The sequence below is a fragment of the Equus quagga genome, chromosome 5, assembly GCF_021613505.1.
Source record: "Equus quagga isolate Etosha38 chromosome 5, UCLA_HA_Equagga_1.0, whole genome shotgun sequence".
NCBI classification, from domain to species: Eukaryota; Metazoa; Chordata; class Mammalia; order Perissodactyla; family Equidae; genus Equus; species Equus quagga.
The window spans coordinates 14,827,854-14,957,581 of record NC_060271.1 but is presented as its reverse complement, the minus strand read 5'-3'; the positions used below and the strand labels follow the sequence as shown (position 1 = coordinate 14,957,581).

The window sequence follows — 129,728 nt, the reverse complement described above, 5'->3', positions numbered from 1 at the left end:
CCCCCCCCCCCCCCCCCCCCCCCCCCAGGTACATAGTTGTATATCTTAGTTGCAGGTCCTTCTAGTTGTGGGACGCCGCCTTAACACGGCCTGACGAGCGGTGCCATGTCTGCGCCCAGGATCCAAATCCTGGGCCACCGCAGCGGAGCGCTCGAACTTAACCACTCGGCCACGGAGCCAGCCCCCACCCCAATGTTCATTGCAGCATTATTTACAATAGCCAAGATGTGGAAGCAACCTAAGTGCCCATCAACAGATGATTGGATAAAGAAGATGTGGTATATATACACAATGGAATACTACTCAGCCGTAAAAAAGAACAAAATCGTCCCATTTGCAACAACATGGATGGACCTTGAGAGAATTATGTTAAGTGAAATAAGCCAGACAGAAAAGGACAATCTCTGTATGACTCCACTCATATGAGGAATTTAAAAATGTAGACAAAGAGAACAGATTAGTGGCTACCAGGGGAAAGGTGGGGTGGGGGTTGGGCACAAAGGGTGAAGGGTTGCACCTACAACATGAGTGACAAACATTAATGTACAACTGAAATTTCACAAGATTGTAACCTATCATTAACTCAATAAAAATTAAATTAAAAAAAAAAAGACCCAGCAATTCTACTCCTAGGTACATACCCAAGAGAAATGAAAACATATGTCCACAAAAAACTTGTACAAGAAGGTTTATAGGAGCATTCTTTGTTGTAGCCAAAAAGTGCAAACAACCCAAGTGTCCATCAACTGATGAATGAATAAACAAATGTGGTACATCCATACAATGGGCTATTATTCAGCCATTAAAAGAGAACGAAGGGGCCGGCCCGGTGGCGCAGCGGTTAAGTTCGCACGTTCCACTTCTCGGCGGCCCGGGGTTCGCTGGTTCGGATCCCGGGTGCGGACATGGCACTGCTTGGCAGCCATGCTGTGGTAGGCGTCCCACGTATAAACTAGAGGAAGACGGGCACGGATGTTAGCTCAGAGCCAGGCTTCCTCAGCAAAAAGAGGAGGACTGGCAGTAGTTAGCTGAGGGCTAATCTTCCTCCAAAAAAAAAAAAAAAAGAGAGAGAATGAAGTACTGATACCTGCTATAACATGGACAAATCTTGAAAACACCATGCTAAGTAAGTAAAAGAAGCTAGTCACAAAAGACGACATATTTTATTTGTTTGTATTTCATTTATATGAAATGTCCAGAATAGGCAAATCTGTAGAGATAGAAGCAGATTAGTGGTTGCTCAGGGCTGGGAGGAAGATGGGAGGACGGGAGGGAAAGAGCGAAAAGGTACTGGCTTTCTTTTTGAGGTGATAAAAATGATCTAAAATTGACTGTCATTGCGCATATCTGTGAATATACTAAAAACCATTGAACTGTACAATTTAAATGGGTGAATCGTATGGTATGTGAATTATATCTCAATAAAGCTATTAAAAAAAGAGAGACTGAAGGCAAGAGATCAATGAGAAACTATTCCAGTTGTACAGGCGAGAAACAATGGTGTGGCGGTGATGAGCCAGAAGGAATATTGAGGTGAGAGAATGGACAGGGGTTGAATACGGGAGTGGAAGGAAACAGAAGAGTCGAGGATTACTGCCAAGCTTCTCTTTAGATGACTGGGGTGATGGAGCCAGCCACCAAAAGAACAAAGACAGCTACTGCTCACATGGCATTTGATTGCCAGGCACTATTCTGAGCACTTTGTCCATATTTATTCCTTCAATCTTCAACAACTGTATTAGGGAGGTACTGTTATTAGCATCATCATTTTACAGAAGAGAAAACACGTTCAGAGAGGTTAAGTAACTTAGCCAAAGTCTGACAACTGGTAAACGGCAAGCTGGGATTCAAACGTAGCTATTCTGGCTCAGAGTCTCTCTCTTAGCCGCAATGCTATGCTGCTTCTCTGTCACGGGGAAAAAGGACCAGTTTGCGGGGTAATACAACTTTCAAATTCAATACTAATATGCTGATGGCAGACACATGCTAGGTCCTGAGCTAAGGGCAGCCTCAAGAGCACCAGCCCCCAGCAGAAGAGCCCCACACTTCCACTGTGGCCCCGCAGGACCCAGAGCCCCACTACAGACAAGGCGGTCTAGGCACAGAGCACCTAGCCTGAGCCTCGCCTGCCCGGCCCCCGCTGGCTTCAGTCCTCACTGTTTCACCCTATGTCTACGTTCTCACAGGGGATGGCTGGGTTGGGGAGGTTGGAACAAGAGACCAGCTCAGCAACACAAACTTGTTTCCAGAGAAACAATGGAAAAGGGAGTAGGGAAGGCCAAGACATACATCTCAAGCCTCATGAAGCTAGAGGCTGGGGAAGGTGAACCCGAGCACATTCTCCAAGGGGCCTCACTGCAGCCCAGCCTGGCCACAAAAACGGAACTCCCACGAGTCAGCCCTGAGTCATTCCCTCTCGCCCCCAAGGAAGGGGTGATTTCCTGCATGGCCCTCTGGGCAGCTCAGGCTCCTCCCATGGGCTGTGCATCCTCTTATCTCACTCCCGGCCCTCTCCCGGGGTGGGGCAGGCCCACCAGAGTCTGGCTGTAGTGGGCTGTTCCCCATGTTTCCTCAGCAGGCCTTGGATTCGGGGCTCAGAGAGGCTCAGTAAGGGCCTCTCAGGAGGACGGAGGCCTGACCAACCTGGGTCCCCTGCAGCCCTCTCGCTTGGGGTCATTGCTAGGCACCTACTAGGCCTTTTCCCATTTACTTGAATTAAGCCCCTCCTAATGCCTGTTTTGAACCCAGCCTCACACTGTGGGAGAGGCTCACACCAGGCCCTGTGCAGGCACATAGTGTTAAATAAATGAATAAAATGGAGGAAACAGTGGACCTAGTCAGAAGTGACTATGTAGTAGTTAAAAGAACAGGCTTTGGAGTCAAACAGACTTGAATTTAAATCTCAGCTCCAGCCCTTACTAGTGACTTCAGACAACTCATTTAATCCATCTCAGTTTCTCCTTTCTCTTCTTTCAAGTAAGGACAAGGGCACCTAATAGAGTCATCGAGTGATGACACGAGACAATTCAGTAGCCTAGTGCTGGCAAAGAGCAAGTGTTCCTTAATGGTAGCTGGTGGGACAAGGGCAGGATAGGGAATCAGGCAGGAAGAGGCAGGCCCACTCCCACTCAACATTTACCCTCGAAGGAGTGAGTTAAGATGACAGTCCCCACTTGGCAGGGTTCATATCCTGCCTAGGTAAGGTGGAGCCATAGCACAGCTGTTTACTTATAAAAGGACCCCAACAGAGGCGCAAAAGTTTGGAGGGACTGAAGGACGGATTGTGTATGCAACCCAAATGGCCTCGAGGCTTGCATGCTTTAGGGTCATCTTTTCCATTTATGTCCCATTGGAATAGCTCAGTCCCTATTCCACATCCTCTGGGAAGTCCACACCCTCCTCTGTTTTTACTAGGACTCTCTAAGGGTTTATGTCCTCATGATCACCTCTCAATCTGAATCCCCACTCTTGCTCAATTCTTTTTTTTTTAATCTTTTATTTACTTATTTATTTATTTTTGAGGAAGATTAGCCCTGAGCTAACTACTGCCAATCCTCCTCCTTTTGTGCTGAGGAAGACTGGCCCTAAGCTAACATCCATGCCCATCTTCCTCTGCTTCATATGTGGGACGCCTACCACAGCATGGCTTTGCATGGCTTTTGCCGAGCGGTGTGCCATGTCTGCTCCCAGGATCCAAACCGGCGAACCCCAGGTCCAGAGAAGCGGAACGTGCAAACTTAACTGCTGCACCACTGGGCTGGCCCCTCTTGCTCAATTCTTGATCACTGGGTTGCTCCTTTGCTGTGGCTGCCAGCCTCTCTCGACTCCACAGCTATGGCTATCTTTCTGCCTTTGTTCCTAAAACACCGTGAACATACGGTTTTGTGTGTAGGACACTTTTACGGAATGTTTGGGGATGCTCCAGGGAAGCTAAGCATTCACAGAACAGAAAGTAAACTTAAAACTGAGTATTAGGCACCACTGTTCTGAAACTTCCTTCCAGCAGTCTTTCTACTGGAATTTCTCACTGGTGGAGTTTCTTCTCCTCAGCTGGCTCTCTTTCTCCTACTACCCTCCTCCTTTATCGGTGGAGTTAGCACAGTACGCTCCAAAATTCTCAGTGATTTCATATTCAGCAAATTTAGCTCTCTAACTCCTCCAATCAAGGCCCAAAGGCTCACCAAGTTGTTTCTGATCACAAAAGAGCTACGAGGGCTCTGAAAGGAATGTGAAGTTGCGTTTCTCTATTTGGAATTAGGGGGCTTTTTCCCATTATGTATTGTTAGGGGATAAGAAAAGATCCCCAAAAGTAGTGATTTGGGCACAGGCCTTGAATCACAAAGAAAGTTCCAACAGGCTGAGAGGTCGGAGGGTCCTGCGTGGGGGAAGCAAGGAAACAAGGCCCTGCGGCAGGGAGGGGACCGAGTTTGAGAAGTGGCGGAGGCAGCGTTGTGAGGGAGAGGCTCCAGGAACGGAGGATGAAAGGTAAAGGGCTTGTGTTCCAGTATCGAGAGATGAGTCTTGGTCCAAAGGATCCTGTGGAGCCATGAAAGGATTTTAATGAGGGAAAAAATAAAAGTGAATTTGAGCTTCAGAAAAAGCACTGAGTCAGGAGATATCTTTTGTCGACTATCGGAGTGGCAAACTGAAAACAACACTGACAAAGGTGTGGGGAAAATACAGTGCTCTACCCACTGCTAGAGGCATAAATTGAATAATCATTTTGGAGAGAAGTTTGGCAATGTCGGGAAAGAGATGGGGAGACGGAGACTCCAAGAGCCTGGAGCTACCTATCCCGGACTTTCTGACTAGAGAAAAACGGCAGGTGTTGGGAAACCCGGGAAAATTTGGAGATAGAGGGCAAGAGCACAGGGACGGGCTCATGAGAGCTCAATTCTCTTCCCAATCACTGTTCAGTGACATCATGTTAGTAGCTCAAAATTGGCCATAGTGGAGTATTTCCACCACAAGAAGCAGCAAATGCTACAAAACAGGGCTCCCTTCTCTCCGCCCCCAGAGAGCAGTTTACCAGCACACCCCTGCCTGAGCCAGTCGTCATCCAGCAACCCCTCGAGTTCTCTCAGCAACAGCTGAGAGAATCAAATCAAATACAGGCTTGTATGAGCCCGGGCTTTGGCTTTATATCCCAACAGAAAAGCCTAAGCCTGCTGACCGGGGCTGGACCTTAAGGAACCTGCTGGACTCTTTGTTGAAAGAGTCAGCAGACCTAAGACCTTTCCCCTAGGTCCATTCCAGCTCCTGTTTGAAATGCTAAAGAAGGAAAAGACTGGGGATGACCTCTTCCCCGCTGTGTGGAAGTGGAGAAAAATGAGAAAGTGACAGGTAGCTGGACCTCCTTCCACGCAGGAGCAGAAAGCCCCCAGCTCAACTCTCCGACAGCTAGAGACAAGCCCCTTGTCTTGTGGGCTCTGCATCCTTAACCACTATTATGCTGCATCCCTGTAGAAGTCACAGGACTTGGTAAGACTTGGATGCAGGAGTGGAAGGAGAATGAAGATTTGGGGATAACTTTCGGGTTTCAGGCTTAGATGCCCAGGTAACCTAGGGTAAGATAAAGAACATAGGAAGAGAAGATCCAAAAGGATGTATGGGAGTTAGTGATGGTTCTATTTGAGACTTGGGGAGTTTGAAGGGCCTTTGGAACAACAAATCAAGACATCCAATAAGTAACCAAGAATTTGAAATTTAAGAGAGTGGTAAAGTCTTAGGAGTTACTGGTATATAGATGGAATTGAAGCCATGAGAGAACTCAGGGAATATAAAGGGTGAAGAAAGGACACCTGAGGAACAGCACTATATAAGAGAAAAAGCAAAGAGAGAAAGAAACTGGGAGGGACTGTTCCAGGAGGTAGGGGGAAACCAGGAGAATGTGACACATTGTAGAACCCAAGGAAGTAGGAGAAGATCATGTTGCAGGAAGGTTGAGTTTGATGAGGATTAAGATGAGATACACAATGAGGTTATTGTGGCTGACTGAGAGTGAAGAAGATGGTGGTACCAGATGGGATCTGCGCAGGCAGGGGCCAAGTCAGGCAGGACCTTGCGTGCCCTTAGGATGTGTTTGGATTTTATTCAAAGTGCAGCAGGAAATCATTAGAGGGTTCTAAGAAGGGGAGTGCAGTCTGATTCGCATTTTAAACATCTTATTCCGTTCCCTGGAAGATGGACTGAGGGGGTACGAGAGGAGGCTGTTAGGAAGCTGCTGCAGTAACCCAGATTGGACCACGATGGTAGCAGTGGAGGTGGCAAAAAGTGCTCTGATTCAGTACATTTTGAAAGAATATCTCACAGGACTTGCTAATGAATTGAATGTCAGGTAAGACAAAGATAGGAATCAAGGAGTCCTGAGGTTTTGAGTTTGATCAACTGAATAGATGGTGGAGCCATTTACAGAGGTGAGTAAGACTAGAGGGGAAGAAAAACAGGTTTAGGGGTGGGGACCAGAATCAAGAGTTTGATTTTGGCCATCTTAAATATCACATGACCATTAGACATGCAAGTGGAGATGCCAAGTAGGCAGTTGGGGATCCAAATCTGGAGCCCAGGGGAAAGTCACGGCTAGAGATATGGACTTCGAAGTCATCAGCATATGACAGCATCAAAGCCATGGGACTGTATGGACATCAAAGCTGTGTTTCCCCTCTCACTTGACCTGAGAGAGGTTGGATGGCCCTTGATTGGGGGTTGGGGGAAGCATCCAAAGTCATCCCTATTGGGCAGAGGAAGCTGGTCCTTGTAAGAGAGCTGGACAGGAATCAGGACAAACCTGGCTCAGGGACTTCTTGCAGAGAAAATAAGACTTCACAGGAGGATCTACCCCCCCTCCCCACACCCATAATTCTCTCTATTATAACATTAATTCAAGAGGAAGACAGAAAGGTGATACTGAGGACACGTAGTGTATAGAGCCAGCAATGGGAGCCCCAGCAAAGCCAGAGGGGCTAAATGTGGGAGTTCATGTGGCATGCACTCCCCCAACACCATGCAAGAGTTGCAGCTTCTGAGAGTTGGCATAAAGGCCACCCAGAGTTACAGCACTCCCAGGAGCAGGCCTGGGCTTCACAGAAGGGATCATACTCACTCCTCTACTACTGAAGTGGAGAAGATGAGTATGACCTGAAGACATGAAGCCAACCATCCCATGATTCTGAGCCAACCAGATAAAAGTACTGAAGACCAGCGCTTCTCAAACTTTTACGTGTATTCAAATCATTTGGGGATTTAGGTAAAGTGCAGATTCCGTTTCAGTAGGTCTGGGACGGGGCCCAAGAGTCTGCATTTCTAACAGGCTCCCAGGTAATGCTTTTACTGGTCTACAGAACACGCTTTGAGTAGCAAAGGACTAAAGGTAGCTGTGGAGGCCGCCCGCAATGGAGGGAACACGTCCAGTCCCAGGGAGAATGTGTTCATCGTGCATGTTACAGAACCTATTAAAGTGGAAATAGCCACCATTTTGTCATGGTTGTGAGGCAGACAGTCGTTTAGCGGCTGATTACACCTCCAGTAAGTAGCATGGCACGGCTGTTAAGCGCTTGGGTTCTGAAGCTTGACCTCCTGAGCTTTACCTCTTAGTAGGTATGTGATCTTGGGCAAATGGTTAACTTCTCTGCATCTCAGTTTCCTCATCTCTATAAGGGAAATAATAAGACTATTGTGAGGATTAGCTGAGTCAATAAAGTGCTTAACACACGGCAGCAGGGTGAGTGCTCAGAAATGTTGGTGTTCTCGTTCATCAGACGCCCTTCTACAAGAGTTAACGGAGACACACACAGAGGCTTAGTCTCCTTTTGGTACGTGGTCAAAAATGTCACCCCCATCTCCCTCCACCAAAAGGCCTGTATCCTCTCTTTCAAATTCCTCCTACCCTGCCCACTCCCACTCCCCCTCCCCTGGCCCCTGGCCCCTGGCCCCAGTGTGGTCTGGATGGGCCCCACAGGGGCAGGGACAGGGACAGGACGTGGGGCTGTATCTGACAGGAACCTGAGGGGCTGGCCCGGGAGGGGATTGGGGCCCGGCTTCCTGAAGGGAGGATGGGCTAAGGCAGGCACACAGTGCCGGAGAAGATGCCCTTCTGGGCCCTCTTGACGGTTACCTCCTGCCTCCTCCTGGCCCCCCAAAATCTGGCACAAGTCACCAGCCCAGGTGAGGTGTGTGGAGGGTGGAGATCACCTATGCTCAGGGAGAGGGAGCCCTGGGAGGGGTGCAAGGTAGAAGGTTCCCACTGGTCCCCTCCTCTTTCCCCTAAACATGCCTGGGAAGACCCAGAGCCCACTCCCCAGCTGTTCCTCAGATGCCTCCTCGCTGGCCTCGCACTCAAAGCCCCTGAAATGTTTCTCTCGAACATTTGAGGACCTCACTTGCTCCTGGGTTGAGGAAGAGGCAACGCCCACTGGAACATACCAGCTGCTGTATGCCTACTCAGGGTATGTGCTGGGCTGTGCCCCACTCCCCTGTACCTGCCCTGTCCTGACCTCAGCTGACCCCTGCTCCAGTAGCTTCCCTGCCATTGGCCCCTATCAGAGGACAACTGCAAGCACATGCCCTAAGTAGCCACCTAATGAACAGATGTGCTTTGGATGGATGTAGCCATCCTAAGCCCCTACACAACCCCTATTCCCACCCATCCCAGGCACTGAGAAGAAAAATGGTACTAATGGAAACAGAAGTTGGTCTTGGGCCCAGGCCTGGGTCCTCATGGCTGGGCATTTGGTAACGCAGGAAGAATGGACTTCCCCTATGCCCACAGGGAGAAGCCCCGTGCCTGCCCCCTGACTTCCCAGAGTGTGCTCCCCTTTGGAACCCGATACGAGTGCAAGTTTCCAGCCCAGGATGAAGTTCGCCTCTTCTTTCCACTGCACCTCTGGGTGAAGAATGTGTTTCTGAACAAGACTCTGACCCAGCAGGTGCTCTTTGTGGACAGTGTAGGTAAGGACCATCCTCCTGTCACCCTACCGCTCTATCTGCTGCTCCCAGGCCAGCTCGTAGAATGGTCTGTGCAATTTCAGGACAACTTGGATGCCCTTCATTACCAGACCTCCAGAGGCACCTCAAGACCCCCTTGTCATTTCTGCCCACCTTAGCATCCAGAGCTAGACTTCATTTCACCCCAGAGACACCCTGGTCCTCCCATCAATAACCTATTCACTTACTCACTCATTCAACAGCTACAGAATACATGCTATGTGCCAGGCACTGTGCTAGGTGACAAGAGTACAGAGATAAAAAGAGATCCCTGCTCTTGAGGAGCACTAAGTCTAACAAACCTGCAATGAGGTCACTGTTCTGAGAAAAGGAGAACAGGATAAGGAGCCTTCCAGCCCTGCCCTGTCCTGCCCTCCAAGTGAGCCATGGCCTATGATGGTTTAGAACTCAGGGGCTACCCTCAACCCAGCTTCCAACACCCTTCTCTAGCGGACCATGGGCTGACCTGTAGACTGTGGCACTCAAGAGAGTTCTGATGTGCCCTGTCTTGCTCTCAGGAGAGCCAGCTCCCCCCAGTATCATCAAGGCCATGGGCGGGAGCCAGCCAGGGGAACTTCAGATCAGCTGGAAGGCCCCCGCTCCTGAAATCAGTGACTTTCTGAGGTACGAACTCCGCTATGGCCCCAAGGATCCCAGGAACTCCACTGGTCCCACAGTCATGCAGCTGCTGCCCACAGATACCTGCTGCCCAGCTCTGCGGAGGCCAAATCCAGCCCCAGCTCTGGACCCGCCACCATGTGCTCAGCCCATGATGCCCCCACAGGATGGACCAGAGCAGACCTCCCCAACTAGAGAAGTATCCTGGCCTTCTTCTGCTCCACCTCCTATCTCCTAACCCCAATTTTGCCCCAAGAAAGGACAGGCCATACTTTGGGGATTCCAGACTGGGTTAGCCCTTGGGGAGTTAGTACAAGCTCTGATTAGCCCTCAGGAGCCATGTCTATTTAGAGATCTCCAATTTTGGGTCATTCACACCGAAAAAGTTGAGAGCTTCAGGCCTCCAGGTTAATGGGAATTTCCCTAAAAGCCCTGAACACCACCTGAAACCCACCAACCTGGCCCCCGTCTGTGTGCATATCCATCCAGAGGAACTGAGCGTTTCTCCATAGGCATGCTGTGGGGCTTCAAATAGAAGAGATGGAGGCTGTCTTGGCTGAGAGGCTGACCCAGATTTTGAGGTTGGGATTCTTCTTCCAAGGCTCCATCTCTGATAGTGACGGGTGGAAGCTGCCTCATCTCCGGGCTCCAGCCTGGTAACTCCTACTGGCTCCAGCTGCGTAGCCAACCTGATGGGGTTTCCCTCCTTGGCTCCTGGGGATCCTGGTCCCTCCCTGTGACTGTGGACTTGCCTGGAGATGCAGGTGAGTCAACAAATGAATGGGAAGATGGGGAAGAGACATAAAAGATCTCTGGGGAGGCCTGGGCTGGATATGGAAGCTCTGGGAACCATGGTCCTTCCTGATGACCTCAAACTTACCACTGGACAGAATGAACTATGTTCAGGGAGAGAACAAAGAATAGCAGTAAATATTCTAAGTTATGTGTGTAAAGATGATCTGGATGTCCCATAAAGTAGGAGCACATGGGCCCTGATGGGACTTCCTTCTCTGACCTCAGTGGAAATCGGACTACAATGCTTTACCTTGGACTTGAAGAATGTTACCTGTCAGTGGCAACAACAAGACAATGCTAGCTCCCAAGGCTTCTTCTACCACAGCAGAGCACGGTGCTGCCCCAGAGACAGGTGAGAGCTGAACCGATGATTGCGCTTGATGTCATAGGAGAAGGGCACGACACTGCAAAAAGAAGGGAGAGATTGTTCTTGGTCCTTTTCATTCCCATCCCTTGCCCCCAAACCAAATGGTGTCCATGCTGTCATCCTCCAGCGGGTATTTCATCTTCTCACCCTCTCTCCATTCCCACTGGAAATGCCTTGGTTTAGTTCAGCTTTAATCATCTCACATGGACCACTGCAACGGCCTACATTCTCATTCACCTCCAATTTATCCCCCATGCTGCTGACAGAGTGACCTTTGTTAAATTCAAACTTTGCATGGCTTTTCCCCACTCAAATATGTACTGCAACTTTCCACCTTCTATCAAATCCAATTAAAACTTCACCTGGCCTTCAAGAATTTCCACCAAACACCTCACTGATCTGTCACTCCCTCCAAGTCCAATCTATAACCAAGGCTTGTTGATTTTACCTATTAAATATCTCTGGAATCTGTCTACTTTTGCTCATCACTGCCATTATTGTACTATAAGCAATCATCATCTCTCACTTGGGCTACTGAGAAGACATTAACTGATCGCCTCTTGAATCCTCCAAATTGTTCTCCACACTGGAACTGAAGTGATCTTTTAACAGTGCAAAAATAAACATAACACTCCCTTGGGGCCAGCCCGGTGGCACAGCAGTTAACTTTGGGAGCTTCACTTTGGCGGCCTGCGGTTCACGGGTTCAGATCCCAGGCGCAGACCTACACACCACTCATGGTATGGCGGTGTCCCACATACAAAATAGAGGAAGACTGGCACAGACGTTAGATCAGGGACAATCTTCCTCACCAAAAAAATAAAAATAACTCTTCCTGCTTAAAAATCTTCAATAGCTTCCCACTGATCTTACGATAGAGAAAAGAACTCTATCATGGCCTTATAAAGTTCTAAAAGACTCAGCCCCTACTATGCCTTCAGCTCATCTTACACTATGGTGACTTTTGCTTTCTATGCCCCAGTATTGGCCTTCTTTGGTTCCCTCCTGTCTACCATATTCCCTCCTGCATCTGGGTCTTTGCACGTGCTGTTTACCCAGCCCTCCTGTCTATACTTAACTTCTGCTTATCCTTCAGATCTCAACTCAAATGTCACCTCCTCAGGGAACCCTCCCCTGACCTTCCTCATTAGGTCCAGTAGCACTGTTACATATCCTTGTTGTACCATGTACCTCTCCTTAAGTACTTCTCATAGTTACAATTTTACATTTATACTTTATGTGGTTATTTGACTGATAATAGAATTCTCTCTCAGAACTCCAGTTGAGAAAGGCTGATCTTGACCACACATGATCCATGAGGGCAAAGTCAGTGTCTATTTTTACTCACCGAAGTCTTCTCACCTCTACCACAGTGCCTGGAACATAGTAAACATCAGTAAAAAAATTGTTGAATGAGTGACTAATGAAAAAAACCACTATTAACAGTTTTAATGTATTCTTCCAATTATTCTATGCATTTACATATGTCTATAGACAATATTTAATTTTCAGTATAAATTGGATCACATTATAGATATGTTTTGTTAACCTACTTTTTTACTTAAAAATATGTCTTGGAGATCATTACAAAAAGATGTAATTCATTCCTTTTAATAACTGCACAGATTTCCATAATATGGAGGTGCTGTGAATGGATTAAAGGGTGGCAAAACTGAAGTCATCATTTCCTCTACCAAAACCTGCTCCTCCTCTTATTGTTGTCCATCCTACCATCAACTCAGTTTTCCAGGCCGGAAACACGGAGATCACCCTGGACTTCCACCATTTCTACACCCTCCAGGTCCAATCAGAAACAGTCTTATTATTTCTAGCTCTTCAGTATCCCTTGAATCCATCTATTTCCCTCTACCTCATTGCTGCCACAAGCCTATTTTCAGATCCTCATCACTTTGCACGTGGAAACCACAACAGTATCCTAATGGATTTCTCTGCTTCTAGTCCACCCTCACAAATTCTTTCCTACAAACTGCAGTTAAAGTGATCTTCCTAAAGAATAAAGCTAATTAGGACAATTCCCTGATTAAAATCCTTAAATGTCTCCATAATTACTATAAGATTAAGTTCAAGTTCCTTAGAAAGGCCACAAGGCCATCCATGACCTTGGTCTGCCATCTCACATTTACCACTCATCACCAGGCCCTCTATGCTAAAAGCATTCTGCACCATTTAGAATTTCCCCCGAAGCACCATAGCTCTTATCTGTGCACAAGCATGTGCCTGGGATCCCTGTTTATCCCCTTTGTCTGTCCTATTTATAGTCCAAGACTCAGTGCAAGCACTGCCTTGTCCAGGAAGTATTCTCTGACCCTCCCAGCCTGGGTCAGATGATCTTCCCTGAGGATCTGTAGACATCATAGAAAAATACCATTTGTTTGTTTTTCTGCCTCTTCCACTGAAATGAGAGCTCCTTGGGGATTATTCCTCTACATATTCACTGGGACAAGCACGGTGTCTGGCACACAGTATCAATTATTTGTTGAATAAATGACTAAACATATGAATACATAAAGTGATAAATGATTTTAGTAATAGCTAGCCATTTAGGGGTTACAATCAGGAAGGAGACATGATTCATTTGTTCATAAGCAATCATTGGGGCCAGCTGAGTGGTGCAGAGGTTAAGTGCGCACGTTCTGCTTCGGTGGCCCGGGGTTTGCAGCTTCAGATCCCAGGTGCAGACATGGCACCGCTTGGCAAGCCATGCTGTGGTAGGCGTCCCACATATAAAGTAGAGGAAGATGGGCACAGATGTTAGCTCAGGGCCAGTCTTCCTCAACAAAAAGAGGAGGACTGGCAGCAGTTAGCTCAGGGCTAATCTTCCTCAGGAAAAAAAAAAAAACAATTATTGAGGGTAACTACGTGTCAGGCACTGGGGATAGAGTGACAAAACAGAAAAGTTTCCAGCATTGTTGGGGCTTACTTTTTAGTCTGGGGAAAGAAAGGGGTGACAAACAAATACAGAAATTACGGAACAAGGTTACATGATAAAGATTAAGTAAGAGGACGAGGGGGTGCTAATTTAGACTAGTGGTCAGAGAAAGCCTCACTAAGGAGGTGACAGGTGAGCTGAGACCTAAGTAACAAGAAGCAATGAGTCACGTGAAGATCCAGAGTCAGAGCAATCTAGGGCAAGGTGAAGCGCAAAAAGAGCGCATTTGGCATCTTTGTAGCACAGAAAAAAGGCTCGTGTGGATGAAGGGTGGTCAACTGGTGTGAGAATTGTAGGAGATGAGAATGGGAAGGTAGAGAGGAACTGAATCATATAGAGTCCTGTAGGCCCTGGTATGGAGTTTGGATTTTATTCCAAGTGGGATGGGGAGCCGTTGAAGGGTTTTAAGCAGAAGAGTGACATGGTATGATTTATATTTTTAAAAGCTATATTTCTCTGTGAAATTATGAAGAAGTAAAAGTAGAAGCAGGATCACCAGTGAGAAGTTTGCCTTAATCCAGGCAAGAGATAATGGGGGTTTGATCTAATGTGGCAGTGATAAAGACCAAAATAAATGCACGGATCTGTGACAGATGCCGGACATTATCAGATCCACGTTTTGGAAGCAAATTCTGGTAGCCATGTGGAGAAGAAACGGAAGGGAGTGGCAAAAATGGAGGCAGAAAAGCCAGTGAGGGGGCTGTTGTAATAATCTGACAGTAAAATAACACGTAGAGGTGATGAAAGGGGCTGGTGTTTGAGAAGAGATGAAAAACATAAGGACGTTTTCCTCCAGAAAGATGAAGGCTCTTTAATCTTTGAAACAATCCTGTGAAGTAGGTATTATTAACCCATTTTACAAATGAGGAAACTGGGGCAGAGATGTATCAAGCATTTTGCCCAAAGTTATACACCAACGAGCCCAGACCTGACCTCTATAGCCCATGTGGTATTCACGTATTATCTACCTCCTTCCTTAAGAGAAAGAGGCTGGGCACCAAAGCAAACTTCAGAAGACAAAACACGATGGCCTGACAACAGAGAAAGCCCTGGAGGCCCATCCAAGGGAGGAGTTAGATTATAATCTGTGGAGGCCATGGCCCCGGTGAGATGGGGAGTACCAGGAGTGGTCTCTGAGGCAGGCCTGATTCAATGACTCTGTGGGGCTGATTTTTAGGGAGCCCATCTGGGAGAAGTGTGAAGAGGAGGAGAAAGATCGAGGATTAAAGCCCTCCCAGTTCGCCAGCTGCCACTTCAAGTCACGAAATGACAGTGTTATCCACACCCTTGTGAAGGTGACCACAGCCCAGGGTGCTGTTCACAGCTACCTGGGCTCCCCTTTCTGGATCCACCAGGCTGGTAAGAACTTTCTTCCCTTTTCTTCCTACATAGTTCCCACCCCTCCTGCACCTGACCCCATGTCCCACTTCTGACCCATGGCCCTGGGGGCATGATGTCTCATGCACAGAAGGGCTTAGGCCAGTCCTTGCTGACGTCCCTGTAGTGCTCATCCCCACTCCAAACTTTCACTGGAGGGAGGTCTCCAGCGGGCAGCTGGAACTGGAGTGGCAGCACCCGTCATCCTGGGGAGCCCAAGAGACTTGCTATCAGCTCCGATACACAGGAGAAAGCCATCAGGACTGGAAGGTACGGTCAAGGAACAAATGCTCACAAAAGTCACCGCACAGCGTATTCCTGAGTTTCACCATGTCTGTGATCAGGAGCGAAGGTGTCTGTGTATCCGTGCCTGGGGCTATACATCTATAATTATCTGATTCAACTGCTCTCTTCATCTCTCTGGCCTCTCACACTGCTGACTACTCCCATTTAAAATTTTTTCTTCCCTTTGCCTTTGGGATCTCCATCTCTCCTGATACTCATACCACCTCTCTGACTGAACCTTCTCATTCTCCTTTCCTGGTTCCTCCTTTTCCACCCTTCTTTAATGTGTTGTGCTCCCTACAGTCCCTTCCTAGGCTCTTTTCTCCTCTAGATAAATATATATGCTCTCCCTAGGTAAATGCTCCAATTCCGTGGTTTTAACAACTATACATTAACAATCCCAAACTTACCATTCCAATCTGGATATGGAAAGGAACTTCTACACCATAGGCAAATTACTTAAACTTTTGAAGTCTCAGTTTCCTTATTGGTAAGATGGGAATAAAGCTATCTATCCTCTAGACTTGTAGTAAAAATTAAATATATAAATATCTAGCACATTGCCTGACAGTATGAGCATACAGAAGGGGCTCAATATACATTAATTAGTTTCTTTCTCTACTTTTATTCTCATTTGCCACATGTATATACAACTTCTTACTAACAGCTCTCCCTAAAAGCCCCCAGGGGCATTTCAGACTCAATATATCCAAAACTGAATTTATCTTCCTCCCCAAACTTATTTTACTTTTTTATCGAAGTACAAGTTACATAAAGTACACAAATCTTAAATATACAACTGACTAATTTGTACATGTGCATACACCCATGGAGCCATTACCTAGATCAACATATAGGTTATTTCTAGTGCCCCAGAAGCTCCTCATGCCCCCTACAGTTACACTCCTCCCTCCAAGGTAACCACTATTCTAACATTACCATTGATAAGTTTTGACTGTTGTTGAACTTAATAAAATGGAACCATACAGCCTTTCTTTCTCAAACTTACTTCTCTGTTTCCTGTCTCTGGCAATGGCACCACCACTTACCCAATTACCCAAGCCTGGAACCATCTTTTACTCTTCTTCCTTTTCCCTTGTCCCTTCCCCCATTAATCCAACAAGTAAGTTGAGTTTATTGTACTAACGTCCTCATATCCTAACTACGACCGCCTTAGCCTCATCTTTGACCATCCAGCCTGCCCATCCACGCTCTCAGCACACTGAACTACTCTGTAACTCCCAACCAAGCAACTCATGCCACATTACATGCCTCTTCGTGCTCCCATGATGCTTTACTTACATTATTTACAACACTAATTACCTGTTGTAATTATTTACTTGTTGGGATGTCTTCCTCATTAGACATGTGAGAGACCACGTTGCATTTCTCTTTTTCCCCAGGGCCTAGCCTAATGCTTGGCATATCCCAAGCAGTCCATAAATGTTTGCTAAATGATTAATAAAGTCTCCCTGTTTGTACACATGATGCTCGTCCCCCCTGCTTGGATTCTGTCCTTGCACTCCCCGCAACTAGCACAATTCTGGCATCTTCTGCTAAATGCGTGTTCTTTGTGAACGGTCCACGCGGGCCTGAGTATCTAAGTGTGTCTGCGTTCCCACTGCCGAACCTGGAGTTCAGGTGAGCACTTCTGCCAGGATGTCCGTGTGTCCTGATCAGTGTGTGCGCACCAGGATCTCTGTCGGAGTGTATCCTATGTATCTGTTGTACACATGGGTCAGGATTAGTAGCTCTCCGTGCAGATGAGGTCTGTGTGTCAGAGCGTGGGGGCGGGGGGACGCCGTTCTCTCAGACAGGGTGTGTCTTGGGCAGGGAGAGGCCACCAAGGGGAGAGGCTCTCCGTCGGGATGTTCTATCTTGCAAATTTCCGCCGGGATGTGTGTTTTCTGAAAGTAAGGCTCTTTAAGGGATATCCGTGGGGATTCGAAGCGGTAGGATTTTGGTCAAACAGACGCCGGGCTCTCGAGGCCTCGACGCCGGTCCGCCGGCCCCGGAAGCCTGACCACACGCTCGCTTCTCCTCTGCGCAGGTGCTGGAGCCGCCTCTCGGGGCCCAGGGAGGGACCTTGGAGCTGCGCCCGCGCTCTCGCTACCGTTTACAGCTGCGCGCCAGGCTCCACGGCCCCACCTTCCAAGGTCCATGGAGCGCCTGGTCCGACCCAGTGAGAGTGGAAACCGCCTCCGAGACCGGTGAGAGCCCGGCGGGGCGAAGGCGGCACGCGGCTGCGCGAGTGGACAGGCGCCGGATCAGAGAGGGGCGGGGCTCCGGCCGCACCGGTCTGCGGCTGCGCAAACGGCAGTGGCGCCCCAGGGCGCGAGGGGCGGAGCCAGGGCGGGGTCTGGTGGACCTGGGGCGGGGCTCCGGCCAGGGGATGCCAAGGTCTGAATGTTTTTGTCCCACAGCCTGGATCTCCTTGGTGACGGCTCTGCTTCTGGTGCTGGCCCTCAGCGCCCTCCTGGGCCTGCTGCTGCTGAGGTGGCAGTTTCCTGCTCACTACAGGTACCGCCCAAGCCAGGCGGGAGACGGGGCCGCGATCGGGCGGGGCCGGAGGCCTCTAAACAAGCATCCCGGGGTCACTCAATGACACCCGCCCTCCGGACAACCGCATGTCCACACCTGTGGCTTCAGCCGCTTCCCGCACGTCTCCCCTGGGAGTCGCACCGCCTCCTTAACTCTAACATGCCCACCATACTGGACACCTCAAACAGCCCCTCCTCCTGGCTCTTCATCTCAGTAAAGGCTACTGTCCACCCATCACCCAAACCAAACACTTAGGCGCCTCCCTCCTGCTTCTCCTGTCTGGTCTGGTCTGGTCATCCCACCTCCTAAACCTCGTTCAAACAAGGGCCCCTTTTCTCTAGCCCTACAGACACTACCTGACGCGCTGAAACAGAGCCTCTTCTCCCTCCAATCCAGCCTCCCACAGCCACCAGAATTATCCTTCTAAGATGCGCACATGGACTTGTCACTCCCCTCCTTAAATCTCGTTATTAGCTCCCCAGGGTAGAATCCAGACTCTCCAATGACAAGCAGGACTCCGCAAAATCTGGCCCCTGCCAGTATTTCCACCCTCGCCCGCCCATCCTGTGCATCAGTCTTGCCAGACCGTTGGTGATTTCCTCCACCAATCAGGCTGCTTTATTTCTCAGTGCCTTTGCACATAATGTCCCCTCTGCCAGGAATATCCTCCCTGGATGACTAATACCCATTTATCTTTAAATAACTTTCTTCATCAACTCCTAGGAAACCCTTCCTAACTCTCCCCTATTGGCTACTCTCTTTGTGCCCCAGAGTACAGACTTCTATCATAGCACCAGTAGCCTTTTACTGCATTTCTTTCTTTATATTCTTCCCTTTACCTTACTCGATCATCTTTAGATCTTCAGTACAGTGCCTGCCAAATAGCATGCCCTTAAATAAATGTTATTAATGAATGACTTGTTTATGTGGGAAGACTAAGGCTGAGGAGAAATGTCATTGGAAGTCATAAACATAAAGGATAGAATCCTTACCATCTCAGTCCATCAACTGGTAACATCTCTTGATTCTGGAAGACTCAGCTCAGAAGGCACCTCCTCCAGGCAGCCTCTTTTGATGGCCCTAGGCCAGGTTAGATGCCCCTCTTCTGGGCTCCTATCTCTCCTTGAACATGTCTTTCTTCGAACTTTTAATCTACTCATATGTATGAGCAGATGAATGTAGCTTCTACGCAGGTACCCAGATCCAACAACAAAATTGGGGGAGAGGAGGGAGGTGGTGCTGCTGAAGCAGACATACACAGTTCCTTTTCCCCAATTTGCCAGATAAATCACTCCTTCTCCCACGGAAAGATATGAGTGAGGTCACGGAAGAGGCCTGAAATGTTGAGCTAAAGTCCCTCCATGTGGAAATATGAGCCTAAAGAATTGGAGGTTCCGCCAACGTACCTTAACCCATACTCTTCCCAGAGAGACTACCTTCCCTAGTAACTTAATATTAAGCCCCACTGATTTTCTTCATTCATGCATTCCACTAATTTCTTGAGCACCTACTATGGGCCAGACACTGTTTGACACCCTAGAGATACAGGAGCGAGCAACTAGACAAACTCTTTGCTCTCATGGAGCTTATATTCTAGTGGGGTGAGACAGACAAAAGCAAATATATATATATAATAATATAATAAATATACAATAAGTCAACTGCTATAAAGAAAAATAAAGCAGAGCAGGAGATAGAGGGTGCTGGGGAAGGGAGGTGGTATATTTTAGACAAGGTGGTCAGGGAAGGCCTCTGTCGGGATGGCATTTGAGCAGAGACCTCAATGAAGGGAGGGAACAAATTGAGCATTCCAGGCAGAGAGAACTGAGAGTCCAAAGGCCCTGAAGCAGGAATGTTTGAGGACATTTTTGGAACTTCCCCACAGCTGACTTCCCTCCCCTGCCTGAGGTTTCCTTTGCACCTATGCTCCTTTACCCTACTTTGTTGCCTTAACTACACTCATACCAAACCTTACTCCCACACCTTCCTGCCTCCCACCACTGCCCAACCTGAGTCCCCTCCTCCTCCCTCCCAACTCACTCTCATGACTCAGTCTCTTTCTCTTCCTTCTCCCCAAGGAGCATGAGGCATGCCGTGTGGCCCTCACTTCCAGACCTGCACCGGGTCCTAGGCCAGTACCTTAGGGATATTGCAGCCCTGAGTCCGGTGAGTGCACCCCCTCCCCACCACCCACCATCAGCCCTGCCTGAAGCTGGACCCTTGTCCCACAACACAACTTTTCCAAGGCCCTTGCCCTCCAGTATACCATCCCTGGGCACTACCCCCAGCCAAACCCTCCTTCCTACACAATCCAGGCCCTCCTCCCACAGGATCTGCTCTAATCTAGACTCCTGTCCCCTCATCTTTCCCAGCCCAAGGCTCCAGTCTCAGATGCCTATGAGGAAGTGGAACCCAGCCTCCTTGAAGTTATACCTAAGTCCTCAGAGAAGGCTCCCTTGCCACTATGTTCCTCCCAGACCCAGATAGACTACCGAGGATTGCAGCCTTCTTGCCTGGGGACCATGTCCCTGTCTGTGTGCCCACCCATGACTGAGTCCGGGTCCTACTGCACCACTCACATCGCCAACCATTCCTACTTGCCACTAAGCTGTTGGCAGGTCCCTCGCTCCCAGTACCCTGGACAGATCCAAACCCTCTAGCCCTCTCTTCCCAACCTCCCTCCCACCCCACCCCACAACACAAACATCTCAGAGCTCACTTGCATCCCCCTCTGTCTGCCCTCGTGGTTGTGATTCACCACACTGATCTTTCAATACTGCTGCTGACATAAATCCAGGATCCTCCAGGCAAGGCTCATTTGACTAAGCTCCTCTAACTTCCACCTTCTTCCTCTCTCCTTTTTAATGCCAAGCTCCTCAAGAGGTCTGCACTTCCCCACTTCCCATTTGCATTTCAGACTACTTCAATCTGTGCCCCTGCTACCACTTTGCTAATGAAACTACTCAGGCAAGTTTGCCTCAAACTTTCTAATTGCAAGATCCAATAGGATCTTGTTAATCCTCAATTTTTTTTATCTCTCTGTGGCATTTGTCATGTTGACTACTTATTTCTCCTTTAAATTCTCTCCTCTCTTAACTTTCATAACATCACCATCTCTCCTGGCTCTGCTCCTGCATCTCTGAGCCTATTTACTAGAAGTTAAGAGCATAAATTCTGGAATCAGAGCTGGGTTCGAATCCTGTCTTTCCCACTTGCTAGCTGTGCAACCTTGGGCAAAGAACTTAAAGTCTTTGAGTCTTAATTTTCTCATCTATAAATCAGGGATAATAACAGAACCCCATAGAGTTGTGAAGAGGAGTAAGTGAGATAATCTAAAGCACAGTGCCTAGGACATAGTAAGTGTTTGATATATCTAAACTATCATAATTACTCTTTCCTAATCTCTTATCCTGGCATCTCTTCCACTCCTTAATTTTTGCAGTCCCCCATGACTCCATTCTTAACCCAGTCTCCAATCTGTCCATTGTCATTGCTTTTCCTATATGTGACCGCTCTAAAGTTCTCATCTCCAGCCCAGACTTCTACTAAATCACTTGTGATGCTTTATGCAAGTAACTGTGTATACATCTGTCTCCCGCTACTAGGTTGTGAGCTCCTTGAGGGCAAGGGCTATGACTTAATGGTCTTTTCCCCCCAGCACCTAGAGTAGTGCTTAATGCATGGTAGTAGGCCTCCAATAAATGTTTTCTAAATGAAGGAAATCTTTCTGTACAATGCCACCTTAACCCCATGCCAACCTCCCTCATCCTTTAAGCCGTTCATATGCAGTGGTAAATGTGCTTAGGTCATTTTGGTTACGGATTCCGCTGACCCATTCAAATTCTCAAACAAATGGTATTTTTTGCTGGCTCCAAACATACCCACTGTGTCCATCAGGGTCTTGGCAGAAATAGATGGCACACTCAAACTGGGTATCTTGGGAGAGTTTAATAAAGGGCATATTCATAAAGATAGGCAGGATTTAAGAAAACCATCAACAGTGCAGTACCCCAGGGCTAACAACAGTTGAGAGCTGGTACCATCCCAGAGCATCTAGAGGATAAGGAGAGAGAGTGATTACTAGATATGGAGAGAATAGCTGTAAGAGAGGGCTGCCTGGCAGGAGCTGTAGCCTCCAGTAGAGAGATACAGCCAACTTGTGGGGATATGGCAGGGAGGGAGCCGGGGGAATAAATAGCTCATGCTCACCAACCCCCCCCCCCCCCCGCCCCCAATCTCCTCTGTATTAGTTTGCTAGTGCTGCCTTAACGTACTACCACAAACTTGGTGGCCTAAACAACAGAAATTTATTGCCTCCAGTTCTGGAGGCCACAAGTTCAAGGTGTCGGCAAGGTTGGTTCCTTCTGAGAACTGTGAAGAAGAATCTGTACCATGCCTCTCCCCTGGGTTCTGGTGGTTTCCTGGCAATCTTTGGTTTTCCTTGGCTTGTAGAAGCATCACCTCCATCTTTGCCTTCATCTTCACATGGTGTTCTCCCTGTGTGTCTCTGTGTCCAAATTTCCCCATTTTATGAGGGCACTAGTCATATTGGATTAGGGCCCACCCAAATGACCTCATCTTAACTAATTACATCTGCAATGACCCTATTTCCCAAAAAGGTCACAAACTGAAGTACTGGGGCTTAGGGCTTCAATATATGAATTTGGGGGGGAAACAATTTAACCCATAATATCCTCCCATTGGTGGAACCCAAACAGAAACTAGAGCCAAAGGGGATCCATTGATGCAGGCCACATGAATCAGCCTCACAGGGCACAGGGCAGGGTGGAAAAGGATGAAGAGTGGATCTGGATGGGACAAATGGATGACATCAAGTATACTCATTCTTCATAATTCCTTCCCTCCAGCCATGTTCAAGGCTCCGACTTTATTCCTGGGGACTCAAGACTAGAACTGAGACCCAAAGCACTGAACTTTTCACCTTTACACTCACTCAGCCGTCATGTCCTAAATTCCACAACTACTTCCTAAATTCTGCCCTCTCTTCTCCATTTCCACTGAGCTATCACTACAGCCTTCTAACTAATATCTCTGCCTCCAGTCCTCCTGAAATCCAATCTGACGGTTGCCTCCAGATTGATCTTCCTATTCATCTCGCTCCTTACCTCTAAATCTTTAGCTTGACTCTTCAGAACCTGATCTCTTTTTCTTCCACTACTTCCTTATGTGAGGATTAAAAAATGTTAACACGATGCCAGGCACATAGTAAATAATCAGTGTTTATTGAGCTATTTTTATTATTATCCTAATTAAGCTATTCCCTGACTATCACCTATATTTTATTCCTACCATGCCCTTTGCTTCACTAGATTCAAGTCCTTCAGGTGGGAGTTCCCCCTATCTAACCAGCTCCTCAGCCTCTAATTATCCATCTCTAAAGCCTTGTTCTCCTTCCCTCCAGCCTAAGAGGAAGTGATCTTTCTTTCCTAGATTGGAAAAGCTCCCTATGTTTTCTATCCCATTTCTTCCTGGCACCTTCTTCTATCAGCTGGCCCTTGCCTGGTCTCTTCCATCTCCCCTGGCTCTTTTGCCTTCACCTTCAAGCATGCATAGGCTGCTTGGTGCTGGTTCCCTCAAACTCCCATGCACTGCCCCTGTCTCATTCCAAAATTTCTCAGAAAAGTAGCCCCTGCTTGCTGCCTCCACATTCTCCCCACCCTTCTTTCTGCAACCCCTTCCAAATGGAATCTGAGCACCCACTCTCCTGATCCCACTGTCTCCAAGGTCACTGATGATTTGTTTCTTGAAGGCTAAATCTGACCTTTTCTGTCATCATTCTGCTTGACCACTTTGCGTCATATTAGAATTCCTCCCACTTCAAGGTCCATGTCAGTATAATCTCCATTGGCTTCTTTCATTCTTTTATTTTTAAATGTACGAATTCCCTGAGGTTGTACCCTTGCTTACCTGATCCTTCTTTTTCTCCGCAGTCATCCTTACCCCAGAAGCTGCAAATTGCTGGCCATGCTCTGCCCTCATATATGTTTTGTTTGGCCCTTCCCTACACAGACGCTTTCCCTTATTTTGCAATGCCCAGCAAATAAAATCCAAACACCTTACCTTATTAAGGCCCTGCCAGCCAGACTCAGACTACCTTTTCTCTGTTCTCTGGGGCTCAGGATTCCCTATTTCCAACCCCAGCACATCCAACTCCTTGTTTTTCAAGGTAATTGAAAATAGAGAACATGAATGCTTCAAAGTCAAAGATAATAACAATATTAAGTTTGGGCTAAGTGAAACCGAGATTTTTCTCTGTCATCATCAGGGTCGATCATAGGCTAGTGACTGAAAATGTGATTTTTCCAGGCTCTCCCTGGGACAGGATAGCATATGGTTAGGATGGCAGGCGTTAGTCAGATAGTTTGACTCTACTACTTATTATTATTGGCTGTGTGGCTTTGGGCAAATTTCTAACTTCGTTCTCACCTAGTTTCTTTTTCTGTAAAAACGGGACAGAGTGTCTGCCCTATGGGATTAAGGATAAACTTAATAACGTATGTAAACTGTTTAAACACAGTAGTTAGCAGATGGCCAATAAATGATATCCAGTATTACTTTTATTATTGTTGCCTCTAAGCATATTCACACAATTCATTCAAGTCATTATTAGAGCACTGTTTTGAACAGGAGTCAGACCTGGATTCCTAACTAGTGTGACCTCGGGCAAATCCCTTCCCTGGGCCTGTTTCTTCATCTGTAAAATATGGGTATGTTGCTAACATGAGGAGGGTGCACCATGCAGATTAGACTAGCGGGTCTTTAAAATTCCTGACACCTCTAAAGCCCCACGGGGGTAAGCCACAGTGTCACTCATAGGGCAGGCCCATCTTAGCTTCCAGATAGGCAGGTCTGAATCCTGATCCTTTTTCTTTTCCATAAGGAATTCCTCCTGTCTTTCAGCCTCATTTCCCCTATTTGTAAAACAACAAACAAAACAACTTAAAAAAATAAACACAGGTGCTACTTCCTTCCTAGCAGTGTTCCTACAGGTACCAAGCAAACAGCAGATGCACTCCGGCCTCCTTTCTGCTCCCAAGCTTCTCAAATGCTGCCCCCCACCCCCGCGCCCTCCGCCCCACCCCTGTCCGCCTGCCGCCTGCCCGTTGCCTCTCCCTTCTCTGAGCAGTTCAAGTGCTTTATAGGTCACCCCACCAAGATCTGTCCTTCTGTATCTGAAAACGACTCACAAGGAGGCTTTAAGTGTGGAGGGTGGGTGAGGGGAAGCTGAAGAATGAATGGAGGCGACCCGGGAATGCCGAGGGAGCGCAGGCCCCGCCCCCAGGTCCGCCCCGCCCCGCCCCTCTCGCTTTCAGGTCCCGATTCTCTGGGACTAGCTTTACAACTTTCTCACCCTTCAAATCACGCTCCACGACTGGACTCTCGTGAGATCTGTGACTTGCCCCGGAAGACCCGCCCCCTGTGCCTTAGAGGCCAATGGGCGAGGGCGACGGTTGCGACGGTTGCGTTTTGAAGGAGCCAATGAGCGCTCGGAGCGGAAAGTTTAAGACGCAGAGGCCGGCGCTGCCAGGGCCGGTCCGGGATTGGAACCTGCTCCGAGCTGACGGTGAGGGCGAGTGGGCCGAGGCGAGGTGGGGCGGCGGCCGGGCGTGCCGGACCCGGAGGGGCTGCGGCCGGGGTGGCCCTGACTGCGTGGCCGCCCGTCCCAGAGCACGGTCGCCTGACCTTCTCCAGGGCTTGGCGGGCACCCGCTCCAAGGACCCCTCCCCTCCAGACGCCCCCATGGCTCAGTTCGTGTTCGAGAGTGACCTGCACTCGCTGCTGCAGCTGGACGCACCCATCCCCAATGCACCCCCTGCGCGCTGGCAGCGCAAAGCTAAGGAGGCCGCGGGGCCGGCCCCTTCACCCATGCGGGCCGCCAACAGATCCCACAGTGCCGGCAGGACCCCGGGCCGAACTCCTGGTCAGTGGGGTGCGGGGAACGCGGGGAGGGAACGGATGAGAGCAGCCTTCATGCCTCCTTCCCCCGGGAGCCTGGTCAGACTGTCTGGCTTCCCTCTCTTGCCCCAGGCAAATCCAGCTCCAAGGTTCAGACCACCCCCAGCAAACCTGGCGGGGACCGCTATATCCCCCATCGCAGTGCTTCCCAGATGGAGGTGGCCAGCTTCCTCCTGAGCAAGGAGAACCAGCCTGAAAACAACCAGACGCCCACCAAGAAGGTATGTATCCCAGAGGGGTCTACCCCGACCCATTTGGGTAATGCCATCCTGCCTCACCACTACCATTATGTGCCAGGAACATCAGAAAGCCTGGGCTTTGAATCTGAACGGTTTTGATGTGGAGGAAGCCAAGATCCTTCGGCTCAGTGGAAAACCACAGAATGCCCCGGAGGGTAAGGCCTGAAGTTCTTGGTTCTTGGAGGTATTAGCCCATCCCCAGGCCTGAGGGGAGATGCCTGTCTGCTTCTCCCACCAATGACTGGGGGGAAGGGAGGTGCTTATCTGGCTTTCCAGGCTAGAGACCGGGGGAGGTGTCAATTCTCTCAGTGTGTAGACCCACTCGGTTGCCACAGGTTACCAGAACAGACTAAAAGTACTCTATAGCCAGAAGGCCACGCCTGGCTCCAGCCGCAAGACCTGCCGTTACATTCCTTCCCTGCCAGACCGGATCTTGGATGCCCCTGAAATCCGGAATGACTATTGTAAGTGCAGCCTTCTCCTTGCCCGATGGATGGAGAAAGAGGGCCCGGGACCAGGCAAGCAAGGAAGCTCATGTTCTTCCCATTGCCTCTCTGGCAGACCTGAACCTTGTGGATTGGAGCTCCGGGAATGTGCTGGCTGTGGCACTGGATAACAGTGTGTACCTGTGGAATGCTACCTCTGGTGACATCCTGCAGCTGTTGCAAATGGAGCAGCCTGGGGACTATGTATCTTCTGTGGCCTGGATCAAAGAAGGCAACTACCTGGCTGTGGGCACCAGCAATGCTGAGGTTCAGGTGAGACTAGTCCCTGTGCTGTAGCTCTGTCTCCCAAACCCGGGGGGCTTGCCCAGCAGGAGGATATTAATGACAAGTCGTGATCTCTGATCCTGGTGGTCTCTCTCTCTAGCTTTGGGATGTGCAACAGCAGAAACGGCTTCGAAACATGACCAGCCACTCTGCCCGAGTGGGCTCCCTATGTTGGAATAGCTATATCCTGTCCAGGTCAGTGGTTTTTGCTAGTCTGTGACAAAATCAGTCTATGATTTTTGCCCACTCTCTCCTGACTATATGTCTGAACTGAAGCAGCTCTGTTCTGCTGATGTTGTTTGGTACTGCCACAGAACCTGACTCCGTTTTTCTCTCCCCCAGTGGCTCTCGCTCTGGCCACATCCACCACCATGATGTTCGGGTAGCAGAACACCATGTGGCCACACTGAGTGGCCACAGCCAGGAGGTGTGTGGGCTGTGCTGGGCCCCAGATGGACGACATTTGGCCAGTGGTGGCAATGATAACTTGGTGAATGTGTGGCCTAGTGCTCCTGGAGAGAGTGGCTGGGTTCCCCTGCAGACATTCACCCAGCATCAAGGGGCTGTCAAGGTGAGAGTGGGGCTGGGTTGGGGCCTCTGCAGACCCTCACCCAAAATCTGGGGACTACGAAGGGGAGATGGGATGGTGGGATTGGACTGGGTTAATCTGTGACCCCTATAGCTCCTTGTCTAGCTCTAGTAGTGCCTGCTGACCCTACCTTTATCCCACCTAGGCTGTAGCTTGGTGTCCCTGGCAGTCCAATGTCCTGGCAACTGGAGGGGGTACCAGTGATCGACACATTCGCATCTGGAACGTCTGCTCTGGGGCCTGTCTGAGTGCTGTGGATGCCCATTCTCAGGTACTCTTTTACCCAGTCCAGCCTCTCACTCCCAGATGTGTTCTTACTCTATAGAGTCTTCCTGGGCAACCAGGTCTCCTCCCATAGCTTCACCAACTGAATACACTGATGATTTCCAAACTTCTAACTTGGCTCTCACTCATGAGCTCCAGACCCATATTTCCAACAGTGTGGCTTATCTCCAACTCCATGTCCTGTAAGTGGCACCACCCTAATATGTCCCAAATTAAACTTGTCACTTCCCCTTGCATCCCTGAAATGTGTCCCTTTACCCCTTCTCTGACATTGTTGGAGAGGGACAGAACCTACTCAGAAATCTGAAAAACCTCCTAGAATCTTTCATCCTCCTCACCTAGTTACCAAGATATACCAGTTTTACCTCAGAGTATCGTTCACATATGTCCCCTCCCTCAGCCTCATTCATCTTCCCAGTGGAGGCCCGCTGCACTGGTCTCTCAGCATTTTTTTCTTATCTCCTCCAATCTGTCCTCTATGCTGTGGTCTGTTACTGTCCTCCTAAACCCTGCAGTGGCTCGCCATCACCCACAGCATATAACTCTTCCATTAGAGCAATATTGAAGGTCCTTGCTGGTGGATCTCCCTGCAATCACTCCAGCTTCCACCTCTCAACATGCAGCCTTCATTCTACAGTTGGGCTCTGGAGCCAGAATTCAAATTCTGGCTCTCTCACCTACTAACTTAACTTGCATGTCATCTTAGGCAACCTGCTGAACTTCTTTCTGCTTGATTCATCTGTAAAGTGGATATGATTCTAACTCTCAAAAGGCTATGATCATTCAAATCTAAGTGCACAGCATCTGGCAGGGTGCCTAACAGTATAATGGCCTCAGTTCTGATTTGAGTAGCATTGGTTCTGTTGTGCCCACACCATCCCCTCTCTGCAGGTGTGCTCCATCCTCTGGTCTCCCCACTACAAGGAGCTCATCTCAGGCCATGGCTTTGCACAGAACCAGCTGGTTATTTGGAAGTACCCAACCATGGCCAAGGTGGCTGAACTCAAAGGTAGGTGCTAAGTGACAGAAGCCAGACACAAAAGGCCATATATTATATGACTGTTTATCTGAAATGTCCAGAAGAGGTAAATACAGAGAGAGAAAGCAGATTAATGGGTACCAAGGGCTGCGGGGAGAGGGTAATGAGGAGTGACTTTCTTTATGGAGTGATGAAAATGTTATGGAATTATTGTACAACTTTGACAGTGTACTAAAAACCAATGAATTATATACTTGAAAGGGATGAATTTTATGGTATGTGAATTATTAATTATTTCAATAAAGCTGTTATAAAAATTTAAGAAAGGTAGGTGGCCCTCATAAATGGAGGTCTGTAGATGTGTCTACATTCATATGTACTGCTCTTACTTTTTCCCTCCTCATGACCCAGGTCACACAGCTCGGGTCCTGAGTCTGACCATGAGCCCAGATGGGGCCACGGTGGCATCGGCAGCAGCGGATGAGACCCTGCGGCTATGGCGCTGCTTTGAGTTGGACCCGGCACGGCGGCGGGAGCGGGAGAAGGCCAGTGCAGCCAAGAGCAGCCTCATCCACCAAGGCATCCGCTGAGGACCAACTCAGCACCTCAGTTTTTTGTTTTTGTTTTTTATTTTTCTAATAAAGTCATGTCTCCCTCTCTGCTCCTTGCATGACCTTGATCCCAGCAGCCTTCCCAGGGCCTCCTCTCTACTGTGATCAGAGAGCTAGAAATGTCTGTCCTGTGGGAGTCTCAATCACCCTGTTTGTAGACAGGGCGAGCAGGCCTTGTCCACCTCCTTGCCCACCTCCTCCATTCACACATGAACACACACATAGCCTTGGTGGTTTCCTCTGTCACTTTTAATGAAGACATAAGTGAGTGAGTGAGCAGCCTCCACAGGCTGTATTTCCAGGCCCCTCACCCACCCTGACCTTTGGCCAAGAAGCTCCTGCTTCAGTGTGGGTGGAGAAGGAGAGAGCCTGAGTCCACAGTGACAGATTATTGCTGACCTCTTTAGTGTGAGGAAAAAGGCCACAAGACCCTGGTTGGGGCCAGCCCTGAGTGCTCCTCTCCCAAGTTTAAGGCAGAGAGGGGGAAGTAAGTGTCCAGCCCTTTCAGTCCCCAGCTCTGGAGTGGCAGAGGGCAATGAGGCCATGTCCCTGGGGCTGGCCAGAAGTAGGTGAGGAACGGAAGCAGTGGTCCCTGTGTACCAGCTGTGGGGAGGGGAGGGCCTGTCCCCTGCTCAGTCCTGACCACATAAGCCCTGGTCACAGGTGTAGGTGGGGAGGACACTGATGGATGCTGCCCAAGGTGCAGTCCTGAGGCACTTAGGTGGGCGCCTAGCTAGGCCATGTTTCTCAGTTGGCCTTGACCTTGGCGGTACCTGGAACTCCATTTTGCTGAAGTACACGTGGCAGCCGCTTGCCTTTGGTGTAAGAGTGATACCAGAAATTGGAGAAGAGCATGAAGAAGATGGTACCATACATCCAGATGAGGTGGATGATGACCGGATATTGGTAGTTACAGCTGGGCATGAAGTAGTATTGGGAGATGTGCAGTGAGACCAGGACAAACTGGATCTAGGATAGAGAAAGGCAAGGGTCAGAGGGAACGGAGAGGACTTGATGGGGAGAGGGTGTAGAGAAAGAGACTGACGATGAGTAGGGAAGGATGGGGTCAAAGGTGAGGTAGGCTGACTAAAGGTAGGATCCAAACTAAGAATGTTGGGATGGCTATAGGCCAGGCCCCGGCCCCTCACCAGCTGGATGGCTGTCATGTGCTTTTTCCACCAAAGGTAGGGCTGAGCCGCAGGGCCGATGGCAGACAATCCATAGTACAGGTACATGACGACATGCACAGAGGAATTTATCATGGCGTGGAAAGAGCCCATTCCTCCTGCGAGTGGTCAATGAATAGGGTCAGAAGAGTTGAGCCTCTGGTCCCCAGTGCCCACCCCTCATCCCCCAGTGGCCTTCAACACTCACCTGGCGCAATTTTGACCCCCCACCACCAGCTCCAGGGAAGAACTGAGTGGTGGAAGACATGTAGGAAGGTCACCTGTCCATCTTTTTTCCGAAGAATAAAGATCACCTGAGAGAAGAGTGAGGGGAAGAGGGTTCAGACCCAGGGCCTCTCCTTTCTCCCCACAAGTCCTCACATATAACTACTCACCGTGTCCATCAGCTCAATGAACTTGGAAAAGAGGAAAAGCCAGGCCACTCGAACCATCTGCAAGAAGTCAGGGCAGGCTTAGGACCCTCAGACTACTCCAAGAGCCTCCCTAAACTGGCCCATGAGCACAGGCCACACCCAAACTGCTCCTATCCCCAGGTTGCTTATGACCCAGTCCCTGCCCCTACTTACCCTCAGTGCCTCGGGGTTGTTGGAATAGTCTACAGGGTCACAGCGCCAGGTGTAGGTACTCAGCCAGCCAGACATCAGGAACTAGGAAGGGATGTGGATTAGACCACCAGAGTACCCTCCTTCCCCTGAATCCCTCCCATTCTCTACTGAAGAAATGGATCTGAGCCACTCTGCAAAGGAGATGCCATGCTCTGGCCCTAAGGCTTGCCCCTTATCCTGCTGGCAATGATTAAAGCCTAGGCATCCAGGGGCCCACCTCATAGACAATGTAGAGGGAGAGGGCCACTAGTGAGAAGTTGTAGACGATCATGAAGCTGCGGAGCTGGAAGGGCTTCCGATTGGCCATGATTCGAGGTCCAAGTGAGAGAACGAAGTACACATAAGTCAGGAGGATGGAGGTCATTAGCAGGGGAGACCCCATCAGAGGGTAGCCCTGGATCCGGGGATCTGTGAATAAGGGTCAGAAGAGTCAGGAAAGGTCGCAGGGTCCAAAAGGTTGCCACCAGGTGTACAGATATGAGGTGTACAGATATGTACACAAAGGGTCATGGGGTTCATAGGGGCTCTCTATTAGGAGACAGCCCCAGATCCAGGGATCTTAGGGCAGGAGGGAGAAAGGGCTGGTGGACAGCATCTTACCCGCACACTTCATCATCTCCTGGTACAAGTTCACAACAGCCTCCATCCTGGCTGAAGACTCTGGGGAGGTATGGAGACGGGTGTCAGACAAGGCCAACTGTACCCGCCCATCCCACCCCTGAAACACAGCCAGGACACAGACCAGATGAGACAACTCCTGATGCCTCACTGCAGAAAGGACAGAACAGTGAGAGGAAGGAATTGCTGGGGACTAGGGGTGGGAAGAGGCAGTTTGGCAGGGGCACCTGCTTTCCACACATCCTGCCTGCCTGGGAAGGGCTCTTCCGCCCTTCCTCTCCACACCTTACTTTCCTCTCCTCACTCTCTGCTCCTCTCCAGAGATTTTTACTTCCTGACCTCCCCTCCCCTCTTCCTCCGCAAGAGAACACTCCAATTTCTGGTCTCTTTCTGGAAAGTCTTACCTCTCACCAATAGGGAACTCATCTCCAGAATGAACTGCCTCTCCCTTCCTCTCCGAAGTCTCTCCCTCTCCAGCTCTGGGTCTTTCCTCTCTCCAGGGATCCTCCCCTTCAACCTCTCCTCTCCCCTTTCGAGATGCTCATCTCACCTTCCAGTCCCTCCTATCCTTCCAGGATTCTCATCTCCCCAGGGTCCCTCCTCTCCCCTGCTGGGACGCTCCCTAGTGCTCTCCTCTGCTCTCTCCGGCTCTCACCTCCAGCTCTCCTCGCCTTTCCTGCTCTTGTCTCCGGAGCTCTGCCTCACCCTTCCTCTTGGGGAGCCGGGCTCTTTGAGACTCCTGCCCTGGTGGCTCCACCTGTCTGACTAGATCTGGCAGCAGCCCCGCCCTCTGCCCGCCCCTGCTGCACTGCGCATGGAGTGGAGGGTGGGTCCAGGCCACAGGTCAGTGCCCGGAGGAGCAGGACCCACCAGGATTGAGAAAGCCAAGGAAAGCACAGGACTCACCACCCACCCACCCTGGACCAGCCAGGTGTGCTAGGTAAGGTTATTCTATGGTTTGAGCCAGAAACCTCCCAGGGGCTCCAGCCCCAGGCCTAGCCTTGGCCCAAAGAAAACCGCTGAAAACCCACACCCAGCATCCTCTCCTAAGCTAACCATAAATTCTCAGTTTGTCCTACTTCAGAATGGGCACAATCACCCTTCTCTCCCAGGGAGGGCGGGGAAGTCAGTGGCATGTGAGGAGCAGGGGAGTGGGGGAGGTCTCAGGAATCTTCCCCTCCCTCAGAGAGGGGTCCTAACGAGCTCAGCCCTCTCCTCCTTAGAGCCTGAAGGAATGTCGGGGGAGGGCTCACAGGGACGCAAAGCCTTGGCCCAGACCCAGAGAGCCTGGGACTCTGAGACGGCCCCAGAGGGACGAGGCATTCTCCGGAACAGCCAGGGCAGTACATGCTCTACAAGTTGCCTGCACTCTAGTCTGCCAGGTTCCCTCTATCCAGAGAACAACCTGTGCAGGTACTAAGTGAAGAACATACCTTCTGACACATCCCTCGAGGCTGCACCTGCACCCCTCACACACACTCACTGGGCACACATCTCATAGATGCTCCCCTGACCCCCACGTCAACCCACAACTGCCCCACCACGGTCAGGCCCCAAGTCCTCCCAGACACACACACACCTGCCTCTGACACAGGTCCCCGCCCCCCAACAAAAAACTCACCAATGGCTAGCACACAGATGTACACACAGAGCCCACAGACACCCTGCTGGCAACAACTGCCCTCCTCTGACACACCACCCAAACCAGCCTCCATGGACTTTGACATGCATAGTTTCTAATACTCAGATCCGCTCCTAACTACATTCACACTGACAAACACACCCAAAACCCTCACACATCCTCCTTTACAGGTCCTGCAGCACCATGCGTAAATGCTTATGGCACACACTCAGCTCCACACATACGCTTACTCATACGTATGTGAGTCACAGATAAATGTGGTCACATACATAAACTCACACAGCCCACTTAGAGGTGAATGAACATAAAATCACCCACACCTGCTCCCCGTCATGCGTCCAGGTCTCTTTCCGAGGATAACAATCATCATTCATTCATTCACAACCAGACCTGCTTGCCTCTTCTGCAGTAGGGCCTACCCAGCGTAGGCATGTGCTCTAACACACAGTTCCTCCCTGACCCACGTGAGTTTGCCAGCTTGTTATCTCTCCAGCTCTCTCTCAACCACCATCCCCAAGTTCACCCTCCCCCCACCCCCCAACCCCACACACGCATGCACCCTGGAGGTCAGGAGTGGCTCATGGCTTCTGGAAGGGACCTCTCCCCAAGCTAGAGAATCTGGGTGTGTCCCCAGTGGAGGAACTCAGTCCGGTCCTTCCTTCCTTTAAGATGGATGGAAGGGAAAAGGAGACAGGCAAAGGAAGGTGGAGGGGAGGGAGACGAGGGGAGGAGGGACGAGAAGGGCGCCAAGGAGGAGTGAGTAAGAGGCGGAGAGGGGTTACGACCAGGAGGTGGTGGAGGAGGGCCTGGGGTTAAGCAAATGGGGGCTAGGGCCAGGAGGGAGGTTGCTGGAGAGGCCCAGCCCCAGAGAGCTGGGACCTCCCACCCTCTCCCCAGGAACAGCCTCGCCCACAGCCTGGGCAGGGCAGGGCAGGGCCAGGCCAGCCAGGCAGGGGGCCCGGGCACGTGGAGAGCCCGCCATGGAAGGTCCAGACTCACCAGTATGGGGCCAGGCAGGCAGCAGTGGAAGGCTCGGAGGGAGCAGGGCCAGAGACAAGTCCCCGGGGCCAGCCTGCCTGCCACTTCCTCATCTGCTGGGCCGACTTTCTGTCACCAGAGGGGGAGGGGGCGGGCCAGCTGGGGGGCGCCTGCTGATTGGACCACTGCTGAGGCAGGAGGGGCTGTCCAGCCCCGACTCGGCAAGGCTGGAGGGGCGGGAGCAGGGGCGGGCCGCCAGATCCCAGGGCAGGAAGCACACCCAGCCCTGACTCTCCACCCCTTCCCTCGGCATCTCTCAGCCCGCCTCTGTCAGGTCGCCGCAGCCTGCCCCGGCCATGGGTCTTCCTGACATTCAGCGGCTGAATGGCCTCATTCTGGGCCCTCTGGTGCTTAATCCACCAACACATCTTGTGTTTGTGGCAGGCCCACCCAGTTTAGGACCCTGGGAAAAGTTCCAGGGCTCAGCCCTTCCTTCAAAGAGCTCCCTCTCTAGAGGGTGAGACCAGAGGGGTGGGCGGGAGGCAGTATGTGTGTGCTAAGGGCTGACAGGGTAGCAGGGAGGTCTCAGCCACAGGGAGCAGCTGGGCTTGGAAGCCCTCTCTATGAGCCTATAAACTGGGATGAGCCCTAGCATTAGGAGCCGCTGAGAGGATTTCACAGGACGGAGGTGGGAGAATACAAGTGGCCTGGGGCAGGAACAGTGCGTGAAGCACCTGGCTAAACTGGACTCCAAGGCAGGGAAAGGAAAAAAGAGGAAGTGAAGCTGGCTGTGGCTGAATGTAGTAGGTCTTGAAGACCAAATGGGGCAGTCTGATTTTATCCTGGAAGCAGAGGAGAAACAGTGAAGATTTTTGAGGAGGCTACAACCAGGCTTGTATTATCAAATATTTATTTACTGACCACCTACCATGTGCAAGACTGTGGTAAGTGCTGGTGACACATCAATGAACAAGGCAGATGCCGTCCCTGTGTGGGGTTTACTGCCCACCTGATCACTGTGCTCTGGCAGCCAGTGTAATGAGGGTGTTGGAGGGAGATCCAGGTGAGAGAGGACAGCCTGAGCTAAGAAGGTTTGGAAACTGATGAGACTGGAGAGGCTTGACACTGTGGAAATTTCCCTGAGGCAGTCAGACTCTCTATATGTACTTAGCTGTCTACCTGGCTTCCCACACTCTCCCCTTCCAGCTCCACACACTCACCAACTAGATTGAACTATTGGGGGTGAGGACGAGATTTTAGGGAGATGAAACCTCTATCTCCAGCAGCTCCTGGAACAGTGCTTTGTATATAGTGATCCAATAACTGCTTATAGGATTGGATAGTATAAATGTGGACAGACTTAAGGAATTTGGAAGAGTGGTGGTTTGGGAGAAGTAATATATTCAAAATGGTAAGCTGTAGCTATACGGAAGTTTAGTCTTAGAGGTAAGGCTAAGGTACCTGCCCTTGAAAGGAAATAGCAGGAGAATTCAGTTATTCAAAAGGCTCCAACTTCTTAGCACTGTACACTAAGGCCTACCTGATCTGGTCCTCAGCCTCCCATTCTACCTATTCTCCTGGGCCACATCCTATCCCCTAACTGTTCCCCAAGGATGTCAGCATCTTTCAGACCACCCACCCCTCCTAGCCTTGTCCTCTGGCTCAACACAAGGTATTAGCAGCTCTCCCAGGCAGTAAATCACTCCCTCCCCTTGCTCCCACAGTCTTACTGCCATGCATTTATCTGCATCTCCCCTCATTATAAGTTCCTCTCAGCAGGAGCCACATTTTAGTTGTCTCTGTATCTCTAGCATGGGGCCCACTGTCTGGCTCATTTGACCTTCCATAATGTTTGTTGAGTGAATATTAGAGTGAATGAGACAATGTGAGAAAGGGAAGAGAGGTTGAGGGACGCAGAGTCAAGCGGGGAGGAAAGTAATTATTCAAAAGCCTTTCTGCTTCCTTTGAGGTGGCAGTATCCAATGAGGCAGTAAACATTTATTGGAAGCCTAATGTGTTCTAGGTATGCCTTAGTGACTTTGGGTCACACCTGACTCCAAAGGCCTGAGTTTAAATCTTCCAGTTAGTACCTGTGTGACCTTATGTAACCTCTACAAAACAGGAACAACAACAGTCCCTATCTCCTGACTTGCTGTGAAGACTAAAGGAGATAACCCACATGAGGTGCACAGCACTGTTCCTATCTCAACATTTCCTAGAGCAGGTGGGAAGCAATCCACACATCAAGAAGGTGTATCCTTGTAAGTAGATTCATGAGCATTCATTTAACAAATATTTCCTAAATGCCTACTGTGCACAAAGCACTGTTCTGAGAGCACTCGCGAGAGGTTTTGGATTAAGTGTCCATCCAGAGATGAACTAGAGCTGAACAGCAGACTATTATAGATGATCAAACAGTCCCCGAGGTCAAACACCGTAGAGAGAACAAACTTCAACTACCTATTTATTCACCTGGACCACATTGGCAGATGACCACAGCAAGTCCTCAATAAATGTTGACTGACTACAGGAATGAACACGCCCAAAGACTCACTTTGTTCCGTTCTTGTCCTAATCCTGGGAGAAAGCGTCTTCAAATGTCTGATATAGACCACCTAGCCCCCAGTCCTACCAAGTGGCATCTCCATGGTCCTTGGGTTCCTGAAAAATACTCACAGTCTAGAGGAGAAGACAGACACATAAATTAACAATTGTAGTAGCACGTGGTGAGTATTACCGTAGAGACAGACTCAGAGGATTAGGAAAGCACTGATGGGGGTCACTTTCCTCAGGATGGGGGTTAGTTCTTGAAGCCTTCACAGAAAAAACACCCAAGCTGAGCCTTAAAGGACACTTTCCAGAAGGCAGGGAAATGCATTCTAGGCAGAAGGAAGCATGTGTGTGAAGGCATACAAGCAAGAAATGTGGGAGCTCTACGTAGTTTGGTGTGGCTCCAGCTCAGAGAGCATATGGGTAAGGGAGAAATGTAGGTGGGAGTCAGTTTACAAAGAGCCCTCTCTGCCACAGTAAGAAGCTAGGATTTTATTCCCTTTATCATTTCAGCCCTGGCCGCACACTGGAATCACCTGTGGAGCTTTTAAACTATCAGTGCCTGGCTCTCACCTCCACATTGATTCTAATGGTTGTTTTTAATGGGAAGAGGCCTGAGCATGTTTACGTGCTGTGTGGAAGGAGACAACGGGATCCAGCATACATATGGAGGGATCAGCTTTTGGCTAAGGAGGACACCTCACAGACTGAAATGTACAGAAAATAAGGGTAAATGTGTCAGTGGACTGGGAAGAAATGGGACTTTGGGACCTGCAGGGAAGCTAGGTCTTGGAGGGAAGAGGGTTTGGTTAAGCGTACCTACCCCTGGGGCAGGCTGATAAAGTGGAGACACTGAAGGGGTGCAGGAACTCACAGTCTTGATAAGGATGAAGGCCAGATGTGAAGGGGGAAGACTACCCAGTCCAACAGTTAAAATTCCCCCTCCTTCTTGGAGCCTTCCTGACAAATGGGAAGTGAGGTGACAACTTCCCGAGTCCCACCCTGCCTGACTCACTCCTCACTCAGTGCTAAGGGGCCCTTCTCCATCCTCTTTCCCCAGAAGATAAACCACTGATTTACTTTCTCCAAGGGTTTAGTCTGAAAACCACCATTCGTAGAAACTCCAGCAACTCTATTGCCATGATTATTTGAGGCTTTTAAGTTTCAGCACAAAAATCAATGGGAAATGGGATCAAAGCAGGAATGGCAATGAGGGAAAAATGGGAAAAGGTATGCCTGCCTGTATGTGTGTGAGTGGGTGAGTGAGCAAGCAGGCAGAGCAGAGGAGGGAACAGAGTACGGGAGACATGGGGGAATGGGCTAAGGATGATAGAAGTGACGGTCTAGGCTGAGGAACGACAGAGTGGCAGGCAGGGATGGAAGCAACCTCCTGGGGGCTGTGTCAAGCTTCTCTCTTCCCCATCCCAAAAAGGATAAAGGGCACTTTCTACACAGCACTCACACAGAAGAGTTGAGGGGAGGGCTGAGTCTGTCAGGAAAGGGGAGCAAAGATGAGGGTGAAGGGTTTGTCAGTTAATTATTTGGCATGTCCCTCGGCCTTAGCCAGGTGTCTAGTGTCCTCTGCCTAAGGCTGAGACCTTGGATGAAGAAACTTGGGCAGCAAAGATGTCCAGCTGGCAGAAGGGAAAGACTGCATGCAAACACATACCATATCACCCGGAACTGGGGGGTTTGCCTGGACCCCTGAGACGTCAGGGACAAAGTCTGATCTGGCAGTGGGTAGCCAATGCCAACACTAAGGATATCATTTAGTGTTTGCTGAACTGAACTAAAGAAACTCAGGCAGGGGGAGAGAGGGAGTGAGAGAACCTGCAGGGAGAGCTCTGGAGAGAGAAAACGGAGGCTTTTGGTAGGGGACAAACCAGGGGAGGTTGTCAAGATAGAGGAAAGAGAGTTCTTAGCAAGATCTGGAAGACGCGTGAGAAGGGCCAAAAGGGGAAAAGAGGAAACGTAGCTTACTCTTCAATACTCCCTGTGGCAAGCCTGGGACCAGCTGCTTTCCATCGCTGTTATGGTTCAGTCCTGTAAGGTAAGCACTATGATCACCACTTAACAGAGGAAAAGAACGAAATCAGAAAGGGTGAATGATTTTCTCAAAGTCACAGAGCAAGTAAGGTGGAAGCAACCTAGGTGTTCCAGGCTGAGGAAAAAGTGTGGACAAAGGGATGGACGTAGGAAAGCAGAGGACAGGTGTAGGGAATTGCAAGTGATTCTGTTTGATGAAAGGATACGGTGAATGAAAGGCCTTTGCATGCCAGAAGGTTAAAGAGTAGGTTGGCCCCAAGTCATAAAGTGTTTTGAATGAAAGAATGAGGAGTTTTGCTTGTATTGAAGTGTCCCTGAAGATTTTTAAGAAAGGGGTTGGTATGATCACCATTGTCCTTTACAAAGAAAAACCTCGTGACAGTAAGGCATATTATTAAGAGGAAAGCAGAGGAAGGGAGGCGAGCTCAGAGGCACAGGTGTGACACAGTGAAGGCCTGACCTAGAGCAATGGGAGAGAGAAGGAAGAAGAGGAGAGCCAGTATAGAAGATCCAGAATCGACAGCAAGGTTGTCAAGCTGGGTAACTCAGGTGAAGCAGGATGGAGGAAATGAAAGCAGTCTGAGACATCCTGAGTTTGAGGTAAGATGGCACATTCCACAGGCAATCTGGAACACAGTACTGTAAGTTTAGGAGAAAGGACAGGGCTCGAGAAAAAAAATCGGAGGATCCTCTGCAGAGAGATGACACCACGCAAAGTGGACTGTGGTAGCTCTAGTTTTAATGTAGTCAGACACTTTCCCATCCCCCCGCTTTCATTTCCTTTAAGGAATTCCTGCCCCACTCCATTGGCCGGTTAATCATGGGTGTTCTCCCGACTTCTCCCAATCCAAGCTCCTAACGGCACAGAATCCAAGCAAGAACAGAGTTCTTCCACAAGACGAGTTATACTGCTGTAGAGAAATGCAGAGACAGAGAGCCTAGACAACACTGGAACCCCTAAGCCCACCTAGAGCCAGTCACCCTTCAAGCCCCATCCGCATTTGGGTCCCCCTTTTTGATTTTGGTTAAGCTAGTTGTGTCGTCGTCGTTTTTTGGTGAGGAAGATTGGCCCTGAGCTAACATCTGTTACTAATCTTCCTCTTTTTGCTTGAGGAAGATTGTTGCTGAGCTAACATCTGTGCCAGTCTTCCTCTATTTTGTATGTGGGTCACTGCCACAGCATGGCTTGATGAGCAGTGTGTAGGTCCTCACCTGGAATCCAAACCAGCAAACCCCAGGCAGCTGAAGCGGAGCATGAAACTTATTGGTTAAGCTAGTTTAATTGTAATGTGTTCCAATCAAAACAGTCTAATATACCATGTGATATAAATGAGATTGCTCAGGAGAGAGAAGAGGAAGGAGAATGTAGTTAGCATTTGAGCGCCAACTATACGGCTGAAGGGCCTCATATGCCCGTCTAAGAAACTTGGACTTTATCCTGTAGAATATTAAGAGCTACTTAAAGGTTAAGTTTAATTTTAAATATGCTCAGTTGAAGACCCCCTTTTGAAGTTGGTGCTATAATCTCATTTTACAGAGGTGGAAACTGAGGTTCTTGGAAGTGAAGTAACTTGCCTAAGATCACACAATGGCTAAGTGTCCAGGTCAGGTACAATGTAAGAATGCACAAGTATACAGGAGAGGAGGTGGTAAACACTTTAGAGGACTGGGTGACACCGGAAGGACGATTTGTTCACTAGGTGAACAAGGGGGTTGGAGCAGGAAAAAGAGAGGGCAGAGTACGTGTAAGCCATGGAGGTGTGAGACAGTGCCTGACCCCAGGTACTGGCTACAGCTGAGAGTCCTGATGTTAGTGGCAAGAACGCTGGAGTTGCCATGACAAGACAAGGCCCAAGGACTGGGGGTGAGTGTGAAGGGAAGAGAGGCAAGCATGGAGCTCTGGTTTGTGACACCCAGTGAAGCACACACAGCCCCCATGAAGACCTGAGCCCAGACCTACTAAGCACAGACAAAGGAGGAGAGAATGCAGCACAGCTGCACAGAGAGATCTATGAGTGGTGAAGGCCCCCTGTAGGGACAGAATGGAGGTAGCCTGTAGAAATGAGTCTTTAGCTAGTTTGGACATGGAAGAGGTACAGTTTAGAACAGACGAAAAGAACATTTCAGGTGAGGGAGCTTGTCATTTGGTCTCAAAACCAAATAACACAATTTAAGAGACCAAACTGGGCTTTAATGGAAGAGTATAGGTGACAGCTAAGTGGAAGAAAGAAAATTCACAAAAGTAGATTAAAAAATGACTTATCACATCAGGCAAGCCAATGTAAAAATGTTCCAGTGCCCGCTCTGCACAAGGTGCTAAGGAGACACCAGGGGGGATGAAATGTGCATGCAGGGTCCCTCCTGAGGCCGAGCTCCCAAGAGACGAGCACAGACACAAGCAGAGACAAGCTGCAGAGGAAGGAAGAGGTTAAGTCCTCACAGAGGTTGGTCAATCATTGATTTAAGCAACAATTACTGACGGCAGAGTTCTTGACACTGCCCTAAGGATAGCTAATCTTTAGTGAGCTGCTTCTATTGTGAAGCACTACTTTAAGCCTGTTGTATGTAGTAATCTATGTAAATTTGGCAGCAACCCTATGAAGTAGCCACGATTACTTTCTCATATCCATGATTAAGGAAACTGATGCACAGAGAGGCAAATTAACTTGCCCAAGGCCACACAACTAGTAAGTGGCATGGCTAGGATTTGGACCCAGGCAGTCTGGCACCAGAACCTGCTCTTTTAACCAAAATGCTACATTATACTATCTCTCTAAAGTCAGTTAAATCATAACAGTAATAATAATAGTAATTATTTGTGATGGGCCAGATGCTATAGTATGCCAGACACACATCTTTCTTCCAAAGATCACACGGCTCTGAGGCGGAAGGACTGGGATTCAAACCCTGACAGTTCAGGGTGCTTGAACTTGACTGACAATAAAGGGCAGAAGGAGCTAGAGTAAGTTCGTACAAGGTACAAATGCGGAGCATGAAGAGGAGGTAAGTGACCTGACCTGGTGGGAGTGGCACTGAGTTGTGGACAGACTGGGGTTTCAGAAAGCTTCACAGTGGAGTGACTACTGAGCAGAGTTTTGACAGATGATTTGATGATTCATCTGACAGAATGACGGGGCAAAGTGTTCCACGCAGAGGAGGAGTAAAGGAATGGAGGCCAGAGTCTGTCACATTCAGGAAACTTCAAGCAGTTTGTACTGCTTGGGAAGAGACAGGTGGCAGGACAATACAGAAAATAAGTCAGGAGAAGTCAGAGACTAGATCACACAGAACCTTATTTGCCTTTTCAGGAAATTTGAGCTGTTTTTCAAACTTTTCCAATGAAGTAAATAATGGCAAAAAAAAAAAAAAAGACAGACATAATTATCCCCAGGGAATCTGGTGGCTTAGTCTGAAGCCCTTCAGACTAGTAGGAATTCTTTGAGGTCTATTTTCTCTTAATAATGCATGCATGATAATTTTGAATTCCCCCTTTACATTAAATTTACACACAAGTAAAAGGGGCATTCCAGGATGATTTTATCCCATGACTTTCAGTATGCCTGGAGCTGCCCCTATCAACCTGGCAGGTCTGTGGACCCCAGTTTTAGAAACATGGGGAGGAAACTATCAAAAGGATTTTTACACCTGCAGCTTAGGAAGATCTATCTGGCAGCCATAGGGAAGACCAGTCAGAAGGGGGAAAGACTGGAGACTGGAGTCTGAACAATACTTTTAGGATGAGAAGCCCAGGGCCTCAACTGCAGGGCAGGATAGACGGATACTGGGGAGACAGAAGTGACAGGATTGGGTTTCTGATTGGGTACGGGAGGCTGGGACATGGAGGCAGAAGCGTTCAGAACGGCTTCCATAGACCCGGCTTAGATCACGCTCAGGAAACTCAAACAGAAACAGGTTTGGAGGGAAGGATGATTGGATATGGACGTTCAGAACCTGAGGTACCTGTGGACCATATGGGCAGAGGTGCCCCATAGGCATCTGCAGCTCGGCAAAGAGGTCTGGGCTGAAAACAAAACTTGTTTGACTTATGTACCCATAAGTTGTGGTCACAGAGACGGCAAGAAGACAAGATGGTTAAGGACAGAGTCCTGCAGAATAACAACATTCAAGAAGCAGGTGGAGGGATAGAAGGCCAACAGCTGCAGAGAGGGAATGGTCAGAGAGGTAGGAGCCAAGGGGGAGAAAAGAAAATTTGTCAGCATCATTAAACTATGGAGATCAAGGAAGATGAAGATTGCAAAAACTCTGGATTTACTCATTAGGTCAACAGTGATCTTTGATAGAGTAGTTCCAGAGAAATGGTGGAAGTGAAGCCCAACTGTGGAGCTGAAGAATGAATGGGAAGTGTGGAAAAAGGGAGGTGATTGTAGGCTCTTTATTTAAAGAGCGTGGCTGTGAGTCAGTGAGTGGGGATTTAGGGTCAAGAAAGATTAACATGGAAGAGACACTGAAAGGACACTACCCAGGGCCATGAAAATGGGTGCAGCCCAGAGAAATCAGTAAAAAAACAAGGATGGTCTACATGTGGGGATGCAGACGAGATGAAAAATCAAAATGACCACAAACTAGAGAAATTTGGGTGAGACCAAGGGAAAGCAGGGGAATGGCAGAGGGAAAGTAGGAAGGGGACAGCCCAGGGCTCTTGGATTTGATTCAGAAGGGAGGGTTATCATCACGTGGAGAAAGTACAATTTACTGCTCTTGCTGGAGGAGCCTCTCTGGTACAAGCGTCTTGCCCAGGGGAGGACACGGATGCCTGAGAGTGGGAAGGAGTCTTCTGACATACAAAACACGGATCTCTCTGGTAACTTACCACCTCTTTGATGAGTTTTCACAAGAGAACTAGTGAAAGCTGGAAAACAATTTCAGGGAAGTGGTCTAAGGGATGTTGGTATGTTATATTGCAGGTGACAAGACAGGGCACTATAGGAACAGTCTGTAGGGTTTTGAGGGGTTTTGGGAATGATCTAGGAAAAATTTGGCCTCTTTTAGATAACACAGTCATGCAATGAGGAAAATGAAAAAATGCCTGGGGACAAATAGGCTTGAGAATCATTGCTGGAGACTTTAAAGCTGAGAAGGATCACTGGATCACCCAGGTGAGACAACTGAGGCCCAGGGAAGTCAGGTGCCTTGTCCATAATGCACTTGAGAAAGCTGCCATGTCCAAATGGTAGGTGACATCTTGAGAGCATGTGAACTCAGCAAGAGACCACATTAGAGATCCCAGATCTGCCTCAGTGACACACAGGAGCTCAAGAACAAAGAAAGAGAGAAATTAAACGGAAGAGAGGAAGTTTGTCCAGTGGGACAAAACACACGTTGAAGAGAAGGGGTGCTATGACAGCCCTGTCAGACAGGTTGGAGAGTTTGCATTCTCTCCCAATTAGAGAGCCCCGTCTGCAGGGCTGCAATTCCTTCCCAAGTGTCAGCCCCGGTGTGTTCGAGGCTGTCAGGCCTGAGCCACATCAAGCCTCTGTAGGTTGGCACAGTGAACCCTCAGGACTGAACCAAAAAGGGACCACAGCCTCTGGCCCTACTCCTGGCTCACTACTAAACTTCAATATACTATCCCCCCAAATCTGGAACTGATGGAAGAAAATGTACATCCCTTAGTAGTTTCTCTGGACAGTGATCAGGAGTTGACCCAGGGTGGGCGTTTGGAAAGATTCAGCCTCCGTCCTGCCTGGTGCTGGGATCAGCTCACACGGCTCCTGTGTCCACAGAGCACAGAGAATACATTGTCCATAAGGAGGATTATTCTCCACAAGAAGCTCAGACAAAGGGAGAGGTTGTTCCCAGCTGCCTGGGGGAGGTTAGAAGGGGGTGGAAAAAGGGACCAGCCTTGCACTAGGGCATTCCTGCAGAGTTCAGCTTCTTCTCTTCGACAGGAGGACAAAAGATGGGCAATACACCCCCTCCAGCTCAGTCCTAATGCCAGGACCCATTATGGAGGTGGAAGGAGCACTTAGCTATAACCTATCTACCTTGGCTATTTCCCACATACAAGGTTAAGTGAGGTGAGCTAGCTAGGTAGGGCAGCAATAGACACCAGAATAGGAGAATAGGGTGATTGGGGCAATGAGCAAAAGGGAAGTTCAAAAAGATGGAATCCCAGCCTCAGGGCAGAGCTGGAGAGGGAGAGGTCCTAGGCGATGGGCATCATGCTGACATTGATTCAGTAAGCTTCCGCCTTCAGCAGGATGAACTCTGTGCTGCAGTAAGATCTCGAGGTGTCACAGCTGCCGCTTCTTTCTCCATCCGAGACATAAACCTGGGAGACAGTGGCCTAATCTCATTCTCCAGGGGTCCCAAGAGTAGAAGAAAGCACAGTTCCCAGGCAAAATAGAGCAATCAGAAACTGAGAAATATTACCAGAGTGGAGCAAGAAAGCAATCTTCCACAAATCCTAAACCTGCACAAGTGAGCAGGTCCTGTCCTCTTCAAAGGAAACTCCGCACATACTCCCTCCTGAGGCGATGAGGGCGTTAGGGGTGGAAGATACTCTCCACTGAGGCATTTACTGGGTTGTATGGGCCCAAAGGTGGCAATGCTACATAGGTTTGTGTATTCCCAAGGATATGGCTGGGTGGGGGGGTGGTGGATGAGAGCATGTGCTTCCAGAGTGAAGAATATAGAAAAGTGAGTGCCTCCAGAATAAAGAGTATTTGCCTAAGGCCTCAAGATGTAGGTGAGGTCCTGTACATGTTTCTCTTGGGGCAGGAGAGCATTTCCACTCTAGGAGGACAAGGAATCCATTTCATACAGCATGGTGGGAATGAAGTCAGTATTAGCCTGGGACAACTTGAGGTTAGTGCCTTTCAATAGCAGCGAATGTTCTGGGGAAAGAAAGGACAGCAGCCACGAAAAGATGCTCCAGGGGTTTTAGAGAAGCATAGTTTGAACTCTATCCAATACGAAAGTTAGCTTTGACATTTCCAGTGGGAAGGGAAGAGATAAGAAGGAACAGTTGAGTGGGCTGAGAGCAGAGGGCAGGACTGCTGAAGTGAGGGAAAGGTCTGGCATTGCGTCTGAGCTGACGACAGGACTCCCCATGCTGTTGTGTGCTATGGTCAGTGAGCTTTGTGGATACCATTTGTCTTGACAGAACAGGAATGGATACGACATCTGGGACCACTTTTCCAGTCCTTTGCTGCCACAGCCTGGCAGAATTCTGCCTGGCACCAAACAAATGCTAAAGTACTAGTATGTGACAGAAGAGAACAGGAAAAAAACAGCTGGAAGGGATGAGCAGACCTTTCTCATACCCCTCAGGACTTTTAGATCAAAGATAATCAAAGATAAGAAAACTTGTTATGGAAAACAAATTACAACTGCCTTGCAGCACCCTTGAATGTCTCTGATCCCTATACAGCTCTCTCATAAACTGCTGCCAGACAACTCTGACACAGTGGCCATCAATTCAAATAACTTTATTCAGAGAAACTCTTTGACCCACTTCTGCTGACTCATCCTCTGCTCTTGCCTGCAAAAGAGCACTAAGAAAGGCAGCTTAGGCTGGAGACTCAAACTCGCTCTGCTCCTCAGCTTTATAAAAAGCAGGCAGTTACTGGGGACTGCCCCCTCCCATCATCGATCTGGCTCTTATTTGAGCCACAGGCTCAGTGGACTAGAGGAAAGCCATCCTGTCTGGAGTCCAGGACATAGGCACTATTATGAGGACAACCAAACCCTGATGAAAGACAGTGTGAAGTGCAATTCCTCCCTCCCTCCAAAATAAGAAAAATGAGTCCAGGGAAGAAGGGGCTTTTTCATGTCTAAGAACCTTTTCTCACACAGTCCTGTCTGGCAGAGCTACTTCCTGACGAAGCCACCACCTACTGGGCCTTTGACATCTTCCTTCATGTGTACAGCGTGGAGTAAAGGATAAGGGACTTTGTGACTATTTTCCAGGTAAGAACTAAATTGGCTTCTCAGAAAATGGAGAGTACAGCAGGCCCCAGCTTCACCTGAGCTGCAGGTGGACAGTTTGTCCCAGCCCAGAAGCCTTGTCACCTGCAGCTTGGAGAGACAGCCACAATGGAACCTGGGCAGGAGGGTATGCAGAGACAGTGTGCCCTAACGACAGAGAGGCTGCCACCATTTCCGGCAGGACAAAATAAGCACAGGCTTTCAAACAGAGCGGAGCAGTCCATGATCTTGTGTCCATCAACTCACCACTGACATGAAGCAGTATCAGATCAGGGTAAGTTCTGGATAGAGGATTGAAGAGGGCAGTAGGGAGAACTGGCTGTAGAAACTATCATTTATTGAATACCCATTATTTCATATACTGTGCTAAGTGTTTTACATTCATTTGCTCATTTTAATCCTCACAACAACCCTATGAGGTAGGTATTATCACCATTTATAAACACAAAAACAGGCTCAGAAAAATTAGGTCACTTGCCCAAGGTCACACAGCCAGTCAGCGGTGGAGCTGCAATACATCTGTTGCTGAAAGCCCATGTTCTTTTTATTGTACCCATTTAGGTCAGCTTTGGGCAAAAGGCAATTTCACTGCCCAACTGTGCAAAGTGCATCTGGGAGTGGAGGTTGCCGTCCACACTCACCGCTGGTAGGGATGCATTGAAGCCGACTTGATGTTGGTTTTTATTCCACTCGGCATTTTCCCTAAAAGGAACACGAAGAAGGATACCTGAAGCATGCTAAGACTTTCATGATAAAGCAGAAATGTGGTCTCTCAGGTTCCCTTCTGCCACCTCCTCTGTCATTTCAGAACCTCTGTGGAATGTGACCTTGGGTGGCAAGGATCAGAGGTGTGGTTTCTCACCCCGCTCTCTCCCTGAAGGTGTCTAGGAGGAAAGGGGTGGTCAGGGAGAATCGTGGAAGGGGTCAGAACACACCCCAGCCGTCTCCTGCTTATCTACCCCTGGAAAACATAGCTAAACCTGTGTGACCTCCATGTAATGTCACAGGTACTATGTTCTCTCTTATTTTTTTAATTTTTTTTTTAAGATTTTATTTTTCCTTTTTCTCCCCAAAGCCCCCTGGTACATAGTTGTATATTTTTTAGTTGTGGGTCTTTCTAGTTGTGCTATGTGGGACGCTGCCTTGGCGTGGCCTGATGAGCAGCACCATGTCTGTGCCCAGGATCCAAACCAGCGAAGCCCTGGGCCGCCACGGCAGAGCGCGCGAACTTAACCACTTGGCCACGGGACCAGCCCCCTGTTCTCTCTTATTTTAATTGTCCTTTTACCTAGACAGCTTGGAAGAAAATACCTCTTCTAGATGCTTGCATCTGAACTCCTCCAAACTGTTCTCGTTATTACTAAAACTGAGCAGGAGAGATAGGATCAGAGAAAAGAATACATGTAGCACTGGGAAACCTGCCTGCTTGTCAATTCCCAATGCACCTACCAAATGGTCTTAATTAAGGTCTAACCATTGGTTTCTCTAAGAAAAGACATTTACAACACACCTAATATCCAGAGTAAATGGAACAGAAGGGTACTTGAGACAAAGGTCTGGGATGGGGGTGAAAAGAGAGAGTAGTTTCTGCTATTCAAAGTTCTTCTTCATTCTCTGGTACCTGTCACAGAGTCTCAAATGAGATTTTTACTCCTAAAAATTGTTTTCTGGGTCACAGTCCAAAGGAGAAAGGGAGAAAATCTCCAGCTTTAGGGATATTGGGGGCCCCAATAATCCAGTTTATTCCCCCTGCTCAAGGTGTGCCACCATGTCAATCCTGCCACCTTACCTGGTTGACCTGCTTGGGCCATTTGCACCCCACTGAGCATTGGCTGCTGCTGGCTTGGAGCTCCTGCCATCTGCACCTGCTGTAATCCTGAGGCTCCTGCAAGGATTGTCCCAGCTCCTGGCTGACCTGGCTGGCCAGGACCACTGCTGCCTGAAGGTCTCCAATTAGACAGACCCTTCCCAAAAGCAACAGCTGCCACCAAGGCATTGGTGTCTGCAGGGTTAAACGTCTGCTTGTTCGGCCGGAGACCTGAAGAAAAAGGTAAGTGAGGACCCTGAGGTACGCCTCTGGCCCTGGACTGAACCTAGCAGCAGGAAGACCAGAATGCATACCAGGGCTTGGAGCTCTGATTTCAGCAGCATGTAGACCCTCTGGCAGCCCAGAGGAAGAACCAGAGGACTCCTACATCTATCTTAGAATCCTCCCTTCTCATTTTGCCCATTTCCTCCACTTGCTCCAGGGCCGGCCTTAAACACAAAAGGCTAACAGAATGGAGGCATACGCTTATGTCCTCACTTCACTACTACCAAAACCACGACTCCTGTTCCAGGGAGCTTATCCCTTTTCCTTCTCCATTTCGCTACCAATCCCTCCATACCTCCACTCTCTGACTCTCGTTCCTCTTTGCTGATTTTCTCCAGAAGGTTTGAGCACATTTTATTCAAGCTCTGGATCTGCTTCTGTAACACACATAAATTTGTGCAGAGATTAGGGCAAGCAAGAAACGATCACGTGGAAGTTTCTTCCTTGTGCTCTTTCAGGGGCAACTTAGATACAACTCGTCTGGTAGGTGCACTCCTACCAGACAGGAACAGTAATGCCTAGCTTCTCATGATGGGACTCAGGGGTGGGGAGCCACAGGGCAATGACTCAGTCCAACCTGAGCTGCATCAGCACCAATGCGGGCAGCATCTGTTGTCAGCTGCTTCTCCTGCTCTTCGACCTCAGGGTCAGGTTTAGTTCTCAGATGGTCAGGGACCACCTCATGGCTGAACACAGGTACTCGTCCTTCAGTCTGCCGCTGTAATACAAAGATTTTATTGATCCTACCATGCACTCCAAGAAGATTCAGTCTGGTCTGATATATAGTTCCTACCACAGGCAATCAGTGCATTTTCAGGGAAAACACAACCTGAGACTTATAATATCTGGCTTCCTAGGACACTATTCCCCTTACGTAACATCCTTTATTTCTGTCTCCTCACACCCCTATCTCTACTAGACCTAGAGGAAAACCTCGCTCTAGCACATTTGAATCTAAGACTGAAATAGACAAAAGTCACAAAAGAACATACTTTTCGCTCAAGATAGGTGTTGGAGGAGAAGGGTCTTTGCCTTGGTGACACAGGCCTCGGATTAATTCAGCACTATTTGGGAGTGGCTCCCCCAACTCCAGAAGGACAAAAAGCAAGGCCCCCAAAATGCAGCCCTTGCTTCTTACTGCCACATACTACTCCACATTCAGAACTTCTAGAATAACCAACCAACAACTGTGCTCTACATCCCCATCTAAGAACTTCATTTCCCAAGTTGTACCCTTCTCCTCCTCTTACCATGAGATCTTCATCTCGGTCTGGGGACAAGACCAGAGGGATGATGACCTGGTTACGGAACAGTGGCGTCTTTTCATGCTTCAAGACCTTGTTCAGAGTGTTCAACTGTCCAGAGAGCAATGCAAAGCTATCCAGGACAGAGGGCCTGGTGGTGGTAAGAAGGTGTCAGAATGTTCCCAGTAAAGTAGCCTCAAAGGAGTCCTTCAGACTAAGAATACCCAGACTCACCCTCAAAAGACTCATAACCCTATGGCTGGGCTGGGTGGGAACCAGACTGGCTCACAGGGATTACGTGGTTAGGAAGTTTCTCACATAGAAGGAGAAAAAAGGCAGTTCATTATTTGAATGGGGTGAGGAACACTGGCAAAATAGGAACCATGACTACACTGTTATCACTAAAAATTCAGAAACTGAATAAAAGCCTCCTTTCCAGCCTGGAAATAGGATCCATACTTCCAGAGTGGGTTGGACCTAAAAGACTCAGCACCATCCATGCCAAGAAATCCAGTATGAATACTGTGTTTCTACTATAGGGGGAGGATGCACTTTTCTCCTCCCAGAAAAGTCAAGGAGTGAGAATCAAAAGCTAGAAAGAACCTAGGTTGGCAAACTGGGCACTTCTCTACTTCCTTGCCATGGAGGCCCTAAAGCCAAACTCCAATGTTGGGAAACCCAGCTCCTTCCAAATACAAAAAAGTTTGCAAACTGATAAATGGTTACATCACTGGAGATGTCCTATCCACCAAGAGGACTGGCTCCCCACTCATGAAGCCCTCCCCAGCTTGCTCTGGCAACCCTTACCAGGTCAGCCGGTCATACTCATTCTCCAACTTGTAAATGAAACTTCCCAGTGAGTTCTTCAGATCAGCCACTTGACTCAGCAGTGCATCTAATGATGCTTCAAGCTGCTTCTCCTCCCTCTGCACCAACAGGAATAGGTTGGTTACCCAGATGACAATGAGTATGACACATACAGAGGAAGGCTGAAATGCCAGAATAACAGTGTGTAACTGTTACCAGTCAAGTAACTCAGGATTCTCACTGGCCTAGAAGAACCAGGTTTTTTTTTTTTTTTTTTTTCTACCTTTGGTATTTGGGTTATAGACAGCATCAACCCTTAGACCTGTCAATCCATTTACCTGACATCAATTCCTCCTACCAACTGATTCCTTTCTCTCATCACATCCTAATCTGTGCCTGGCTTTTCCCCTCATTAGGCACACTCTAGTCTCGCTCATTGAGAAATCTGCACCAGAACTAATGCCTGGGATTTATTATCTTTTGTGTACCTCCACAGCACAGGTATTCCAGCTTCCTCTGTTCTAGAACTCGCCTTGTGAGCCTGCCTGTTCTTGCCAATGACACACTCTGGGAAATCTACCTACACATGAAGGTTTCTCTGAATACCAGCCTTGCACCACCACTGCCTCCCCCTCTTCATTTGCCCTCAGCATTTGATATTTCAACTTCCTCCCTGCTGAATTAGTCTGCACTCATTTTATCTCTGTCCCAATATTCCCGTGCCCCTTTCACAAGCTTTGTCAACCTATAACCGTTTACTGACTACCAGATGCAAAAAACTAAGTGACAAATGAAAGACAAAAAAATGCATGTGGTCCTAAGCACTAGACGATTTTAAAAGTTTGGGGATCTGCAAAGCATTTCCTTCCTGTCTATGGTCTCCACCTTCACTTCATTTCTTCATCCTTAACAATTATCAGACACAGGCTGAGAAGAATGATGCAAAACTGTCTTGCAAACTCGCGTACGTGTAGGACAGGAACCTTGATCCTTGTTCCACCCACGGCCTCAGATTATAATTACCTTAGCTTTCAGCCATGCGGCCCCACAATTCCTTCACCCTTGGCTTCTCTCCAATTACAGATGCCTTGCTATGTATGCATCCAACAGCGTCCATCCAACAGCCTAGGTCGGGGCCTGTGCCAGCCCGTCACTTCCGTGAGCCGTCTGTTTTGGACTGCATCTCGACCTTCCCAAATTACAACCGGATCCTTTCCCACACCCCAGCAAGTCAGTGCTGCCTCCCCGCCCCCGACCTGGCCGCATCTCTGTCTCCTGTTGGCCGGGCTCCACCCCATCTCCCATCCGCGCCACTCCCTCTCCAGTCGGCCTCGGCGCCCATCCTGCGTTCCCTCATCAGTCAGCCGCAGGCGCTGTCCCCTCTTCTTAGCCCCAACTCCTCACTCTCTCCTCGGCCAGCCCCCTCTCGGTCCCGTTACCCAAAGCCAGACAGCGGTCTACAGGCCCAAGCAGCTTCTCACCTGCATTGCGGCGGCGGCTTCCACTTCCGGTTTCCAAGTCAGCCAGCCACTCGGGAAGGGCTTCGTCCACCAATCCGAGAACTCAGAACTCGGCCCTCCCAGTCACTTCCGGTTCCGGCCGGGAGCGAGGTAGCCGGGTCAGGGTTTACGAGTGGAACGTCTTCTCTGGCCCGGGCCGGCGCTGGAGGGCTGTATGATGGCCTCGGAGCGCCCGGAACCGGAGGTGAGGGGCGGGCGGGCGGGCGCAGCGCTCGTCCCCGAGATCCGAGGGGGGGGGGCCCGGCGGCCAGCGCGGCCGTGGCCTCCTCCGGGTCTGGGGGCGGCCGGGCCGCGTAGCCCCGAAGGCCCGACCACTGAAGCTCCTCCCCGCGGTCCGCAGTCTCCTCGGGGGCTAGAGAAACTTCGTCGCTTTGTTTTGTTTACTGAAATTTCATCCACGTCGCCGACTTTAGGGCTCTCAGGTTCTTTGACATAATAATGGTATTAACAAAACCTGTGTTTTGACTTTCTGTTGCAGTTTCATATGTTGCATACGGCAATAGACTGATTTTGTCGGTTTCTGCATTTCTTCAAGCATTGCAGTGCCATAAATAGCGTGAATTAATTTAGTTCTAGCGCTCAGGCTTTTGGAAAGCAGCTTTGGTTTCGTGAAAAAACATTTAACTGGGAGTGAAACCTCGGTCTAATATTGGTGCTGCTGTTTAGCTATCTGTGCAACTTAGGGCAAGTCTTGACTTCCTCGATCCTGTTTCCTTCTTCATAGAGTGCCTACGTTGTGGTGTGTTGTGAGGATCACATGTATTAAAGCAGAAAATGCTGATGAGGTATCCGTTAGGCGCTAAGGACCATGCAGGGAACTTTATATACTGCATTGTGTTACTCAAACTTGTGTTAAGGAAGGTGGCAATATCCACTCTCATTTACAGATCAAACTGAAAAGTGAGAGAGGTTCCCCAAGAGCTGCTCAGCTGAAGAGTAGCAGAATTTTGGAGTTAGAAGGTCTGAGCATAAAATCTCTCAGATTTGGAAAGAACGATGTCACAAGGAGAGGTACCCAGTATTACAAGAGAATATTTGAGTAGATGGGAAGGATGAGGCATATGGATAATGACACAAATTATAGTCATTACTTATTGAATGCTATCACATGCCAGGCACCATTCTAAGCACCAGTATCAATTAATGCTCTCAACTCTATGAAGTAGACATTGTTATCATCTCTACTTTTCAGTTGAGGAAACTGAGGCACAGAGATATTCAGAGTAACAAAGTTACACAGCTAATAAGTAGTAGAGCTAGGACTCCAAAACAGGTGGTCTGCTCCAGATCTTGTATTTTTTTTTTTTTTTTTTTGAGGAAGATTAACTCTGAGCTAAGTACTGCCAGTCCTCCTCTTTTTGCTGAGGAAGCCTGGCCCTGAGCTAACATCCGTGCCCATCTTCCTCTACTTTATGTGTGGAACACCTACCACAGCATGGTGTGCCAAGCGGTGCCATGTTTGCACCCAGGATCCGAACCAGCGAACCCTGGGCCGCTGAGAAGCGGAACGTGCGAACTTAACCACTGCGCCACCAGGCCGGCCCCCAGATCTTGTATTCTTAACCATAAAGTTTGTAGTATAAATAGTAAACTAGCCACAGGATGGCAAATCTCCAGTTCATTAGAATTTGGTGTGATGAGACCCAAGATTGAATATGGTTGTAGGAAACCGTCATATTTAAAAGAAACAATCTTTTTCACAGGGGTAGTGGAATAGCCCATGCATCAGAAATATCAATATTGAGAACTCCATGAAAGAATTTGAATTATGTTTCATTATGGATTAAAATGAGAGGAAATGGAGGGATGTGGTGGTGAAGTACAACATACCTTTTAGGTAGATAGCCTAAAACAGCATTGTCTAACAGAAACCAAATGCAAGCCATATATGTAGCTTTTCTAGTAGCCAAGTTTAAAAAAGGTAAGAAACAGGTGAAATTAATTTTAATATATTGTATTTATTTCCAAAATATTAGCATTTCAACATGTAATACATATAAAAAATTATGAAATATTTCACATTGTTTTTTGGTGCCAAGTTTTTAAAATCCAGTGTATATTTTACACTTAGAGCACATCTCATTTGGACTAGCAACATTTCAAGTGGTCAGCAGCCCCATGTGGTAGCAGCTGCCATATTGAACAGTGCAGATCTGAAGTGACTTGGAGGCAAGACGCACACTCCTGGGAGTCTTATTCAGCCACAAGTTAAGCATTTGTTAAGTTCTTGATTTGCATTTCTGAAAATTTTCTCTCAGAAAGTAAAGAGTGAAGAGTTCTGCCCCTGGGCAGAAGAGTAAGTGAGTTTTAGGGGTTGCTACAATCCCGAGAGAGAGATTGAGCATAATCAGATTTAAAAAATCATTCATTCATCAAATACTTAAAATATTTTATGAGTGCTGCTACGGACTCAGATTGTGCCAAGTATCAGGGTGGATACAGAGCAGTGCAGGTCAGACATGTTCCCTATTTTAATGGAGTAAACAAACGTTGAATTATGATAAGTGCTGCAAAGGAAAAATACAGAGTGAGTGAGTGTTTGACAGGGGTTCTTAACCTACTTTGTTGAGAAGTGGTGGGGTGAGGGGGATCAGGAGGCCTTCTCAAAGGAAGGACGTTTAAGCCTGAACAATGAGCAGCTGGCCATGAGAAGAGGCAGAGAGCGTTACAGGCAAAGGGAGTAGTGAAGACCCTGAGGTGAGTAGGAGCTTAGAGCCCTCAGAGACCCGAGAGGGAGCAGCTGTTCGCGTGGGCGCCTTGTGACAATGAGAATGGCTAGCACGGAGTGCTTACTAAGTATCATGTAAGACTTGTAAAATCCCCATGAAATAGGCACTGTTCTTATCCCTGTTTCACAGATGAGGAAACTATGGCACAGAGAGTTTAAGTAACTTCACCAAGGCCTTATACTCATAAGCAGCAGAACCAGCATTTGCTCCTAGGTGCTCTAACTCAGGGAGTTGGTGAGAGATGAGGCTGGAGAAGATTCTAGTTAAGACCGTGCTAGAGATTGAGGACTTTGGCGTAAGTGCAGTGGTAAGGAGGGTTCAGACAGTTCAAGGGGGAAGAAAAATCTGCATTATTTCATGGGACTCTTAACAAGACAGCACAAGGGTTGGAAAAGGCTCAAAAAGTAATTTGTACCTTAACCACAAAGGGACAGGTACAAAAAACAAGTTAATGAGATGGGCAGTGTTTCCTTCATCTTGATATATGTGGTATGCAGCACAGTGCCTGATAATGTTTTATTCATCTTGTTATAAATGGTATGTAGGCCTCAATAAATGTTCCAAAGAATGATAGGCTGCCTTCATCATTGTTCTAACTTTCCTCTTTAATTGCAACAACCTCCTTATGAAGTAGATACTCTTTTTTTTTTTTTTTACAGAGAAGAATTCGCCCTGTGCTAACATCTGTTGCCAGTCTTCCTCCTTTTTTTTCCTTTTTTACCACCAAAGCCCCAGTCCGTAATTGTGTATAGTTGCAGTTTCTTCTGGTTCTTCTATGTGAGCCACCATCACAGCATGGCTATGACAAGTGATGTGGTTCCACGCTTGGGAACCTAACCTGGGCTGCTGAAGCAGAGCATGCCGATCTTTAATCACTAGGCCATCGGGACTGAGTCTGAAATAGATATTCTTATCTGCATGTTATCAATGAAGAAACTGAGGCCTGGAAAAGTTAAGTAACTTGTCCAAGCTCACCTAGATAGCAAGTAGTAGAACCAGATTTGAATCCAAGTCTTTGACTCCAAAACCCTGCTTTCTCTTTGCCAGACTGCTACGGTGCGCTTCAGACTCGGGGGAGGGGGTGGGATTCAATCTGGAGTAATTGAAATTCCATGTGAGTGTGGATGCTGTGGGAACACAACCTGTTCAGGAATTCTCAAACATTAAAGTGGAAGAATCACTTGGGGAGATTGTTAAATGTAGATTCCTAAGCCCCATCAACTCTAATTAGTCTGCACTGGTGCCCAGGAATCTGCATTTTAATAAGCACCTTAGGTAATTCCAATGTGATTGGTCCTAGGATCACACTTTGAAAAATACCATTCTAGCTTCTTAAATTAATTCTTAAGTCTTCTGGTTCTAATAAATTACATCTTGAATGCAAAGAAAACTTAAAGAGGACGTTTTGGAAATGTAGTTGTTGACTTTGAAAGATCATATTGTGAGAAAGCTCAAGTTAGGCAGCTGCTCCTGGTTTCAAGAGAGTGGGTTCTCTAAGAACTGATTGATGAACTACACTTGAGTTTGGCCTTGGACAGTCAGTCCGTTGTTCGAAATAAGCTTTGAGACAAGGTGGAAAAATGGAAGCTATACAGTACTAGAGTTAAGCGGCCTACTAGCTAATGACCTGAAGAAAGTTTTCCCTGCCCACTTAGCAAAACCCTGCTCAACCTTCAGTGTCACTTTCTTCTAAGACCCTAGCCTGGGTCGAGTTCCTCTGTTACATGCTGCCGTAGAACCATGTTAGTCTATGGCACACTTACTCAGTTTGTAATAATAACAAGAATTAGAGTGATTCTTTCATGTTTTTTTCTCCATAGGGTAAATTTTGTGAGAGCAGAGAATGCCAGTTTTTGCCTTCTGTCGTATCCTTAGGACCTAGCCCAATGCTAGCATGTAGCAAGCTGTCCATGAATCTGTTAACTGATAAATGAATGTGTACTCACCTTGCCTTTGTCTTTTTTGGACTTGAATGAGGACTTGATGGCATCCTGATCAAATTAGCAGGGAAGTTAAGCTGGAAAGAGGTTTACTAGAAGACAGAACAGCACTCTAAGCTTCACAACAGAATAATAGACTGAATTTATCCAATGTAATAGGACTAATTGAATAATTGTGTGTCCAAAAACTGCATGAGGACAGAATGGGGGCTGTGTCTTAGCAGCACAAATGAGAAAGTCACAGAGGTTTCCTGAGTCAACAGTATGGTAAAGCTTCCAAAAAGGTAAAGGGAACCAAGGAGACTCTTGAGTCTGTGACCTCACCTGGGTGTTGTCTTCCGTTCTGGCCCACACATTTTAAGGTTAAAAGTAGACCAGCCAGAATTCATTCGAAGGCACGTGATCTAAGCTGTAAAATAGTAAGGAAACTTGAAACCATGCTGTTTGAGACACTTAAAGAACCTGGAGATGTTTATTATGGAGAAGCAAAGACTCAGAGCTGATAGCAGATGTTTGATAGATTCTCCTTTGGCAAAGGGTCAGACTTTCCCTTTGTGGCCTTAGGAGGTAAAACTAAAAGTGGGTTAGAGTTTTTCAGGAGAACACATTTCAAGAACAGGTCAAGATAATATCAAGAAGAGAGATTCTGGCACAGTTTGAGGAAATTTCCAACTATGCCAACTAAATGGGGATGAGCACAAAAAGCTGAAGTGAATGGCTGTGCAGGACTTCACCTTGTTATTACTAATGTGTGTGTTTATGAGCACTTTTAACTTTACAAAGTGCTTTCACACATTGGGGTAGGAGATGATATTTTATAGAGAAGGAAACTAAAGCTCAACCCAGAGTCTCAGCTGTCAGATCACACTTTCTTTCCATAACACCATTCTTCCTTCTAAAACAAATCTATTAGAAGTCACACCAGAATCCCCCTCCCCCGATTCCAGGAACAGTCAACAAAAAGATAATACCGTGAAAGAATATACTAGTGAAAATCTGGTAAAAACAACTTTCAGGGAAGCAAAGGAAAAATCCAAACAATAGAATAAGCTAGTTTTTCCATAAAGTGGATGAGGAAGGATGGGGACTTTTGAACAAAAAAAAAAAACATGTTGATAAATGAAAAATTAGGAATCACTGGTAAGAAACTAACAACATAGCTTGAAACAGAGAAGAGAATGAGTATAACTTATGAGAGCAATTTCCCTCACTCATACATTCGTTCAGCAAATTCTTGGCACTGTGCTAGTTGCTAGGGATACAGCAAAGAACAATAGATGGACACAGCTCCTACTTCCCTGGAGCTTCTAGACTTGTAGGGGAAGCAAACAAACATTCAAAAGAACACAAATTCTTCATTATAAACTAGGTAGGTGCTCTGAAGAAGTATAGGCTGCTTTGAGAATGCCTAGCAGGGTTACCTAACTTAATGCAGGGAATCATGGACCAGTTTACTTACTAAAGCCAGAATTGCCAAGATTTTAGTCTTAGAAGATGGAGTGACCAAGTGTCCTTATGGTGCTGACCCATGGACCTTTGCTCTCCCCCTTTAACCGTGGCTCAGTATGGGCCCAAACTCCTTTCCTTGGTGGTCTCCTTGCATAGCTGAAACAGGCTGACATTTTTTAAAAGTCTTTACTAACTACAAAGAATAACAAAAGGAAAATAATATTGAGACTAGTGTTAAGATGATCTCACCTTGAGAAGAGTTGTACTGATTATGATTAGTTTTAAATGCCACATTTGCTTTGCTTAAAACAGAGTGAATTCACCTATTCGGCAAAATTGTATTGAGCATTCTACGTGGCAGGCAGTGCGCTAGGCTCTGGGGATAGAGTGATAAACAGAAAGGACTGCTGAATTGGGATATCCTTCCTATTCTGATAATACTCTGAGCTCCAACCCATCCTTTTTTAGATAAGCACCTTGGCAGGGATCCAGCACAGTCAACTCATAAACAAGAGCAGTCACTAATATCGCCCCACACCAGCTCAGTCAATCCAGAGGGAGAAGTTGCCAGTTTATGAGTATCCGTCTCTGAGACCAAGGATCAGAGAAAGAGGACGAATAATTGCTGTGATTTCCTTCTTTGCCAATAAATAGACCCCTTTTCTGTTTTTAGGAGCTTGGCAGTAAGAGTGTACAGTTCCATGGGACCTTTTGAGGGGGATGGTGGTTAGAAATGATGGTAAATAACTATATCAAATTTTTCTAGCTAACTTGTTAATCATTCTGCAACTTACTGATGCTACCTTAGACATTCTCGACACCTTTCTTTTTTTACTTTCCTCTCCACTTCCAGTTAATCACCAGTTCTTGTCTGTCTTTTTCTAAATATCCCTTAAAATGCAACCAAGCTCACTTGTCTCAAAGGTTAGTTCAAGCTGACTGTTTTTTTTCTTCATAGCAAGACTTTCTCAACAAAAGGCAGTGGTGATTTTACATTCCAGCACAACACCTTGTCTCATCGGGGACCAGTCTCAAACAGTTCACAGAATGGCTACTTTGAGTAGCTCTGATCTAGGCCACTATCATCTCCCCTGGTCATTAGGGGATCTTTCTGAATCATATGGTAGCCAGAGGGATATTGTGTGTGTGTGTGAGAGGAAGATTGGCCCTGAGCTAACATTTGTTGCCAGTTTTCCTTCTTTTTTTTTTTGCTTGAGGAAGATTGTCACTGAGCTAACAGAGCAGGAATTTTTAAAAATGCGGATGTATTACTGCCCTGCTGGAAAAAGAGTTCGGTAGCTTGACCTAACTCTTAGGGTAAAATCAAAAATCGTCACCAGGGCCTACCTCAGCACAGCGTAGGGAAGCAGTATAATAGAGAGTAGTGTTTCCCAGCCTGTGATTTGAGAGGCATAGAGACATAACCAAATAATGCTGACTCACATCAGATCGATGTTTCAATTGTCTTTGTCTTTCTGATTATCTCAGAGCATCCTTTCTGCTTGTAAACCCCCGTCATGTTCCTTCTTGTGACAACTTTAAATCTTTTCTGCTCCAAAGTCCCCAGTTTTATCCATTTGTCACACTCAGTAGATGGGCTTTGTAGCTCATTGGGCCCGGGTTTGACTTCTGACCCTATTCCTACTAATTATGTTAAGTCACTTAACTTTTTTGAACCTCGGTTTTCCTCTGCTAAGTGTTTTGTGTGAAGACTGAATGAACTTACTTGTGTAAAGGTCCTAGTATTGTGCCTGTTAATAACCTGTAACAGTTAACTTTTATTATATTCTTACTAAGTGCCAGGCACTGTGCTGAGTGCTTCATATGCATACTTTCACTTAATCCACATAACAGCGCTAGTAGATTGGTACTAGGATTATCTCCATTTTAGGGAGAACACTGAGGCTTAAAGAGATTAAGTAGGTACCTTTTCCACAATCTCACAGCTAATAAGAGGCCAAATTGGGATTCAGACCTAGGCTGTCTGAATCTGAAATTCTTGCACTTAACCTCCACATTGTACTACTGAACGTATTTGAGATGCTCAATAAATAGGAGTTCCTTCCCTCTTCCTGCCTCCACTTTCGTCCCTGCCGTTTCCCAGTATCTGTTTCTGTATCTTTTTATGCTTGCCTTCTGTCTTAGAAAAGAAGAAAGACTTTCTTCATCTTGAGTTGTTACATCTCTGTTCGCCACACTCTTCTCTGAGATCATGCACCCTTCACTGTTGCTTTTCCAGGGCTTTTTCCTTCTCTTCTCAATGCGTATTTCCCCATTTAAAAACAAAAACAAAAAAACTTCACTTCCTTCCAGCACTGCATTTCTCAAGAGGCAGTCATTGCCTTCTGTTCATTTCTCCTCTACCACTCTCTTCCGTCCTCACAACCTAGCGTTTCCCTCTCACTAGGAACACAGGAGGAGAAATTTGCAGTTTGCCCAGAATAGGAGGAGTGTAATCTTTTCATTTGAGGCCAGAGTAAGGGAGTAAAGGAATGTTACAGATAAGGGTTAACGTGGAAGAAACACTGGGAAAGTTCAGACCGGTTGATCCTTCTTGTCTCTGTGAGACAGTAGGCAAGTTTATCTCCCAGGACTGCAGGGGTTGAGAGATTGGAAAACCTTCTGAGGGGAGTAGGAGAGATTGCTGACCAGAGAGAGGCAAAAGGATTGGTAAAGACCTGCTAGAGGTGGCACCACTGGCCAGGTAACAAGTTTCTTTCTGTCAAAGTGCAGCTGGCATGGTATGTGTGTGGATAAGGGAGGATGTCGAATTCATCCTGAGTCAAGATTTGGCAGGGCTTGTATAGTGGAAGGACAAGGACACAGGCAAGGGAACTGATACTTATTAAGCTGTTGTCAAACTGACTGCACATGAGGCAGTGTAGGAAAGGAGCTAGAATATTGACAACTGAGAAGTATGGAAGTTTGATTTTGAGGTATTCGTCAGGCTTGCCTTTCACCCAGTGAAGATTCCTTCAGTGCCTGCTGTTGTCCAGGCTTATTAGGGAGAACTGTCTGACATTAGTGAGTGAGTGCTCTATTGTAAGCAATTTACCAAGCACGGGGACACAAAAATAGAGCAAGACACGATCCCTGCCCTCAAGGAGCTTATAGTTCATAGGAGAAACTCACGTAAACATTTGAAATATACAAAAGTCAGTTCACCTACATTGAGGTCTATGTAGGGGGAATGGGAGCAGAGATTGGAGAATTAATCCTTGGAAACGCCTTGCGCCGAGGTGGGGGTAAGCTTTTCACCTCTGCTGCCTTGCCTCTCACTTAGGGATCATGAGCTCCTTGGACAAGTTACTTGCGCCATGATCTGTATGTACTGGGAACTCAGTGAATTTTTATGGATTTATTAATGTCTCTTTGTCCCCAGGTAGAAGAAGCTGGGCAGGTGTTCCTGTTGATGAAAAAGGATTATCGAATCTCCCGAAATGTTCGCCTGGCTTGGTTCCTCAACCACCTGCATCAAACTGTGCAGGCCACACCCCAGGAGATGCTGGTGAGGCCCAGCGCCACACAGGATGTGAGGGGCTGGCCCAGAAGCATCTGTTTTATGTAGGAGGGTGCTGGAAACAGACAGCAGGGGAGACTAACTCTGAGGGGTCTAATTCTGGGAAGGGCAAGTGACTTTGCCCACAAGATGCTTCCACAGGGGAAATTTTGTTTAATAATTTTTTCAGATAGGGAGAGTATATGATTGGGCTGTTGGAGATGGAATCAATGGTGTGTCATTTTGGATACGGGAGTCAGATCCTGGAAAGAAAGGGTGACTCTTCCCTGACTTTTTTCCTTTTCTCTCCATCCTAATCATCAGCTTCAGTCTGAACAGGAGTTGGAAGTCCTCAGTGTCCTGCCCCCTGGGTGGCAGCCAGATGAACCAGTGGTCCCAAGACCATTCCTCCTTGTACCTTCCACCCGGGTCACCTTCCTGGCTTGGCAGTATCGATTTGTCATTGAGCTGGACCTTAGCCCATCTACTGGCATTGTGGTAAGGAGTTGGAGGGAGACAGTGGGAAGCAAAGATGGAAGGGAGGTAAGGAGGAGCGGGAGAGGCCTGGGAAGAGTAAAAAATGATCTCAGCCTACCATTGTGGAAAGCAGACAGGTGTGTAAAGGAATGGTGAATGTTTTAAGACAGCTCCCATCCCATCTGTGGCGTTGTGTTTGGGGGTGCAATCAAACTTAAGAGTTCTGCTGACCCATGGAAGCTGTTTATTTCTGCCCTCTGCTCAGGGCTGCCTTTGGTTACCCTTAAGAGTTCTTTTTCTCCATTGCCCTCAGGATGATTCCACAGGGGAGATCTTGTTTGATGAAGTTTTCCATGCCCTCTCCCGCTGCCTAGGTGGGCTGCTTCGGCCCTTCCGAGTGCCTGGATCTTGCATCGACTTCCAACCTGAGATCTATGTAACTATCCAGGCCTACTCCTCAATCATTGGCCTGCAGTCTCACCAGGTATTGCATCCTTTTTCCAAGTTTATACCTTCAAACCTAGTTTCTGATTGTCCGCTGACCAGGTCCTTATCCTATCTCTACTATCCATGCCCAAAGTCCCCAGCTCTGCTGGCTTCTTGAACCTGTTTCCTAGTCATCTCCATGAGTCTCTCTCCTCTTGAGAAGTATCAGTTGCTCAGGTCTTAAAGGGCCTTCCCATAAGCTTTAGGTGAGTTGGCATGATTGGACAAATACCTCTGTCACTCCTCCTGTAAGTCTCTGGTTCTAGCTACTGGGCATTTGTTTTCTTTACTCCCCCCTCCTCCTTTAGTTCCATCAGAAGATTTGCTGGTGTCTGGATTCCTGGTGCTACCCCCAGGTGGTGGTCTCTTAGAATAGGTTTATGATTTTGAAATATAACAAATACCTGGAAACATAATTTCTTCCAGTGACAGAGGAGGGTCATTTTCTCTGAGGGCCTTGTGAACTGTTGGGTGTAAGGCTGACCATACAGATAATTATAGGGTTTATCCAACACCCAAGCAAGCTATCACCAGACACTCCTTTTGAAGAATGGCCAAGTCTGTTACTGGAATATCTGTTTTTGGCTTAGATAAGCATTGGCCCAATTTCCCTTCATCTGCTCTTAACTAACCTCAACTCATTGGTAGGGGCTTACCCTGAAATGGTCCCTGATAGCTACCTTGTCTCATTAGCTATCAAACTGCCTTTGAGAGACAGGGATGCAAGGAATAGCACCTGAGGGTGTGAAATATACCACAAGCAATTGGTGCATGCCTAGATCCCAGCCCCAGCCTTGGTTAAAGTACTCTCCTGGTGTAACTGTTGGGACTGCTGGTTGTGGGCTACATCCCCCGATAGGCCAGGCTTTGCAGGTACTGGTAGCCAAGGCAGGAAAGGCATGGGTATTAGGTAATCATAGTGTTGACTTGGTTCAGTTTGGCAAACACTTACTGAAGCCTGATCTATGCCCGGCCTGGGCCATGTCCTGGAGACACAGATGAATCAGACACTGTCCCTATCCTGATGGGGGGAGTTGAGAGTTTAGTGGGAAAGATAGATATCAAAGGAGGTAATTTCAGTTGAATGTGCTAAGGACACTGATAAGTTATGACTCAGGCACTATAGGAGCACCGAGAGGGAGCACCCAGCCAAGCCTGGGGCAGTGACAGGGCAGACTTTTGGACAAAGAGGCATTTGAACTGAGTCTTGAAAGAAGAATTGAGTTTAACCATTCAAAGAAGGGGTAGTGGGCTTTCCAGTCAGAGGGGTGAGCAAAAGCAAAGACACAGAGCTGTGAAACTGCTCTCAGTCACAGGTGTTCTAGGGAACTACGTGTTACTCAGTTTGACCCAGTAAAGTTTGAATGAGGATGGGATGGTGGTAAAGAGGAGACTGGAGAGATAAGAGGGAGCAGGATTATGAAAGGCCTTGAATGTCCTGGATAAGGACCTGTACTTTATTCTACAATAGTCCCCCCTTATCCCTGGGGAATATGTTCCAAGGCCCCCAGTAGATACCTGAAATGGCGGATCATACCAAACTCTATATATACTATGTTTTTTCCTGTACCTACACACTTATGATAAGGTTTAATTTATCAATTAGGCACAGTAAGAGATTAACAATAACTAATAATAAAATAGAACAATTATAACAATATACTGTAGTAAAAGTTACCATAGATCTTAGCAACCTCAGCATACGACTTGTTTTCTTTTCTTATTAAGTGGAGAATGTTCACCTTTTCACTTAAAGGAAGCACTTTATGGCTGGCTTCTCTTTGGCATACCCAAATTGCCAGCATCACAAGTCTTGTGCTTTGGGGCCACTATTAAGTAAAATAAGGGTTACTTGAACACAAGCACTGTGATACTGTGATAATCAATCTGATAACCGAGACTACTAAGTGGCTGATGAGCAGGTAACACGTATGGCATGGATGTGCTGGGGATGATTCATGTCCCAGGCAGGACAGAACAGGACAGCGCCAGGTTTCATCACGCTACAGAACCGTGCGCAATTTAAAATGTGTGAATTGTTTATTCCTAGAATTTTCCATTTAATATTTTTGGACCATGGTTGACCATGGGTAACTAAAACCGTGGATAAGGGGGGACTACAGTATAAGGGAATTTAGTGTGGTAGTGAAGAGCACTGGTTCTGGAATCATATAGCCTGCTTTTGCTTACTGGCTCTGCCCTTATGCAAGTTACTTAACCTCTCTGTGCATCTGTGTCTTTTCTTCAAAATGGGGATATTATCAGTACCAATATTATATGGTGATTGAATTGGTACATGTCAAGCACTTAACAGTGCCAGCCACATAGAAAACATGCAAATGTTAGCTGTTAAAACTATTAGCCATAGGTAGTAGGGAACCATTGAAGATTTTAAATGAATGTAACTAGATCAGATTTGTACATTAGGAAGATCACACTTGTTTGTGGCCGGTATGGAAGATGGATTGAGGGACAAAGTCTGGATGGGGAAGAAGAGGCAGAAGATTATTATAGTATGAGAGGGGAGATGAGGCCTGAACAAGGACAGCAGCCGTAGAGGAGAGGACTTAGTCGCTTAAGCCCCCAGGGCCACTTGCTAGCCCTGAGCCAGCTTCCCACTGTCTCCATAGCTCCCTCAAGATGTATCCTGCTGCTCTTTAAAAAAAAAATTAAATCACATTCATAATACATGTCCATTGAAGGAGATTTGAAAAGTACATAAAGGGGCCGGCACAGCAGTTAAGTGCACACATTCAGCTTCGGCAGCCCAGGGTTCACCAGTTCAGATCCCAGGTGCGGACATGGCACCGCTTGGCAAGCCATGCTGTGGTAGGCATCCCACATATAAAGTAGAGGAAGATGGGCACAGATGTTTGCTCAGGGTCAGCCTTCCTCAGCAAAAAGAGGAGGATTGGCAGGAGATGTTACCTCAGGGCTAATCTTCCTCAAAAAAGAAAAGAAAAGAAAAATACATAAAATATAAAGAAAAGCAAAACCTACTGATAATACACCACCCAGAAATAACTACTATTAACATTTTCTGGAATTTCCTTCTTGTCTCTGGGTATGCCTTTGTCATATTCACCACCACCCCTCCATCCAAAGTGAGGAGAAACATCAGGACCATTCCAGGCACACAGTTTTACATCCTGCTTTTTTAATGTATAATGTAGGCGTTTTTCCATGTCACTAAATGTTCTTTGAAAACGTTATTTTTAATGGCTGCTTGACTTAATATTTATCGTATTTTATCATCATACATTTAGCCAAACCCTTATTATTGGACGCTTAGGTTGGCAAGGCAATTTTCACTCTTCTAAATAATACACCTGTGAACATCTTTCTCACCTTTTTATAGCCCCAGCTCCTACTCTTCCTCTGATTCTGTTTTTCTTGTTACAATCAGGTCTGTAGAGTGGTACAGAGTCCCCCTGTCCCCTCTTCTGGCTGTCCCCTCCCCCTCCCCCAGTTCTCAATAGGGAGTGAAGAAGTAGTTGTTGTACAGGAGGGCAGGGGTTGGTGAGAAGTAGGCATTGAGACAGGTTGTAGAAGTCTGAGGGAGAGAGAGGAGAGATCCCGAGGGTTACCACAATGGCTACCAGGCCTGTGTAAAATTTTCAGGATGGGGCCACTTATTTATGTTGGAAGTAGAAGGAAAGGAACCCCAAGGAGAGAGAATGAAGATATTAGAGAGACGAAAGTTCCAAGATTAGATGGAGAGATTAGCTTTAGGGAAAAAGAGGAGGAAGAGGAATGTTTTCTTCAGAGCTTAGAAGGAGGAACAAGAACACAGAGAGACATAAACATCTAGCAAGCACTGAGGGCATCTTCAGTGGGTTGGAGAGAGTACACCCTCAGGGGTAGGGTACGCAGGGAGTTCCTGTTGATTGGTTGCCTTTCTCTGTGAAGAGGGGCGTGGGAGTTATCTGCTGAGGGTAAAAGGAAGGAAGGAGCCATCTTAGGGAGAATAAGAAGATTTTGAGCTCAAAAAAGAGAAAAGGTCCAGAACAGCCCCTGTGTGCAGTGCTTAAAAATCAACCAGAGTAAAACAATATGAGTCAGAATGAAAAAGGCTTTGCCAGGCTGAGGTAGGGCAGCTTATAGACAATGTCTATAGCCATCTGGTAGCCCAAGATGGAAGGAGCTAGAAGAGTTTATGGCGCCCCCATGCGGGGGCTTGGGGAAGCCCAGTGTGGAGGACTATAAGCAGAGGAAGGCTGTGAACCCAGATTAAGGTAACTAATGACCTAGGGACCCTGAGCAGGGATATGGCATACCTGGGCTGAGGACTGATAGACTAGATGATCTGATAAGAGAGGAACTGGCTGTGGAATAAGCCTACCTTAGAGCCTGCGTGGGTGGGAACTCAGGATCGCCTAGAGGGAGCTGTGGAGAATAAATAGGGGGACCAGCGGGGTACTGCCCAGTGTCCCCCGACCTTCATGTCTTAGTCTTTCCTTTATGCTTCTCAGGTGCTGGTACAGGGCTGCCTTTTGGACCCTTCCCAGCGGGACATGTTCCTGCAGCAGGTATATGAGCAACTCTGTCTCTTTGAGGATAAGGTGGCCACCATGTTGCAGCAGCAGTATGACCCCCAGAGCAAGGTATGTGGGAGAGAAAGTGGGTAGAGCCCGCTTAGAAAGAGGAACTATTAAGGGATGGAGGGGAGAGAGGGAAGACAAGCCAAGTACAGAGGGAAAGAAGGGCTAAGAGCTGGGGCCAGAGTGAGCTAAGGATAGAAGTGCTAGTGAGTGCACACAGCAGGTTCCCTGTGGGAGGAGGGCTCAGATACACTCCTCAAGACAAATTCTTGCTGGGAGAAAATGTGAAGGCCATTTGCTTGTGTTTTTTCAGTCCTGGATCTACTCCCTCAATGGATCTGAGAAGGTGATCTTGGGTGGTGTGGATCTCTAGTATTTTGTTCAATCAGGGATAAAACTGCTTGGCTTGCTAGAATGCACTCTCTCATTCTTTTGGGTATCCTAGAAGTAGCCAGGCAAATTCATTTCTATGTGTCTGAAGACTTAATTTAAGTATAAAATATTTCATAATAGTAATAGAAAAATATGGAAAAGGGGCCCTATTGACAAAAGGTGGGGAAGCCCTGCTCCAAGACCATCTGTGCTTCGTCTGGTTCTGGACTCCTGGCCCATCTGAGGGTCAGTATTCAAGCGCTCATTGGGGGAGGGAGCATAGTCAGGCCTTGGCTGCATAGTAGGGGGATTGAGGTCCTCACAGGATTAGGCTTGTCTGGCCTGGGCAGTGCTGGGCTGTAAATTCTGGCTTTGCTATGGATCAGGCAGCAATGCCGTCTGTCCCATTCTATCTTTTCTATAACTTGGGCCAGGTAGACGACCAGTCCCCAGACACAGGGGAGCCCCCGGGCCGGAAGGTAGGAGTCTCCATGGTGACAGCTGATCTTGGGCTGGTCAGTATGATTCGTCAGGGCATCTTGGCACTGCAGTTGCTGCCCTCAAACTCTAGTGCAGGTTAGTAGATGGAATATTGGTGGGATTGGGGAAATAGGAATATTCATGAAAGTTGTGTGGGGAGGGGGTTATCAGCAAAAGTAGAGGTTCCAGGGGATTGGTGGGCCCCAGGGAAGAGGATCTGTTTCCTTGTTTGTAAAAGGTAAGTGTGTATTAGTGTATATCAGGGACCCTAGTGGAAAGTGGAGCTCCAAGGACATCACTTAGGAAGAGACTGGGATTCCATACTAAAAAGGAAGAAGTGGGAGGGGGGAAGTGTTTGAAGATGATAAAACACAATGGTTGGCAGACACTGAGGTCTTCAGAGCCCCATCAGTTGGGTACCTCCCTATGACTTTGATCTGGTCAGTGTCTCCGGGTCTGAGTCGGATGTTTCCTCCTCCAGGTATCATTGTCATCACAGATGGAGTGACCAGCGTCCCTGATGTTGCTGTCTGTGAGACGTTGCTGAACCAGCTTCGCAGTGGCACTGTGGCTTGTTCCTTTGTGCAGGTGAGGATTTTCTAGAAAGGAGGAGAGGAAAGTGTGGTATCTCACAAAGTGGGATATGGCTGGTTACTTTCTTGCGGGTGATGATTTCCCAAGTAAAGCCAATGGCAGTTACATGATGAGGGGGAGGTGTCCTGTCTAGAACAGAGTAAGTGGTGGTGGTGGTGGTGGGAGAGGACTCTCATCTTTGTCCTCTTTCTTTAGGATATGAGAGATAGCATGTTATAGTAAAGAGAATGCAGAATTTGAAGTCCAGCCATCAGTTCCAGTCCCACCTCCTCCATTAGATTAGTTATTACTGTTTTGGTTGCAAGGGTCAGAAAATCCAGCTCAAACTAGCTTAAGTAAAGGAGGGAATAGGCATATTCTGGGAACTACAGCCAATTTGGATTGATGGATAATCGGGTAGCAGGCAAAGAGCTATGGGAAATAAGACTGGAGGGTAGGCATAGGGCACAGTATGAAAAGCTGGCTCTGCTATATTAAGGAGTTTCAGCATAATTCTGAGTGATGCAGATATATAGAAGGAAAATCACCTATTGGGTTTATGTTTTACAAAGGTCATTCTTGCTGCTGGGTGAAGGGAAGGAGTGGAGGCAGGGAAGCTATTAATTGCAATAGTCAGGTGAGAGGGGATCAAGGTTTAAATTAGGGGAATTAAGAGTAAGAGGGAAGGTGATAGGATGGAGAAAATGAAGAGGTAGCGTCAACATGACTTATGATTAGCAAAATGAGAGGAGTAAGGGAGAAGGAGGAGTTAAGGATGTCTCTAAGTTTCTGACTTCAGTGATTACTGGGTATCTGTTGGAGCAAACAGGAACAGAAACAGCTTCAGTGGAGTGAGGACAGGATGATGAATCCAGGTTTGTGCCTATTGAGTTTGAGATGACTGTGGGTCAAAAGGAGAGCAGTTAAAATATTGCCTTTGGAGTTAGGCATGCCTGGCCTCAATCCTGGCTACACTTATTTTCTGTGTGACATTGGGCACATTACTTCACATCTTGATTGGATTCATTTGTAAATGGAGATTATAATAGTACCCACCTCATTGGATGAGATGATGCATTTAAAGTGCTTAGCATACTACATAATCAGGTAATAAATGGCTACCATTCATAGCAGTTAGCAGTTGGAGATGCAGATCTGGTACTCAGAAGACAGCACCAGTTAAGAGAGAGAGAGTTAGGATTTGTCAGCCTACAGATGGTAATTGAAAAGAGAAGAGGGTCCTCAAAGAACCTGGGGAACACCGGTGTTTAAAGATCTTTCATAGGAAGAGGGCCCAGCAGAGAAAGAAGGAAAATAATCAGACAAGAACCAGGAGATTCTGGTGTCAGAAGTCAGAGTTTTGGGAAGAAAAGAGTAGTTAACAATGTGAGATGCAGCAGAAAGATCGTGTAAAATGAGGAATGAAAAGTGCCCTTTGGATTTGGTGATTAGGAGGTCACGGGGATCTTTTTCAGTGAAGAGATGGCAAGGGAAATGACTGCAGTGGATTGAAGAGTGGGTAGAAGAGAAGGAAGTAGAGACAAGTGTTGACACAAGGAATTTGGCTGTTCAGGTCAAGTGGGGAGTGAGAGAGAGAATGGTGGCCAGAGGGAAATACAGGGTGGAAGGAGAGGGGTGTTTTGTTTTGTTTTGTTTTTTTCTTTTCTTTTTTTTTAGGAAGATTAGCCCTGAGCTAACATCTGCCACCAATCCTCCTCTTTTTCTTCTTCTACTTCATATGTGGGGCACCTGCCTCAGCATGGCTTGATAAGCAGTGTAGGTCCATGCCCAGGATCCGAACTGGTGAACCCCTGGGCCGCCGAAGCGGAGTGTGCAAACCTAACCATTGTGTCACTGGGCTGGCCCGTTGTTTTTTTTTTTAAGCTAGAGACTTAAGCATGTTTCTAAGGAGCCATGGAGAAGCAGAGTTTGAAAATAAGGGAAAGAAAAGGAAGTGTGATGAAGTCCCTAAATTGACAGGAGGCCATGGGCTCAAGAAACAGATTGGGGGACTCTAGAGCAGGAGTGTCACTCTTTCAGACTAGAAGGTAGAAGTGAAGATGTCAATAAATTCTGCCAAGGGCCTCTGATTTCTCTCTGAAGTAAAGGGTGAAGATGAGTACTGTAAGGGAGGGAGGCCAGAGTTGGGAAGAAGACACAGTACTGGGACAGCCCTGAAAAACTAGCTGGGTTGGGTGTCATATGTTTTGGTGTGGTACCAACCTACACAGCTGTGCAGTGTTCTCCATTTGGGATCCATTGGGATCCCATTGGGGATCCGAGTAGAGAGGCTCTGATCCTAGTTGGGGTTTTGGGATGGAAGCAGAAAAAAGCGAAGAGGACGAGGGAGTTGAGAATGATGCCTATGAAGTTGCTTGAACGTAGGGTGCAGGCTGGATTGAGGACGGAGAGCCAGGAGGATGTGGATAAACTTGAAGAAAGCAGAGGTTCAAGCCCTGGCAGTCTTAATGAGATCAAAGAGCAGCAGGAGAAGGAGGATAGATGAAACCTAAAGGAGTACGTTGTATGTAATCAGTGGGATGTGGCAGTTGAAACTGCAAAGATGAAGTAGTTCCAGGTGGAGCCAAGAGCCAGCGTGTAGCCAGTGGGCAGGTGAGTGGAATAGAGAAAGTTCCCGGAGATTGTTCTTAACCTGGAGGACTTAACCTGGAGTTCTCAGGTTAAGGAACTGAGAGGCCAGGAAATTGAAGGAACCATCTAGAATAGGTCTGCAAACATTTTCTGTGAAGGGCCAGCTAGTAATTATTTTAAGCTTTGAGGGCCGCACAGTTGTCACAGCTACTCAGCTCTGCTCTTGTAGTGTGAAAACAGCCATAGACAATGTGAAAATGAATAAGCATGGCTGTGTTCCAATAAAACTTTATTTACAAAAATAGGTGATAGGCTGGATTTGGCTCACAGGTCGTATGTAGTTTGCCTTTGTACTCAAAATCTGGTCCACAGACCAGCAGCATTGGCATCACCAGGGACCTTGTTAGAAATGCAAGATCTCAAGCCCCACACCACACCTACTGCATTTTTAACAAAATCCTCAGGTGTTTTGTATGCATCCTAAAGTTTGAGAAGCACTTTGTAAGAGAGACACTGACATCTCTTGGGATGATGACATGAAGCCAGTGAACCAGTTGCCAGAGTCTTAAGTGAATGGGAGCAGGCTGGTATTTGACGTTAAGGAAGAAGGGTGTGGCCAGTGGCATGGGCTTCAGACAGAAGGGCTCAGGGAAGGAAAGTTGCAGAGCAGTGGTCTGTCCTGGGAGAGCACTGGCCCACTTCCCACTCTGTGGTCCAGGGGATGGGAGTGGCCACCCAGCCCCATCTCTTCCTCTCTTGTACTTCCTACTCTGATGCCTCTTTTGGAGCCAGGTCTCTAATTGCTCACTTTCTCCAGGTGGGTGGAGTTTACTCTTATGACTGCAGTTTTGGCCACGTGCCCAATGTGGAATTGATGAAGTTCATCGCAATGGCAACATTTGGCTCCTACCTGTCCACTTGTCCTGAGCCCGAGCCAGGCAACCTGGGTCTGACTGTCTACCACCGGGCATTCCTCCTCTACTCCTTCCTGCGCAGTGGGGAAGCCCTGAACCCTGAATATTATTGCGGTGAGGGGCAGGCTGGGGCAGGTGTGGGAACAGGGAGTGGAGAATGGACCCTGAGGTGATGGGGACTGAAAGGATGACTGGGGCTCTCTACTCTGGCACTGCTCTCTTCCCGTAATTTCAATGTAGCCTCCCCCGCTGTATCCCTGTCAGCCAACAGATAACCACTTTCCCCTTCCCCATCCTCACTGGTCTTCTAGGCTCCCAGCACCGCCTGTTTAATGAGCACCTGGTCTCCGCCAGCAGCAACCCTGCCTTGGCCCTGCGCCGGAAGAAGCACACTGAGAAGGAGGTGCCAGCTGACTTGGTCAGCACCGTGTCTGTACGGCTTCGAGAGGGCTATAGTGTCCGAGAAGTCACACTGGCCAAAGGTAAGGGTCACTAGACCTTGCTGTATCCCACAAGTCTCTCAGATTTTGTGTGGGGAGGACCTGTTGAAAGAAGTAAAAGACACACCTGTAGCACACATGAAAGGGTGTCACAATGTGAAAGATTCTGCTTGTCATTTGAGACAAGTGAGTTCCAAGTTGCCTTCAGGGCTTAGTTCTCTTAGCATTTAGCTTCCCAATTTCATCCTCTGTTGCCTGAGGTGAGTCAGCTGATGGTTGTGTGGTGTCCTGATCTTGGCTTTGTTTTCAGATTACTCCTAAACTTCTCTTTGTGACAGTTGGTAGGCTTTGAGCCTGAAATCTATGGCACCATGCTTCAAACCTTTGGCCAGGCTAGAGTTCCATAAGGCAGATGGGGGTTTCAGATAGGACTCAGTCCCAGGCCTGGAGTCCTATGCCTTCTGCCCCTAACTAGCCCTCCTGCTTCCGCTGAAGGAGGGTCCCAGCTGGAAGTAAAGCTGGTGCTGCTGTGGAAACACAACATGCGCATCGAGTACGTGGCTGTGGCGCCCTGGCCCCTGGAGCTCGAGGGCCCTCGAGGAACACGGGTGGAAGTGACAATGGAAGGTGGCTATGACATTCTGCATGATGTGTCCTGTGCACTAAGGCAACCCATTCGCTCGCTGTATCGCACCCACGTTATCCGGCGGTTCTGGAACACGCTGCAGAGGTGAGGCAGGTCACCGCTCAGTGAGTGAGGCCCCATTTGTTGCATGGAGGGACAGATGTGTGAAGCTGGGACCTGGAGAGAGTCACCCTGAACACCAGGCTCATGTCCAGGGTCCCATGTCCCCCTGGAGCTCCCCTCCTCTGCATCCACCAAAGTCAGGTATGGCTTAGGGTTGGCCCTCTTTCTGCAGCATTAACCAGACGGACCAGATGCTAGCCCACCTTCAGTCCTTCTCTTCAGTCCCAGAACATTTCACGCTTCCTGATAGCACCAAGAGTGGAGTGCCCCTCTTCTACATCCCTCCCGGCTCCACCACCCCGGTGAGTGGCTCTGGTACTCATTATTCCCATTTTGTGCCCACCCAAACTTGGAATGGTGACGCACTGGAGCCCAGAACCACCCTCTTTGTCCTTCCCTCTCAAGTCTGAGGCACCCAAACCAGAACCCTGAGCTTTAGCCTTGAGAGCAATTCTCCCTCCTTTCAAGCCCCTGGGGGAGGAGAAGAATCTATAGAGACAGGCTGTCCTCAGCAGATCCCGGGTGTCAGAGGCAAAGACCTACAGTATAGCTAGGTAGTGGTATCCCAGCCAACTGCGAGCCCCTCGCCCCATCTCCACATGGCACACTCTGGCCTCCCCACCACCTTCACCCATTTCCCACTATGGCTGACCACCGTGAACTGTGCACTTCCTGAAGAGCATTGCTTTCTTGGCCCTGCTTTCTTCACACTCAGCCCATGGCTATCAGGTTAGCACTGACTGGCAGGGAGTTTATGCCATTGTGCAGATGCTTCATTCTGAGGTCCTGCCGTCACTCAAAGGCTTTCCTCCAAAGTCAGTGATAGAAACATGGCAAGTCCCGTCCTTTGTCTGGATTCAACTTTAAAAGGCCACACAGCCTGTCCCTGGACTCATTCATCCTAATCTAGCCTTTGTATTGGAGACAGTTTTTGCTGCCATCCCAGGCTGGGCTATAGGTTCCTTCAGCCTTAAACCACTACCATCTCCGACCCCCTGAACCCCGTGATTCTATTTGCTGTTTGGAGGTTGTACCCTCCTTCTCCATGAGTGCTCCTATAACCTGTCATTCCTGTCCCCAGGTGCTCTCCCTTCAACACGGTGGGTCCGACTCATCTCACGCCCAGTTTGCTGCCTACTGGAAGCCAGTGCTGTCCATGGATGCTAATTCATGGCAGCGTTGGCTGCACATGCATCGCCTAGTGCTAATCTTGGAGCATGACACGTGGGTATCCTCCTAGGGCCATAGTTGGGGTGGGGAGCAGGGGTGAGGGGGCAGGGAGTGATGGGGAAGCAGCAGATGAGCCATTACCAATCTTGACCAAGAAAAACTATGACCCTTTCCTAGTCTTCCTGCTCATCAACCCGCATATCCTCAGACAGGGCCTAGAAGAGAGAGGTAGCAACTGTTCTTTTCCCCCAAGATTGGGACTGGGAGGTCTGACCTCACTCCACACCCCTCTCCCCAGACCAATCCCCAAGCACTTGCACACCCCAGGCAGCAATGGGCGCTACAGCACTGTCCAGTGCAGGATCTCGCACTCCTCGCTGACTTCTCTGCTTCGCGACTGGAGCAGCTTCGTGCTAGTCGAGGGCTATTCCTACGTGAAGCTGCTCTCCAGGTGGGCAGAGTGAAGTCCCTTCACTCCTCCCTGCCGCCTCATCCCATGTCTCTTCCTCTAACCCTATACGTCATCCCTGCTTCCTCCTGAATCTATTTACTCCCAGCCTAGAGCTGCTCACTGACTCCCATTTCTTCCCAGTGCCCCAGACCAGCCCCCCTCCTCGTTCTACATGGTCCGCATCATTTCCAAGGCGCCATGCATGGTTCTTCGCCTGGGTTTTCCCATCGGCACACCAGCACAGGCCCGGCACAAGGTGAGCTGGGCCCTGACTGAGTTCCAGACCAAGGAACCCTGGAGTGTAGACTAGCTTCTCCTCCCTAAACCCCAGAGGGGCAGGGCCAGTAGAGAGATGAGGCCCTAGACCAAGTAAGGCCCGAAGACCAAGGCCTCTCTCACCTTGTCTGTGGACCCTCTCCCAGACCTAAAGGAGATGGAAGGAGGAGGGTCTGACCACATTTTTCTCTTAGATTGTGTCGGGCCTACGGGAAGAGATCCTGCGACTGCGTTTCCCCCACCGGGTGCAAAGCAAGGAGCCAACACCCAAGGTGAAACGAAAAGGGCTGGGGGGCATTGGTGGGGGTAACTCTCCCTCCAAGTCCCCGCCTATGCTGGGGCCACAGCAAGCCCTATCTGACCGGCCCTGCCTTGTGGTCCTGCATAAGCCACTGGACAAGCTACTCATCAGGTTGGTACAGAGGGTGGGGATGGGGCCAGGAGCATGTGGGAGGGCTGTGGCTTAGCTTGGTATGAGTAGAGCATTGCCTCCATTTCCCAGGTATGAGAAGTTACCTCTAGACTACCGGGCACCCTTCTTGCTGACACTGGAGCCACCAGGGCCACTGCCCTTGGTGTCAGGCCGCTCAGCCTCTTCTAGCCTAGCGTCGCTGTCCCGCTACCTCTACCATCAACGCTGGCTCTGGAGTGTCCCATCAGGACTGGCCCCTGCCCTGCCGCTCAGTGCCATTGCCCAGCTCCTCTCCATTCTCACTGAGTACGTCACCCTAGTCTGCCAGGAAACTTGGGGCAGGGAGAAAGCAAGTGTAGGCCCTGAGTCTGGATGCTGACAGGAAGCCTAAGCCAGAGAGCGCCCCTCTCTAAGCCCTCCCTTTGCTGCTGCTGTTCTGCAGAGTGTCCAGCATAGAGCAGTGCATGCTGCTGCCCTCTCCTTCCTCCTCTCCCCCTCCTCTGTTTATTTTGACCTCAGGTCCTAATTGGACCTGTTCACTCTTGAGGGACCAGTAGTCTGAGCAGGGCCTCCTGCAGACAGGTCTTTCTGGATGGCTGTTGGAAGGTAGATATGGAAGTGGTGTGGGGGCCAGGGGAATGTAGTCTGAGTGTCTCTTCCCCCATCTCATCTTGTCCCCACTCCTCCTTTATGGGGCTTCAGAGTCCGACTCTCTGAAGGGTTCCACTTCGCCTGCAGTGGAGAAGGAATCATCAACATGGTCCTGGAGCTTCCAATTCAGGTATGTGCCATACCTCATGACACCTCCCCACCAAGGTCCGTCATTAGAGGGACGCTTGCCTCTGGGCTCGTTTGTGACTGCAGGAAACTGCCTCACAGGGACCCTGTGGCCAGAAGACCCAAGGCCATGTCCAGTCCCAGGACAATGTGGGGAGGGGACTAAAGTTCTGAAGGCCAGAGCTGGGTGGGGCGCGATCTCTGCCTTGGCTGAAATCTGCCCAAAATCTCCCAATCTACCCACAGAACGAGCCCCCAGGGCAGGCTGCAGTTGAAGAGAGGCACACATGCGTTGTCCAGTACATCCTCTTCCCCCCACACTCTACCTCCACCAAAGACAGGTGAGACTGAGCCCTCTCTGAGAGCTGCCTCTCTCCACGTTCCCCCTTCTCCCTACTGTCCCCTGAAGTTCTGTCTCCCATGCCCGGAGAGTGTCGGGGTAGGAGATGCTATTTTTAGATGCCTCATAAGGCAGTCAGGTCCAGGAAGGCCACGTGCAACTGTGGCTGTCCTGTGTGCCACCACCTTGCCCCCCTCCATGGAGTGACTGCCTGCCATGGGGTTGTGGATTAGATTCTGCTCTCTCCCAGGCTCAGGGCCCTTCTTCCTTTAGCTTCTCAACAGATGATGACAACGATGTGGAAGTGGAGGCCCTGGAAGGAGACTCAGAGCTCAATCTGGTCACTGAGGTGTGGGTGGAGCCGCAGTACGGGCGAGTGGGACCTGGCCCTGAGAGCTGGAAGCACCTGCAGGACTTGACATACTCTGAGATCCCTCAAGCTGTGAGTGACCTCAGAAGGACCCCCACCCCTTACCAGATTGGGTACTATCCCCTTGGGAGTACCACAGCCTGTGGGCTTCCTGGTCCCTCTGAACCTCTGGGTTCTGAATGTCTGCAACTGTATGGGCTTCCTTGAGAGCTGGAGGCTGGGTACTCTGGGCCAGAAGGGGCTGACCCCTGACCTTTGCTATTCCTCCCCTAGCTCCACCCTCGGGACGCTGCCTGCATAGGCTCCATGCTGAGCTTTGAATACCTGATACAGCTGTGCCAGAGCAAGGAATGGAGTCCCCTGCCCCCAGAGCTGAGAGTCTCTGATGGTCAGCGGGGAAGGGGCCCCCAGGGTTGGAGCAGGGGAGTGGGTGGGCAGAAAGCAACCACAAACAGGGAATCTGAGTCTCACCATGAGTCTTGTCTTCCTTGCCTCCCTGCTAGGATTGGACCAGGGAGGAGACACCTGTGTCCATGAGATCCCCTTCTGTTTTGACCTAATGGGACTGTTGCCTCAGTGCCAGCAGCTCCAGATGTTCTTCCTTCTGCTTTCCAGAGGTGGGTGAACTTTGTACTCACTCACCCCACACCTAGAGGGCCAGCTAGCCTGGGAGTATTAGAGAACAGAGAGCAGATGAGTCTGCAAATGAGCAGATGAGTGCTGGGGGCAGGAGGAGGCTTGGAGGCTGAAGGGGTGGGGCTGTGCTGGTCAGGGCTGAGTCGGGGGCATTGGGCAGCAGGAGGCTTTTGGTGCTGAGTGGAGTGTGTGTCGGGCAGAGCCAGAGGGCGTCCCTCTCGCCGAGGGGCCCTGTCCCACCAACGACATGGTGCTGTGCCTGCTGCACAGCTGCCTGGGGCAGGAGCTGAGTGACCGGGAAATCCCGCTGACTACCGCTGACCAGGCTGCCTTCTTGAGTGAGGTGCTGCGGCGGACCTGCCACAGTGCAGGTGAGCTCCCCACCTCTGTCCTCATACTAGACTCTGGCCCAGCCCTTTTCCCCCACCCACAAGGTAGTCTCTGTCTTTGGCTTTTCGCCTCCCGCTGTCTTTACCTCAGAGCCCTGCCTCTCTGCTGGCCTGGCCCTCTTCACCCATCTCTACCCCGACTGTAGATGCAGAGAGGCCACCAGCGAGGGGCCCCGGGATCCTGAAGGCTCAAGCAGTAAGCAGCACCCAGGCCCCTGGAGACTCAGCTCTTCCTAACCAGGTCAGCACTGACTCATCCCCTTGAGCCCTTTCTCATAGTGACCTCCTTCTGTCACCACATAGTCGTACCCCAGCTTTCCATCTCCCTGGGTACTGAAGGTCTCCTCCCAATGACAAAATAGCGTCATTCCCCTTTGTCCTGGATCTTGCAAACTGTGCCTAAGGTCGGACTCCAGGGTGGAGGAAGGAGCAGGGGTTGCATAGTCCCTTATAGATTGCTCTAATTTTGTCTTTTACAGAGTGTAGGCCCTCCTGAACCCCTCAAGCCTGTCATCTCTGCCCAGCCCCCTCAGTGGCGCTGCTATGCAAGGCTTGTGACACCCCAGCATGTGTTTCTGACTTTCCTCCCAGCTACCTTCTCAGGTACCAACTGCTGACCTTCCTCACTAACCCCTCAGGTTCAAACTCTGGAGCTCCCTCACCCGCCCACCTGGCGGCTCTGATTTGTATCTTTTTTCCTCTTCAGATGTCCAGCATCTGTCTGCCTATGGCCTAGAGGGACCCTCTCAAGAGGAGACAAAGCCTAAGTTTGGGGAATGGAGTGGGGCCTCCAGCCTCAAAGATCTGGGAGGAACTGGAGTCAAGGCCACAAAGTCCCAGGTCCCCATCCTCAGTGTCACCCCAGCTGGCGGTAAGGCTGCTGACTCTAAAGTCAGTTAAGCAGGAGTGGGAATGGGAACAAATAGAGGGCTGGAAGACCATGTGACACCTCTTCCCACAGATAGTGCCCAGAATCCAGGAGAGCTGAGCCCACCCTTCCGTCAGGACTTCCAGGCTTACAGTGGGCGTCAGGCTCCACAGACAGAGAGTACAGATGCACCCCGAACCCGGTGTCCTGTCTACATCTACAGCTGTGCCCTGGAAGCGCTGAGGGAGCAAATGCTTGGCATGCAGCCCCCTCAGGCACCCCGAGACCTCATCTTCCGGTGAGTGCCCCCAGTATTGACCTAGGTCCTCCCTGAACCATGGCCCCTAGCCAAGGCTCAGGTACACACTTGGATATGACAGACAGGTTGATGGTCAGTGGTAGGAACTTAGCTTCTCAGTCATCTCCTGCTAGCTCCTTGTTGGGCTTCTTTTGGCAAGTCAGTTGAATTTGCTGGGCCATGAATACAATTGATAGGGACCTACTGACAATCCGTTGGCGTGTAGGTTGATGGCAAGTTTTGCGTGTCACTTAGGGGAGTTGACCAAGCTCTCTCTTTCCTCACATTCGTAGGACTCAGTTCCTTGACCAACCATCCCCATCCTCAGCCTGGATGGAGCCCAGGCACAAGGAGGCAGCCAACCATTGTGCCTTGCTGCAGGAGCATGCCCAGCGATGCTACGTCCGTGGTGAGCAGGAGGCCGTGTGCGGGAGCATCAGGGAGGAGGAACAAAGCAGGGAGAGATATAGAGATTACAGGGATGGGGACTGGAGAGCTCGTTCCAGAGCTTGACCCTCATGGCTCTTTCCACTTCCATCAGGGCTGTTCCGGAGCTTGCAGCAAGCACAGAGTGTGACCTCCCAGGACTTGCTGATAGCAGTAGATGCCTGTGAGGAGCTGCTACAAGAAGTAGACATCACCCCTTTTCTGCTTGCACTGTGTGGCCACACTCAGGGTTTGCCTCATGCACCCCCAAGCCCTGGTCCTCTCAGCCCTGGGCCCTTCAGCAGCAGCATCGAGGAGGGCCCTGAGCCTCGGGAACGAACTGTCCTAGCTTCTGAGTCCAGGTTAGGATTGTCCTGGAGTGATGTGTATGGGGGCACACAGACCAAGTCCCTATACAGAGGGACCTTCTGAGCTGTGAGGATGGCTGTGCAAGGTAGCACCCACACACCAGAGAGGCCGTAGTGCTTGTCACCAGCTTCTGCCTCCCACCCAGACTTCTTTCTCCCATTTGGCATGGGCAGCAGTCTCCCTTCCTGGCTCTCCTCTTCTGGTGTGGAGCGCTGAGCTGGATTAGGGGGAGGGAGTTGCCAGTTGCCATCAGTCCGCAGCTCACTTTAGGGACCCAGCAGGTGGGAAGAAAGGCAGGCTGGCAGACAGCTCTGTGTCTGGCATCTGCAGTGTATTAGCACTGGGGAAACAGAGGCAGCAGAGGGAAGAGCATGCTAACGATGCCCAGTCCAGGTCCCTGCCTGCAGCTCTAGATCCCCACCTTTCATGGCCCCAAAATGAATGCATTTTCTTCCTACCAAACCTCACTTCTCCACCTGGGTTTTTCATCCATGGTGAATGATATCACCCTCCGCCCAGTGGTCCAAGTCAGAAAACTGGGAGTCATCCTTACTCATTCCTCTGTTTCACAGAAATGTCTGGCCATTAAGAAATGTGGAGGTTAGAGCCAAAATGGGTGGGTTGGTTCTCCTTGCCTCTTCTACTGCCCCTGCTGGTGTGCTGAGCACCCTTCCTAGAGACAGACAGACGTGTGCTGCTCCCATTTGCAAAGCAGGCTCCTCTAGGACTTGGTGGTTCTTAACACTTCAACACCTCTACCCCCAACCCTGACCACTCAGCATAGAGACCGAGGACCTAAGCGAGCCTGAGTTTCAGACCACCCGTGTCCCTGGCAATCCAGACCCTGGCCTGGAGATCTCTCTAACAGATGTCTGCCAGCTGAGAGGAGAAGCACATGATGCCCTTCACAGCCTCATCCAGGTGGGAAGCTTGATGAGGGTAGAAGAGAGGTGGCTGCACAGTGGGTCAGCATTCTCTTCTGGTTTAGGGACGTGTTCATGTCTGTTCTAGAGTAGGGGGAGAGTGCTGCTCAGGAGTGGCTGACATGATAGTCTTCTTCTAACCCCAACACAGGAGAAGTTCTTGGAGATCAGTGGTCTCCACTTCCGCACGGTGCCCTCCAATCCCCACTACTTCTTCTATTGCCCTCCATCCAGCAGGCGAGAGGTGAGTAGCTTTCTTCCTTACCTCCCTCATACCACTGACCTGTAGCCCCAGAGGCCCCAATTGGCCCACCCGGATCCTCCTGACTCTTGGTTCCCTAAGACCTGGATGTGACTCTTGTCCTGCCTTGGATCAAGCTGTGTCTTTCTTTTGCCCAGGATGAGGGCCCCCGGGACACAGTAGACAGAAAAGTCAGTGACTTGGAGTTTTCAGAGGCTGAGCTCATGGGAGAAGAAGGTGTGTGGGCAAGTGGGTAGAGGTGGGAACACTGGCTTCAAGCCAGGATTCAGGGGCCTCCACTGCCAGCCTCTCCCACTGACCACACGACATGTATCTCTAGGAGACACATCAGCCTGCTGTGTGGTCACTGAGAGTGACCCAGAACTGGAGGTGGAATACCGCGAGAGCCGTGAACCAGACCTGGGGCCTGCTGGGCTAGACTCCGCCTCACTGTCAGATGCAGACACTGTAAACCCTGATGAAGACTCCTTTAGTATCCTGGGGGGTGACTCACCCACTGGACCTGAGAGCCTCGTGCATGACCTGCCACCACTCTTCCTACACCTCACGTGCTCCGTGCGGCTGCGTGGACAGCACAGCTCAGTACCTGTATGCAGCCTGCCCACCTGCCTGGGTGAGTTTGGGGGTGCCCAGGGAGGGGCACAGATCCCAGTACAGCCTGCCTGCATGTATGGGGGAACAGAGAGCCTACGGGTATAACTCTAACGCTGAGAACTTGGAATCTGTACTTTCCCCAGGGCTCCCAGCAACACCTAACTCTCTCCCTCTCCCAGGCCAAGTGCTTTCCATTCTGGAGGGCCCCCCCATTGGAGGCCGAGTGCCCCTGAGGGACCTCAGTGTCACTCTGGACGTCTTCGTGCTGACCTTGCCCCTGGAAGTGGAGCTCCCCCCGACCTCGGACCCTCAGCACCACCGGTGTGGCAGCAAGTTTGGTGGGGGGATCTGAGGCCTTGTTGGGGACCATCAAGGACTCTAGGGGCACTTGGGGACTAAGGGGGCCTTAAGGATTCCAAGAAAGGAGTGCTGAGGAGGCTCTGAGAGGCCAGTAGCTGCTGACCTTTGACTTTTGCTCCCACCCTGTTCAGGTCAACTTCTGAGAGCAGTGCTTCATTCCCACGATCCCCAGGGCAACCATCTTCTTTAAGATCAGATGATGGCCTGGGGCCTCCACTGCCACCCCCAGGAGAAGACAGGTACTTTCTTATCTCCCTCTCAGAGTTCCTTCTTCCTCCTCGGTTGTGTTTTCAGGAAACCGGTATGTAAACCTTCCTTCCAATTAGGCACCCAGGACTGTCCAATTTGGCCGCACCCCACAGACTGGCTGTTGAGACCACTGTGAGTGAGGTGAGGACCTTCCCTCCCCCTTGCTGGGTGACAGCCCCTCAGCACTGTAACAGATGCCCTTTCCATATATAAGTGAGGTAAAGTACCCCCTGTATTCTGGGATCAAAGAGAGGCCTCCCTCAGTCTGAGGCAGAGTATCTTCTAGTATGTTTCAGTCTAAGAGTAAGGTGATGCCCCAGTCAGCAAGGGAGGCGCCCTTTCTGGATTGCTCTCTGACTATAGATCCGCTGGTTGCTGGAGGATGAGATGGTGGGGGCACTCCGAAGAGGGGGCATCCCCCAGAGCCCTGCCCTGCACCGTGCAGCTGCCCACATCCATAGCTCTCCTGGACGCTCCACCTGCCTTCGCCAAACTCTGCCACTGAGTTTTGTGTTTGGACCAGAGCGTTCCCTCACGCAGTTCAAGGAGGTATGCTGCCCTCAGAACACTGCCTACTCACTTTGGGGCCTGTCCTTTCCTGGAGTTCAGATACAAAAGGGGAAGCCCTGTCTTGGTTTGAGTCCCTAAAATTCCCCTCCTGTCCAGCTTCTCACCACATTGTCTGTCCCTCACCCCACGCCCGCCAGCCCAACTCAGTGGGAAAAGACCCAGCTCCCAACCTTGCCTCTGGCCTGTTGAACCTTAAACAAGTCACTGAATCTTCTCATACCTCAGCAATGGGGATGCTAGTGTCTGCTTCACCAGGTAGTTGTGGGGGTCTTATGAGGAAGTAGGGAGGGCTGCTCTTGCCTAAACTGTGACCTTGGCTCCTGCTCCCCAGGAGTTCCGCCGCCTCCACCTCCCTGGCCATGTTCTTCTTGAGGACCCTGACAGTGGCTTCTTCTTTGTGGCAGCTGGCCAACAGCCAGGTGGGTCCCACGGGGAGTCCCCTTCAGCAGCCTGGGCCTGGCACAGCCGCGAGGACAAGGCTGAAGGCATCGAAGGGGAGGTGAGTCTTTCCTGGGCTGGCCTGGGAATGTTGAGGGTACTGGCTGGTGTGTGGGGCCTGTACTCAGTCCTGACTTCCTACCCTTTAGGCCCTGACAACCAGCCCCCAAGTCCCTGGCTCCCCTGAGGATTCTGAGGGTCTGCCCAGCCTGCCACCAGGAGGTAAGAGAGGACTTGGGCAGCAGGGTCTGGAGGCCAGGACCTGGGACTTGTGGGTCCCTGGCTCTCCTTCCATTTTCAGAGAGTGGTCCTAGGCAGGATTTGAGAGAGGCTCCAGGCATTTCCCTTCTCTTCTCAGGGAGTCAGCCTGGGCCCAGCCGGGGACTAAGCCTTATGTCCAGTCAGGGCAGTGTGGACTCTGACCACCTAGGTAAGCTGAGCAGGAGGTGGAGGACTTTACACTGATGGGAAGTGGACTTAGGGCTGCACAGGGGAAGGTCTGAGCAGCAGGCATCAGAAGGGACGAACCTCGAGGGGCCCATCGAGCCTGATGCACTTGGGGGCTCAGATGAGCCTAAGGATGGGGTTGAACTTCAGCACATTTGACACAGGTTATGATGGTGGCAGCAGTGGCTCAGACAGTGAGGGTCCCAATGACACCGTCGGTGAGAAGGCCCCCTTCACATTGCGGACCCCACCTGGGCCAGCACCTCCACAGCCCTCACTGTCAGGCCTCCCTGGGTCCTGCCTGCCTGACTTCTGGCTCATCGTCCGGGTACTGCAGGATCGTGTAGAAGTGTATGCACATGCACAGTAAGTAGAAGCCAGGGCTCTGCACCCTGACTCTGATGTCACCTTCTTTTCCCTGGTCCCATAATGTTCCTCTTCAGTGTTGTTAAAAAGTAACTCTTGGGGCTGAGGGTTTGGGTAGGGGTTTGACTTGTATTCTAAGATTGGGGGCTCCTGACCACTTCCCACAGCTCGTAGCAAAGCATGTCACTCGCTGTTTTCCTGATGGAGTTGAAAAACGGATGGGGACTTTGGCTCCTAGCTGAGCATTAATAGCATGCACAATTCAGAGCAGCTTCAGGAGTTGATATACACAAGTAAGGAATAACAGAGGTTGGCCTGGTGGTGCAGCGGTTAAGTTCTCACGCTCCACTTCAGCAGCCTGGGGTTCGCCGGTTTGGATCCTGGGCGCTGACCTACATGCCACTTATCAAGCCATGCTGTGGTAGGTGTCCCACATATAAAATAGAGGAAGATGGACACAAATATTAGCTCAGGACCAATCTTCCCCAGCACAAAGAGGAGGATTGGCAGCGGATGTTAGCTCAGGGCTAATCTTTGTCAAAAAAAAAAAAGTAAGGAATAATAGGTAATATTTAACAAGTGCTTACTATGCAGCAGGCACTGTTCTAAGTATTTTACCTGGATCAACTGATTTAATCTATATAACAGCCCTACAAAGTATTATTATCCTTATAGTATGGGTGAAGAAACTCAAGCGCAGATAAGTTAAATACTTGCCCAAGTTACAGTTAGTAAGTGGCAGAGCTAGGATTCATACGTAGGCGTCTGGTTATTAAATATTGCTCTAATCACAGGGGTGGGTGGGATTAAGAGAAGGGAAGACCACCATTCTTATAAAGAAGGTCTGAGAATAAAGAAGAGGTAAGCTGCATGATGGAAGCCTCAGTGTGGTGCCCACATGGGAGCTGGTGAGGCCAGCATGGGGCCCAGGCTTCCAGAATTGTTATTAAGAATTCCATGTTTACCATTTCCCAGCAGGTTTACTTTCCTTTGTCCAGTCCTACTTCCTTTTCATGGTTCCTCTTGGCCCCAGCTCCCATAACTTCCCCCCTGAACTCCCTCCCCACTGCAGTTCTGTGTCTGATCCATCCCTCCCTCCTAGGAGCCTGATGCGGGAGGATGGGGGGCCAGGCACTGAGTGTCGCCACCTGCAGCAGCTCCTGGTGAGGCGAGTTGGGGAGATCTGCAGGGAGGTCAACCAGGTAACGGGCAGCCGGGGGCAGGGCTCTCTAGGCATGGGACACAGCCCAGATGAGGAAGGAGTTTCCAGGAACTTGACCTTCATAGGTTATTCATCCATATTGGACATATTCTTTCACCTCTAGTTAGAGGGATGCTATTATTCCCCGGATTCCCTTCAAACTGGGGAACTCTCCTAACCTACCCCAGTACTGTGGGTTATTCTCTCTTACCTTCCCAGTGACTGTGAGATGTTCCTCTCGTTAGAGTGTGCTAGCATTAGGGATGTAACAGTGGCTAAGACACAGGGAAACCCTGAGTCTCTGGAGCTTGTGTTGAGTGGGGGAGATAGACATTGAACAACTAAATTACACACATTATTTCCATTACAATTGTGAAGACTTCTACAGAAGAAAAGTAGAGACTGCTGTGAGAGCACATAACAGGAATCTGACTGACTGAAATGTCAGGGAAAGCTTCTAGGAAGAAGCTGAGACCTGAAGGACAGTGAACAGATTCTGGCAAAGGGGAGGGATGAGAGTTCCTAATTGAGGTTCAGCGCTTAGAGCCCTGAGCCCAGTGACTGTCAGCCACCATCTCTGACCTCCCTGTGATTACTGATGCTCTTTTTGACCTCTGATCCCCAGTGATAATGGGCATTCCCTCTTCACCTCTGATCACCCCTCACCATCACCACCAATTTACGAGGGACTATTTCGGCTCCCTGATAACTTGCTCCTTCTTCCCCAGCGGCTGCTCCTTCAGGACCTTCATGACAGTCACGTGTGTAACTCTCTTCTGGTGGCTGAGAGTGAAGAAGATCTATGGCGCAGTGAGACTCCCTTCCACTCCCGTCAGCGGCTACTCCTGCCCAGTGATGGTGAGGTCCCACACAGGAGCCTCTCTCACAGCGGGTGCTATTAACCTTTCCTTTATCCCAGACTTTGGTGAGGAGCTGAGGGCAGAGTCACCATTACTTAGTCATTGGTGCCAAGTAATACAGGGAGAGTGAGGAGGAGAGGACAGAAAAGGATCGCTGGATTAGGCTGTTGCGAGTTCGTTAGTGACTTTAGTGAGAGTTCTTTCAGTGGAGAGATGGGAATAGAAACCAGAGGAAACTGAAAAGTAAAGGGATGTTAGGTAGGTGGAGCAGAGTAACTGCTCTTTCAAGTAGCTTGGCAGTGAAGGGAGGGACAAACTAGATATGGCAGGAACTAAAGGAAGATGGTGGGCAAGGCTGGAATTTTTAAATAAGGTGGAGACTTGAGCACGTTTATGTTGCACAGGGAAGGAGCCAGTAAAGGGAGAGGTTGAAGAATACAGGCGGGAAGGGGTCATGGGAGGGGCACCGGCTGTGACCTGTCTTTCTAAGGGCATGCCTCTGCCCAGCCCTACTTTGTTTTCCAAAATGACCATCTTTCCCCTGCAGGATAATAGACCGGGCCGAGGAGTCAGGGGGCAGTGTGGACAAGTAGGCCAGTTCACTGGTGAGAGAAGACCAGAGGGGCAGAGCCTGAGGTCTGGTAGAAGGACTTGCCTTGTGATTGCCTGTCCCTCCAGACCCTTTTGAGTTTTCTGAGATGTCTGGTAATGGTTAGGAAACACATGAATCTACTCGAGATGGTAGTTAAGTCTCCACACTTCTCCCTTCTCTTACTCCTGATGACCTCTCACCCCGAACTCAGAGGAAAGCCAAATCATGCCATTCCTTTGCAGTTTTCCCTTCTGGTTAGAAGTAAAATCAGACCACTCCTTATTTTTAATATTCTCAGCAAGTCTGTAGATGAACATTCCTAACGGCTCTAGGAGACTGTGTCCTGGGATGTACTCCATATCAAAGCAGAATCCCCGCAGTTAGTGGACTTCCCAGGGTTTTGAAGGCATCTTCTGCAAATTGAGCATGAGCTAGGACAGCCAAGCACTTTCACTTCAAAATGACTTCCGGCAGCCTGAGATGTAAGACCAGTCAGAACCCAGATACGGCCCTTCCTCATTTTTAGTCTCTCCATATGGTTTGGCCGAAACCCTTAGCAACAGCACTCCATTCCAGACTTTGCAGCCTCCTGGGTGTCCTATATACAGCTCACATCTGACAGCAGCTTCTCTGGGAAACCAAATTGCCACCTTTGACCTACAGGAAGCTTCTTTGTCAACCTGGAAACCTGGAAACGGTCAAACAAAGGCATTGGACTGTGGCCATGGGCTCTTGCTTGCTGCCATATCGCCCTTTGGGTTCTTTGGGGTAGCTGTCCTGCAAAGCACAGAACATAGTTTTCCCCGACTCTGCAGCAAGTGTGTGTAAGCAGTTACACCCCTTTTGTTTTAATGGGGTTATTGTTGCAACTCTTAGTGAGTACACAGATGGGGTATATATTATACTATGACAGGGTCAGTGTCTTGGCATTATCTTCAGTATTTTCTCATGCTTTGCCTTTCCTGACACCTCTTCTTAGGTCCTTCTCCACATCTCCCTGAGATAGTTCTGAAAACCTTCATGTTATGACCTGTCTTCCTTAGAGCGTGGTCCTGCCTTCTTACCCCAAATGACCATCTTCCCCCTGCAGGGTAACAGACAGGACTGAGGAATCAGGGGAATGAGGACAAGTAGGTCAGTTCACAGGTGAGAAGACTGTGGAGGTGGAGGGTGGTGCCCCTTTGCTGAGCCACTGTGTCCCTTACCCCAGATTATGCTGCTGATGAGAGCTGTGCACCGCGAGGGTACCTAGCAGCCACAATGCAGTTTGTCCCTGGTCATTTCTCCTGTGACGTTGTGTGGGGAACCGTGATTCGAGTCCATTCACGCCTCAAAATGGGGCCCAGCATGGGGGTCTCTCGGGGTATGTGATTGGCCTGAGAGGGTGGATGAAGTGTTGGGGGGGAATCTGGCAAAGAGGGTCTCCAGAGCCCATATTACTCTCACAGCCATCCAGGCCCTGCGCTCGGTGCTCAATGCCTTCTCTGTGGTGAACCGGAAGAATATGTTTGTTTATCAGGAGCGAGCAACGAAGGCTGTGTACTATCTTCGGTATGTGGGCCCTGGGAAGATGGGATAAAGCATGGGTCAAGGATGGCGCAGGAGGAGGTATGTTCAAAGACCTTGCCACTCTTTCTCAGGCTCCTGGAGACATCCTGCAGTGAGCGGCCATGGGAAGGCGATGCTCTGACCCCTTCCCTAGCTCTGTCCCGAAGCCAGGAGCCCATCTACTCTGAGGAACCCTTGGTATGTATCACCCCCACACTGATGCCCCTGTGCTCCCCTGATACTTGGCTCAGTGGACCTGGGCCCTGACTGCAGTTACCCTGCAGGGTCCTCGTTCTCCCCTGGACATGGCTTCCAGCCGTGGTTCAGATGCTGCTCGTCCTGTGGGCCAAGTGGACAGACATATCCAGCTGCTGGTGCATGGCGTAGGGCAGGCCGGTGAGGACTCAAGGAGAGGGTAGAAGAGTGACCTGATGAGGTTCCAGAATCCTCTGGGACTTCCTTGGAGCCTTCCAACTCCAGCTCATGTTGTGCTCTCGGCTTCCCTCAAGCAGGAGCTGGATGGGAAAGGACAGGCTCCCGTGGGGTTTAGGGGCTAGTACCTGTAGCTGATTGAAATGCAGCCTGGGGAAGAGGAGACGTTAAAAGTTGACATCCAGGTATCCAGTCTGGGTGACTGTGTGAATAGAAGGTGTCCCACTAGCCGGATACTGGCGGTGGGTTTGGGGTGAAGATACTGGGTTCAGTTTGGGAGTTGTTGAGCCTGGGGTGTCCAGTAGGCAACCAGACTCTCCAGCTAATATTTCTGGCTCAGTTAACGTGTACCAGATGTTGGGCTAAGACTTTTACATATGAGGTAGCTCCTATTATTATTCCCATTGTATGGATGAGGGCACCAAGGCTTTGAGAGTTGACTGACTTGTCCACAGTCACACAATGAGTTGCTTGGCAGAACTAGAACCTAGTGCTGGCTGCCTCCAGTGTGTAGGAGAATGTTTGAGTCTAGGGTTTAAGGACTGATATAGGGGTAGCTGGATTCTCTGCCAGTGTCTCCACCTTCCTACCATGGCTGTGTCAAGGTCCTGAGATCACAGATGAGCTAGTGCGGGTTCTGCGTCGGCGCCTGGATGAGGCCACGCTGGACGTCATCACAGTCATGCTTGTTCGGAACTGCAAGCTGACACCAGCTGATGTGGAGGTCAGCTCCCTCCTAGACTCCACCATCCCTCCATGGCTCAGCCGCAGGTGCATGGACAGTCTTGGCTGGAACCTCTCAGTTCAACTCTTAACTCCTCTTCCCACTCTCTGCAGTTCATCCAGCCCCCGGGAAGTCTCCCCTCAGAGGTGCTGCATCTGGCCTTACCCGCCTCCTGCAGGCCCTGGCTTCCTGCCCTGGCCTGGTACCTGCGGCAGAACCTGCTCATCTTCCTACACTCTCCCAAGTACACAGACAGCAACAGCCGGAACCACTTCCAGGTGGGATCTCACCCACCTCTCTCCACACCCAGGTGCACCCATGCCCCCCCCACAGACACCTTACAGTGTGACTGTTTTCTACAGGTGCCCCATGTGTACCTCTGCCTGTGGCCCTGTGTACACTCATGCCCCCCACCTTGATAATCTACCTGGGTCTCCTGTGCTCTCTGTGTGCTTATCCCCCCTCCCAACAGTGGACACCCATCCCCTGATGCCTTTTGTTCATTTTCATGGTCTTAGTGCCCTGTGGCTGTTCTCTCCCCAGCATCCACTCCCACCACACAGTGGCCTCCCCGACTTGGACATCTACTTGTATAACAAGCCTGGTGGACAGGGCACAGGGGGTAAAGGTATGGTGAAGGGCCCAGGCCTATGGCACTGCCAAGTGTGGGAAAGCCTTTTCCTGCCTCGTGGCTGAAAGGGCCTTTCCTAGCCTTGCAGCTGAGGGGGATTTGGGCGGGGTAGGGGTCTGGAAGTCTCAGACCTGAGCGTTCCTGTGGATTTCTACCCAGGGGTTGCCTGCATCACTCTAGCCTTTGTGGACGAGGGTGGGGCTCCCATCTCACTGGCATCATGGCCCCCCCCTTCTCCGGGGCCCCCAGACCTACTGCAAGAGGAGGAATTTGAGCAGCTGACTCAGGTTACTCGCTGCCCAGTTGTGCTGGACAGTTCTTCAGGTAGGACAGCTTGGTCAGATGAGGGGGTGTTTAGTTAATGCTGTGGGAACTAGGGGCACCCCCAAGTGACCCCCATTCTTTCCTCCAGCTCAGAATGGGGCCCCACGGCTTCGATTAGATGTGTGGGAAAAGGGGAACATCAGTATTGTGCAGCTGGAGGAGAAGCTCCGGGGGGCAGCTCGCCAGGCCCTGGCTGATGCCATCATGGAGCTGCAGCTGCTGCCAGCCTCGCTGTGTACAGAGGACACCTCACCAGGTATGCGAGGTCCAGGTCACACATCCAGGCAAGACAGTTTTTCTTTCAACTGAGGGTGTAGAGGTAGGGGTCTAGGAATATATCACAGAGTCCCCATCTGACATACACATTCACGACTGTCCATTACCTTCCCTGCCTCAGCAAGGTGACAGCCAGCAGAAATGTGCACATGCAGTTGGTCACCCGCTTGAGAGGGATATATCCTCAGAAACTAACTTCACACACACACATGCAGCCATGCACTATCAATTGCATATACTGTCATTCACTAACAGGTGGAGTTAGGTGGCAGGTCACTCTCATACCAGTCTTGGGGCTAGGTTGTCTGGAATGGGGATTGATGGTTAGTGATGGGAGTCTGTGATGTCTGGTGCTTACAGGAAGTCTCAGAAGCGGGTCGCTGGAAACCAAGAGCCCTGCAGGCCGAGCTAGCACCTTTCCCCCTGGCCCTGGCCCTGGGGAACCTGTGACTCCCCCCAGCAAAGCTGGCCGGCGTAGCTTCTGGGATATGCTGGTAATGGGAGAATGGGAGGAAGTGGTGAAGTTGGCCTCTACCTTCTTGCCTGCCTCCCAGCTCCCCCTACACTCTCCCCTACAGGCCTTGCCCCAGATCTTGTGTTACATAAAACTACTCTGTCCCTTGGATAGGAGTTGTCAGAATGTGGCAAGTTCTCACTGATGTAGAGAAAGCGTCAGCTTATTAAGCACCTTCACGTCCCCTTTTCTCGTTGCATCCTCATAGCAGCCCACATGTTAAACAGGGCTTTTACCAATGAGGCAGCTGAGGCTCGGGAAGGTTAAATATCCTGCCCAAACCTGAGTAGTCAGCCTCCAGTGAAGCCAGGGCATGAACCCGGGCCTCCAAAATCCTCCAGGCTCTTGTTGCCGTTCCACGATGCCTCCATCTTCCACCCCTTCTCCCTTCCCAGTAGCCTCTCCTCATTCACTGCATTGCCCCCAGAGTAAAACAGAATGTGGGGACTTGGGTTCCCCCAAAACAACTGATGACATTGTCCTGGATCGGCCAGAAGACACTCGAGGCCGGAGGCGTCACAAAACTGAAAGTGTTCGGACTCCTGGTGGAACTGAGCGGGCACCAGGCACGGATCCTGGAGCCCAGAGGCAAAGGTATGTGTGTGTGTTGTGGTATTGTGTCGTGGGGGGTTGTGATGTGAAGTCACAGGTCGATATTGGGTTTGTGTAAACAGACATGTCACGTACGGGTGTGAGGTTCTTACTCCTGTGTCTTCAGGCGCCGGACCACACAGCTAGAGGAGGGCGAGGTGGGGACACTGCAGCCTGTGTTTGCTCGTGTCACTCAGCGCTGGATGGAGTTTATGGCTCAGATTGGTGAGACCTCAGCCCCTCTCTCCCATCCTCAGTCCCATGGCCTGGTCTCTGTCCCACTGTGACGTCTCTGCCCTGGATCCAGGTTGTGCCTCAGTGTCCAGGATCTCTACCCACATGGTGTCCCGGTTCCTCCTTCCATCCATCCTGTCTGAGTTCACTACTCTGGTCACCTCAATGGCTGGAGACACCAGTGTCCGTGTCTTTGAGCAGCATTTGTGAGTTTGGGGTCTCATGGAGACTGAGCTAGGAAAGGTGGGGGCCTAGGCCCAGGGAGGTGATGGCCAAGGAGTGGGACCATGGGTGGTCTACTTTCTGTCTGTCCTTCCCTCCCACTAGGGGTTCAGAGCCAGAGAACTTTAGTCCTTGTTCCCTTGGACAACTGGGCCCAAGTCCCCGCCCAGCGGTTGAGCGGCATCTGCTGCTTCTGGGAAGGAATTTCTTGCAGTGGAGGAGACCAACCCAGCAGGGTGAGGGCATGGCCTCGGGGAGGGTGTGTTCAGAGTGACTGATAATGCAGTCTCTGACCCTGCAGGGGGGAGGGTGGGATGGAGCGGGATCTGCCCCCACACCCCCGTTTTGCCCCTCTTCCACCCTGTAGCTGCCAAAGCCGTGCAGCGCTTCGAGCCAGGAGGCGATGGGAGTTCAGGCCGAAATGCTCCCCGGCAGAGGTTCTTGCTGCTGGAGGTCTTGGACAAGAAGGTAGATGTGGGGCCAGAGGCTGGGTGGGAGAAGGGATTCTGTCATCCCACTGACTCTGGCCCCTGACTTCCAGCTTCAGCTGCTGACCTACAACTGGGCTCCAGACCTGGGGGCGGCATTGGGCCGAGCGCTGGTTCGCCTCGTGCAGTGGCAGAATGCGCGTGCCCATCTCATCTTCTGCCTCCTCAGTCAGAAGCTTGGACTTTTCCATCATTATGGCCAGTTGGACTTCCCAGTGCGGGATGAAAAGGTGCTCCCTCCTCTAGTTCTGGCTCCTGAGGGGTCAGTTAAAGGAAGTATCAGCTCAGAAGCAGGGGAAAGGCACAGACTGAGGGCAGAGGTAGTGGGGAGGGAGAGTCAGAGAGGAGGCCAGAGGGTGGGAGAGAGGGTCTGAGGGCAAAGGCCATGAACACATTGTGAGGCTCCATCTCTCTCAGGAGCCAAACCCATTCCTACTGCCAACCATGGAAGCAGAGACCCTCATCCGGAGTGCAAGCCCCCCACTAAGCCGTGAGCAGGGCCGGCTGAGTGGATCGTCTCGGGGTGGGGGTCCCCATCCTCTGGACACATTCCCCTTTGATGAGGCCCTGAGGGATATCACGGCTGCACGCCCCAGCTCCTCGCTCGGCCCTGTACCAAGACCCCCCGATCCTGTCAGCTATCATGGACAACAGTTCCTAGAGATCAAGATGACAGAGCGCAGAGGTGAGGGCACTGAGCCAGGCAGTGGGCAGGGGCAATCTGTGGAGTCTGGGAGGGAGAGGGCTGGCAGCTCCTGGGGCCTCTACTAATGTCTCCAACCCCCAGAGCTGGAGCGCCAGATGAAGATGGAGAACTTGTTTGTAACCTGGCAGCAGCGTTCTACCCCAGCCAGTATGCCCATCAGTGTGAGTGACCCAAATCCATGTTCTCCAGGAGCATCCTGTGACCCTTCCCTGGCCACCACTCTAGTCCTCACTGCCCATTTCCCCAGGCCGGGGAGCTGGAGACCCTGAAGCAGTCCTCTCGTCTGGTGCATTACTGCGCAACAGCCCTGCTCTTCGACCCGGCTGCCTGGCTGCATGGGCCCCCAGAGACCTCTGGGCCCCCTGAGGGGCAGGTGAGGCTCAAGACTCCAGGATTTCTCCCATGGGACCTCCCTTTACCCCACAGTGACCTCTGTTCCTCCACCCCCAGTAGAGTGGATGACAGTGGGTAGAGCCTTCCTTAATCTCCACTCCCACAGCGGCGCCATCGCCCCGAGTCAGGGTCTGGGAGCCGTGAGGCACCGGCAAGCTGTGAATCCTCGGATGTGCCTCCGCCCAGCGCCCGTGAGGAGCCTTGGCTGAAGGAGCTGAGCTTGGCTTTCCTGCAGCAGTATGTGCAGTATCTGCAGAGCATGGGCTTCGTGCTGGTGCCATTGCGGCCCCCCTCACCCGCCCGCAGGTGAGCCCACCTCGTCCTTGCCTCATCTTCTCCTCCACTGCATTTGCGGCCCCACACACCCTTCCTTTGGCCCATTTGGACAACTCGAGCCTTGTGCCTCTTCTTCCCACTGGGCCAGCATGCATACAGGAGGATCTTGGACACTTTCAGGCAGCCTTCACACATGTCCTATAAACCTCACACAGCTTGTAGAATTCATGGCCACATTCACACACGGAACTATGGACATTTTCACAGAGCTCATGCCCACGTACATCTGTGCTTACATGCTGGTATACCTCCACACACGTGAATCTTGTACGTGCTCCTAAGCTTCTGGACCTGGCTCTTAATGATTGCTGTCCTGGCCACCCCACTGACCTCTCCTGAGATTTTACACGGTTCCTGGCCCGGAAAGTCCTTTTCTTGCCAAGGTTAGTCTCTTTTCTTACCAAGGCCCCCTGCACTGGGCCTACTTGCGTCACTGTCCTCCAGCCTGTTCTTGGTCATGTTCAGTTGCTGGCCAGTGATGAGAGGTCTGAGTCTTGGGAAGTAGACAGCCCCTCTGTCCTACCTTCCATCTCTCCAGAGCCTGTGAGAACTACACAGCCACCCTTCCCATCCTGTGTCAAACCCCAAAGTCCCTTCTCTGTGGCCTCTGCTCTGTGCTCCTCTCAACCCCTGAGCCTCCAGATTCTGTGTTCCCAGCCCCTTCCCAGCGACTGTATGGGAAAATATTGGTTCACAGTCTACAGTTACTTTCATGTCTCCAGATTTGTGAGTTAATTTTCTCCCTCCTCTCTATTTTCAGTTTGATACCTTTTCAAGCTAGTAATTGTGAATTGTACTTCCTTACTCAAGACACCACCTTGGCCCCGAAAGTCAGTTCCAACTCCATAACATTTTTGTCACCATCTCTCCACCTTTTCCAGGCCTTAGGAAGAGAGGACAGGCCTCCATTTCCAGGACCCCACCCCTCTCATTTCTCAGGGACAGACCCCAAGCTGTAGGAGCTCCTCTGAGAGACTTAGTTTCCATACTTGCCATTCAGTTATATTCTTCCCAGAAATCTGAATTCCTTTTTAAAACAAAAGACACTAGGTTAAAAAGTTTGTTTCTAGAGCAAAACTTAAAGTGGAGCCTTCCTTTCTCACCAGCATTAACTATCACCAATCACTAGTCAGGTCTCCTCCCATTTTCCTTGAGGATTAAATGAGACATTTCTTGTCACAGAGGCTCTGAACCACCGCAAGCGTCCTGGCGGTTACAGCTCCTGAGTGTAAGGAGTGGGGCTCACTGGCCCTTTCTGTTTCGTCCTTGGTCACAGTGCCCTCCCTGCTCTCTTCTCCCCTGGCCTCTGAGTCGAGAAATGAAGAGCAGGGGCCTGTGGAATGCTGCGACTGCCATCCCCCAGGCCAAAGAGGAAAGTACCTGTGCAGGACATTAGGCACCTCCTTCAGTTTTCCTAATGAAATTTTAGACATCCATCCCCCTCTCCCTTCCCACTGCCCCCAGTAAGCAGACCTCTCCCGTCCCCTCGTGGGTATCTCCCCATAGTCACAGCAGCCTCTCCAGCCCCGCCCTCATCCTCTCACTGGTGGAGAGGCCTGGCATTGCCCACTTCCCCTTAAAGCAGCAGCTGCTGTGAAGAGAGCCCTGCCCTGCAGTCTGGACCTGGACTCTAGTCCTAGCCTTGCCATCTACTCACCCTGGGACCCCGAGCAGGTCCTTCCCCTCTCCGAGCCTGTCTCTTCTTGTGCAAAACAATTTCACGTGCAATGGATTCTGGGTCTGATAGCCGTAATCCTCCACTCCACTGGCCTGCCTCATCCTCTTGCCCCTCTTTCTTTTCTGCAGCACCAGCCGGCTGCGGGCCATGGCTATCCTTGGAACAGATGGTCGGGGCTCCTTCTCCTGTCCTAAAACCAAGACTGATGGGAGCCCCAAGGTAACATGTTGTCATGTACCTTCCCTGACAGTGAAATCAATGATGCCCCAGACACCAGTGTCACTGAGCCTGAATGATTTTCCTGAGTTATTACCCTGGGTAATGACTGAAGTTGTTGATCCCACCCTGACACCATTAAAGTCACTGACCCAAGGGACTGCTTCCCTGCTGGTCTGAGGCTGGGTGAACCCCCAGTCCTTGCCCCTGAACCCCAGTCTTTTTCCTTTCTTCAGAGCACTGGCTCCCCAGTCACCACCTACCACCTTCAGCGGGCACTGCCTGGGGGCATCATCCTCATGGAGCTCGCTTTCCAGGTGAGCAGGAGGAATACTGGGTGGGGAGCCAGACCCATATGTCTCTTGCCTTCCTGACCTCATCTTCATGCTCTCTCTAGGGCTGTTACTTCTGTGTCAAACAGTTTGCCCTGGAATGTTCCCGAATCCCCATGGGGCAAGCTGTCAACTCTCAGGTATGTGGTAGGGACAGAGGAATATGGGGCCTCAGGCATAGTGCATCCCCAGTGTGCTATGGCCAGTAAGAGTAATGCATGGGCAGTCTGGCCCAGTGATGATCTGATGCTCTGGGCTGGCTAGGTCAGTGATCATTCTGGTGCCGTGACTGGACCATCCACCAGACTCACTCTGCAGGCAGTCCAGAGCTGTATTCACTCTGCAGGTGATCCAGAACTATATTCAACTGTAGCAAGAGGGCAGAAGGCAGTCCAGCGCAGTGACTGGTCTGGCCTGTGGTCATTCTGGCGCTGACAGCCTGGTGCTGTGGTCGATCCAGAACTGTAGATGTTAGACAGTGAGGAGATTTGAGTGTAGTGGGTAATCTGACACATGGGTAGGTCGGTGCCCTGGGGAGTCCTGGCCTAATCTAGAGCTGTGGACAGCCTGGCATTGTCAGCATAGTCACTAACACTTAGAGAACGTGGACTAGGGTTCCCACCCACACAGCACACTGCGGTCACTTCATTGTTATTTGTGTCCCTCACTGTCTGCCTCAAGGCAGGGCCTCTGTACCCTGTGAGGGCTCAGCACTCAGAGTGCTCAGGATGGGTCAGAGGACCAAGTGAGGTCAGGGACCTGTGGCCCCCTGTGTTGAGGTAGTTCCACTCCTTCAGGTTGCAGGCATGTTAAGCAGGGGCCTGTGTCTTCCTTGTGCCTCACATTTAGTTTCTGAAAGATCAGGATCTGCCTGGGCCTCGTGTGTCGCCCTCCAGTACAGACAACACAGACTCCTCTCATCTAGACAGCTCATACTCAGCCCACAGGTGGTTGCCTTTGACTTGCGTCTCGATACCTAGTCTAGTCATCACAGGATAATGTGATCCAGAAAAGCTTGGTGACATTATGTGCAGGAACCTTCCTGGGCCAGAGTGCTCAGAAGGGAGGGAAGGACCCACCCCAACTACTCTCTTGAGCTTCCTGAAGTCCTGGCTTCCCTGCCCCCTGATCTCCATCCAGTGTGGCTCTCTCTGCCCCTGCTTATCTAATCTCTAACCCGACTTAGATTTCTAAATGGCTTCATTATTGCTATTGTTTATTAAGTCCTTAGTATATATACCAAACAAAGAGGAGAGTTCTCCTCTTGTTCAGATAAGGAAACAGAGGTTCATGGAGGTTAAGTAATTTGCCCCAGGCCACACAGCAAGTCGGTGGCAGTACTGGGCTCTGAGTCTGAGCTCCTCCTTGGTCACTGCAGTTTATCACACTGCCTCAAACTTTCTGAAGACCTTTACTTGATCTCCTGGTAGATGAGGAAACTGAAGCTGCAGGATTGTGACTTACCCAAGGTCATGCAGCTATTCTGCCTCCTAGGCTATCACTTCTTCTCCAGTCATTTATTACTTTTCCTATTAACCCCAATCCCCAGTGCATGTATATTCTGCCATTCAGCACCACAGATCCAATGTTAACACAGTTTCAGAAATGGTCATTTCCACCAAGAGAAGCACCAGCTCTGTGTCTCTGCCTTCCCTTCTTTCTCCATCAGTGGTTCATTCAGGCATTCACTCACAGATCAGTTAGAGGAGGCCCACGCTGGCCTAGCCTTGGCAGATGAAGCTTTACACAAGAGTAGGAGTTAGCCAGGTTTAGGGATCAGGAAGAGCAGTGTTCCAGGCAAAGAGAAGAGCAGGTACGAAAGCATAGAGAGAATATGTGATATACTTGGAAGAGTGAGCAGCTTGATGGGAAGATAAGTTGGAGAGATGGGGAGGGGCCAGGAAAAACTTTCTATAGAAGTAATTACACACCTGGCCTACCCTGACCACCTGTTTAAAACTACATCTGCTTTATTCCTGGATTTGCCATAACACCATCTCCTAACATACTATGTACTCAGTTACTCTAATGTTTGTTGTCTCATCTCCCCACCACTAGAATGTAAGGGGTTCATTTCTCTTCCCAGTGTATCCCAGCATCTAGAACAGCACCAGGTAGGCACGTGGTAGGCACTCAGCAAGTATCTGTGGCATCGATGAATCTGTGCCAGACTTTAGTGCAGTCTGGGATACAGAATAACAAGGCCCATCTCTGAAGATGGTCAGTTTCATGTAAACAGAGAGTTACAGTACAGTATAAAAAAAGAATATAGGGGCCGGCCCGGTGGTGCAGCGGTTAAGTTCGCACGTTCTGCTTCTCGGCGGCCCAGGGTTCGCTGGTTCGGATCCCGGGTGCGGACATGGCACCACTTGGCAAAAGCCACGCTGTGGTAGGCGTCCCACGTATAAGGTAGAGGAAGATGGGCATGGATGTCAGCTCAGGGCCAGTCTTCCTCAGCAAAAAGAGGAGGATTGGCAGTAGTTAGCTCAGGGCTAATCTTCCTCAAAAAAAAAAAAAAATATATATATATATATAATGATGAAGGCTTCCACAGAAGCTATCCTGGCAGAGGGGGCCCACAGCAACAGGGTGGATCTTGAGCTGCCTTTTCCCATACAGGAGGGAGGGAAATAGGAATGTGCTGCTAGTTCCTAACCCAGTCCCCTGCTGCCACCTCCCCAGCTGTCCATGCTCTTCACGGAGGAGTGTGACAGGGTGCGGGACCTGATGCACGTGCACTCATTCAGCTATGACTTCCACCTGCGCCTGGTGCACCAGCACGTGCTGGGCGCCCACCTGGTGCTGCGGCACGGCTACCACCTCACCACCTTCCTGCGACACTTCCTGGCCCACCACCCTGATGGGCCCCACTTCGGCCGCAATCACATTTACCAAGGTTGGTGCCCAGGGGCAAGCCAGTGAACCAGAAAAAGAACAGGCCACACAGTGTCTCCAAGCCACGGCTGGTGGGCCCACTTTTCTGGGCCCAGATCTTACCCCTGCATCTCCTGTCCCATATTATCAAGTCACTTCATGTCACTTGGACCCTGTCCCCATGTCTCTGTCTTAAGTTCTTCACAGTTGTTTCATTTCAGAATTTAGATCCTATGTCATGTGGACTCCGCCCTCTGTCTGTCCTGAGCCATTTTTGTCCCATCTCGATGTTCCACAGGAACACAGGAGCTCCCCAGAAAGGCTGAGCCAGTCTGCCTGTCACTCAGAGCCTTAAGGACTTCTATCCCCCCACCCACCAGATCAGTGTGTCTATCCCGGGCTCAGTGTCTCCTGTAACTTGCCCCTCAGGGACACTGGAGCTCCCCACACCACTCATTGCTGCCCACCAGCTGTACAACTACGTGGCTGACCATGCCAGCTCCTACCACATGAAACCATTGAGGATGGCCCGGCCAGGGGGCCCGGAACATAATGAATATGCACTGGTGTCAGCATGGCACAGGTAAGGCACAGAGGTCAGCGTGCACTCTGGTGAAGCTGAGGTCAGGGCCTCACATCCTTGCAGTGGGGAGAGCCATGTTTTCTTGGCCAGAAAGGATGGGTTGGCTTCATTAGAACCTCAGGGTTGACATCTCTCCCATCCCCACCGCATAGCTCTGGCTCCTACCTGGACTCTGAGGGACTTCGTCACCAGGATGATTTTGATGTCTCTCTGCTCGTCTGTCACTGTGCTGCACCTTTTGAGGAGCAAGGAGAGGCCGAGCGGCATGTTCTACGGTCAGCAGATCCCCTGCCTTGACTGTGCCCATTGCCCAGCCTCCCCCCTGCTCTGGCCACATGTCTCTCCTGCTGTGACCACATCTGTGTCTGCCTCCTCTCCCCAGGCTGCAGTTCTTCGTGGTGCTCACTAGCCAACGAGAGCTCTTCCCCAGACTCACTGCTGACCTGCGCCGGTTCCGGAAGCCACCCAGACTGCCCCCGGAGCCAGAGACTCCTGGGAGCTCAGCTGGTAGCCCTGGGGAGGCTTCAGGGGTTGTTCTGGCCCCTGGACCAGCTCCCCAATTCCCCCCACTGGCTGCAGAGGTGGGCGTGGCACGGGCACGGCTGGCTCAGCTGGTGAGGCTGGCTGGAGGGCACTGCCGTCGGGACACCCTCTGGAAGCGCCTCTTCTTGCTAGAGCCGCCAGGGCCTGACCGGCTGCGACTAGGGGGTCGCTTGGCCCTGGCCGAGCTGGAGGAGCTCCTGGAAGCAGTCCATGCCAAATCCATTGGGGACATTGACCCCCAGCTGGTAAGGGCCTGTGCGTTCCAGAAGGGGCTGGGATGGATGCTAGGAATTCTGTGAGCAGCCAGGGTAGAGGATGCAGGGGTCTCAGAGGTGGCTCTGGGACAGCAGATCCAAGCCTGTGGACCCTCCCCCAGGACTGCTTCCTGTCTATGACGGTCTCCTGGTACCAGAGCCTGATCAAGGTTCTCCTAAGCCGCTTTCCCCAGAGCTGTCGCCATTTCCAGAGCCCAGACTTGGGAACTCAGTACCTGGTAAGTACCCTTGACCCTCCTCTGAAAGGGGAGACCCAGCAGAAAGTCTCATCAGAAAGAAGACAGGTGTCCCCCTCAAGGAATCTAGCCTGTCCAAACAGGCTCTGCTCTGGAGGGAGGCCTAGATGAAACAGGCCTACAGTACATGCGAAACCCTCTGAGCACTGAGCACCAAGCACAGTGTGTGATTCACTGAGAACAACCTAGACTGTGCCCTCAGAGGCTCACAGAAACACGAACCTTGGCTAGAGATCTGAGGGCCAACCTCCAGAACCTCATCAGTAGCTGGCTTAGAGGCTGCAGTCCCAGAAAGGACCTCTTGAGCTTTAAAGCCTTGTTATCCAAAGTGTGGTCCTCACACCAGCAGCATCAGCCTCCCACCTGGGAGCTTGCCGAATGCAGACTCTCAGGCCCCACTCGACCTACAGTCGCAGAACCTGCCTTTAGCCAGATTCCCCAGCAGATTAGAGGTTGAAAGCACTGCTGGGCATGAATGTGGGGATTAAGAGACTACAGAGATGGGCCCAGGGAGAACGGGAGTTCAGGAGAGGAGTCATCCAAGAGAAGACTTCAGAGGAAGAAGTAGGAGTTGGTCCGTGGTGAGGGGTCCTGCAACATAGTGCTTGTGGGGACAGTCAGTTTCAAGGTTTTTCAAGGGTCAAGCTGTAGGCGGGTGGGAGCAGATGGGGGTGCTCTGTGGGCAGTGGGAATGCTAAAGCAGGAGTGGTTTGGGGGAAGGGCGATGAGTTGAGTCTGAGGTCCATGAGGACCTTCCAGGGCCACGGTCTAGAATGTAGATGGCCATCAAGATTGGAGCTCAGGAGAGAGAGATTTAGGCAGCATCTATATGAACAGGTGGTCACTGAAGCCCTGGGAGAAGAAATCGCCCAGGGAGAGATCACAGAGCTGAGCATCAGGACAGACAGACAAGGGGACAGTCCCAGGGGAGGTCAGAGAGCTACAACACCCAGGACAGGACAGGCCGTGTCAAAGGTAGAGAACTCTCCATTGATGGGCTTCAGAGTGCCAGCTTTGTGTGGGCCCTCTAGATGAATCTCAGGAACCTTCCAATCAAGCCCCAACCCCTCATTCTGATGAGGCTGGACAGGCCGACCAGGAGCCAGCAAGGATGAGGACCGAGGTTCGATTTGGAGATGAAGTTCTGGGTGACCGTGGAGTGCAGGTGGGGTCAGGTGTGGTGATGGAAGCTGGCGTTCCTCAGACTGGTCCCACTTCCAGGATGCCCTCAAGGAGGGACCATGCCTCCTCAGGTGAGACAAACCTCACTCCCTGTCTCATTTTGTCTTTTCTGCAGGTTGTGCTGAATCAGAAGTTCACTGACTGTTTCGTGCTAGTGTTTCTGGATTCCCACTTGGGAAAGACGGTGAGAATAGGGGTAAGGGGCTTGGTGTCAGCATAGTGGGAGGCTGTACCCGAAATGCTCACTCCAGAGCCTGCTGAGGTTGGGGTGCCGACCCTCCCTCCTCTTACCACTGCACCCCCACTGTGTTGCCCACAGTCTCTGACAGTGGTTTTCCGAGAGCCCTTCCCAGTACAGCCCCAGGACAGCGAGAGCCCACCTGCCCAGCTGGTCTCCACCTACCACCACCTTGAGTCCGTCATCAACACAGCCTGTTTCACCCTGTGGACCCGGCTCCTCTGAGGGACAGACAGACCACTGAATGTCACTGTTCCTCGAATCATGGATCTATAAAATTGCCTACTTGAAGCAGGACTGACCAGCCCTTCTGGGCCCCAGGGCAAGCCCGGACACCGAGAGACACCAGAGGTTTTGTGCATATATCTTGGGAGTCTGTAGCCCCAGCCTGGAAGCAGGGGCTGCGCTCCCTAAACACTCACAGCCACTGACCAGCCCAACTCCCTGAGGTGCCCGTCTCCTGTCAGGCCCCTGGGCCCTTCCAGAAGGGGGCTCCTCCTTCCTGCTCACCTGGTGGAGTCCAGGAATTCTTTGTCCCAGGTGGCAAGCACTCACCCCTTAGAGCTCCTCTGCCTGAATCCTGCCTCCACATCTTTGATTGCTGTCAGCCACCTGCCTCCTTCCACTCCCCATCTTGAGCCCTCTAGTCTTCATTTCCCACTGGGACATCACTGCTGGACATTGCCATTGAGATGAGACACCTTGGTTCCAATCCCAGCCCTGCTTCTGAAGCACCTGTGACCACAGGCAAATCCCTTTGCTCTCACACTTTTCGTTCCTCATCTGTACCTGAGGAGGTGGGCTCAAAAGCTGTCCCCTCTCCACAGCAACACTGGCACAGACTGGAGGACTTGAGCATGAGCTGTATGTCCCTTCTCAACAGGAGGGAAGTGACCCAGAGAAACTGAAGGTTTAGACACTGTGTGTCCCCACCCCCAATAACATACACATATGAAATGTTCAGCAGGCTGTCTTTAATTCAGAGGAGACTCAGGATGCTCACTCACTGTCCCAGAGAGGCATGTGGGTGGAGTGCGGGCCCTTACTGGCCAGCCTGGGGGTGGCCCCGTCTATCCCAGTAGGAACGGAGCCAACTCAAGCCTTCTACCGTGTCTCCTGAGGGGAGGGGGAAGGCATCGGCATCTCAACCCATGAGGAGAAAAACAGCCCCTGTCCCTCCAGAGCTCCCTTCCCCAGGGGCAAGCCTGGAGCCTCAGCCCACCCCTCACCTTGAGGCTGGTACTCGCAGCCTACAAAGCCTTTGTAACCTTCATCTTCCAGCAGTTGGAATAGATACGGGAAGTTCAGCTCTCCGGGGCTGCTAGGCTCCCCCCGGCCTGGGACCTGTGCCACCTGCACATGCCCTGGGAACAGATTGGGGTGGGTGTGGGGCCCAGGCTCCTGCTGAGGCCTGAGGGACAGATGCGGGGGCGGGGGTGGGGGGGGGTTGCGGCGAAAGTGGGGGGACAGAGGAAGTAGCACAGCAGGCTGGGAAGGAGCAAAGAAAGGACCCCTCTCACCAACGATGGGCAGGAACTCCCGGATGTTTCCTGTCAGGTTCCCATCCATGATCTGCCAGTGGAATACGTCCTGGGGCAGAGACTGCCACAGTCAGAGACCCTCAGGCCCCACCTTTCTCCCCAGGTTTGAGAACTCCCTTTCTTCCACTTACCATTTGTAACTGGAGGTTGGGTCTTCCCACCTTCTGCAAGATGGCTGCCGCTGGGAGAGAAACCGGGGAGGGGGCCATGAGATTCAAGGAGAGCGCAAGAATCAAAGGGACAGGAGGAGCACGGGCTGAGGGTCCTACCCTGCTGGGGCGTATCCAGGAAGTACTGGGGGTCAGTGAGGCGGGTGTTAATGGGCTCCAGCAGTCCCACGAGGTTCTCCTAGCACCATGGTGCATCTGTGAGTACAGCTCTTCCCCAGGCTTGTCCCCCATTAGTCACTGGTCAAGTGGCTCACCAGTCCCTCTGACCTAGGCCCAGCACCCAGCCTTGTGCTTCGTTGCTCTCCCCACTGTGTACCCTTTTTGCACACACATACATTCATCTAAGTGTGTGTCTAGATGTGTTTTCGCTGCCTCACCTGAGCCAAAACCCCAGCTGCATGCCTCAGGTTCTCCAGAAAAACTGTCTCCATTTCACCCCTGACTGCTGCTCGGTCAGCCCCCTGGGGTACTCGGCCGGCCATCAGGTGAATCCTGTGGGGAAATGGGACTGGAGGGGGCTGTGGAGTCCATCCTTAGAAGCCTGGGCCTTCACTCTCTCTGCTCCCTCTGTGCCCCTCCTCCAGCTGCCCTCTGGCCATGCCAGCCCTGCCCTCTCCCAGGGCTCAAGTCCCTACCACCTGGCCCTAATGCTCAGGCTTCCCAGTGCCCTCAGACACTTCTGCGTCAGCCCAAGGCCAGGCCCTTTCCCAGATCCCTTCGGAGGTCAACCCATCCTCCTGCCTCGCAGACCTCAGTCCCTCACTTAGCTCCCCCTGTACTTTCAGCCTCTCCTTTTCCATGGCCCTTCTCAGCCTAAGACATGTCTAAGTCTCACCTTTTAAAAATTATGTGTCCCTTCCCCTTCTCAAGAATTCCAGGCTGCTTGTCTCTACTCCTTGCATCTGTTTTCCTCGCTCCCCCCACCCCCACCAGTAATGACCCCTTGTTGCTGGTTCCTTCTCAGCAGATTTTCCCTCTGCACAATTTGACATTTATTTGATCAGCTGCACTTGAAGCCTTCCACCTTCTCCTGTCACCACCCAATCTTTCTCAGCCACATCCAATATCTCCGGCTTCACAAACCGCTGGACACACCCAGCCTCCTCTTGCCTCTGGTTACTGCATCCTTGCCTAGAAGGATGGAAGAAAATGTCCACTCCTTCAAGATCCAGTTCAACATCACTACCTGTGAGAAGCTTTCTGTGATCCCAGAGTTACTGCTCTGCTCCCACAGCCTCCTTGAATTGACCTGTCCTCAAACGGATCCCTCCGCATGTTTACTTTGCTATCTCCCCGGTCAGGCTGAGCTCCCAGCATGGGATCCCAGCGTGGGATGAGCATGAAAGAGTTGCAAACTGAGAATGACACCAGTTTGAGATTAGCATGAAAGAGGTGCAAACTGTGAGAATGACACACTGACAGACAAACTACAAAAGGCAATTTTACAAACGACCACGACTGGAGGCGTGGAGAAGGGCCGGCGCGCTCAGACTCCCGAGCCTCTCAGACCTGGCGTCCTCTCCTCCCAGACCCCGAACGAACGTGCGGCAGGGTCTTGGGGCACAGAGGGGGAGGAGGGTAGGATACCTGGGACAGCCCAGAGCCTTGGCGTACAGCACAGCCTGCTCCAGCCCCTCTCGGAAGGCCGCCTGCCTCCCGGGAACGGCCCCCAGCCCCATCTCCCCCTTCTCTCGGTCTCCTGCGGAGAGAACGGGCCTCAGCCCCAAGCTCGGGCACCCGGCCCTCCCCGCCCCAGCCCCGGGCCCCGCGGCGCACCCGGGGGCGTGTTGATCAGCACCAGCTGCAGCCCCGCTTCTCGCGCCGCGCGCGCCAGCGCCTCCGGCGGCTCCGCGTACGGCCAGCCGACCTCGGCCGCCCGGAAGCCCGAGCTGCCTGCGGCCCGGAGCCGGGCGGGGAGGCCGGGGAGCTCGGGGAACAGCCACGACACATTGGCCGAGAAACGCAGCGGCGCCATGGCCGGCCGGGAGCACAAGCACGGGGCAGAGTCCGGGGCGGAAGCGGCGGGGCGCCTGGCAGGGCGCGTCGAAGAGGGCGGGTCCGGGAGGGCGGGTCCGGGGGGCGCGTCGGGCGGGGTTCGTCCCAGGAGGGCCCGCGGAGGAGCCCGGCCCCGCCCGAGCGGGGGCGCGCTGGCGCCGCGAGCCGGGCCAAGAGCTCTCTGTGCCGGCCTTTTTTGATTAGGAAAGCAGTGTGTTGTAAAAACCGTGGACGGTCCAGAAAAGTGGAGTGTCTCAAGGCAGGCGGAAGAGAGGCGCGGGCGGAGGCGAGCGGGCGGGGAGAGGGCGGCGCGGCGGAGCCCCGCGTCCTGGGACTGAGAGCCGGGGGAGGGGGCAAGAGCGGGCCGGGCCGTCTCGAGGGCCCAGTTAAAATGAAGGGACGTGGGCTTTAAGAAATACTTGGTATTTTCCCTCATTATAAAAATATCTGCTCATTATGGAACATTTGAAAGCCGTATGACAAAATAAGGAACATACAAACCACCGGTTATCCCACCCCTCGCCCGTTAACTTTCCCTTACAATTGAAAAATAAACATGCAGTTTTTTCTTCGAAAATTCTCATCATACTGTATATGCGGTTTTATGGCCTGCTTTTTCACTTACTATTATTTTGTGAACATTTCCCCGTGTTCTTCAATATTCTGCAAAGTCATTGCATTAGCTGCTCATTGTTCCGTACCTAGGCAGCCCAGAATTTATCACACTACCCTGTGGGTGAACATTAGGGTTTTTCAGCATTTGTGTGTGTGTATGTGTGTGTGCTATGAAAGCACTTTAGTGCACGTCTAGCCCCGTCTCTGACTCGTTTTCTTGGGTTCCTTTTGTAAAGCTGTCCATCACAGAGTTCACCTGTCCAAAGTCCTTGACAAGGAAAACTGCCCCCACCCCTGCTCTTCACGCTGAGCGGCAGTGGGCTGGCTGTCCCCTCTTACCCAAGCTGATTGGACCACGGAAGGACATCTGACCCAAGGGCAGCCAATCCATTGACTGGCCGAGGACCGATTCCTTCCCTAGTCTGGAAAGAAGATCTAGCCAATCAGGTTCCCGGTCTCAGGAGTTCAAACAAGGAAACGGTGGGAGAGTCCAGTAAGAGGTGGTCTTGCCGGAAGGTGACTGTGGCAGTAGAAACCAAAGCAGGAGCCAGGTGGTAAAGAAAACTCAGAGGAAAGAGGAGGTAACTGCGTTCTATGAGTAGAGGCAGCACGTTGCGAAAACGGTGCTGTTGAGTTTCCAGGGCTGGCCAAGCCCACGGCTGCTGCCAGGTCTGCGCTTCCCCAGGCTGGGATGTTTAGACCTTCCTGGATTTCTGCGTCTGCAGCGTCTTAGTGTTTCTTGAGGTAATTCAATGAATTAATTTCACCCACAATAACCTAACTGACTGGGCAGGTTCCTAAGGTGGAATTACATGATGAAAAAATAGGAACGTGTTTAAGTTCTTGGTGACTGTGCTCAATTGCTTTTCAAAAATGTAGGTTTATATTCCAGCAATACCTGAGTAGAAGTCATCCTGATGTGTTTTCTGTGATGGCTTTGATGGAAGGAAGCTGGAAGGGCAACATTAGGAGCACCTGACTTCCACTGTCTGTTCTCTGGCTGCTTGTCTCCATACCAAGGCAGGCCCACTCCTTGCCTGCGGTCCAGGCTGATCCCATGGTTAACCCAAGTGCCTGGCAGCTGCCATTTCTTCAGCTCTGCCTCTAAGAACAGGCTGCCTCAGCTATTACAGATCACCTGATTTTTTGCCCATTTGCAGCTGGCATTATACTTGGAACTTTGACTTGCCCTGGAACGTGTCTCTTGGGTGTAGTCTGATCAGGATGTGACCTCACTAAATTTAGCAATTAAATCAGTTCCAACTTCAGCATGTTTGTAGTCCAATGTTGATCGCACTGAGTAATATCTAAGGGAAGTAATTCCTTTATTAACACTTCGCTGAAAATCTCTGAGTATGCAAATCTTATTTAAGACTTTAAAAGCACCACCATCTGCTGGGGTCTGTACCAGGAACAAGATTTGCCCTACTCCTCTTTTTGCTTCTATATCCTTTTGGGCAGCAGAGATGGTGTATAAACTAGATGTGCTTGACTCACTTTTCCCCTTGCCTTCACTTAATATATCAAAATAAATACAAAAGGAGAACAATGCCCATGAGAGTTATTGTCTTTATTCACCCATTTGAATGTCTACACCTTATACCACTTTGCAACGTAGGCATTACACTAAGTTATTACTACAAATCTTGATTCTTTGCATTTAACTTTTTTTTTCTTTTTCTCCCCAAAGCCCCCAGTACATAGTTGTGTATTTTAGTTGTAGGTCCTCCTGGCTCTGCTATGTGGGACACCGCCTCAGCATGGCTTGATGAGTGGTGCTAGGCACGTGCCCAGGATCCGAACCCACAAAATCCCAGGCCAGCGAAGCGCATACTTAACCACTCAGCCCCGGGGCTGGCCCATGCGTTCAACTTTTAATCAAAGAATTTGCACAGGTGTGACAAGTAGTTAAGGTAACAACGATTTGCAAATAATAACACAAATGATGGCTAAAACTTGAGTATAGAATTCAGTCTCATTCTATAACGGGATTACACTTGCCGATGTGGCAAAAACAACAACAACAACAACTCATGTGTGGACTGCAAATCAAAACCTCAGTGAAATTCCATTTTATACCTTCCAGATTGGCAACAATTTAAAAGTCAGACAATATCAAATATTGAAGAGAATTTGGAACAACTGGAATGTTTAACCGCTGCTGATAGGAGTGTAAATCACTACAACCACTCTGGAAGACAATTTGGCATCATCTCTTAAAGCTGAACGTTCGTATGCCATTGATCCAGCAGCTCCTTTCCCAGGTGTATCCCTGGAGAAACTGGTGCCCAGTACATCAGGAAGCACGTTCAGTGATGTTCATAGCAGCACGATTTATGTAGCAGAAATACAGAACTGACCCAAATGTCCATCAATACATTTATAGATGAGTTGTGGAATAGCCATCAGTGTTGTATATAAAAAGGAAGAGAAAAGTGGCAGCTCCAATGATGAAATTAAGTTTGCTCTCGCATTAGAGTAATCTATGAAGAGCTTAGTGAAGTTTGGGTCAAATTGACTATTAGTGTGAACATATCAAATGGATAAGTCTCAGACACATCATCTTGAGTGAAAGAAGCAAATCAGAGAAATACATACATTATGATTCTCTTTATATAGTATCAGAAGCAGGGAAAAACCAAACAATATTTTGCGTTAGGATACAAACATCTGTGGCATAATGAGGAAGAAGAGCAAACGAATAATGAGCACCAAGTTCAGGGTGATGGTGACCTCTGGAGGGGGAGGGCACAGGGTAGCATCGAAAACTTCAAAAGTAATGGTCCTCCTGTTTCTCTTGCACTGGATGGTGTGGTCACGTATCTTCATTTTAGCAATATTCTTTATATCTTACATGTATTTTATAAATATCACTTTGCATCTGTTTCATTTTGAATAAAAACAAACTTTTAAAACCTTCTATATGCACTACCGCCACGTAGTATCATGCTAATCTCAAGGTTTTTCTGCAGACTCGGCTCGTTTGTATTAGACTATAATTACCACCTTTTAGATTCGAGGTGTCACTGCTCAGTGTAGTGGTCTTTTATTGCGTTGCTGGCTCAGAACCTATGGTAGACAGCCTGTAAAATGGTCCCCAATGATCTCTACCTCCTGGTCTTCACACCCCCTCCCCTTGAATGCAGGCTGGACCCAGCAACTCACTTCTTACAAACAGAAAACAGCAAAAGTGATGCAATGTCACCTCAGAGATTAGGTTACAAAAAGACTGTGGCTTCTGTCTTGGGTGCCCTCTCCTGTTCTTTCACTTGCTCTGAGGAAAACCAGCTGCCATATTATGAGCTGTCCTATGGAAAGATCTACGTGTCAAGGGACTGATGTCTCTGGCCAATAGTCAGCAAGGACCTGAGGCCTGCCAACAGGCACATAAGTGAACTTGGAAGCAGATCTGCTGTCGTTGAGCCTCAAGATGACTGTACCCTGGCCAATACCTTGATTGCAACCTCGTGACAGACAAGGTTTGAGTCAGAGACACCCAGCTAAGCCACACCCTGATTCCTGACCTACAGAAACTCTTAAATAGTATTTGTTGTTTTCAGCCACTGAGGTTGGGGGTAATTTGTTAGCAGCAATTGATAACTTGTAGAGGATCTCTTGTTCTGGGAACAGTTCCCTTGTTTGGGGGAACTATATCTCTTTCACCACTTCTTCACCTTAAGGTGTCAATGGGTGCTGCCATCTTATATGATTCTCTCTTCCAAGGCACAGTCATTGGTCCATGAGTGGGCACCTGACCCAAGCTGGGCCAACCGTAGTAACTCCTCCAGACATTGTAGTTTGCATACCCAACATCTGTTCCCTCTTTTCTCCTTCCTAAGAGAACCATACCTCAAGGAGACAGTCAGCCAGAGAGAATAAGGCTAATATACAGAGCAAAGTAGCAAAGAAAAACCAAGAAGGGCATTGTGTTCAGCGCTTGGAACCTCTGTAAGGGAGTCAACCAGGGTGGTCTTCTCACTTCATCTTAACTCTTTCCAAAGACAAGACCTCCTACGACTAACTTGCTTTTCCCATCCCAAGATCCAGCATTGTGCACATTTCAGGAAATAATTGGTTCTCTTGGTAAAATTTAATTTATTTAATTTAAAGTCCTGAACACTGGCCACTGGGGCTATGTATTTATACCATTTCACGAATTTATATAATTTCATAAAGCTTATAGTGGTATGCTGGATGACCACACAGCAACTTAGGTATTTCAGTGGCTAAGAGGGAATCTTTATCTTTCAAAGTCATGTGTTTATGCTATGTGTTTTATTTCACCCAATCTTCATTAAGCTCTTTCCTACCATGCTGTAATGCAAAACCATCTTCATTTCTATTTAACTTCCTATTTGAGCTACCAGTCTTTTTATCACTTTTATGTAGCATGCTCAAATCAGACCCCATATACCATGTTATATATTTTCATATCCAACCATGTGTTCAGTTACTGCTGCCTAGACTTAAGAATATCAACATTCAAGTGTCACTCTATTATTACTATTTTTCTTTGAGCCATTGAGCCTGCATTTCTAAGGCTTCGGAATTTAACTTTCCTACTTTACTCAATTTTGCCAGTGATAGTCCATAGCACATGCATTCAGGATAGCTTGTAACCGTGTCAAAAAGGAAACTAAATCTTGATAAATTTCTCTCTCGTAGCTTTCTCTTGTCTCCAAGCATGTCCTAGCAGCGTATCCATGGTCTGTCTGCATTAGGACTCTATAACTGAAATTTCAGCACATTTAAACGGAATTGTCTCACACACAGTACATTGAATAACATCATTATACAAAACAGCATTGAATTGTGCCTGCATGACCGATTATCTATATTCTTGGAAGAATGTGATAATATTTGCTGTTCCATATTCTACACCCTTATCGTTAAAAGGAGATTCCTGTAACTGGCCCTTTATCCTTGGTTGCTGTTCTATTACTTGGTGCTTGAATCCCATCCAGAAACTCTTTCCGTGCCACCCCCCCCCACCTGCCTTACACATGCATGCTATCAGGAACACACGAAGGCTCTTGGCAGTCTTAACTAATGGAGTGTTAGCTAATTACACACCCAGCCACATGCAAACTTTAAACTTAGTTGAATACGGCCAGTGTACGTATGACTCAAAGGGCACAGGTGTGAATGTTCAAAAAGTTTTTTTTTTTAATTTGGAATTTTGAAAAATCTCAGTAGCCCCGACCACAGAATCCTATCCTTCCCTTGTTTAATTTTTACACTCGTGAATTCTGCCCGTGGTGTTATGTATATATTTTTTGCGACTTGTTTTTTTCCATTATATATCAGATATATATAGAAAGCCTTTCCTTGGGGAAAAAAATACATAAACTCAATCTACGTTACTGTTCTCTCTCTTTGGCCATTCTTTTAACTGCATTTTATTCCAAAATATGAAGACTTTATTATTCCCCTGTTGATGGACAAGATTGCTTCCAATTCATTGCTGTTACAAACAATAAGCATCCTTGTATGTGCCCTTTTTGGGGTATACAAATGTAAGTATTTCTTCACTATCTATCCCTATGAGTGGACTTGCTGGGTCAAAGGATTTACATCTTTAAAGTTGTAATTCATCACTAAATTGCCCTTCAAGAGGCTTTGTCAGTTTACACTCCTCCTAACAGCCTGTAAGAGTGCCTGTTTCCCTTCGTCTTCACCAACACCAGATAATGTCAGTTTTTAATATTTTTGCCAATATGATGGGGGAAAAAACGTTTTAAAAAATCAAGTTCTTGATTATCACTAAGGTTGAACGTCGTTCCAGATGTTTCTTTGCCACTGACATTCCCTCTTCTGTGAACTGCTGCTTTGTAACCTATGTCCACATTTCAACTGGAGTCTTAGTGTTTTAATTAATCAGTTTGTAGGTGTTCTTTATGGAAACTCTGGATATTAAGTCTTTGGCTGTTTTTTGCTTATCTTTGACTTTATTTAAAATGTTATTTGCTGTTCAAAGTGTTGGAGGAACGCTGCCCTTCTCTCAAGCTGTGTGGAAGGAGGCCTGCCCTCCCGTGTGGAAGGTTCCTGGCCTCCTGCCCCATCTGCGTGGTCTTCCCCAGGGGAAGGGGAGTGACTCAACTGGCTGGTAAGTTTGGCAGAAAGGAGGAGCCAAAACACTCAGCTCAGTGCCATCCTCCGTGCTCTCTGTGAAAAAGCACACTTCCTCCTCTGCTCCTCCGTGTGTAAGTGTTACAGGGGCGAGCCCGCCCAGGGCTGACCTCAGGGGTGAAATATTAGCAAACCTGCTTGCCTGGCAGACCTCAGCCATATTGTCCAGTATCGGTTGTGGTGGTAATAAAAGTAATATTTGTATCTCCATCTGCCACACTCCTGTGTCTGTCTCTTAATAGGTTCTTGTATCAGTCAGAGTCCAAACAGAAAACAGATGGCACATTCAAATTAGGATAATTCAGGAGATTTAATAAAGGGACTATTTATGAAGGAGTAGGCAGGGTGTAAGGGAGACACGCGGGATAGCACAGCAACCTGGGGCTAGTAACAGCAGCTCTCTTACCACTCCTAGGCCTAAAAGGGTGAAGGGGATGGAGGTGTGCTTACGGACATCCAGGAGGAGAAGGCCAGTAGAGATAGCTGCCCTCAGAGGAGCAGAAGCCCTCAGGTGAAGGACACAGGCAGCTTGAGGCAGCCTGCAGGGAGGAAGACTGCAAAATAAATACCCTGAGCTTAGTCTTTCTCCTCTGCCCTCGAATCTCCTGCTGGGCCTGTTCACAAGGTAAGCCAACCAGACCCAGAGGGCAAAGGAACCTACTGATGCAACCAACACAGATCTGTCTGATGTAATCAGCATCCATCCATGTACTTGGATAGAGAACAAGGAGGGAAAGAGATCTGGAGGGACAAACAAAACTTATCTGGCACAGTTCACCTCTTTTCTCCCTCGGTGTACACTCTTACCCTTCATCTGGGCAAGAAATTCACATCCCCATCAATGAGATGCATGAAGTCCCATGGTTTTATCATGAGGCCATCTCAATCCAGCATAATCCCTCCTGAAATCTTAAGCATTACTCCCACTGGTGTTCTTCAAATAAGGAATCAGGTAAAAGTGAGAAGAGGTGTGGTAGGCAGAATTCAGAGTTGGCCTCCCCAAATTCCTGCTCCGTGGTGTACACACACCTTCTCTCAGTTATTCAACCAACCACTAATCTAGGTACTGCTATGAAGGGATTTTGCAGATGTAATTAAGATCCCAAATCAGTTATGAAAGGGAGGTTGTCCTGGGTGATCCTGACCTAATCAGGTGAGCCCTAAAAGGGCCAGGGCTGCTCCTGGTGAAAGAGATTTGAAGTTAATGCTGAAGAAGTTCTCCACTGGTGGCTTTGAAGAGGCAGAAGGAGTGTGGATGGCTTCTAGGATCTGAGAGCAGCCCCTGGCTGGCAGCCAGCAGGGGTATGGAGGCCTCAATCCTGTGGCCACAGGGAACTGTGAATTCTGTCACAACCATGTGAGCCTAAAAGAGGACCCTGAGCTCCAGATGAGGATGCAGCCCAACACTGTGGTTTTAGCCTTTGAACTCTGAGCAGAGAACCCAGCCATGTATACCATGCCTGGACTTCTGACCTACAGAACGGTGAGCTGATAGACGGGTGTTGTTTCAAGCCGCTGAACTTATGATAATTTGTCAAATCGCAATAGAAACCAATACAGGGGCAAAAGGTAACCTAAAACACAGCTGTTAAGATCCCCATTTTTGCAGCTGGTAATAGGGCCTAAATTGGTAATCCCGGCTGTCTTCTCCCATCACTCAAGCCAAGTTCCCTTTGTCTCCACCCAGCACCTCAGCTGGATGAGTTTCTTGACCTGGTGGAATGACTCGTACCTTCATTCCTGTAGGATCTGAGTCTTTGGTGGTCTTGACATTACTGGGTTGTCAGTTTTCCACTGACCAGAACTTTAGAGCAAGAGAGGAATCAGAGGTGCCCTAAACGATGTCCTCCATCACAACTTCGTTCACATTCATTCACATTGACAAACAATGTGAAGCAGCCAAGCGATGTTCCCATGGTGATCAGGCTCAGTCGTCCCAGCCAGGCTAGAGAACCTCTTCTCTGTCTGTTTAGTAGTGTGAGGGGCCTAAAATGAACAGGGTACATCTCAGCTTCTGGTTCACTGGAACCATGACCTTGTTTCCTGATGGAAGAATTACTTCTGTGGACACTAGAAGCTTCAGATCCACTGAGTCTAAGGTTGTAAGGATGGAAAACAAAAAAGTCTTCTAGGGAACGATTAGATGTAGTAGTGAGAGGGGCCTCTCCCGCCACTAGCCCTTTGTTCTCAGACCCATGCATCCTGGCTCTGGGGGAGATAGTACCGTATATGGACCTCTGGTTTGTAGAGTGTTGTCTTCCACTGGCACTGTAACTGAGCCTTTAGCAATCCACTTCACCATTCTTTCAAGCTACTTGATTCTACCTGATAAGCCCCATGGTAATACGAGTGAATTTCAAGGGCATGGACCTACTGCCACACTTCTTACGCTGCAAAATGTGTCCCCTTGTCAGAGGTGATGTTGTGTTTGATACCATGGTAAGGGATAAGGCATTCTGTAAGTCCACAAATGATGCTGGAAGAAGCACTTCAGGCAGAGAAGACAACGAGAATGCGTATTTACTCGATGAGAACAAAGCTCTGTTCCCTCCAAGATGGACAGGTCCAAGGTGGCTTCCCTCTAACCCCAGTGTGTCTTTTTCTCCATGGTGTGAAATTCAAGAGGCAGCAACTTGTCTCTCATTTTAGAAGGGTGCCCCAGACCACCGAGCCCCTAGAAACTTCACCTGTATGCGCCCCTTAGCCTCAGACACACATACAAAAGCATCTGGAGTGCAGGCTTCCCACTCACCAGGTCCAGTTAGCATAATACCATCCATGTATTGAACCACGACGTCCTGCAGGATCTCAAGATGATTGAGTTTCCTCACATAACATTATGACAGCGAGGAGGAGACTTGACATTGTCCTGGTGCAAGATGGTAAAGGTATACTATTTGCCCTGCTATGTAAATGCAAATTGCATCAGATTTTCCTGGAAACAAAATGTTTTCTAGGTCAAAAGCTCAATGCCAAGTGCCATGGGCTATGTTGAACTGCCATGGTAAAGATGCCACAGTTGGTGCTCAAGTTGTGATTGGCATCACTACCTAAGTTTGCAAAGATTTACCATCTCTCTGTGTGCCCCATCTGACTTTTGCACTAGCTGGATAAGGAAGCTAAATGGGGCTGTGCTGGGAATCACCACCCTTGCACAGCTCAAGTTTTGGATGATAGCACCAATCTCTGGAATTTCCCCAGGGTTGAAGTATCGCTTTTGATTTACCTTCTTGGTGTGGTGGAGGCAGGAGTGGGGGCTCATTTCGGGAGCTTCCACTTTGCCATACTCGTCATAACGGCCTTCATTTCATTGGTGAAAGGACCAATATAAGAGTTTTGCCAGTTATTAAGTATCTCTCTTTCCAGCCTATGTTCTGGGAGTGGGAAAAAAACACAGAGTGAGTTCATGATCCCATGGACGCCATATTAGACAGACTTGGGCTAAGACTCCATACGTCACCTGACTTTTATAAGTTCCCAGTCTCACTGGTGGATCTTGGTGGCACTTCAGGGCTCTGGGGATCAGAGTGAGTTCAGGCCCAAGAGTTTGCATTTCCCAACACAGGTCATGTTAACTGGTCCAAGGACCAGACCTTGAGAACCACTTGTCTAACATTCCTTCTAATCCACTACCAGACATTTTCCCTAGATTCCTGACTCTACACCTTAGCGAGGTTTTATGACTCTTTAAGTGCATTGACCATCTTTTTCTGGAGCAGGCCTTATATTTCTCCATCTGGGCCTTGTTACGAGCCTGAAAGTGAGAAGAGGTAAGGACATGGGACCTAAGGAGAACAGGCCTCAGTTTATGAGGCAATTGACCCAGGTGCAATTACTGTAAGGCTTTTATGCAGAGGAGAGCTTGTTCCTTCAGCCAGCAAAAGGGGGTCGGAGGAGTATGGAGGGTCAAAAGTCTCAGCCCCATCATGTCTACTTTTTGGGCATCAAGTATCCCCTTCTATGTCTCAGAGTCTCACTCCTCTCACCAATAACCTTGCCTGGGTGTAAGAGACTTGGCAGAGTTAAGCATTTAATTGGTCGCAAATCTACAACCCTTACAATCAGACCTTACAATCAGGCTTGGTTCTTAGCCATATTTGCCCTGCAATTCCTGGAAACAAGAGATTCCTTCAATGACACCATAAAGGTAGTCTGATTTTCCATGTGTCTTTTTAATTGTATTTATGTAGCTTTTATTTTCTCTTTTCCCCTACATATACTTTTTAGGGTGGCAAAAAGAATTCAATTGGTTCCACTATCTTATAACCACTGTTGTTGCCATAGCAATTAAGTGTCAGAGCTGCTTCATCTTTTAATGCCTTGCCCTCCAACTGCATTTCGTCACATGCTGCCACCCCTGATAATTTGCGTAATAATGATACCACCACATGCCATGGATTACCCCATTTCCTAATTCTTCTCCAGAAAGGTTATCACTGTTCTCCTAAAATATATGAGCAACTGAATTCCAGAATCCCATTTTGAGAAACTCTTTCCTGATTCCACAATTACTGTGTTAGTCCGAGTCCAAATAGGACACAGATGGCACACTGAAATTAGTGTATTTCAAGGAGGGTTTCCTGAAGGGACTATTTATTAAGGTTTGGGCAGTGTATAGGGGACCCATGAGGGACAAGGTGGTAACCCAGAACTAATAACAGCAGAACCATGAACACCCCTGGGCCTGAAGGGATGAAGAGAGAGAGTGGCTTCTGGAATCCAGAAGGAAGTCCCTATTAAGTAGGCCAATAGGAGAGAAGCAATGACTTTTGGTCCAAGGACACAGCCAGCCCAAGTGGATTTCTAAGGGAGATGTCTTGCTGGGGACCTGCATTGGCTGATCCCCTTGATATGGTGTGAAAAAAATGGCACTATACTACTTGTTCTTCCTCTCCAAAAAAGACAACCCCAATCTAATCATGAGAAAAGAAATCAGACAAATCCCAGTTGAGAGACATTCTACAAAATACTGACCAGGGCTCCTCAGAGCTGTCAAGGTGATCAGAAACAAGGGGAGTCTGAGAAATTGTTGAGTTGCCTAAGGAGACAAGACAAGTTAATGGAATGTGGCATCTTAAGTCAAAGCCTGGATAGAAAAAGGATATTAGGTAAAAACTAAATAAATGTAAATAAAATGTGAACTTGAGTTGAGAATAATATGTCTACATTGGTTCATTAATAGTGACGAATGTACCATAATAATATAAGATGTTAATGGTAAGGGAAACTGAGTGTGGGAACTCCCTGTACTATCTTCTCAATTTTTCTATAAATCTAAAACTATTTTAGAATAAAAAGTATATTTAAAAATATGACTGCTTGACTCATTACAGTCTACATTAAATTTCTGAATTACCAAAATGTTTTTGCTACTTCCCAAACAATGAAAGAAACTTGACAATTTAACTCCATTTACCTCTCTCTCCCCACCTTTGGTGCAATTTTGTCATCTTTTTTATTTCTACGTGTGTTTTAAACTCAGCAAGACATTATTGTTGTTGTTTTAAAGAATTAATATTCATTTAAAGACACACACCATATATTAATATATTTATCCTTTCTAGTGTTTTATATTCCTTCCTACAATGCTATGCTTCCATCTAGGATCACTTTCCTCCACCCTGAAACTTCCTTTAACAGTTTTTACTGTGGGTCTTACGGTGATAAATTCTCTCCGCTTTTGGTTGTTGAAAAACACCATTATTTCACTTTCATTTTTGAAGGATATTTACACTGGGTGTATATTCTAGATTGGCAGGAATTCCATTGTCTTCTGGCTTCCATTGTTTTTGTTGAAGAGTCAGCTATATGTCTTAATGTTGCTCCTACGAAGGTAATGTGTTTTTCCATCTCTACTATTTTAAAGATATTTTCTTTCTTTGGTTTTCACCAGTTTGACCCTTATGTGCCTAGGTTTGGCTTTATTTGCATTTATCTTATTTAGGATTCACCAAGCCTCTTGAATTTGTGGTTTTATGCCTATCCCATTTGCCTCTGTCTCATTCTCTCTCTCTTCTCTTTCCGCGAATCTTATTATACATATGTTAGACTTTTTCATTGTGTCTCATGGGTTTTTTAAGATTCTTGAATTCTTTTTAAATCTTTTAAAAAAATCTCTCAGTGTTTTAATCTATATATTATTTTTTAGCCTGTCTTCCAGTTTATAAATCCTCTGTTTTGTGTGTCTACTCAGCTGTTAAGCCCATCTATTGGATTTCTGGTATTTCATTTAACTACTTCTTATAGATTCCAGGTATCTGATGAAATATACTATGTATGTTCTTGGCTATGGTTATCGTAGTTATTTTCAAATCCCCGTCTGGTAACTCCAATACCTTAATCATGTATGGGTCTATTTTTCTCTTGACTTTTAAGCATTTGGTTTTGTCTCGAGCATGCTTCATAATTTTTATTGAATGCCTGTTGTTGTGTATGAAAAATTGTCAAGGCTTTGGATGGTGTTGTCTTCCTCCAAAGAGGATTAAATTTTCTTCTGGAGGGTAGAGTATTGGCCAAATACCTTGATCCTGTCAAGGGTTGGATTTATCCCTGGTGCAGAGCCCTCATGGGCCATGGAACTTACTCTTAATGTGTGGGCCCTACTCCTAGGGATGGCTTTTCTGGGGTTTCAACTGTAAGACTAAGGTATTTACCAAGGCCCTTTCATTCTGATAGGACGTGAACTCCAGCTTCTGTCTTCTTAACATCATGCAGCATCATGCAGCATCATGTTGAAATCCCTGCCCAGCTTTTTACTCTGTTAGCTACTCTTTTCTGCTAAGTTTCTTGGAGTGTCACTGTGTGCATGTGCATTTTAGGAGCTGGTCAAGATCCAAAGAGGTATTGGATGCAGAAGGGTCCAATGCAAGGTGCTCTCCATTGCCTTCTATTACATTTAGATATTTTTCTTTGGTAAATTATGAAATATATGATACATTCAAAAGAGTATGTATAACATGTAAATTTTGAAGATGAATAAAACAGAACCCAACAGTGAGGTTAAGAAATAGAATAATAACAGAACCTTTGAAGTTTTTTATGTGCTGCTCTTCAAATGAAAATACCTTCTCCTCCCTGAACCCAGAGGTAACCACTATCTCAAATTGGCACTGATCACTTCATTGTTTTTCTTTATGGTTTTATCACATATATATCTACTAAATGTTGTTTAGTTTGGCCTGTGTTGTTACTCTAATATAAGTGAAATTATATTGCATATTTTCTTTTGTGATTTGCTTTCTATCCTCAACATTAATGTTTGAGATTCATTCTTGCTAATATGTGTTGCTAGTTCATTTTCATTGCTATATTATGTTGTATTAAGTAGTATTACATTGTATGGATGTATTGCAGTTTGTTTATTCACCAGTTGACGGATATTTGTGTTTCAAGTTTTATGCAATTATGAATAAAGTTGCTATAAATATTTGTGTACAGGTTTTAGTGCAAACATAAGTTTTCATTTCTCTTGGGTAAATAGATCAGAGTGTGATTACTGTATCACATTGTATGTTTAACTTTTTAAGAAACTGCCAAACTGTTTCCCAAAGTGTATTCCCATCAGCAATTATGAGAGTTCCAGTTGCTCCCTATCCTCATCAGTGCTTGGTCTTATCAGTTTTTGTTTGTTTCTTTGTTCACTTAGTCATTCCAGGAGATGAGTAGTGGTGTCATGTAGTAATTTTAGTTTGCACTTCCCTAATGTCTAATGAGATTTAGCACTTTTTTTTTTTTTTTTAGATTTTTTTATTTTTTCCTTTTTTCTCCCCAAAGCCCCCCGGTACATAGTTGTGTATTCTTCGTTGTGGGTTCTTCTAGTTGTGGCATGTGGGATGCCGCCTCAGCGTGGTCTGATGAGCAGTGCCATGTCTGCGCCCAGGATTCGAACTAACGAAACACTGGGCCACCTGCAGCGGAGCGCGCGAACTTAACCACTCGGCCACGGGGCCAGCCCCTTAGCACTTTTCTTGTGCTTATTTCCTATCCAAATATCTTTGGGGCAAAATGTCTATTAAAAAGTGTCTGTGTGCCTATTTTTAAATTGGGCTATTTTCTTATTACTGAGTTTTGAGAGATTTATTCTGGATACATATCCTTTGTCAAATATGTGTTTTGCAAATATTTTCTCCCAGTCTGTGACTTGTCTTTTCATTCTTCAGCAGTGTCTTTCACCAAGCAGAAATTTTTAATTTTATTGAAGTCCATTTTATCTTTTTTTTAAATAGATCATGCTTTTGATGTCATATATAAGAAATCTTTGCCTACTCCAAGGACACGGAGATTTTCTTTTATGTTTTCTTGAAGAAATTTTATAGCTTTAGGTTTTAGATTTAGTCTATGATCCATTTTGAGTTAATGTTTGTATAAAGTGTAAGTTATGGGTCCAGGTTCAGTTTCTGCCCATGACTGTTCAATAGTTCCAGCACTATTTATTGAAAAGACTATCATTCTCCAAATGTGCATTTTGATCTTTGTACAAAATAAATTTACCATGTATGTGGGGTCGATTTCTGGACTCTATTCTGTTCCATTGATCTATATGACTATCCTTTCGCCATTACCACACTATCTCCAGTAGCTTTGTAGTAAGTCTTGAAATGTAGGAGTGGAGCACTCCAGCTTGCTTTGTAATATTGTTTTTAAAAAACAATATTTTGGCCTTCTTGATTTTCTCAATTATATCATCGTTTTCTATTTCAGTAATTTTGGCTCTTTTCCTTATTATTTCCTCCTTCTTCTCTTTAGGCTTATTCTGTTGTTCTTTTTTTCTAATTTCTAAGTTATAAATTTATGTTTTTAAATAAAAATACACTTATTTTTAGATTTTCTTCTTTTCTTGTAGAAGTTTCTGAATAAAAGCTATAAATGTCCCTCCAAATTTCTCTTTAGCAGCATTCCACAAACTTTGATATGTTGTATTTATTCTACATTTTGATCTAAATATTTCCTTATTTACCTTTTCATCTCTTCTTTGGCCCAGGAATTATTTAGAAGTTTCTATTTAAATTTTCAAATTTATAGGACTTTAAAGTTTTTATGTAATTCCATTGTGGTCAAAGAATGTGATTTAGATGGTACTAATTCTTTGAAATTCATAAAGGCTTAATTTATGATTTAGCACATGTTCAGTTTTAGAAATGTCCCATGTGTGCTTCAAATTAATTTATATATTTTTATCCTCCAGTTGTTGGGTGCAATGTTCTAATTATATCCAGAAGATCAAACTTTTGGTTGTTTTATTTAAATCTTCTATATCCTGCCTGATTTTCTGATGTTCAATCTAAAATTTTAATAAGGTTGTGTTAAAAATCTTTCACATGAGCAACAAAATAAAGTAGAATTGTATTATAGCCCAAAGTATAAAATAAATATCTATGAGTCCATACTGATGTAAATAAATGACTGAATAAATAAATAGATGGGGAGAAGAGAGAAAGCTCCCCTGCAGAATCCTAAATAATTTATGTAGTTACTCTGCCCTCAAGAAAGGAGAGCATAATTCCTTACTCCTTAAGCATGAGCTGCACATAGTGACTTCATTCCAAAGAGTACAGTATAGAAGGGAGGGAAGAAGAGTAATTTCACAGTGGAGAAAACTGGCAAACACAACCTCAGTTAGGTGATCAAGGTCAAGATTAACAGCGATAAGTCATGTTGATAGGATGTACCCTTGATGTGATGAGAATGGTAATTTACCTCTGGGTCTTCCTCTCAAAAACACATTACCAGTCTAATCATTAGAAAAATATCAGACAAATTCCAATAGAGGAGCAACCTACAAAATACTTGAGTGGTGCTCCTCAAAACCATCAAGGTCAGGGCCGGCCCGGTGGCGCAGCGGTTAACTTCGCACGTTCAGCTTCTTGGTGGCCCGGGGTTCGCTGGTTCGGATGCCGGGTGCGGACATGGAACTGCTTGGCACGCCATGCTGTGGTAGGCGTCCCACATATAAAGTAGAGGAAGATGGGCACGGATGTTAGCTCAGGGCCAGGCTTCCTCAGCAAAAAGAGGAGGACTGGCAGTAGTTAGCTGAGGGCTAATCTTCCTCAAAAAAAAAAAAAAAAAAAACCCCATCAAGGTCATCAAAAGCAAGGAAAGTCTGAGAAACCGTCACAGCCCAGAGGAGCCTAAGGAGATATGATGACTAAATGAAATGTGGAATCCTGGAACAGAACAAGGGCATGAGGTAAAAAGTAAGGAAATCTGAACAAACTGTGGACTTTAGTTAATAGCAATGTATCAATATTGGTTCATTAATTATAGCACATGCATCATACTAATATAAGATGTTAATAATAGGGGAAACTGTGTGAGGGGGTTATGAGAAATCTCTATGCTATCTTCTTAAGTTTTCTGTAAATCTAGAACTGTTCTAAAAAATAAAGTCTATTTTGGAAAAAAAAACTTCTACAATGATCATGGATTTATTGATTCTTCCTTATAATTTTGTCAATTTTTGCTTAATATAAAGTTATGTTACTAAATGCACATATATTTAGAAATGTTATCTTTCTAGTGAGTATAACCTTTTATCATCTTTGACTGTTTTTATCCTTAGCATGTTTTTTTACGTTAATGTCTGCCTCATTTGATATTAATCTAGCTACACCAGCTTTCTTCGGTTAGTGTTTGTTACGTATTTTCCATCTTCTTACTTCCAACCTTTCTTTGTCCTTATGTTTTGGGTGTGTCTCTTGTGAACAGCGTGTAGCTGGATTTTCTTGGTTTTTGTTTGTTTCTTAATATAGGCTAACTAGTCATTTACTTTTATTGTGATTACAGAAATATTTGAAATCCTATCTACTCTTATCTTGTGCTTTCACTTTGTCCTACTGTGCGCGTGCATGCGCGCACACACACACACATCCACCCCTTCTTACAGTGATGTGTGCTGGTAAAAGTTTAACCACCAGCTCTCTAAGTGTAGTTCTGCCAAGAATGTTGGTCAATATTTTCACTTACATTAATGAGAACATCTTCTTTGCTGAACAAGATAATATTTTCAAATATTGGAAGATTATACCCTCAATATTTTTGTGCTATTCACAATATAATGGCTATAGACACAGCGTACTTTTAAGTTTAACCTGCATTATTAACATTTTTCTCCATTGCTTTCTTGAGTCTAGATAACCAACAACAGAAAAATCAAGGCCTAATTTATATTGTTTCCTGATTTCCGGGTGTAATTACTCCCACTATGGCTCATTCCAAGCTACCAACATGACATCATCAAATAAAGAGTTTGGAAGAGATAAGCAATAGCACACCATTATATAGCATTTCCTCCAGACAGATGGAATAGACGTAAATAACCTCAAAAGCACAGATAATCGTGAAATAATCACGAAGTGATGAGTTTTGAATATTTGTTACCATTGTTTTTAATATACTTTGTGTATTTAATTGTAAGTTATCTATTTTAATTTCTAATAAGGGCTATGATTAACAAAGCATTCAAAACATTCCTGAAAATTCAACAATTGGCTCTCAGGAGCCAGTATCCTTCTTGTCTTCTTTTGGATTTAATTAAGATTTTTCCCTAATTGCATTTTTTTCCTCTACTAGTTTTGAAAGTATACTTGATTTATATGCTTTTAGCATTTTAGCATTCATATGTGACCTAAAAATGTCTAAAGTTAATAACCGTATCCTCCTCCCAATCAACTCACAGACCTTGGGTTAGTTGAACTCCAATCTCCCATTTCAGACCTACTTGCTCTTGTTGTCCCATAGGTTAGAACTACCTTGCTGTCTTTAACCCCACGAATTAGATATAATTAACAAATTTTTACAAAGTTTTATTGCTAAATTTATTCACATTTTTCATGTTCTTTGTTCGCAATTTTTTTCTTGCTTTTAAGACACTCCTTCTGGGATTGGGTTCCTTCTGCCGATGTACTCCAGCAGTAAGCAGTAAGCTGGGGGGAAGCCCTGATTCCTAGTCACTTTCTGTGGTGTAAACGTACTCACACCACAGCCTGTTCCAAGCTACCAATGTAACGTCACTGAATGTGAACATGAGGAGAGACGTCAAACTTTGCAGACTCCAGAGCACCGCTGAATTCAGTTTTTCTTTTCTTTTCTTTTCTTTCCTTCCTTCCTCCCTCCCTTCCTTCCTTGTTTTTTTTTACTCCTTTATTGAGGTATAATTGACATGCAATAAACTCTATATAGTCCAAGTGTACAATTTGATAATTCTGACATCACCATCATCACAATTGAGACAGTGAACATATCCACTACCCGCACAATTTCCCTCATGATCCTTGGTGATCACTCCCTCCTGCCCTTCCCTGCCCCCTCCCCATCCCCAGGCAACCGCTGATCTGTCTTCCTGTCACTAAAGTTTAGTTTATATATTCTAGAGTTTTCTATAAAAGGAATGATATTGTATGGACTTTTTGGGCCTGGCTTCTTTCAGCACAATCATGTTGCGTGCACCCATTTTGCGTGCAGCAACAGTTCATTTTTTCTCATCTCCAGATAGTATTCTGTTGTGGGAATATTCACCATTTATCTATCCATTTACCTGTTTATAGACTTTGGATTGTTTTCAGTTTTTTACTATTGCAAACAAACCTGCTTTAAACGCTAGTGCAAGTCTTTGTATGGACATATATTTGCTTTTTCTCCTATGTAAATACCGTGGAGTGAAATGGCTGGATTATATGGTAGGTATGTGCTTAACTTTTTAAGAAACTGTCAAGCTGTTGTCTAAGGTGGTTGCCCCTTTACATCTTCTGTGAGTGGTGTATGCAGTTTCAGTTGCTCCCCTTCCTCACCAACACTTGATGTGGTCAGTCTTTAAATTTTAGCCCTTCTGCTGGGTATGTAGTGGTATTACTGTGGCTTTAATTTGCATTTCCCTAATGACTACTGAAGATGGCTATTTCACGTGCTTTACCTTTAGCAGCTTCTTCAGACGTTGGAAGGTAAATTGCCCTGTTTTCGTTTGTCCGGAATGCCTTTATTTTGTCCAGACTTCTGAAAGAAAATTTTGCTGAGCATATAATTAAACAAGAATTACTTTCTCCCGGCACTTTGCAGATAATATTCTCCCATCTTTTGACTTCCATTGTGGTTGTTGAAAGACAGCTTTCCAGACAGCCCCAGGTATCCTCATTCTTGTCCCCTTGTAATGATCTGTTTTTTCTCTTTCTTCATCTTGCACAGATGTATATCTCTTTTCATTGATCCTATCTGGAAATTGTCTTTCTGAATCTCATGCTGAAAATTGACATCTCTCATCTGTTTTGGAAATTCAGCCGCAATCTCAGAATACTGCAGCTCCTGCTCCTTCTAGAACTCCTGTTAGGCTTATGTTAAATCTTCTCATTCTCTCCTCCATATCTCTTAAACTTTCAAATTTTCACTATCTTTGTCTCTTCTTAATGCATTCTGGGTAATTTCCTAGATTTATCTTCTCTTTCCACTTGTGTATAATCTACCCTTTAAGCCTTCTATTTTTTCCCACTTTATTTTTAATTTCCAGAAGTTCCCTTTGGTTTCTTTTCAACTCTGCCTAATCCCTCCTGACAGTTGGTTGCTCCTATGTCAAACGTTTGATGTCTTTTGCATTTCTTTAAACATATTAAATAAGTATTTTATATTCGGTATCTGATAATCCTAGTAGCTATCATATGGGTGGGTCTGACTCTGCTTCATGTTGCTTCTGCTGATTCACACAAATAGTGTCTTCTTACCGGATATGTTAGAGGGGTTTTTTTAAATGTGTATGAACTCGTATTCTTTGGAAACTTATCTGTGGAAACTGAGGCCTGGGTGGAAATGTGTTCCTCCACGGAAAAATCTTCCATGTTGGCTTCTGCCATGTGGTTGGAGGCACTACAAACTCAGAATCACTTTACGTTTTAGACTTGAGACTTTTTTGACACACAGTTACGAGGCTTCGCTTCCAAGGGAGGACAGCACCAGGTATCCTCATTGTCTTTTTCTGTTGGTGGCGTTTTTCCAGTTCAATCAGTTTTCTGGTTCACCCGCAGAGAATCCCAGCTTTATGCAGAGGTTCCAACCCAACCTACCTGCCCCCTTTGGCCTCAATCTTCAATTCCTGTCCTCTGCACTTTGCTAGGCCTCCAGGAATTGGCAGATGTCCCCAGGCAAACGCCAGCTCCAGCTGGAATTGTTCTGGAGTGGAGCTTTATTCTTGTTTCTGATAATTTCCCTTCCTTTTCTGACAACATTGCCATGCCTTTAAAAAGAAAGATGCTTTTTGTATTTCATCCAGCATTTTAAATGCTCTATACTAGGAGGGTTTCTCTAGACAGCTATCGCTGGAAATAGACTATATTTTTTACCCATCTGGAAGTTACTTTTATACGTCGTGTGAGGCAGAGGTCTAAGAACTCGGACACCATTTTCACCGTTTCTCCTTTTCCTCAAAAGAGGTATATTTAAATCAACTTCTAAAACAACATTTCCTCCCTACTTTCTGTTGTTCATTGCCAGCTGGATATCGAAAAGGGTCATAGAAGTCTACTTTTAAGTGAAATATCCCTAAAATAAAAAACTATAATACTATTGGTTCCTTTAGTGTCTCTAGGTTTTTTACTCCTGTATACTACTTTATGAATGTATCAAAAATCTCTCAAAATCTATGTAACGAGATCTTTTTCTGACAATCCAATTTTATCATTGGATCAGAGGGAAGAGAGCAGGGTCTTCTGACATCCAGAGGAAGCAAGCCCAGGTCAACAGCATTTTGCATTAAAAAAAAATCATAAATTTGAAAGAAGGAAGAATTCATAACTTTGGAGTCTCAAAACTAAAAATCATACTGGAATAGAGTTTACTATCAGTTTAAAACCAGGTCAACTTTTTATGGGCCAAATTTATACAAATGGATGGAAAACAGAACATGTTGCAAAATAATTTGCCGTGTGTTTTCCACAAATTTTAATATAAGTGGAGAGAATACACTGTTCAGCCCCATTCGCGTATAGACAGACAAACATTAGAAAAAGAACATCTGTTGCAGCTTTCACAACATAAATTTATGTTTTCAATCATGTTAAATTGTTACTTGAGAAGCACAATCCCAAGGAAACAATAATTTCTGAAGCCCTATAAACACTATTTTTTATTTGATTTGCTCTCAATCAAGCTAAAAATATCAAAGAAGACCTCTAGAACAAAGCTCTTTATTCAAAATATCAATCCCACTTAGAAGGAAAGACATGAGGGGGAAAGTTAAACATATTTGTTAAAGATTTTTTTTATTTTAATCAGGGAATGCAACTCATGGGGGAAAAAAACCTCCTGGTTCTTCTATTTAGGTAAAATTTATGTACAAGAAAATGCTCAGATTTTAATGAGTTTTACCAAAAATATACATCTATGTAAGCATCAGGATTGAAATAGTAAACATTTCCATTACACAAGAATGTTCCCTCATGCCTTGTTCCTGCCACCCCCACCCTCACCCCTTGAGGTAACCACTATTCTCATTTCTGCCGCCGCAGCTCAGTTTGTCTCAATCATACATTGGGAAAACTTTTCTGTAAAGGGATAGATAGTAAATATTTTTGGCTTTGCAGGCCACATATGATTTCCATCACTACGACTTCTCCTCCTCCTTCTCATTCTCCTTTACAACCCTCTAAAAATGTAAAAACCTTTCTCAACTCGAAGTCATACAAAAACAGGCATTGGCTTACGTTTAACCAATGGGCCACGGTCTAGAAGCCCAGGTAGATGGAATCATACTCTTTCAGTGTGGCTCCTTCCATTTAACATGCTTTTAAGATCCAATGCATGTTTTCCATATATCAATAGTTTGTTGTTTTTTATTGATTTTGGTTTTTGTTGATTTTTCTGTATTTTTCTGTCTCCATTTTACTTGTTTCTCTTCCTATCTCTATTATTTCCTTTATCCTGCTTACTTTGAATTTAATTTGCTCTTCTTTTTCTAGTGTTTTAAGGTGGGAGCTTAGATAATTGATTTGAAACAGTCTTCTTTTCTAATATTAGCATTTAAAGCTGTAAATTTCCTTCTAAGTGTTGCTTTAGCTCCATCCCCCAAATTTTGATACGTTATAATTTCATTATCATTCAATTCAAAATATTTTTGAATATCCCTTGTGGTTTCTTATTGACCTAGAGGTTAAAAGTGTGTTATTTAACATCCAGATGTTTGGGGATTTTCTAGTTTTTTAAATTTATTTTTGTTTGTTTCTAATTTAATTTTGTGG

At 48.4% G+C, this 129,728-nt stretch overlaps 6 protein-coding genes and 1 long non-coding RNA gene across 15 annotated transcripts; 3 read left to right on the top strand and 4 right to left on the bottom strand.

The window, feature by feature from the left end:
• Positions 1 to 8,063: 8,063 nt before the first annotated feature.
• Positions 8,064 to 22,112, top strand: MPL (MPL proto-oncogene, thrombopoietin receptor). The gene is made up of 12 exons (XM_046660185.1): positions 8,064 to 8,163; positions 8,312 to 8,444; positions 8,768 to 8,946; positions 9,501 to 9,799; positions 10,202 to 10,364; positions 10,621 to 10,747; positions 14,890 to 15,071; positions 15,217 to 15,359; positions 17,425 to 17,584; positions 17,798 to 17,894; positions 19,994 to 20,081; positions 20,288 to 22,112. Exons 1-12 carry the CDS (start codon positions 8,085 to 8,087, stop codon positions 20,573 to 20,575), a joined length of 1,938 nt encoding a protein of 645 aa, XP_046516141.1. The 5' UTR covers positions 8,064 to 8,084; the 3' UTR covers positions 20,576 to 22,112.
• On the bottom strand, positions 10,250 to 17,480 carry LOC124238937 (uncharacterized). Its single transcript, XR_006888457.1, has 4 exons — positions 16,698 to 17,480; positions 12,111 to 12,138; positions 10,667 to 10,799; positions 10,250 to 10,352 (listed from the first exon to the last, which is right to left on the bottom strand). It is a non-coding gene; the product is annotated as an uncharacterized LOC124238937 (long non-coding RNA).
• Positions 22,113 to 25,261: 3,149 nt separating the features above from the next.
• CDC20 (cell division cycle 20) lies at positions 25,262 to 29,415 on the top strand. The gene is made up of 11 exons (XM_046661984.1): positions 25,262 to 25,500; positions 25,629 to 25,857; positions 25,965 to 26,113; positions 26,190 to 26,286; positions 26,467 to 26,595; positions 26,693 to 26,889; positions 27,002 to 27,096; positions 27,244 to 27,472; positions 27,636 to 27,761; positions 28,667 to 28,784; positions 29,166 to 29,415. Exons 2-11 carry the CDS (start codon positions 25,677 to 25,679, stop codon positions 29,342 to 29,344), a joined length of 1,500 nt encoding a protein of 499 aa, XP_046517940.1. The 5' UTR covers positions 25,262 to 25,500; positions 25,629 to 25,676; the 3' UTR covers positions 29,345 to 29,415.
• A 181-nt stretch (positions 29,416 to 29,596) lies between these two features.
• ELOVL1 (ELOVL fatty acid elongase 1) lies at positions 29,597 to 34,570 on the bottom strand. 5 transcript variants are annotated; one of them, XM_046661988.1, is made up of 8 exons: positions 34,417 to 34,570; positions 31,758 to 31,817; positions 31,375 to 31,565; positions 31,119 to 31,199; positions 30,927 to 30,983; positions 30,740 to 30,845; positions 30,514 to 30,650; positions 29,597 to 30,334 (listed from the first exon to the last, which is right to left on the bottom strand). In XM_046661988.1, exons 2-8 carry the CDS (start codon positions 31,801 to 31,803, stop codon positions 30,113 to 30,115), a joined length of 840 nt encoding a protein of 279 aa, XP_046517944.1. In that variant the 5' UTR covers positions 31,804 to 31,817; positions 34,417 to 34,570; the 3' UTR covers positions 29,597 to 30,112. The 5 variants fall into 5 exon arrangements, with proteins under 5 accessions (XP_046517944.1, XP_046517941.1, XP_046517945.1 ...); XM_046661985.1 differs by lacking the exon at positions 34,417 to 34,570 and adding an exon at positions 33,397 to 33,505; XM_046661989.1 differs by lacking the exon at positions 34,417 to 34,570 and adding an exon at positions 32,431 to 32,546.
• A 12,727-nt stretch (positions 34,571 to 47,297) lies between these two features.
• On the bottom strand, positions 47,298 to 52,607 carry MED8 (mediator complex subunit 8). Of its 2 annotated transcripts, none has more exons than XM_046662896.1 (7): positions 52,566 to 52,607; positions 51,085 to 51,203; positions 50,284 to 50,428; positions 49,611 to 49,751; positions 49,329 to 49,410; positions 48,731 to 48,979; positions 47,298 to 47,643 (listed from the first exon to the last, which is right to left on the bottom strand). In XM_046662896.1, exons 1-7 carry the CDS (start codon positions 52,569 to 52,571, stop codon positions 47,579 to 47,581), a joined length of 807 nt encoding a protein of 268 aa, XP_046518852.1. In that variant the 5' UTR covers positions 52,572 to 52,607; the 3' UTR covers positions 47,298 to 47,578. The 2 variants fall into 2 exon arrangements, with proteins under 2 accessions (XP_046518852.1, XP_046518851.1); XM_046662895.1 differs by having other exon boundaries at positions 51,085 to 51,266; positions 52,566 to 52,586.
• A 57-nt stretch (positions 52,608 to 52,664) lies between these two features.
• SZT2 (SZT2 subunit of KICSTOR complex) lies at positions 52,665 to 104,027 on the top strand. 4 transcript variants are annotated; one of them, XM_046662891.1, is made up of 72 exons: positions 52,665 to 52,788; positions 62,105 to 62,230; positions 62,546 to 62,719; positions 63,012 to 63,182; positions 67,657 to 67,788; positions 68,532 to 68,673; positions 69,059 to 69,165; positions 72,560 to 72,770; positions 72,968 to 73,138; positions 73,592 to 73,826; positions 74,017 to 74,146; positions 74,926 to 75,068; positions 75,313 to 75,465; positions 75,607 to 75,721; positions 75,936 to 76,153; positions 76,244 to 76,459; positions 76,856 to 76,934; positions 77,177 to 77,271; positions 77,544 to 77,712; positions 77,914 to 78,028; positions 78,144 to 78,257; positions 78,477 to 78,647; positions 78,812 to 78,906; positions 79,145 to 79,268; positions 79,372 to 79,536; positions 79,627 to 79,831; positions 80,125 to 80,240; positions 80,373 to 80,619; positions 81,406 to 81,547; positions 81,701 to 81,793; positions 81,949 to 82,027; positions 82,131 to 82,424; positions 82,585 to 82,726; positions 82,897 to 83,004; positions 83,092 to 83,155; positions 83,378 to 83,563; positions 83,916 to 84,083; positions 84,172 to 84,244; positions 84,381 to 84,452; positions 84,634 to 84,835; positions 85,938 to 86,037; positions 86,765 to 86,894; positions 88,699 to 88,851; positions 88,937 to 89,039; positions 89,129 to 89,234; positions 89,321 to 89,432; positions 90,074 to 90,192; positions 90,306 to 90,470; positions 90,736 to 90,820; positions 90,983 to 91,147; positions 91,236 to 91,403; positions 91,784 to 91,917; positions 92,365 to 92,531; positions 92,656 to 92,753; positions 92,836 to 92,968; positions 93,090 to 93,220; positions 93,352 to 93,452; positions 93,526 to 93,702; positions 93,890 to 94,157; positions 94,260 to 94,339; positions 94,426 to 94,551; positions 94,678 to 94,877; positions 96,714 to 96,804; positions 97,038 to 97,118; positions 97,199 to 97,273; positions 99,816 to 100,029; positions 100,437 to 100,590; positions 100,743 to 100,865; positions 100,973 to 101,378; positions 101,510 to 101,626; positions 102,942 to 103,010; positions 103,146 to 104,027. In XM_046662891.1, exons 1-72 carry the CDS (start codon positions 52,759 to 52,761, stop codon positions 103,287 to 103,289), a joined length of 10,287 nt encoding a protein of 3,428 aa, XP_046518847.1. In that variant the 5' UTR covers positions 52,665 to 52,758; the 3' UTR covers positions 103,290 to 104,027. The 4 variants fall into 4 exon arrangements, with proteins under 4 accessions (XP_046518847.1, XP_046518848.1, XP_046518849.1 ...); XM_046662892.1 differs by lacking the exons at positions 89,321 to 89,432; positions 90,074 to 90,192; XM_046662893.1 differs by lacking the exons at positions 52,665 to 52,788; positions 62,105 to 62,230 and having other exon boundaries at positions 62,597 to 62,719; positions 63,073 to 63,182.
• Positions 104,019 to 106,802, bottom strand: HYI (hydroxypyruvate isomerase (putative)). Its single transcript, XM_046662897.1, has 8 exons — positions 106,552 to 106,802; positions 106,363 to 106,474; positions 105,153 to 105,267; positions 104,875 to 104,953; positions 104,737 to 104,786; positions 104,585 to 104,654; positions 104,294 to 104,428; positions 104,019 to 104,180 (listed from the first exon to the last, which is right to left on the bottom strand). The coding sequence occupies exons 1-8, from the start codon at positions 106,748 to 106,750 to the stop codon at positions 104,107 to 104,109; spliced, it is 834 nt and encodes a 277-aa protein (XP_046518853.1). The 5' UTR covers positions 106,751 to 106,802; the 3' UTR covers positions 104,019 to 104,106.
• Positions 106,803 to 129,728: the final 22,926 nt, after the last annotated feature.

Bases quoted from the DNA above. Each gene is read 5' to 3' on its own strand.
- MPL (XM_046660185.1), top strand. From the start codon at position 8,085: ATGCCCTTCTGGGCCCTCTTGACGGTTACCTCCTGCCTCCTCCTGGCC. The intron at 9,800-10,201 runs GTATCCTGGCCT...TCTTCTTCCAAG, and splicing joins AGACCTCCCCAACTAGAGAA to GCTCCATCTCTGATAGTGAC. The intron at 20,082-20,287 runs GTGAGTGCACCC...CATCTTTCCCAG, and splicing joins ATATTGCAGCCCTGAGTCCG to CCCAAGGCTCCAGTCTCAGA.
- CDC20 (XM_046661984.1), top strand. From the start codon at position 25,677: ATGGCTCAGTTCGTGTTCGAGAGTGACCTGCACTCGCTGCTGCAGCTG. The intron at 26,287-26,466 runs GTAAGGCCTGAA...CGGTTGCCACAG, and splicing joins ACCACAGAATGCCCCGGAGG to GTTACCAGAACAGACTAAAA. The intron at 27,097-27,243 runs GTCAGTGGTTTT...TCTCTCCCCCAG, and splicing joins AATAGCTATATCCTGTCCAG to TGGCTCTCGCTCTGGCCACA.
- ELOVL1 (XM_046661985.1), bottom strand. From the start codon at position 33,502: ATGTCAAAGTCCATGGAGGCTGGTTTGGGTGGTGTGTCAGAGGAGGGC. The intron at 31,566-31,757 runs GTAAGATGCTGT...CCTTATTCACAG, and splicing joins GGAGATGATGAAGTGTGCGG to ATCCCCGGATCCAGGGCTAC. The intron at 31,200-31,374 runs GTGGGCCCCTGG...ATCCCTTCCTAG, and splicing joins CCCTCTACATTGTCTATGAG to TTCCTGATGTCTGGCTGGCT.
- MED8 (XM_046662895.1), bottom strand. The intron at 50,429-51,084 runs GTAAGGGTTGCC...TACCACCACCAG, and splicing joins GAGTATGACCGGCTGACCTG to GCCCTCTGTCCTGGATAGCT. The intron at 47,644-48,730 runs GTAAGGTGGCAG...TGTTCCTTTTAG, and splicing joins GGCCCAAGCAGGTCAACCAG to GGAAAATGCCGAGTGGAATA.
- SZT2 (XM_046662891.1), top strand. From the start codon at position 52,759: ATGATGGCCTCGGAGCGCCCGGAACCGGAG. The intron at 80,241-80,372 runs GTGAGCAGGAGG...CACTTCCATCAG, and splicing joins CCAGCGATGCTACGTCCGTG to GGCTGTTCCGGAGCTTGCAG. The intron at 84,245-84,380 runs GTAAGAGAGGAC...TTCTCTTCTCAG, and splicing joins GCCCAGCCTGCCACCAGGAG to GGAGTCAGCCTGGGCCCAGC.
- HYI (XM_046662897.1), bottom strand. From the start codon at position 106,750: ATGGCGCCGCTGCGTTTCTCGGCCAATGTGTCGTGGCTGTTCCCCGAG. The intron at 104,787-104,874 runs GTAGGACCCTCA...TTTCTCTCCCAG, and splicing joins CCTGGATACGCCCCAGCAGG to CGGCAGCCATCTTGCAGAAG. The intron at 104,429-104,584 runs GTGAGAGGGGTC...ATCTGTTCCCAG, and splicing joins GGAGTTCCTGCCCATCGTTG to GGCATGTGCAGGTGGCACAG.